Source organism: Magallana gigas, chromosome 5 (assembly GCF_963853765.1).
Source record: "Magallana gigas chromosome 5, xbMagGiga1.1, whole genome shotgun sequence".
In the NCBI taxonomy this organism is placed as follows: Eukaryota; Metazoa; Mollusca; class Bivalvia; order Ostreida; family Ostreidae; genus Magallana; species Magallana gigas.
In genome coordinates, this window is record NC_088857.1 from 8,589,901 (window position 1) to 8,732,713 (window position 142,813).

At 33.8% G+C, this 142,813-nt stretch overlaps 10 protein-coding genes and 2 long non-coding RNA genes across 20 annotated transcripts in view; all 12 read right to left on the minus strand.

The window, feature by feature from the left end:
• Window positions 1–5,088: 5,088 nt before the first annotated feature.
• Window positions 5,089–17,878, minus strand: LOC105331865 (putative ammonium transporter 1). 2 transcript variants are annotated; one of them, XM_011434232.4, is made up of 10 exons: window positions 17,685–17,878; window positions 16,060–16,149; window positions 15,682–15,912; window positions 15,143–15,246; window positions 12,427–12,564; window positions 8,107–8,343; window positions 6,632–6,770; window positions 6,441–6,535; window positions 6,115–6,241; window positions 5,089–5,847 (listed from the first exon to the last, which is right to left on the minus strand). In XM_011434232.4, the coding sequence occupies exons 1-10, from the start codon at window positions 17,746–17,748 to the stop codon at window positions 5,702–5,704; spliced, it is 1,371 nt and encodes a 456-aa protein (XP_011432534.3). In that variant the 5' UTR covers window positions 17,749–17,878; the 3' UTR covers window positions 5,089–5,701. The 2 variants fall into 2 exon arrangements, with proteins under 2 accessions (XP_011432534.3, XP_011432533.3); XM_011434231.4 differs by having other exon boundaries at window positions 5,089–5,853; window positions 17,685–17,876.
• A 2,742-nt stretch (window positions 17,879–20,620) lies between these two features.
• Window positions 20,621–30,357, minus strand: LOC105331866 (putative ammonium transporter 1). Of its 2 annotated transcripts, XM_034482427.2 has the most exons (10): window positions 30,188–30,356; window positions 27,843–27,932; window positions 26,342–26,572; window positions 26,065–26,141; window positions 25,100–25,237; window positions 23,705–23,929; window positions 22,738–22,876; window positions 22,553–22,650; window positions 22,190–22,316; window positions 20,621–21,753 (listed from the first exon to the last, which is right to left on the minus strand). In XM_034482427.2, the coding sequence occupies exons 1-10, from the start codon at window positions 30,240–30,242 to the stop codon at window positions 21,608–21,610; spliced, it is 1,326 nt and encodes a 441-aa protein (XP_034338318.2). In that variant the 5' UTR covers window positions 30,243–30,356; the 3' UTR covers window positions 20,621–21,607. The 2 variants fall into 2 exon arrangements, with proteins under 2 accessions (XP_034338318.2, XP_034338324.2); XM_034482433.2 differs by lacking the exon at window positions 26,342–26,572 and having other exon boundaries at window positions 30,188–30,357.
• A 7,885-nt stretch (window positions 30,358–38,242) lies between these two features.
• On the minus strand, window positions 38,243–49,337 carry LOC105331867 (putative ammonium transporter 1). 2 transcript variants are annotated; one of them, XM_034482437.2, is made up of 10 exons: window positions 49,160–49,334; window positions 47,597–47,686; window positions 46,419–46,646; window positions 45,176–45,252; window positions 44,449–44,586; window positions 42,459–42,683; window positions 41,773–41,911; window positions 41,583–41,677; window positions 41,219–41,357; window positions 38,243–39,178 (listed from the first exon to the last, which is right to left on the minus strand). In XM_034482437.2, the coding sequence occupies exons 1-10, from the start codon at window positions 49,209–49,211 to the stop codon at window positions 39,042–39,044; spliced, it is 1,320 nt and encodes a 439-aa protein (XP_034338328.2). In that variant the 5' UTR covers window positions 49,212–49,334; the 3' UTR covers window positions 38,243–39,041. The 2 variants fall into 2 exon arrangements, with proteins under 2 accessions (XP_034338328.2, XP_065939803.1); XM_066083731.1 differs by lacking the exon at window positions 41,219–41,357 and having other exon boundaries at window positions 49,160–49,337.
• A 3,460-nt stretch (window positions 49,338–52,797) lies between these two features.
• LOC136275264 (uncharacterized) lies at window positions 52,798–53,753 on the minus strand. The gene is made up of 2 exons (XR_010713807.1): window positions 53,553–53,753; window positions 52,798–53,179 (listed from the first exon to the last, which is right to left on the minus strand). It is a non-coding gene; the product is annotated as an uncharacterized lncRNA (long non-coding RNA).
• Window positions 53,754–53,951: 198 nt separating this feature from the next.
• Window positions 53,952–59,058, minus strand: LOC105331868 (putative ammonium transporter 1). 2 transcript variants are annotated; one of them, XM_066083734.1, is made up of 8 exons: window positions 58,824–59,058; window positions 57,913–58,002; window positions 57,691–57,768; window positions 56,714–56,817; window positions 55,820–55,957; window positions 55,301–55,519; window positions 54,509–54,647; window positions 53,952–54,126 (listed from the first exon to the last, which is right to left on the minus strand). In XM_066083734.1, the coding sequence occupies exons 1-8, from the start codon at window positions 58,888–58,890 to the stop codon at window positions 54,011–54,013; spliced, it is 951 nt and encodes a 316-aa protein (XP_065939806.1). In that variant the 5' UTR covers window positions 58,891–59,058; the 3' UTR covers window positions 53,952–54,010. The 2 variants fall into 2 exon arrangements, with proteins under 2 accessions (XP_065939806.1, XP_011432540.3); XM_011434238.4 differs by having other exon boundaries at window positions 53,956–54,126; window positions 57,544–57,768.
• A 597-nt stretch (window positions 59,059–59,655) lies between these two features.
• LOC105331869 (putative ammonium transporter 1) lies at window positions 59,656–77,269 on the minus strand. 2 transcript variants are annotated; one of them, XM_011434240.4, is made up of 12 exons: window positions 77,111–77,269; window positions 74,076–74,165; window positions 72,376–72,612; window positions 72,115–72,131; window positions 63,397–63,483; window positions 62,799–62,936; window positions 62,360–62,590; window positions 61,484–61,622; window positions 60,713–60,807; window positions 60,310–60,436; window positions 60,058–60,171; window positions 59,656–59,872 (listed from the first exon to the last, which is right to left on the minus strand). In XM_011434240.4, exons 1-12 carry the CDS (start codon window positions 77,229–77,231, stop codon window positions 59,703–59,705), a joined length of 1,566 nt encoding a protein of 521 aa, XP_011432542.3. In that variant the 5' UTR covers window positions 77,232–77,269; the 3' UTR covers window positions 59,656–59,702. The 2 variants fall into 2 exon arrangements, with proteins under 2 accessions (XP_011432542.3, XP_011432543.3); XM_011434241.4 differs by lacking the exon at window positions 77,111–77,269 and adding an exon at window positions 75,282–75,552.
• LOC136275265 (uncharacterized) lies at window positions 65,015–72,104 on the minus strand. 2 transcript variants are annotated; one of them, XM_066083732.1, is made up of 7 exons: window positions 71,322–72,104; window positions 70,866–71,049; window positions 69,533–69,596; window positions 69,150–69,285; window positions 68,239–68,676; window positions 67,976–68,151; window positions 65,015–67,698 (listed from the first exon to the last, which is right to left on the minus strand). In XM_066083732.1, exons 5-7 carry the CDS (start codon window positions 68,561–68,563, stop codon window positions 66,556–66,558), a joined length of 1,644 nt encoding a protein of 547 aa, XP_065939804.1. In that variant the 5' UTR covers window positions 68,564–68,676; window positions 69,150–69,285; window positions 69,533–69,596; window positions 70,866–71,049; window positions 71,322–72,104; the 3' UTR covers window positions 65,015–66,555. The 2 variants fall into 2 exon arrangements, with proteins under 2 accessions (XP_065939804.1, XP_065939805.1); XM_066083733.1 differs by having other exon boundaries at window positions 69,533–69,630.
• A 2,956-nt stretch (window positions 77,270–80,225) lies between the features above and the next one.
• LOC105335381 (uncharacterized) lies at window positions 80,226–98,535 on the minus strand. 2 transcript variants are annotated; one of them, XM_011439221.4, is made up of 11 exons: window positions 98,021–98,535; window positions 95,028–95,096; window positions 88,995–94,919; window positions 87,843–88,037; window positions 87,534–87,743; window positions 87,340–87,363; window positions 86,387–86,587; window positions 84,184–84,533; window positions 81,727–81,823; window positions 81,558–81,637; window positions 80,226–81,171 (listed from the first exon to the last, which is right to left on the minus strand). In XM_011439221.4, exons 1-11 carry the CDS (start codon window positions 98,208–98,210, stop codon window positions 81,130–81,132), a joined length of 7,383 nt encoding a protein of 2,460 aa, XP_011437523.3. In that variant the 5' UTR covers window positions 98,211–98,535; the 3' UTR covers window positions 80,226–81,129. The 2 variants fall into 2 exon arrangements, with proteins under 2 accessions (XP_011437523.3, XP_011437524.3); XM_011439222.4 differs by lacking the exon at window positions 87,340–87,363 and having other exon boundaries at window positions 80,228–81,171; window positions 98,021–98,532.
• A 7,556-nt stretch (window positions 98,536–106,091) lies between these two features.
• Window positions 106,092–111,936, minus strand: LOC136275557 (uncharacterized). 2 transcript variants are annotated; one of them, XR_010714137.1, is made up of 4 exons: window positions 111,834–111,936; window positions 108,411–110,138; window positions 107,164–108,156; window positions 106,092–106,641 (listed from the first exon to the last, which is right to left on the minus strand). It is a non-coding gene; the product is annotated as an uncharacterized lncRNA (long non-coding RNA). The 2 variants fall into 2 exon arrangements; XR_010714136.1 differs by having other exon boundaries at window positions 106,092–108,156.
• Window positions 111,937–113,461: 1,525 nt separating this feature from the next.
• Window positions 113,462–121,026, minus strand: LOC105335380 (uncharacterized). Its single transcript, XM_066085091.1, has 4 exons — window positions 120,654–121,026; window positions 117,414–119,135; window positions 115,735–116,722; window positions 113,462–114,197 (listed from the first exon to the last, which is right to left on the minus strand). Coding segments are annotated over exons 2-4 (2,679 nt in total). The 5' UTR covers window positions 119,104–119,135; window positions 120,654–121,026; the 3' UTR covers window positions 113,462–114,196.
• A 3,008-nt stretch (window positions 121,027–124,034) lies between these two features.
• On the minus strand, window positions 124,035–134,269 carry LOC117692931 (uncharacterized). Its single transcript, XM_066085030.1, has 3 exons — window positions 134,053–134,269; window positions 130,639–132,366; window positions 124,035–125,139 (listed from the first exon to the last, which is right to left on the minus strand). The coding sequence occupies exons 2-3, from the start codon at window positions 132,332–132,334 to the stop codon at window positions 124,133–124,135; spliced, it is 2,703 nt and encodes a 900-aa protein (XP_065941102.1). The 5' UTR covers window positions 132,335–132,366; window positions 134,053–134,269; the 3' UTR covers window positions 124,035–124,132.
• Window positions 134,270–136,119: 1,850 nt separating this feature from the next.
• LOC136275538 (uncharacterized) overlaps window positions 136,120–142,813 on the minus strand; it is an 11,555-nt gene continuing 4,861 nt past the window's right edge. The window contains exons 3-4 of the mRNA XM_066085031.1: window positions 138,963–139,955; window positions 136,120–136,376 (exon numbers count right to left, since the gene is read on the minus strand). Coding sequence (XP_065941103.1) covers window positions 136,342–136,376; window positions 138,963–139,955 — 1,028 coding nt within the window. The 3' untranslated portion in view covers window positions 136,120–136,341. The remainder of the gene's footprint in view (window positions 136,377–138,962; window positions 139,956–142,813) is intronic.

Genomic DNA, 142,813 nt, shown 5'->3' on the forward strand with positions numbered 1-142,813 from the left:
TTTTTAAATGATCGATGTATCATAAACATAGGACACTGTACATCAAAAATAGTTTTGGTGTAAACCAAGTATGTATAAACTGCTACAATTACTGTCAACTGAAAATATACTGAATTAAATAATGGACAATATCTTCAGAAAGACGAATCACACAGAAATGTGTTTGTAATAGATAAATAGGTAATACTTTGCTGCATTAATAAGTGCATTGCTACAAATTATGTCTTATATTGTATATATACAATGTATTATATATTCCTTATAATATATGCTGATACCTTTCGAATAAAAAATCTAAACTAGTTATTTTGCCCCAATTATAACACCAAAACACAAATACCTAGATATGCAGAAACAAATTACATACATCCAGACAAATCTTTTGGTAAGGATCTGTTGGTTTTTTTTTTTTTTTTTACATTACTCAATCAATTTTATCTTATCTCAAAAAATATCTATCAATATATGTGCATTGGAAAACACATTATGATCAAATACAGCAAATCTTGATTAAATTATATTTTTATTCACCCTATTCCATTTAATGAGATATATTGATAGCATCCCTTTTCTCCATTGTTTGCCATCTTTGTATACAAAAGCAGTTTTGTATTTTTTTGGAGCAAAGTTTTGATCTTTAAATTAGAGTTCGTCCTCTGAACTTATTACAATACGGGTATTAATCTCTTTTCTTACAAGTTTAATTATATTCAAACAAATGCCTCTACAAAATGAGTAAGCATCTTAGACAAAGAATAGAACAGAATATTTAGACTTACTCGGGGTTCTTGGTTTACATATAAACGAGATTTATGCATCATGGCATCGAATGTTTATTGCGCTACAAAATACCTACAAAACGTGTAAAACGGCGGGTCTGGATTCAAGATTGATGACTTGTCATATGTTCTATGTAATTAGGCGTTTAGTTCTTAACATATATGTTAATACTAAGGATGAAAAACCCTGCAATTTGATAATATAAGTACCCTATCAATTCCACATCTGATAAAAAGGGGATAACGGAAGACATGCTAAAACGCGAAAAAAAACCTACGAAATCGAACACCCAAGTTAAAGCCATCTGATCACTATAGACGCCATGGTTTGTTTTTTTTTCGAAATGAGCGCGCATTGTCAACAGACTCAAAGATGAGACTTTTGTCAGGTTTATTTATGTAGTCATAAACTGTGTTCTAATGTTTTATTTGGTTTCCAATTTTGTGTTATTTGAATCAAGCTGTCTTGCACCCGAGTGTCTTCGTAATATTATCTGTGGTTAATGTGATGTTGTATGCAAATGCTGTACCCAGTTACAGCCAGAATAGGTTTGTCTGTTTGTGATATCAGATACACTGTGCTGTAAGTACAGAAAAAAGTTGCATTTATCATAAGGGGTACATATTTAGTACGCAATTATGTCAATTATTTACATACAATATTTATCTAATATCTAATATACTAGTAATAAATTTTTATCTCGGTAAAGAACCCCAAAATACAAAAATGTACATATAGAACGATAAATCGTTTTGATATTCATAAAAATGTAACGGAAATTGCATTGTCCGACAAATTAATTGTAAACCATTGCATGTTCAATCAGTTTGAATTCATTAAAAGAGTAATCCTTAATAGATATGCGTAGGATTTAACATTTCAAAAAGCACTCTGACAGTACAACGTACTTATGTTCAAAACTTTAAATTATATATATTGACTAAGACCGTTAGCACAGTCAGAGGCAAAAAATAATGTATTTCTTTAACCTATGGATTATTCTATGATTGCTATCATAATAGAGGTCATTTTGTATTGACAATAGATTTATGAACCTCTCAGGATATCTTATCAGCTACACAAAGTAACAAAATTCAAATACGTTAAAAACATTGTTGGTGCTGTTTTTCATGGATTCTTTTGAAAAATTCCAAACATGATATCTAACTGCTCTTTTTGGATTCTTTCTCTCGAAAAAGTTAAAGGTTAAAAATTTCCGGAATTTATACGACAAATGAACTAACATGCAAACTATTTTATTCTTAAATGATCAAAGCAACCTATTTTGACTATTATAGATTAATAGGCATGGTCAAACAAAATAAATGGATACGAATCGTAAGTTGTACAATTGACATTGGAATTGACATCTTAAGTCAGCATAGCTGTCATAAATATTCCATATAGGTATTTTTTCTACAGTTAGACAAGTTTGCATTTCCATTTATGAATTTTAGAAAGATAATTTACAAGTCCATCTTTTTTAGTGATTCAAAGTTAATAGTATATAAAACCAGAACCCGGCCTGTACAAGTACAATGCACATATTAGAATTACATGTACATGTGTTATCATCAAGAGGCAACTCATTTTATGATAACCTATAACAGTTTTTTTTAATATAAAAAGTCCTGAATATTAATAATAGTTCACAACCGGAATGATAGTCATATTTTGTTCATTACTCTATACAAAAATCATATGTGATTCTTAGAATAGACTGTATTTTTATATCAACAATATTAAGCTATATTCCAACCATAACGAATAAACATGAAAGTCGGAGGTAACAAGACACAATGTTGCAGACAAAATATCAGGAGTTATCGATCCTGTCAGTAACACAATGACGCTAGATGCTGTAGATACTGCACCATTCTTCTTTGATTTTAAGGGACTTCATCTACAACCACCTGGTTTGAAAATCCTACAATATGAATTGTCAAGATGCGTCCGTTAAGAGGCTGGATAGTTAACAAATTACATATAAGATTTAATATAATACCATTTACATATCATATACAGTATTTAACCATAATCTATTATAGTTATTAATATCTACAACGGAAGTATTTATCATAGTAGTATTCCCCACCAATATCTATGACAGAATTATCTATAAAAAATACCAATATCTAAAGTATCTCTTTTGTAGAAAAATATTTACTTTTTTTTTTACTATATATACTTTGGATCAATTGGTATGATGTAATTTGGTTTAATTATCGAAAATTCCGTTTATTGAGGCTGGGTGGTCCAAAAATTATCCATAAGATTTGACTTATTAAAAAAAATAGATATACCTTCTACAATATTCAACTAATATCAATTTTTTTTTTTACAGAAAACCTCATATATTTTAGCTATAAAGTTTGCAGTTTTATTATTTATGCAGAGCTTGTTATTTCCATTATATTATTAGTGTAGTTCAAAATTTACCACGACCATCCAGGACTCTTCAACAGTTTTCGATGAGTTGTGATTGGGGCATCAGACTGGTATTGTTGTTTGACCTGATAAAAAAAATAGCAAAAGGGAAAAGTTTTGTGCTGCAATTAAGTAAAACATGAACAGATTCATATATGGGCAGATAATTAATGCAGAAATGACTTCACAATGTATGCGTCTTTTTGTTATGAATTTTAAAAAAGCATTGTGTTCACTTACGTTCGCTAATTAAATTTTAGAAAAAAATACCTTATGAAGACAAAACAATCAAGATATCACAATTTATCACTAGGTGATCTCTAAATGATTTTCAAACGTTCCACGTTATACCAGTAAGTTCACTCAACGACTGGCATCTCTCAGTCGAGGATTCGGCCCGAACGTATGAAGGGTGAGGAGATACAATCTTTGTTCTGTCGCCCATTCTCTCTGGCGCGCTGACCGTTCAAACAAAAATTCAATAAAAAGTGTTGTCTTTTGTCCTGCTTTCCTCCAGCTTTTACGTAAAATGGATATGGGATACAAGAGTCATCATCTATTCTTAATTTATCTCAGATACTGCTCAGTATTGTGATTCAATAAGGGTATCCTTTGAGTTTGCAATAAAATCCAAATATCTGTACTTCATCTCGATAGTACAAGAAACCAGCCTTATCTTTCTTTTCTTTCTTTTTTAAACTTTGGAGGTATGACTCCACACTTTTGAAGAAGATAATTAGTGCCCGAAGCGACTATCCCTATTTCGAGAAGTATTCATTATAGTCGTATTTCCCATCAATATCTTTTACAGAATTATCAATAAAAATACCATTAACTAAGGTATACAACATGAATACAAATATTGACTTTTTCCGTCTGCCTTTTTGAAAAGTTGATATAAAGTAATTTGGTTTTATTATCAAAATTGCCATTTTGAGGAGTCTCGGGCTGTAAACAAATTACCCAATGCATTAGATCTATATTATTTTAAATAATGATGTGTCTAGTTGTTAACTATCATTTAGTGAAGAACACTTCCATATATTTAACGTTGAAACATGTTTTTCTTTATCTATATACCAAGCTCTTAAATTTTTTTATAAAGTCTAAAAATATCTATGACGATCGAACCCTCATAGCATATATATTGCAACTAATAGCATTTCTCAAATCGATTGATTAAAAATCAAAGTACTGAAATACCGACGGGAGTTGATTTTATTGTTTATTTATCTATTAGAATTTATTTTAAAATCAACGATTTGTAATTGCACATGACAAGTAATTTCTTAGCTGTATTTGTCAATGAGTTATTACGCACATTTATGACAAGAATTCCGAGATATAGACGGAAAATCCCATAAAAATCATCTGCAATATTTAAAGATAGAATTGGCGCCATCATACTCTATTTTTCATTATGTATCAGTAATCGAAATATTTCTGAAAATCTGTACCCAAGCAAGTTTTAAACAAACACGTAACTATAAAGTTTACCCTACACCCGTACTGGTTCTATTCTTAGATTAAATAGTATGCCTTTGATTCCAATCGCTACCGCTGTAGAACTTCAATGACAGCGAACCAGTCTTAGTGAACGCTTGCGCAGAAATACACTCATGTACGACTTAAAAATTATCTTATTTGTTCGTACTATTTAAAATCTACTTTCATGTTATTTCTAAAAATAAATTAAGTTTTCCTAAAAACAATGCTTCGTAATACATTACATAGAATTTATCAATTTTTATGCAAGTACTTAGTCTTGTCAGCGGATATGGTTTCCATTCATGGTTTTGCTAAGGTCCACACGCTGTTTCACTTCCGTTTTGCCAGAGTTACTGAATAGCAGCTAAAGTTGATTAAAATCAAACTCCAAAAACGAATTTAAAATACAATTTAATTAATATAGTATACTCAAACAAGCTTCACGAAAAAAATAACCTATGTCATAAAAAATATAAACGATTATTATTATAATATTTAGCGAATCAAAATGTACTTGGTCTAAATAAAAAAAATGCATATTTAAAACATCTTGGAGATAAAGTAAAAGTGTAAATGGCATTACATAAATCTGAAAAAATTTGATCATCATAACATAATTAGAAAAGAATGACCAAATCAAACCCAAAACATTTCTTTTATTCATAACAATAATATTACACGAATAAAAAGCGCAAATCCCAAAAGTAACCTAAAACCCTCAAAGAAACTGAAATAGGATCAACAATATGACAAAAGCTACAAAAATAACATAAGGAAAATACTTTAAATTAATATCGGTACAACGATGACATATTGAGTGTAATAAACAATATGCAATTAGGAGTACACGCATAAACTATGTTGCTAAATAATATTATTGAGATAATGTAAGTTAACGTAAGTCCATGTGTCCAATGTTTAATAAGTACATAATCTGATTTTATTTTTTGATATGAAGGGACCTAATGTCTCCAATTTTGTGTTTGGCGATTGTCTCATTTTTCTCTTAAAGTTGCAAATCACCAACACTGGCGTTGGCCAAATACATATCTTTTTGACAAGTATTTTCCAGAGAAGCTTCTACTGTGAAAACCACCGTCTTTTGATTTTCTTTTGTAATTTCTTTAATTTTGTGTGCTGGTTTTGCAAATTCTGCAACTGAATGGAACAGTTAATTTAGCACAAGATATATGATATATCATAACAATAAGAAATGCCAATATAATTCACTTTTAAATCTGAATTATACCTTTAATAATTGATAATAAAAATAAAAAAGCAGATGCAATTTCAAATTCTTTTACAATTCTTCGACTTGAACGATAAAGTGTCATCATATCATTTCATATACAACATAAGGAACATGGTATTGTAAAATTTGTTGTTGATGTAGTTTGTTATTGAAAGCCACCATCTTACCTTTTTCTTGAGCTTCATCACAAACTCGCAAGATACCAAACAATCTGAGTACTCCAAACATAAGTCCAGAAATCACAGCTGTCCAGACAATTATGGCCATCAAGCCAATGCACTGCCAACCAAGGATCTTCATCAAAGAAGCAGAAATATGTATTAGATATGTGTCAGTCATTATAAACGCAAACAGATTATTATAAAGGATATCTTATTTTTTACAGTAAAGTCTTTATAGGCAACATGAGGGTCGTCCGTTAAATACTATGAGGTGAAAAGTGTAATGAGTAGATGGAAAGCTGTCTGACGAGCAACATTTCAAAATCACTTACATATGCAGATTGAAGATTCCATGCATAAAATATTCCATACTTCTCATGAAAGAAAGCAACTGCAATCAATCCCAAGCTGCCACCGCCAAAGTGGACTAAACGACAGAAATGGTGTATTTTAGGAAACAAAGTTGTAAAGATGATTTTGTTTGTTAGCCAACATCGAAACCAATGCATAGCCAGTAAAATACCTGCAACAACATCCAGGGGATCATCAATACCGAGTCTGGTCAAGAGGAGAGAGTAGGCTGTGTATACAATGATGGAAATCACACCAACAGCAATTGCGACATGTGTCGAATAATTATCATATCCAGTAGACACAGCAATCTATTCAATAAGTTTCAATACATTTTAAAAATTCCAAAATATACAGACGCTAGCATAGTTTAAGGAGTATGTATAAGCAACGTAAAGTACATGTATATTGCCCTAATAACACAATGTTAACATTATTTTAATCAGATTGCAAAGCATTCTTTGCAAAAAAATATATTATACATAAGTCCATGTAATAACCCACAAAGAAATCAATATTATAATAATTTTTGTTCGTCTACACTTGAAAAAAAAACCCAAAAAGTTGTTGCTAAGCTTGTATTTAAACGGACAGGATAATAATTCAGGTGATGGCTGGTAAACTTTTAAAACATTTTAAAAAATAAACCAGTTTTTAATTTTTTTTTAGATATCTTTTAAGTTAAACACTAAGCCACTTTTGTTGTTCTAGATTCATCTCTATTCCTATGAAAACCACATTCCCTCTAACTACCTTTTTTTATTCCTCCCTACTCCCGGGGATCATGATTTTAACTTGATTTTAGCTTTGATATATAAACCTGAAAATGACTTCACACAAGTTTAAGCTTCTCTACCTGAATAATTTTCAAAAAGAAGAGTGTTAAATAAAATCTATATTAATTCCTCTGTAAAAAAAAATAAATCCCATTGAGGTCGTACTCTACCCCCCCCCCCCCCCCTTCCCTCCTCTCCGAGCTAGTAATTTTATCAAACTTAAACCTTAAGTACCTGAATATGCCTCCACATAATTTACAGCAAATGTGTTTTGGAGAAAAAAAAATATCTCTGTATTCCTATGTAACAATCCACCTAACCCCCGGGAAAATCTGAATCTACACTACCTGATGATGTTTTCACACAAGATGGATGTTTTCTGCTCTATCAGTTTTTGAGAAGGATTTTAAAGATTTTTCTTTAAAAAGTGCTATTCAAAATTTCGACCCCCACCACCCAATTGTGGCTCCAACCTTACCGCGGGGATCATGATTTCAACAAAAATTGTATCTACACTAAATGCGGATGCTTCAACATAAGTTACTGCATTACTGCAGCTTGCATTTAGAGCAAGTAGTGTATATTCATTTGTAAAAATTTGATTATATGGAACTTTAATCCACACAACCTGAAAATGTTTTTTGGGGGCAAATTGTTTTTGAGCAGTAGATTTTACTAACAATTTTTTTCTAATACTTCCTTATTATCCCCCTTTCAAAGTGCGCTTTTTATTTGACAAACTTATATCCACCTCACCCAAGGATGCTTTCTGCAAAGTTTTCTTGAAATTGGTTCTGGAGAAACCAAGAAAAACAAACATTTTAATTTTATTCTAATAAAACATATCCTGCTTTTCAATTAAAGTACTTACCATTCCAGTTAACCCTCCATTGATGGCATTTAACGCACTCCGACCTGTTCCAAAATATCTATTATCACAATTAATCAGCAAGAGTAAACAAAAACCGGCGAAGGAACCGGAAGTGAAAACATAGATAGTGGAATCCGCATCAAGATCTCCTTGGTAATTAATAACAAATAGCAATGGAGATTCCGAAATGATGGTCAAAAGTCCGATTGCCATAACCAATCCTCCCAAAAAAGCGATCTGTTAATTGAAATGAAACATCATTATATATTTTAACTTGACATTATATATATGTGTATCTAAAAAGCACATTGACCACATTATTTATGTTCAACATATTAGTTAAAATATATATTGTTTTAGACTGGTGTATGCGTGCCACAATCTTCAAAAAAGTGTCATTTTAAAAAATAAACTAAATTAATGCCTTGCATTCTTGAAGAGTGAGTTTAAATTGTGCTCCATATTTTTTTCATAGTAAAAATACTATTGGAAAACGCATCAATTTAAATCAACCAGAACTTGTAATAATGACCCACTTCAGATTAGCAATTTAATTTTGTATCCCGACAATTGAATGTTTTTAAGAAAATGATAGAAGTTCCATAACTCTATGATAAAGTTGTATATAGCATTTAAATATCGCACTAAGTGGTGACTAAAATATTACAACAGTTAAACACCAGGCCTCAGGATCATGAAGCAGTCTTAGACTTTAGTTAAAATTGTATACTCTCTTGATGTCTCTAGATTGAAAACACTGACAAAACTGAAATGTTACTAAAATTGGCTGGATATAAATTTGTTATTTACAAATTTTGATCGTCATTTTGTTATAAACAAAAATTTTATGGCTGACTGAAATTTTGTCTTAAGTCTGAAATTCCTTCATAATCCTGAGGCCAGTTTGTAGATATATATTGACGTATAATGGCGTCATGGTTTTTCTGTAATCTAACACTCTACACTACCCCTATGGATTGTTCCTTTATATATAGTGAATAATTTTGAACCTATATAACTGAGAGTCATATATTTCCAATGGCATGATTCATCTACAGTTTTCTTCTATTATAGTTATAATAAAAGTGATATATGAATTCATTGAATATGTTCTAGTGTTTAAAATCTTTCGACTTCACCTAAAATTATTCCATTATTTGATTTACTTCGTAACTGCATGTACATTTCATCTTATTTGCGTATTACAATCCATCTTTTTGCGTATTACAACTTGTATAATTATTAAATAGGTTATTATTTCATTATTTCGTAGAAAATTCAGGTGTAGGTATTATGGTTTAACAATTAGAATGAAAAACATCAGTCAGCATGCTTAGTGAAAGATGTATACAAGGTCGTTGTATCGACCATAGAACGTAAGAAAAGATGACTTCAACCGAAACTGTAGATAGTCATGTTCCATCAATTTGTTTGTCATGATCAGTAGCTTGTCTCGTTTTAGAGCTTGCTCATACTAGAGCATGCCCTTGCGTATCGAATTAACTGAGAGACAAAAAATCGATATGCAGGTGGTGAAGGTATATTGCTACATAAGTAAGAAAATTTGACTGTAGAAAAATTGCAGAGATCATGTTTATCATAAAGTTTTGTTGTTACATGTAGGTTACCATCAATATCCCTTTCCAGTAAAATATCCAAATATGAAACAGATGACGCTGACTGCTAGCAATGGGGCGCAATTAGTACCACGGGAAATCCAACAGATTGTTGGAATACCTGATTTCCAAAATCTACATTTATGTTGTCTATCAGAAACTCAGGCATCTTTTTTTGTTTATTTCAGAGTATTTGTGAGCAAAATTCGAATGATTTTCTACAAAATACTTTTGTAAATGACCAATGACAAGGTAAGTAAATTTACGTGATCAATTTTTATTGAACAACTATCCACTTCAGAGTACTTGTGTGAACATTCCAAATATTTTTTAATAAAACAGTTTTGTAAATGACCGATTATAAGGTAAGAAAATTTATATGAAATTTTGTTTATTGAAAGAGCAGCTATCAATGATGAGAATTTTTTTTAAAAAAATGATCATCAGATAAATCATCAAGATTTAAACATTGACATTTCACGGTCTTCTTTTAGAAGAGTAGATAAAAGCAACAAATTGCGTCTTCACGTAAAGAAGCAATATTTAAAGCATCTAATTTTATCATGTTTGCGTAAACGAAATAACGTTCTTTCTGTGATCACATTAAGAAAGTGAGCAAAATGTATGGAAACGTTTATATCCTTATGAAATCTCTACTTATAGATTACAAATCGGGTACGTGTAGGTGTATTTATAACACAAGTAGGTGTTTTAAATCTCATCCTCACGCGACGAAAAGCGATTATCGAAAACATTTAAGTATCTAAAACAAATGACGACACGATATAGGACATGTTTGTTTAGATTGAGGATTCGATACCACTTAAATTTCAAATACTTTCTTTTTTCTTAATGTTTGTTAAGAAATTTTAACTAATAGCGTGAATTTGTTCCATTGCAAAATTGTATCATAGAATTACAAATATTTTTCTAAAAACCTGATGAAAAACGAAAACATACCAAAATAAGGAATAGTCGTACTTAAGCTTTGACTTGTTTACCATATTTCTTATAATTTTACGGTTAAATGGCTTATACTTCCTCTTGAAATTTTAGACTTAGATCTGTTGAACTTAAAGCTGAAATGAATATATAAATTAACATGCTAAATATCTGTGTATGACATTTACAACATGAATAATCAATCAAGCTCAATCAATTTCCCTTTGAAAAAAAAAAGAAGAGAGGATCGTTGTGTACATGCATGTTTTGAATTTTAGTTTTGTAAATTGTTGTGTATATTTTGAAGAATTGTAGTGTTTTAAACCAATTCTTAGTTTTTTAAATTTCAGAATATAATGTGTTTAGTTTTGATATTTTTTGTTGGTTAGATATAATTTCATAAAATTAGCACTTTTGTTAAACCTGAGTGATATATGTTACAACACATGCAATACTTGTATAAAATTGATATTCTGAAGCGTAAAATGGATAAAAATCATGAAAATCCCTTCAAATTGCTCTGCTTCTTATGCAATATTATTCAAACAAGACAATTATCATAATTTTTTTATTCTACAAAAATAATTATATATATTTAATAAAGTGTCTTTAGAACCATCAATGATGACGTCACTCGAATCGGTTTACCTTAGGTAAATTAACCAAGTAAGACCTGATAAATATTTAGAGTCCTGCTTTGGTGAGTGGTTATGATAAGTGTAATCGTCTAAAGAATAACGTGATAAAACTCGCGCATTCCTTGCATAGGTTTGTTGACAGTATTTGACACATTATTAACATATATTTTTGTGAAAAAGTAGAATATTTATTTATATTATATACTATATATATGTCTTCTTATCTAGATTGTATTATTGTATGATAAAGTACATTGTCGACTCGAATTTTGTCAACATTGACATTTACATCGTAATTTACATCGTCGACATTGTCGACGATGTAAATTAGATGTAAGAGGTACATGTTTGATATTAACACGATGTCGACTTGACTTCGATCGACACTGCAATGTCGACGATGTAAAAAAGAAAGAAGAAGGCACACAATGTAGCCCAATGTGTCCAGCCACTGTTGGTCAACATCATGATGTCGAAAATGTTGACGATGTAAACAGGATATAGGAGGTACGCTGCACATGCTAATTGTCGAGTCAATGTTGGTCAACACTGCGATGTAGACAATATCAATCAAACATCTTACATTGGACTTACCTCCTGTTTATTTACTTAACCACGATCACATCCAAGAAAAAGAACAATTTGTTGTGTTTCTTATTTAGCATAGATATAATTATCTGGTAACTTTGTTTTCAAGTCCTAACTTCTTAAAGAAAAAATTCTCTAAAGAAATATTCAATATTATTTTTCATTTTTCTTCAACCTTAGTAAATGAAACCCTTTTGTCTAGAATGCTTTCCACTACGTTTGTTGTTGGAATTTGTTCAGCGGTTCTTTAAAAGATAATAAGAATATAGTAAAAATATGAAAACTTTATGGGGACGGCGTTTATCTTTCTTAGCCATTTGGCTTAGATGAGTTACAAAGCAAAAATTAAGTATTACTCCTTTATTAATGTTTCACCGAATATCACCTTCAAAATATATTAATGATCTAATTTATTTTCATTTTAGACAATAAAAATACGTTTTATAAATTAAATAACATACAATGAATTAAAACCTTCGATTAAAATATCAAAACATTTAATACCAATGAAAAAGCGTTCAAACTTTTGGACTTACTCGCGTTGAGTAGCAGCTTTCGGTGAAGTCTTTTTTAAGGGTGGGATCAAATCGACCGGTTCTAGGACCAATCATCATGGCTCCCATAAGTGCTGCGATTCCTCCAATGACATGGACAGCCCCGCTACCGACATCATCCTGTACAAGTAATTTGGCACGAACTGTTATTGGTTTCATGCACGAGAGTATAAACTTATTTAGTATTAGAGTTGTTTTACCAGAACTGGTACCATTTGGTTCAGTCGAAAAGGTGTTATTTTCAAAACGCATCAAAAGAACTGATCCTTATGTTGCGAGTTCGAATCTTGATGGTGGATTTGTTTTTTTAGATTAGGAGTTCCGTTCGTTAGAAACCCTTACATTAACAATAAAATGTTTTTTATGGATCCGAACTTAAAACAAGAGGCCCAGGGGCCACATCGCTCACCTGAGCAACACTTGCCTTAATTCTGATCAAATTAGCATCACAGTATCAAAATATCTTGACAACTAAGTACAGTAGATCTTGCTAAAAAAATAAAAAACCTTCCAATTTTTATCCAACTCTTTTTTTATGGTAAATACCAAGCCCCTTTTGTTGTTTTACCTGCAAGAAGATTTTTCTTTATTCCTATGTAAACCCCCCCCCCCCCATTTCGTTGCCCCAATTTTCTCTAAGGAATCATGGTTACATCAAACTTAAATCTGCATAACCTGTGCTTTCACACTAAGTACTGAATTTTGGACCGAAAACTTTCCCAGAATATTTTTAAAGATTGTCTCTATTAATTCCTATGTAAAAATTCAAACCGCCATCATGGCCCCGCCATACCACTAGGGACTGGGATTTTGCAAACTTGAATTTATTTACACTACCCGAGGATGCATCTAAACAAGTTTAAGTTTTTCTGGTCAACTAGTCTTTAAAAAGAAGATTTTTAAAGATTTTCTCTACATATCTATGTAAAAATTCATCCCCCATTGTGGCCTCCCCCTACCCCTGGACTATTAATTAAACGAACAAATCTATACGATCTGGGGATGCTTCCACTCAAATTTGGGATTTCCTGGCCTAAAAGTTTTGAGAAGATTTTTAAAGATTTTTTCTATATATAAAAATTTATCCCCCAATTGTGGCCCCACCCTACCCCCGGGGACCATGATTTGAACAAACTTGAATTTACACTATCTGAGGATGTTTCCACTTAAATTTGAGCTTTCCTGGCCTAAAAGTTTTTGAGAAGAAGATTTTAAAGATGTTTCCTATATATTCCTATGTAAAACATGATCCCCCTATTGTGGCCCCACCCTTCCCCCGGGGACTATGATTTAAACAAATTTAAACTTGAATCTACACTACCTGAGGATGCTTCCACTCAAATTTGAGCTTTCCTGGCCAAATAGTTTTCGAGAAGATGATTTTTAAATATTTTCTCAATATATTCCTATGTAAAACTTGATCCCCCCATTGTGGCCCTATCCTACCCCCAGGGACTATGATTTGAACAGACTTGAATCTACACTATCTAAGGATGCTTCCATTTTAATTTGAGCTTTCCTGGCCTAAAAGCTTTTGAGAAGAAGATTTTTAAAGATATTCTCTATATATTCCTATGTAAAACATGATCCCCCTATTGGTGGCCCCACCCTTCCCCCGGGGACCATGATTTGGACAATCCTGAATCTATACTACCTGAAGATGCTTCTATTTTAATTTGAGCTTTTCTTGCCTAATAGTTTTTGAGAAGATTTTTAAAGATTTTCTCTATATATTCCTATGTAAAACTTGATCCTCCTTTTGTGGCCAAATCCTACCCACAGGGACCATGATTTGAATAAACTTGAATTTACACTACCTGAGGATACTTCCATTTTAATTTGAGCTTTCCTGGCCTAATATTTTTTGAGAAGAAGATTTTAAAAGATTTTCTCTATATATTCATATGTTAAACTTGATCCCCCTTTTGTGGCCCCTCCATACCCTTGGGGACCATGATTTGAACAAACTTGCATCTACACTACCTGAGGATGCCTCCACACAAGTTAAAGCTTTTCAGGCCGCATAGTTTTTGAGATTTACCAACAAATTTTCAATATTTCTCAATTATCTCCCCTTCAAAAAGGGCGTGGCCCTTCATTTGAACAAACTTGAATCCCCTTCACATAGTGGTGCTCTGTGATAAATTTAGTTGAAATCTGCTTGGCGGTTCTTGAGAAGAAGATGAAAATGTGAAAAGTTTACAACGACGACTACAACGACGACAACGACAGACAACGGACAAATTGTGATCAGAAAAGCTCACTTGAGCCTTTGGCTCAGGTGAGCTAAAAAAACCAACATAAAATTTTGTTTATGAAAGGAAAAACCAACTTTCATATTATAATAAGATTTCAAAGGGTTGTTGTTTTAACGTAAGAACATTGTTCCTTATATTTTGTTCAATAAGGAAATTTGAAACAAAACAGCAAATGGTGGGTTATATGGAAATTTAGCTTGTTTGATTAAGCGCTAGTTGTTGAATAATAATAACTCCTATCACAGAAGTGCATATTATATATGTAAATATATATATATATATATATATATATATATATATATATATATATATATATATATATATATATATATATATATATATATATATAGTCAACGCCAGTGTTACTATAAATATTACAAAACGGGGATATGTGATTGTTTATATATCATCATGACTTGTATTCATTGTTGTTTAATTACGTGAAAACCGATGCGAGCGTAGTCCAAAGTTGAATACTCGTCTCCATTGTATAACCATCCCCTATTGTATAAGGTCCAGTGTCGAACAACGGGGTGGATCAAGCCTGCAAAAGTTTAATAAATACTGTCGTCATGTAGATCACACAAAAAAATGTTATGTTAATCTTTTTTTTTCGTTTTAAATATATAATTAAATCCAATGACACGTGTATCCGAAAGATAGATTTATCTTTAAGCAATTATAATACTTTTTCATAGGTAGAATAATCAGATTTTGATCCAAACAGCATTTTGTTTTTCCATGTGATATATAATAGTGATTAGATGATAAATTTTTAGCGGGTTTGTTCGAGAATGTTTTATTTTTTTCCGATGAGTCAATTTTCAAATTTATGTTCTTGGGCTTAGTAAATATTGCATTCCGTTGGTAGCTTTTAAAAAGCAATAATGATTTAAAAAACAACGATGGTACAACATTTCCCTGGATGGTCAATGGGGGATTTTTACCTTTAAAAAAAATAAACATGGTAGTCACATACCTGTTATAAAGACAGTATAAACGAAGTGTGCAATAAACTTGCAGCGCTCCGCAACAGCACCAGACACAATTGATGCTGTCATTGATGCAAAAATGCACTGAAGAAGAATGTATTTGTATGCAAGAATCTCGTCAGAAAAGTCCAATTTCATGCCAATGAACTTGTCTGCAGTTCCACCATCACTGAAGGCGAAGGCGTAACCAATAAGACAATAAACAACTCCAGAGAGAACTAAAGAGGAGAAAAATTAAGTTACATGTTTTAAATGTGGCGGAAAATACAGAATTATTTTATTCGTTGTTTAAATTTAATAAAAAAGAAAGAACAATGCAAAGATAAAATCACAGCAAATCTTCACTGAAGTTACAGTAGACTAACTAAGATTGAAGACATGTCTGAGAAGTATTCTTTTTGTGTCTCCCAACCGGACTGCACCAACCTCACGTACAACGAATCCAATTTGGATAACTATAGAAAGACAAAACATCACATACAGATCAAATACTCTATACGATATAAACGTGAAGTATATTCAAAATGATTCCATAAAGTTTAAGTTCTATTTTATTAAACTCAACTCATCAACTTCCTTCACATCTACAGAAAACAAACTGCATAATGTACCTGTATATATAAAGTACTTTGAAAAAGTACTAGTATGAAGATCTGTCTTAAAAAACGATTAGATTTAAAGATCTTGGAAGGTATGCAAATGTCCGTACAAATTACATCTAGATTGTTGAATAAAGTGATATCTATTTCTCAATTTATACTCTTTAGGTAGTCTTAGTACTTTTCCGGGCATGTTTATCAAGTGTAAATATTCCCTATTTTTACGTTTCCTAGACATTGACCCGTGCGAGCACGGGTTGGCTTTGCATATCGGACATTTACGAAATAGGTACATCGACACACCTTATTATTGACATTTACATAACAAAGCTAGAATTAAGCCTACAATAATGCTATTAATTTCACTACACTTTCCTTAGTTTGAATAATCTAACTGTGTTTCGGGAAAGGCCCTCACCACAGTTTGAATGCCTCCCTTATACCCGTAGTGTAGCAGAAAATTGCAAAATCGCTCCAAAACGAGAAAGTTAAGGAAGTTGCCTTGAAAATGACAGTCAAATTCATCACAACAAACCTTTTTGAGACTGCAAATACCTTTAAACAAAATTTTTTAATCCATTGAATGGAAGAATTCAACACCTTTTCACCAACGTACACGTATTTTCTTTGTAAAACTGGGTCGTAGGATATTATTCATTTCTACGATAAAACATATTCTATTTTCACTCTCCTTACAAATATAATGTAACTTTTTTGCATGTTATCAAAGATTTTTTGTCATCACGAAGACAAAAGTAAGTACCTAGTTGAAATGTATATTTGTTATTTTATACTTTTTCTCATAAGAAATCATTAATATGGATAGCAAAAATCCAATGAAAATTTACACGTATTTGTATTATTACATGCAGATGTGATATTGTGGAAGCATAAACTAAAGATCCCGTTAGCGTGAATATATTACGCAAGCGCTAGATTGTAAAATCCAAAAAATCCAGGTGATTTCCGGTATTTTTAAAGAAATTTTCGCTGACAATAAGTTAGCGAAGCTTAACTGAGAAAAAATAAAAACAAATTGGTAATCATCAAGTACCAATGATGTTTAAAATATATAAAACAAAAGACAGTTTTCTTCCGATTTATTAAAGACCAAAAATTTGAGTCTATTATTTTAAAAAAGTAGTAGAGATGTGGGTTTCTCCAACCCTGGAATCCATCATTGCTTTATTCTGTTTTCTTCAGAACCAAATTAATGCGTTCACCTAATTTCCTTCTTTCGTTTGCTGCATAATAACCTGCTCCTAATACATGCATTTAGGCATTTGCAGTGTAATGAAATTTCAGAGAAAGCTTCACATATACACATTACATGAACACCTGTTATCACATGATCTCTATGATGCAAAGTGAAAATAATGTCAAAAACTTACAAATAAAGCCAATTATAAAAGACCAAAATCCAGCTTCAGAACTAAAATTCCTAACGGACGTCATATTGTAATACTTGAAATAACGAATCAGAGTCCTACTATGTCTTAGTTGAACTTAAACAAGATTTTGCACCGTGTCGTCAAAGTGACAGCCAACTTCCTAGTTGAGTTCTTAAAAAGATATGTTAGTCGATGCAGGCCGTCAAGCGGTTTAAATGCCTCAAATTACCTGGGGTTCTTTTTACATGTGTATTAAAATGTTAATGTTGTGCGGTTTCTATGTAACAAAAAGGTGTGCTGAAAAAATAATGAAAATGGTTGTAAATGTTAATGTATCACTGATAAACACTTTATAAAATGTACATGTACACATACTTTTTACATGGAGAGCATCATTTAACGACAGCCTAAAGAAGAACATCCACAACAGAGAACTTACAACAGAGAGCACCATCGTTACCAGACGCCGATGGAGATAAAAAGGATAGGTTCTTTGAAATAGAAAATTCATCAAAACGCCAGTCAATCACAAGAAAAGCTTTCAATTTCATTCCAAAGAACAAGATATATAGAGAATGACCAAGAACATCATGAAGAATACATGTAACAGAATAACAAGGAAGCATTTAATCACTGAAGGGGATGGTTGGTTCGGCTGACTATGCTCCGATTTCACAAAAAAAAAACAAAAGTCAAATCTCAGACTTAAGTCTGAGTTTTTTCTCAAATATTTGATTTTTTTTCTCAATCTTGAGAAAACTCAAATCTCTGCATTTCACAAAAAAATCTTAGTCGTGTTTTTTACTCAGTTTGAGAAAAATCTTAAGTTACCTCCATAGCAGACTTAAGTCAAATCTCAAATGTGAATATGTCATTAACATCATTAATACAGTATTATATTGTCTGCAATGTTCATTTCTTAGATATATTCCACTCAATAATCAGCGTATATGCAATATTTTATGCAGGTTTAATAAATATTTTTTTCATTAAAAAGTAATAATTTTGGCGGATTTATCTCCCTTAAAGCTGCTTGGTCCGATTTTTTTGTAATTACAGTATCAACATTTTTTTCATACAAATCATTTATCTTAGAAAGTTATGGACTTTCCCCCTATTTACACCAGCAGAATCAGTCTCCTTTCAAAGTTAGAAATATTCAAAGTAAATAAAAATAATTTCTCTTTGGGCAAACGAAAAAACAAACCAAAATGCATCACGGGAATGTTTAGAAAAGGAAACTGCATAATTTCGTCCCCCGAATGATTGGGGCTATGTGACCCACATGCTATGCATCGATTGTAAAGAAAGCAGACTTTAGAAATATTGGCTAACAAAACGTACACATGTTTATTTGTAATTTGTCTGATTATTTCGACCTTTATTTAAAGCGATGTCAAATTCGTAATACAACCATACCCGTCTCGTAGTCAGGGGTGAAATTTAACATGAGGCGAAATAACGCGGCACCTTTTAATGTCGTTTTGTTTTGTTAGCAAATTTTGTACGTATTTTTCTTCATTGAAATTTGGCATAATTGACGGGTAAAACTACTGTAATGTCTATTTTTATAAATATACAGGCATAGCCATCGTTTAAAAGCGAGTATAAAATTTGATATAAAATCGGACCAAGCAGCTTTAACAAAAATGTAAACAACGGTAACTAATTCATTTGTTTGTGTTAAATGGAATAACTGTGCAGTGATTCTACTTTCTAATGATTTTAAGGTAACCATGATGTATTTAATGTGGTCTTATGTTAGCTATATAATATATAAGATCATGTAGATATGCCATCTATACTTAGCATAACAAAGTGTACATTTCATGAATGATTAAAATTTTATGACTCTTGTTAATTTAATTCCTCTGTTGAAAACATAAGCAGACGATTGTTTTTATTAAGTATATATTTAAAAAAAACAGGAGATGTTATAAGGGGCCACTTGTGACAATGAAAATTCTTGACTAAAAAAATTCAACTCAGCTGAGAAATGACTAAGTTTGATTTGTGAAATGCAATTTGAGAAAAATTTCAGCTGAGTAAATTCTCAGGATTTGAAATCAAACTTAGGTAAAATCTTAAGTTTTTTGTGAAATCGGAGCCAGGATTGTCTTGCCGGGAATAAAATAAAACGTTCATTGAAGCCCTATACATCACCATTTGTAAAGGACAATGATATTGAAAGCTGTCAAAAGTTGTCACATTATTCTGACATTCTAATAGACACTCCGATGTAGCACAGCATATACCATAAAAACGAGATATTTTCAGAAATTAATAATCTTAAAACAAGTGAATATAAAGAAACGCAAGTCGAACTCGATGAGTGTTAAACGCTGTTTTTGATGGAATGGTACAATAGAATATGCACAAAAAAGTATCGTCTTTTTCTTTCTCACCTTCATTTATTTAAAAACGACTTTAACCCGATCGTAGATTAGAGCCATTTTTAAAATTTATCAAATAAATATCTGTTGATCAAAAGTAAACTTTTTATACTGCATCTGTAAGGCATCGTTATAAAGCTACACAGAAGTTTGAAATTCGCCAAAAAATAACGAAAAAAGTCTGGAAAACAAAGTGGGGACAGAAGGACAGACAGATAACGATAAAAACAATAGACCCAACGGTGTTATGGGTAAGGGACTAATACATATGGTAACAGTGTTTCAATTTTACAACATAATGCAATAGCCAGTCATAGGTTCGTGCGAACACCATCACACACACCTCCACAAACACACACATGCACATTATGTACGGTACGATCTTTGGTTTGCCGCCTATTTACTTTGATTTCCTTATGAAGGAACCTGATAAAAAAGTAATTTCGATTTTTATCACCGAAAACGTTGATATTGCATATGTATTGCATCTTACTGCACCTCTCAAATTAATTGGTTAAAAAAATAACAAAAAAACCCAAAATGCAAATGAAATTTAATAATATAGTAAATGCAAACAAGCTACAAGAAAAAGCCTATTACATACAACGTGATTGGTCACTGTTGTAAACATTATTGAGCACGGTAAGGGATTTAAAAAGGTGGCCAACACACGAGCAGATTTTAATAAATAAATACATCAAAACATCTTACTTAACTAATGGAAAAAACAAATTAAAACAATTCCTCAAACCAAACAATATGCATGTATATAAAACAGAATGAATTACAACTTAAATGTTTGCATAGCTTCATGATAAAAAAAAAATAAAGACAAACAAAAGCATTACAAAACATATGGAACGATTTTTTGTTACATGTAGTCTTAATTATGTTGCTTTAAAAGCCTATTTATATACTTTACCAATTTAACCAAAATTACATCATTGGCGTCTTGTACAAAACTGATCTGATATATACTACGTAAAAGTAACGTTTTGTTCCACAAAAATCTTTTCTTAATGAATGTCAAAATGTGAATCAGTTTTATATAAACGGGTTTTATTAGATTTGAAACTTTCAACGTTATTTTTTTGAATAACCAACGTGTCATTAAAAATTCACTTACCTACGTCATAAACAAGGGACGTAAGCCACAGAAGTCGATATTTATACTTACATGTAATAACACGATCGTTTTACAGCCTGAGATAAAAAAATTCACTATGATCAATCAAACCAGCTTAATTTCAAATTTAGAATTATATTAAGAGGATACTAACTTTTACGTAGGTTCATGTCCCCGCTATACCTGATTTACAAAGCTAAATCATTCTGATTTATCTTTACAATAAAGTGAGTAAAGTAGTACAAAATGATCTTCTGATGCAGATTGATGTTGTGTCTGACATATTCTTAATAATCAATCATAGTCTGCTAATTAGATGTACCTGATATTAGTATAAATGTTACAAGAGGACATTTCGTCTCCAGTTGTCTGTGTATTTGACTGACTATTCATTCCGTGAAGCATCAAAGATGGAAGTCACTAGCTTTGTCGCCGGCAAAGTATGTGTCCTTTTGGCAAATCTTCTCTGGAGAAGCATTAAAGGTGATATCCACTGTCTCTTCGTTTTCTTTTTTAATGTCCATAAATTCGTATGCTGGGTGTGCAAATTCTGCAATTGAATTGAAAAGTAATAATACAGCAAACTAGATCGTTTCATTTAATATGTGAAAAAGTACACTCTCAGAAATTAAAATGAGCATTTGACATCTACACATTTTTTATCTGGTCAGGAACAATCTATGGACATTTTCTTTTAAAACGATACGTTTTACCAGTATCAAGTTGGAAAATATGAAGGTTTGCTACGCGATTGCGGCTCAACAGAAAAAAACTTTTCATGTAAGCAAAACGTGTGTCTTTTTTTCTATAGCGCTATTAACATGATTGCCGATGTATAAGTTGATATTTGTGTTTTATAAAGTTGTACGTGATAAATAAAACAAAAATTATAAGGAATATTTATTTGATAAACAGTAATGCAAATATTGCTTATTGTAAAGGAACTGTGGGTCTAATTTAAAAGTGTTTGTATGCTGCTACTTCACCTTTTTCCTGAACTTCGTCGCATACTCTCAGTATACCAAAACATCTAAGGATCCCAAACATGAGTCCAGAAAGCACAGCCGTCCACACAGTTATTGCAACCAATCCTAACAACTGATAGCCAAGTATCTAAATCATGGAAGCATATATCAGAATTATATATTTTGAGTCTTATTTCAAAAGAGAAGTTAGGATTACTATGAAGGATAGTGATTTTAATCCTCGCTCATTATTTGCATAATTTATGTTTTTAAAAAAAATGTCAAACGTTTAATCACTATATATATGATTGTACGTGGTCTCAGATTAAGCATGATCTGAATATTGTGGTGTGTTAAGCAATCAAACCAAATAGAATTACTTACAGATGCTGCAGATTCGGTCTGCCATGCATAAAGTATCCCTTTGGTCTTGTGAAAGATTGCTACAGCAATCAAACCCCAGCTTCCTCCGACAAAGTGGACTAAAAAACAAAAATTATGTATATTTTCAAACAAACGTTGAACAAAATTTAACTATTTTGTACCAATTTAAATCGCTTATCAGATACCTGCCACAACATCCAGAGGATCATCTATACGGAGTCTAACCAAGAGGACAGAGAAGGTTCTGTATACAATGGCGGCAATAAGTCCAACTACGGCTGCGGCATACGGTTCAAAATGATCACTTCCGGCGGAAATGGCAACCTATACAATATGTTTATATCAATTTAAATAATCTAATGAATTAAAAATCTTTTAAGAATCTTAAGCAAGTGCAACTGAATAAAAATGGTATTTAGAAAAAATCAAAACCATCACTGAATGTAAAAAAAATAATGTATGTTCGTTTTAGAATGCAATTCTTAGTTATGCCTTGTGTATCTAACTGACAGTAGATAAAAGATTAAAACTATTGTGTAGGAAGAACGACATTTGAATTTGCCAGAAGGGAGTACGTTATAACTTGTCACATGTTTCTTTCTCTTGATGCGTATATCCTTTTAAGAATATTAGACAACACAGATGTTAGTTTGATACTGCAAGAGCAATCAGATATTAATTTGTAAAATAAATGTGTTTCAAAAAGCTTTTTGAGTTTCAAACATCAATGTTTTGTTTAAAATCAATTTTAATAAGTTTTAGTATATTTGGTCTTTTAACTAACGAAATATTTTGGAAAATGTCTGTTGTTCCTTGTTCCTGTTGGTCCCAAGAATGTAAAAGTTTTGTAATATTTGTGATAAGGTAGGCTTTTCTTTTATCTGGAGTTGAAATTTATCATCCGTAATGCGACATTTTTTGCTATTTTAATTATTAACTTTCAAAATTTTTCAATATATTGTCCCGTGAAATAACGAATAATTTAATAATCAGTACCATAATCTAAATTTGATTCAACACAAGCTTTAAAAGAATAATTGTTACTATTGCCAAAAAAATTTCATTATATGTCTCTTATGTAAAACATCATTTTTTTTTACAATGACTGGTAAATGTACATGCACATGTATGTCTTGCAATCGGACAACTTACCATTCCAGCCAAACCTCCATTGATGGCAACAAAAAGACTCCATTTTTTCCCAAAATACCTATTGATAAAGAGTGAAGTGATAGCAGCAATAAAGCAGGATGCGGAAGGATTGACCTTGGAAAGAGCTATTGGATCATATGAAGATTCAAAGACAAAGAGTTCCCGACATCCCCAGATGAAGGCTAAGAACCCAATCAGCAGAATAAATCCTCCTACAGCAGCTACCTGTTTATTGAAATGAGACATTATTACATAAGGTTATTTGTAAAAGAAATTAAGGTAAATATTTAACTGTAAAAAAAACTAAAACAAGAGATCTACAGACCACATTTTTTTTCTTTAATTTCAATGCATAATTTTGTTAGAAATTGCGTTACCATTCTTGCCTCCATACTGTCCACACACCATACACTCAACAAAACTTTTAAGTGTTCACCCAGTATAATGTATTTTATATATAAAAAAGCACATGTCGAGGTCAAATCAAACAGCAAATTTAAAGTGAATACGATCTGTTGTGGAAATAATGCTGACACCAATTTTCCAACGGCTCTGGCTGTGTTTGCAGTGATCACTTTGGTCATGTTAATTGGTTTTCTTTTAAAACAATAACCAAAGACTTAAATCAATCACAAAATATTAAATATATTATATCATATTAAGCATGCACAGAACAATATCAACTTCATGTTTTAACGTTTTGTCACGGGTAAATGATTTCGATCGCTGTTGTTTTTTATCTGTGCTATTGAAGAGAAGACATATCAGTTCTGAAATGTTGAAAATTTAACATCATTTTATTTTGTCATTTCAAAATTATTCTATATATATTATGGTGAACACTTAGAAGTATTGTTGAATGTATACTCTTTAGAAATGTTTTATCTAATTTACATTTCTTTACTTTTGAATTTCAACTGCAAACCCTGTGAGATACGGTTTATGAATCAAATATTAATGTTACTTTTTGCTGTTGTAAAACTTCAAGTTATATACTATTTTCGTTGTACTCTATGTCAACACTTAAATTCTTTTCTTACATCGTTGCCTTTATTTTCACAAAACATGGCCTTCATTTTCTATAAATTATTTGTTTTGTTAAATTGTTTCCCCATTCGATAGTGATGGACCCTACGGGTCAAGAAAACATTGCTAGAAACATCAATACATGAGCTCGACAACCTTCAGTTTTTTTAAACAGATAGACAAAATATTTGGGTTATTTGGTGAGGGTGAACTATATAAAGTTGATTTTGAACAATGATTATTTTTTCTTCTTAAAATAACAATGATTAGTAGTGAAAATTAGACAAATTTCGTTGGTTTAAACATCATGCATTTATAAATTCTGATATATTGGTTTTATTATAGATCAAAAGTACAACGAGGCCTTACTCGTGCTGAGTAGCATCTTTCTGTGAAGTCTTTTTTAAGGCTGGAATCAAATCGACCAGTTCTAGGACCAAGCATCGCGGCTCCAACAAGCGCTGCGATTCCTGACACAACGTGAATCGTACCGCTACCAGCATTATCCTGTAGAAGTAAACAAAGGACACATTATTATGTTTTATGACATGACAGAAGCTGTAATCAGTTACTTGTGTGTGAGCATATACTTGTGTGGTATTTTTATTTACTGTTTACAATAAATTCGAATTAGGATATGTCAGCAATGTGACCATGGGGCATACCATTTTCCGTAAAACAGAGATGAGTCTATTTTTGTAAACAAACGAATTTATTCATAATGTTATGGTTTTTGTCGATTGCTTCTGTATTTTTTTTCATATGATCATCATATACAGTATACCTATTTATTGGCTATGAGGCCGATAGCAAGTTATTGACCCCCGAGACAGCACTTATTTTTCGAGACGAAACCGAAGGAAAAAGTTGCTGTTGAGGGGGACCAAAAACATGCTATCGTCCGAAAAGTCGGTAAATAGGTATTATAAAATCCCAAAGAAAACTTGTACTGTCTGTGATGCAAATTGTCTTGATGGTAAACTTTGTTAACCTTCCAACTCGGAATTCAACAAAGGTATTTCGAGTATAAAAACTCGGAAGGTGAACCCTAAAATATATTCACAGGGTATAAGAAATGCTATTATTTCATGCAATGAAACCAAACTGTGATGATTGTGATGGGTGATGATCATCGTCATCATTATGATGATCATGATAATGATGATGATAAAATCGGTATGAAATTTTACCATGCACGGTCAAACAACCTGACAAGCTGTTTGTGGATGATAGTGTTTTTTCTCGCATTATACAAGGTGCAAAATCGGTTTTCCGTTCTGAGGCAGCAATGTAAGAGGTTTTTTTGTCCGGCACACTTTTTATTGTTTAATTACCTGATAAACGATGGGTTCGATGTTCAACCATCCCCTACCATATATAGTCCAATGCCTTGCCACCGGGTGAATAAAACCTGAAAATAATTACATATGTTTGAAAAATTCCTAATTTAAGTCGTTCTGGCTTTGTTAATATAAAACGTCGTCTGGCGTAGCTTTATCATTGGATACATAAAACAGCAGTATCTGTAAAAATTTTACACAAAACATTCACAAGTTGTAAAAAAGTACGTTTAAAGATAAAAGAAAAGAAACTAAAATAATGGTTTCATACCTGATATAAACACAGTGGTTATAAAATATGCGATTAACTTGCAACGCTCTGCAATAGCACCAGTCACTATTGACGTGGTAATGGATGCAAAAGCGGACTGGGTGAGAATGAAAACGTATGCAATCAACTCGTAAAGAACGACAAATGTTGTGCCAATAAACTTGTCTGCGACACCACCATCGCTTAAGGCGAGTACGACACCAAACAGGCAATAAACAACTCCGGAGAGAACTAAAAAAGGAAATAAAAAACATTTCATTTCATTGAAAAATAAGATTTAATTGTCTAAAGTACGTTCTACCTTCTTCAATTTTAAAATCTTGAAACATAAAAGTTTTCAGGTATAGATCAAAGTAAAGGTTGTTTTTTTTACGTACTGAGGCAGATACGTTTGATAATTGGTTGAATGCAAGAAAGTAATGGGTACCTCCATTATGAAAGCTTTTAACCTTATAGGCCTTAACGGTCACCTGAACGAGTTATAATTACATGTAAATATAACCCTTGCAATATAAAAACAAGCATGAGCAACAGGAGGGCGAGATAAATGGTAAAAAGTACTGACTTCTCAACAATTGTTTTCTTATATACAAAAGTTTATAAACAGAGAAAAAAGGTTAAAGGAAACCAGTTCAAGCACTCTCTTTAAAAGAGAAGAATTCATATCTCCAAATATGGTAAGGTCGCAGACTGTAAGAGTTTGACGGGCACCCCCCCCCCCAACCCCCTCACGAAAAAAAATGTGGAACATTTTGTTAAATGATTGTTAAGATAGCCCCAAGTGACTGTTTTATTCAATTCCAGATTGTTCGTAATGCCTAAATTAAAATATATTGGTTGAAGTGTTTGCAATGTCAAGTTGCTTAACACTTACAGAATATAAAGTGTTATGGAAATATGGAAAACTGCGCTTGCTGATACGCCAATGCTTGTAAAAAGTTGTTCTGAACTCTACTAAGATATTTTTCACACGGATTTAAGATTAGAGAAAACAAATATGTGTACATTCTTTTTTACACTTAATTCTTAATAATCACCCCTCACTTTCAAACCATATAAACAAGGATCAGCTTATCAAATGTTTGACACTGCCTTTTTTATCTAGCCATGTACTTAATGTCCTTATGCTTGACGTCTAGCATTAGGAAGTGTATTTTTAGAGAAATAAAATGCAGTTTTTCATAATATGATCAAAACAATATTAACATGAGAACCACTGACGCTGCAAGACCGTCAATTTCACTATTTTGGTAGGTGCTCATTCGCATCATCATAACAACAGTGAATCGAAAACTAAATGAAAAGATTTTGAATTAATTTAATAGAATTTAAAACGAGTGTACTACTGTAACCAGCACCACTTAACCTGGGGCAGGCAATTTTACTATTTTGTTGAGCACAACTTATGAAAGTTGATTAAGTTTAACTTAATGTATGTTAATGGTTTAGAATAAGACAACGAAACAAAGCAAAGATAACATCAATTTTAAAGCAGACTCACGTAGATTGACGACGTGCCTGATGATTATTCTTTTCGTGTCTTTAATCCGGACAGCACCAACTTCACGTATGACAAATCCAAATTGTAATACTAAAGAATACAAAACATCATCTGTTTCATATTTGGATATTTTATTGGAAATGGACATTGATGGTAACCTAACAACAAATATTTTTGATAACCGTGATGACTTCATTTTTTCTATAATTAACTTTACAATGTGAACTTTATGAAGCAATGTACCTTCATCACCCTCATATGGAGTTTTTGTCTGTCATCAAACTCGATACGCAAGGGCATGGTTGTCATATTAACAGTTTCTTAGGCAAGGCAAGCTACTGACTAACAAGTTGATAAAACAGGACTATCAAAAGTCTCGAGTGAAGTAATCTTTTTGTAAGTTCTAAGGTCGATACAACGACCTTGTCAGCAAATACTATCTTCCAGTAGATCGCATGCTGACTGACGTTTTTTTTTCTCAAACAAATTGTTACACCATAATTAATCAAAGTACTGAAAGCCGGGCTCTTTTTGGTGTCTTTATGCATATTGTGTAGTAAAGACTGAATCTCTCTCTCTCTCTCTCTCTCTCTCTCTCTCTCTCCCTCTCTCTCATGCTTTTAATGTCGGCAAAGCGTCAGAGAGCGACTAAATTTTGTACGCGGCTATAAGCAAAAATATGTCTGTCTAGTAGAAAAAAGTTCAACAGTTGCTGCCTTGAATTTTGTAAGAAGCGTTATATATTCAATCCCCATTTCTTCAACGCGCAGCAAAGTAGTTCATGGAAATTCATGCGCATTATATGTGTCCAATATGCATAGTATTGTTTTTAAAACACGTTATTTATAAGAAAACTAAAAAAGATAGACAATTCTCTCGAAATTAAATAAAAGAAACAAAATGCCAACACTTTTGACAAAACGTGGCTCTTTATGTAACTATTTGGTATAGCGGAAGCTTTTACTTTGACGCTGTTTGGTTTTTTGTTTACTTTTGACGTTTTGCTATTTATAGTAACATTGGCGATTTGCCTGCCTACAGTCAGGACTCTGCTGTCAGCAGGGCCCGGCTAAAAACCTAATTGCCGACGGACTTTTCCGTTTTTTCCCCAATTAAGACAAAGAGCACACGGCGGATGTGACCTGTCAGCAGAGGATGTTCACTCCTCTATGGCACCTAATCCTACCGCTAGTTTTTTTTTAGATCAGTGCTTTTTCTGCTCCTGTTTTGTATTTTCCTTTGGACTTTTCAATTTAAACAATAACAATTACTTAAAAAGATAGGAGGTAAATGTAGCATTGAGAAAAAGGCGTGAAAGATGTATATATTTAACACATTCTTTGACCAAAACCAACTTTCGACAAAGTTAAAGAACTAAAATTTTTCATGAAAGGTGCAGTTAGGCAAATGGTTTTCTATGAGCAGAGGATAAGAAAGACAAAATAGCAAGGTCAAGGTTTCACTTTACCTCCTAGACCAAAAAATAAAATTAAAAAAGAAAACAAAAATTCAAATCAGAATTATACTCGAGTACTATATGATAACCATGGATTGATATGAAGAATATTAAGATTAGACTGAATTTGTAACAATCATAAAACGGTTATTTCTGTTCTTCAGAAGCATGCAATTTCAGTGTGAACATCTATTCAAACATTGAAAGCTCATGAGTCAACAAATTGACCAAATGCCTAATGATGTGTTTGACAAATGCAATTTCAATTCAAAACATAATACATTAATTGAATAATAGAAAAAATCAAGTATGAGTGAAATGGTGTAACTCACTGGGATGTTTACAAAGAAGAAAATAAAAAACGTTTTTGTTGGGATTCAAGTCTTACCACAAAAGATCACCACTTGTTAAAAATGCTAAATGCAAATTTAAGTATACAAATATAAAATAGGTATGACTTAAATTCAATCCTTAATCTATTTACTCAGAGAGACCTGGTGAAATTCTTTTTCTAAGATAATTAATTTGTATGAAAAACGATATGAAACTGTAAAAGCCATAACTTGGAGTACTTAACTTTAATTTTTAATTCTTATTTTTTTCTTTACTAAGTTATGTAATTGCACTTCACCCGCCTTATCTACAAATGTTCTGTATCCTATTATTTTATTGTTAATCTCCCAAATTCACCAGGCATAGAGTTAATTTCCCCACCCCAAAATTCACCAGATCATCCTCCTGTCCCAATGAACCACGCTAAACGCGGTCCTCAAACCCCTTGCTCTAGTTTAATTCATGCCTAAAAGACTAATGAATTTTCATGATTCAATAATGATCACTAAACACATGACCTATACAGTTTAAAGTGAAAATAATGTCAAAAACTTACAAATAACGCCAGCTATGAACACCCATGTACTAGAATAATCACCCCTAGATGTCATGTTTCAATTAATAATGGATCACAATCCAGCAATTTCTTTCGATAGACCTCAAACAAGATTATGCGTCGTTTGTCAGATATCTTCCTGGTTGTACGTTTTAAAGTAAGGTTGAACAATAGTCTATCGGCAATGAAGCGGTTAAAACGTCTTTTAAAAATTTTGAATTACATTTACCAAGTATTTTGTTACCGTGTTTCAAAACCGTTTTCTTTTATGAGTAATAGTCGAAATCCAGTAACTTTACTGCAGGTCACCAATGAAAGATACGACGCATCCACGAGACAGATGTGCTAAAAATACAATGTTAAATAACCATTGAAAAGAAACTAATGTAATATAATAGCTACACAAATTTATCACTGTTATCGTTGAAAGAAAAGCACAGAAAAAAGGAAACTTTGATATGACATCAGTATGAATTGACTGCAAAAAGGAAGTTTCAATTGAACTGCATCATAGAATCATAGGGCTGCACAAAGCAGGGCATCTACGGCAAACAAGGCAAGACCAGGAGTGTAACTGACGCCGATGGAGATAAATAAGAAACGTGCTCAGATAGATCCCCTTAGTCAACAAAAAAAACAGCACTGCACTAGACCCTAGAGGCTAAAGGAAATGGCAACATGGAGAAGAACGACGGAAAGTGAGATGAAAGCCATGAAGAGGTTCTGATGATCATTAACTAGGATGGCCTTGGATATGCATATGTAAAGGAAATTTGTTTCTGTTCTACTTTGTACTGGATATAATGAAGAATGAAAAAAAAGCTAAGAAAAGTGTTAGGTTTTCTGGACAACCTGCCATGTTTATTGTCACATTAAAATTCATCATTGTATATATTTAGTTTCGTATTTTAACTTAACCACATATCCCGTGGTGAGCCCCTTAGTGTTTTAGTCATACGTATTTGTAAATACCCATATTGAACCTCAGTTCACCGGGCCTTAAACCCGCCAGTCCGTGCAGTATCAGTTTGGACGCGGCAGTCCAGAGGGAAGGACGTTCTTATACTTCTCTCGTGCATACCATCCAGTCACTATGTATTTTTGTTAATTGAAATAGCTGTGTGCTAACTCTGAAGTGAACCTGGTACTGGCTTTTTCTGAGGTCCCTTGTTCCATCTTTTGTGTAAACCACTTTCATCGATGGTGGCCGAGTATTGGTGACGTCTTGTGTAGACCAAGTGGCCAGTAGAGAACATTGTCTATTGGAGGACCTCACCAGTCCATTCTTGTCAAGACCAAGTGGCAATAGACAACAGTGGAGGACCTTACCAGTTCCCATACTAGGACAATTACTTTCAATGTGTATCAATTCAAACTATATTAAATATGTAAAAACAATGTAGAAATATTGTCTTATTCTTTGTTTTACAGTAAATATAAATTGTAATTAATTCCGCTCGAAAATCTGTGACAAATTGGTGTCAGAAGTGGGATCCATTCCCCAAAATCTTTGTATTATAAAAAAAAAAATTGTAAAGTTTTTCTGAAAAAAATACTACGCAGTGTTCAATTTGCTTTTACCGTTTTGTTTTGTTCCATGTTATTTATGTTCATTGTTCTTTATGTTGTTTCAGTTTGTGTGTACCATTGTCCTTTTGTGTGTGTTCTGTGTTGTACAAAATCAGCCGTGTACTGGTTGTTTGGGACCTTGGAAAAATGCTAACCAGAGTTGGACCTGTCTCAGTAAGTCGGAACCTTCTGGTAACTACAGAGTAGTAAGCTATTTTGTGTTTCGTGAAACTGGATGTATTTGTTTTCGCGATGTATTGTGTATCATAGCTACTGGTGGTTTTGAGTTAGTCACATGTGAAGTGAGGTTCAAGTTAATTTATTCTTGTACCTATAGTTTCATGTCAAACATGGATGATTTGAATGAGTTAAAAGCATTTGGTGAGGGTTTAGGTCTTAAGGATACTGCTCTGGCAGATTTTATTAAAGAACAGCAAGCTATTAGAAGAGATGAGAGACAAGCTCAGAGAGAGTTGGAAAAGATTAAGATGCATGCTCAAGCGGACGCTGAGAGAGAGAAATATAATTTTGAGCTAGAGAGAGAGAAAGTGAAGATTGACATTGAGAAAATGAAATTAGAGCAACACTCTTATATTGCAAGTGAGTCAAAATCTTACGATAGTCATGTGTCCGCTAAGATTCCCAAACTCCCTTTCTTTGACGATTCTCACGATGAGATGGTAGTTATCTTTTAAGATTTGAAAGGTACGCTGAAGCTCAGCGTTGGGATAGGTCGGATTGGGCAATAAATCTTAGTGCTTTATTAAAGGGGAAAGCTTTAGATGTTTATGCGTTGATGCCCAAAACTGACGCCCTTGACTACAATACCCTAAAGACAGCATTACTCAGACGCTTTGAATTGACAGATGACGGTTTTAAAAAGAAATTTCGATCATGTAGGCCAGATCCTAGTGAAACATTTTCCCAGTTCGCTGTTCGGTTGAGTAGTTATTTTGATAGGTGGATTGAAATGGCAAAGGTTTCCAAATCATTTGAAGACTTGTATGATCTTATGTTACGCGATCAATTTTTACATGTGTGTAGTCAAGATTTGAAACTATTTTTAAAGGAAAGATTACCTGAGAATTTGACAAGAATGGCAAACTTGGCTGATCAGTATAAAGATGCTCGTGACCTGAATGCACTCCAAGCTACGGGTAAGGGTAAGATGCCTTTAGCAAAAAAAATTGATCAAGTGAAGAAAACAGATGTAGGTGAGAACAAGCATGTACCTAATGATAAGAAAAGGTTCATTCCAAAGACAGAGCGTAAGTGTTACAAATGTCATAGATACGGACACATTGCACCAGAATGTAAGTCTAGAACATCGTTTAATAACGTTTCTAATGCAGTGCAAGACTTTGGATCTTCAGAGCAAAAGGTTTGTTTTGTTAGCACAATGCCTACTGATTCTATTGTAGATTCCAGAGTATCTTCTTCTCCAATGACAATGTCATCATCTTGTCAGAAGAACTCGTCTTTTAACATGCCTTTATCTGCAGGGTATGTTAACAATGTCCCTGTGACGGTACTAAGAGATACTGGGTGTAGTGGTATTGTTGTTAAAATGAGCAAGATACAGGAGGAAAACCTTATAGTTGGTAAGAAACAGACTTGTATTTTAGCAGATGGATCTAAGGTATCTGTCCCGATTGCCGATGTGTCCATCGATACGCCATTTCTGAAAGGTCAGTATGAGGTATGGTGTATGGAGAATCCTGTGTACGACTTGATAGTTGGTAACGTTCCAGATGCCAAACCAGCAGATCAACCAGATCCAGATTGGCAGGTAAATGCTGTTGAGACTAGGCAACAGAAACGTTACAAGAGTAAACCTATCCTCAACTTAGGGTTCCAGACATGATTACTGAAGATATCAATCCGATGACAATTAGGGATGCGCAGGAGGATGATCATTCTTTGAAAAAGGTACGTGAAAATGTAGAGAACAATCTCTCTCAGGTTAAGAAAAATGGTAAAGTGAGTTGGTTTAAGAAAAACGACCTTATGTTTAGACAGTACAGTACTCATGTGGGAGATAGGGAAAAGAGTTATTCTCAGTTAGTTGTTCCCGATAAATTTCGAAACCAGGTAATGAAACTTGCACATGATTCATTGCTAGCAGGTCATTTAGGAACACAGCGTACTTTAGCGAGAGTAACGTCAGAATTCTGGTGGCCAGGAATCCAGAGTGATGTGCGAAGATTTTGCCAGTCTTGTGACATTTGTCAGCGCACAGTTCACAAAGGTAAGATTAAGAAAGTACCTCTTGAACGAATGCCACTCATAGACGAACCGTTCCAGAGAGTTGCTGTTGACCTGGTGGGCCCTCTTTCTCCAATCACAGACAAAGGTAATCGCTATATTCTCACTTTAGTGGATTATGCTACTCGCTATCCTGAAGCCATCGCACTTCCCAGCATCGAAACAGAGAGAATTGCAGAGGCTCTATTTGAAATGTTCTCGAGAATTGGTATACCTCGTGAAATGTTGACAGATATGGGAGCTCAGTTTACTTCCGCATTAATGTCAGAGGTAAGTCGTCTTATTTCTCTTAGTCAGCGGACAACAACCCCGTATCATCCTAGCTGTAATGGGTTGGTGGAACGATTCAACGGGACATTAAAGCAGATGTTGAAGCGACTCTGTTCCGAGAAACCAAAAGATTGGGACAAGTACCTAAGTGCTGTGCTGTTTGCCTACCGAGAAGTGCCACAGGAGAGTCTTGGATTCTCACCCTTTGAGTTGGTATATGGTAGATCAGTTCGTGGACCTATTTCCATATTGAAGGAGTTGTGGACAAACGACATACCAGATCCAAACGTCAAGACAACCTACCAATATGTCTTAGATCTCAAGGACAGACTCCAGTCTATGGCTGAACTTGCGAAAGAGAGTCTGGAAAAGTCGTCTACCAGATACAAGAAACACTATGACAGGAAAACTAGAACTAGAAGTCTAAAGGTAGGAGATAGAGCTCTTGTTCTTTTACCGACTGACAATAACAAATTATTGCTTCAGTGGAAAGGACCTTTTGTAGTCACAAAGAAAGTCAACAGAGTTGATTATCAGTTAGATATGCAAGGTAAGACAAAGACCTTTCATATAAATCTTTTGAAAAAGTACATTGAGAGACCAATTTCATATGTTGCTTCAGTGACGGAAGATACAGGTGTTCTTGGTTTAGTAAACGCAGCAGTAGTTGATTGCGTAGATGATGAGGACCAAGATGGACAGTTAGATGAGTATCCTCAATCACAGGTTAGTGTAAGCACAGTAAACATTAACCCATCATTGTCATTAGAGAGCAAGGACAGATTGATGAAGTTGCTTTTTAAGTTTGATGATGTTTTTCAAGACCGTCCTGGTATCACAAGTGTACTTGAACATGAAATTAGAACGACAAGTGCTAAACCGATTCATGTCAAAAATCGTCAGATACCATATTCAATGGAGGAAACAGTAAACAAAGAGGTGAGTGACATGTTGAAGATGAACATTATTGAATCTTCTGACTCCCCGTATTGTTCACCAGTTGTTATCGTGCCCAAGAAAGATGGAACAAACAGGTTCTGTATAGATTTTCGCCTGTTGAATAATCAGACCATATTTGATTCAGAGCCAATGCCAGATGCTGATGAAATGTTTTCCAAACTTGCAGGACATAAATTCTTTTCAAAAATTGATCTATCAAAAGGGTACTGGCAGGTTAAGTTAACAGATGATTCAAAACCAAAAACAGCCTTTAGAACAGGTAAGGGTTTGTTTCAGTTCAGGGTCATGCCCTTTGGGTTAGTTACGGCTCCGGCCACATTTTCAAGATTAATGCGCAAAGTCTTGCATGGAATGGAGAATGTAGACAATTTCATAGATGACATTTTGGTGTACACAAAGTCTCTAGATCATCATTTTGTTGTATTAGATGAGCTTTTTCAGCGATTGCGGACAGCAGGTCTGACAGCAAAACCAGGTAAATGTTCACTGGCCTATTCAAATATTGACTGTCTCGGACATGTAGTGGGTAATGAGGAGTTGAAGCCAGACTTTGACAAGGTTGAAGCTATATGTAATGCCCCTATCCCTGTTACGAAAAAACAGTTAAGGTCATTCCTTGGTTTAGTGGGGTTTTACCGGAAATTTGTGCCCAATTTTGCTCAAATCGCGTCACCATTGACTGACTTGACCAAAAAAGGTTTACCCACTAAGTTGAAATGGGAAGATGCTCACAATTTAGCATTTCAGACGTTAAAAGCTTCACTTACTAAGTGTCCCATATTGAAACTTCCTGATATCAAGGAGACTTTCATTCTACAGACGGACGCTTCAGACAGAGGTCTAGGTGCAGTTCTTTTACAAGAAGAACTTGGTCAGAAACTCCCCATTGCTTATGCTAGTAGAAAGCTAAGAGAGAGTGAGTGCAAGTATGCAACTGTTGAGAAAGAGTGCTTGGCAGTTGTGTGGGCAATTCAGAAATTCCAGAAGTATTTGTATGGACATGAGTTCATTTTAGAGACAGATCATAGCCCACTTGTGTACTTAAATAAGGCTAAGGTCACTAACCCTAGACTTATGCGCTGGGCGCTTACTTTGCAACCTTACAGGTTTACTATACATGCAATTAAAGGTAAAGACAATGTGGGTGCAGACTACCTTAGTCGTTTGATGTAAATATGTTTATTTTAAATTTTAATGGGTTTTTCAGTACTTCGTACTTCTCTAAAAAGGGAGGTAATGTCACATTAAAATTCATCATTGTATATATTTAGTTTCGTATGAAAGAAGAAACGTTGACCATTGAAATAACTCGCACAACTATAATTATCTCAAATAAAAGAACATGTTTTGAATAATTTCATGTTTCGAATGACATGTATTTACATTCTATGAGCATGTGCAAAATCTGAGGAAATGGAACAGAATTTTTATAACCTATGTTACATTTATATATTTAATTTTTTTTAAATGCGATTATTTCCTCCGAATGTAACTTCTGAAATACACTTATGACAGCTTTAATCAAGATATGACAAAACTCAAATTCTTCAAAAGTTTTCGTATTATTAATTAAGAAACTGGGTCAAAATATTTAAGGACTTGTTGATGCACCCGGAAGGACATTACATGTTTATACATATATTATTATATAAGGATGCCTATCTATCAATTAAGGCGTACTTCCTTAAGACTTGATTTCTCCCTTTATTGATAAGTTATGTAAAATCAGTAAAAAAAAAATCCCCTGTGTATATAGATTGAACAAATGAAAACTTTACTCTTTCAGCGCACTGGTCAGTATAATGAAATCAATCTCTTTAACTTCCTGTTTCAATAGTAACACCAAGGCAATATTATCCTTCATAGTTCAAGCAATGTTTGCATATGGAGCACAACTTATAGACAGAATGAATGAAATTAATCCTAAAAATAATCAGATTTGTACCATATTTATACACTACGTTTACTTTAATTGTATTTATCTATGAGTAAGTACTGACTTTTAACGTGTTTAAATCACTTATGATTTAATCAGTGTTTGCTTTTCTAAAATGCAGTAAAACTGAAATGCATTTGACATTAAAAAATTCCTCAAATTAATAATGAACATATTAGTTTTAAATTTTACAAAATAACGCAACAGTCTTCTTAAGTTCGTTCGATAATCATAGTAACTGTTTTGCGTATGACCTCCTGACCCGATGTTTATGCACACACGGTCGATACAATCTTGGTCTGTCGCCCACTTATCCTGGCGCGGTCACCATTCAACAGTGGTGATTCCTTACTAAACATTGATGTACTGTGATTTGGTGTCTATCATCGAAATAGTTATTACATGTGTTGGCATCCATAAACAAAGTCACGTCCTAACGTCACGGTATGTGGCTGTATACAAAACAATGCGTTTTCAAAGAACAAAAAATAAGCTTGTAATCACTCATCATGACTAATTATGGATTTCTAGTATATACCTTAAAATGATATATCACAATTGCGGGAAATGCCTGATATAATATCATTTGTGGATGCTACACATGTAAAGCAAGTTCTTCCATTTCTCTAGTTGATTAAAAAAACCGAAATTATATGCAATTTAAGAACATAACAAATGAAAAGAAGCTTCAAGAAAAAAAAACTACTAACTTACGTGGTAAGCTACTGCTATCATCATTCTTTGCCACACTAGGAATGTAGCTAATTCACAAACAAAACCAAAAAAATTAAATAAATAAAAGATATCTAAATGTTCAAAACAGAGAAAGTTAACCGTATGACCAGGGTTAAAAAAACCACTTATCGGTAGTTTTTTTTATGAATACATTAAAAGCATCTTACCAAATGACAAAACTCAAATTATTCCTTAGACCAATAAATATACAAGTAAATAAAACTGAAACTGACAAAAACACTTGCATTATTTAATGTGAAAATATAAATACAAAATGCAACCAACTTAACTAGAAAGAATAAAACATATTAACCAATTGATGGATATATAATTGATTTTATTTTTATAAGTTTACGTCTTTTCAGTTTCTGGTTTTAAAAAAGCTTAATCACCCCGGTTTATCTAAATATCGGATATGATATACGAGGGTTGTCGCATACAATGTAGAGAAGTTACGTTATTTAGATATTCCACGACACAGGCAGTTGAACTTGCCAAGTGTTCTAGTTATATATTTGTATTAAAATGTGTTTTAATATAAATATCGTACCAAAAAAACATGAATTGGAAAAGTAAACTAGGTCAAAACTTGACATTCTGTGCAATGTCTAAAAACGAACGAAAAGTTAAATTCAACATAAAGAAACGAAAATCCAGATTTTTGGATATCATTTGACAGAGTGTTTTTGATTAAAAAAAAATAGCTGATTTATAAAATTGCAGTGAACAGAATTTAAGTTGGTGTTGTGTCTACGTAAGTTTGAGAAAACCCGTCGTATTATTACAAATATGATCTAAATCTGTGGATCTATGTTTCTGATTTATTGCAAATCCCTATATATTAATGTAAGGAATTCAAATTTTTGTAAATTTGCTTGAAGCACATTTCACGAATTTCAAAAGCTCGCTTTTAATTTTTTTTAATAGATGTACACTAAATGAAACTTCATGTATATATGATAAAAATTAGGCGTTCGCAATTTTTGATGCAGAATGGTTAAATCGCAGAATTGACTTCTTGCGTACATAAACAAAGAAATTTACAGTATTTGTTCCGAGACAATAGACTGTCACTAAATCTGTTTCTGTATTTGACTGATTTTTTTTCCCTGTGAAGCCTCAAAGATGGACGTCACCAACGCTGTGCTGACCATATTTGTGTGCTTTTGGCAAATCTTCCCCATCCACAGTACTGTCTACTGTCTCTAGGTCTTCTGTCTCAATGTCTCCAAGTTCATATACTGGGTTTGCAAATCCTGTTATTAAATGGAAAAGTAAATTTAAAACAGCATCAGGTTCTCGCATTTGTTATTTAATCAGGAATTATATCACATACAAGAAATCATATTGACGCAAGCGTCAAATGGGCCGCAAAATATATAATTGTTGTATGAATTATTGGTTGTTTACAGAAAAACACACCACATAGAGGAAAATAAGAATTGGTTGTACTAATTTTTATGGTAAATTTTAATATACTTTCTGCAACTTGTTTTGAAGTTTAACATTTTACTATTATCACAAAGAATCGATTTCGTTACTGTAAGCATTTCTAACGGAAATTGTATGATCATTGCCATAGTATGAAGTAGTGGAGAACACAATGATTTGTACATTACTCTAAAACAAAGTTCAACTCATCATTTAAAATTTCTCTTGGAGATTATGTATTTCAAACCATTTTGGGTTTTTTGTTGTTGCATTGTATTGAATGAAAACTTAATGCATTAGCTAAATATATGATTTCAAGGGACCTCATAATAAAATAAAAATGGATAAGTTCAAATTTTCCAGTGAATTCAAATTTTCATTTCTGTCATATTCTTGCGTAAATAATTAATATAATGTCATTTCATGATATTTTCTACCACATTTTACATGGAAATATAATAAATACAAAAGTCATTTTATTTGACACGACACATAGAAATTAAAATATATCATTTATATAAAATTTAATGACATTCAGGTCTTTAGTATTTCAGGTCTTTAGTATGTCCCGCATACCGTTTTGAAAAGAATGAAAAACTCCGAAATTTTCCGAATAGATTATAGTCTCGATAAAAACGCGCCAAATACGACAATCTACTAAGTATGACCTACTTTTCATTTACGAGTAAGACAAAAAATATGTGATATTTTCTAAAAGGCATAAAACTTTCTACATACAAATTTACTTTTAATTCATAAAAATAAGCATAGTATTAATTCTACTAAAAATGAACTATCCCGCAGAAACGCAGTAACAATATTTAAATGTGTATCAAATAACGGACCGCCTTCCGGCGGCCCGTAATAATGCCTCTCGAAAAAGAGCACTTGGGGGTTTTATAACTTGTGGGTTACTTAAATAAAAAGTATGGAAAACAGTTTAACATGTTTATAATGTTCTTACATTAAAAAACAGCATATAAGTTGAGGTATACAACGTTTAGATTATTCAACAGCAAATGCGTTCTGTACTTGATTTACTAGGTGATTAACAAAATTGTAAAGGTTTGCCCCCCCCCCCCCCAGGTCAGATACAAACAGCAAATGTTCTTTAATCATGGAGTGTACGTGTAACAATAGATCAGAATCATATTTTTTTCTTTACAATATTATCCCAATACTTGAATCAGTCTTGTTTCAAAGTAGCAGAACTCAAAATGTCAGTACTTTATGTTTTACAGTCAACAATGTTTATGACACTGCATTAAAACAAAAACAAATAATTTCATCGCCAAGAGAAACAATTTTAAGATACTGTGGTTTCATCAATATTCGCTGAACACCACTTTTTGTGGATTTCGTTGTTATGTTTAATTTATCCACGAAATTAAATGTTCATTGAAGTGCAATGTCTATTAACATTTTTTATTGATAGGATCCTTGGCCACGAATTTACGTATTTACCTATTCTTGAAACTGTGATTTTCACTTTATCCACAAAAGTTGATGCCCATGAGTGATAATGAAACCATAGTAAACATATAATGACATCAATATCATTCACATTGCTCTATAAGGTTGTCCAGAGTTATCGACACTAAAGAACAATACACTGTGGCATAATCACGATCCGATCTGAAAAAAGTTCTCTCTTTTTTATGTTTACAACTCTATATTGAAAGTATCATCAAATAAGGTTTTTTTATTAATGAACTGATGGCATATAGTTTGATGTGTGTGTAAAAAGTTTTTCGATTTTAAATAAAATAAAATTTATCTGAGACATGTATAAGTATGCTACACGGTCGAGTAACATTATTAAATTATGAAGGTTTTGTTGATTGTATTGTTTCACGCCACCTGACCTTCATTTTGAACTTCGTCACAAACTTCATCACGAACTCTGAGGATCCCAAAAAATCTGAGAATCCCAAACATAATTCCAGACAGTACAGCTGTCCAGACTGCTATTGCAATCATTCCTATCATCTGCCAACCGAGTATCTACATCATAGAAGCAGACATTTGTATCAGCATCTATATAATTTATTTCCATCTTTTAATTTATGCGAAAGAAGAATTTATTAAATATATTGATTTTAACTTTAGCTGTTCATTTGTACCATGTGTGCTTTTTAGAACAATATCAAAAGTAAAGTCAATATACACTATGTCTACGTCTTCCGAGAATTGACATATGAAATAATGTAATCTGTTGCAATTACTTACTAATGCAGATTGACTATTCCATGTATGAAGCAATCCTTTGCTCCTGTGAAAAAATGCCACGGCAATCAAACCCCAGCTGCCTCCGCCAAAGTGAACTTAAAGACAAAATGTATATTTATCAACAAGAAAACTAAATAAACAGGTTTATTCTGTTTATTAGTTTGAAGCCAATACATCGTTCATAAGATACCTGACACAACATCCAGGGGATCATCGATACCGAATCTGACCAAGAGAACAGAGTAGGCTCTGTATACGATGGCGGCATTCAGACCAATTGTGGCGGCGGCATAAGGTTCATAAAAATCATTTCCGGCAGAAATAGCAATCTATTCAATAGGTTTGTATGAATTTTTTACAATATAAAAAATCGAACATCTTAAGGTAACACATAAAAATACAAAAAAGGAATATCTATCAACTTTTAAACAATACTACCTAAATTTCCTGAAATGTTATACAGAATGGGATTTTAACTTTTTCACTGTATGTCAATCAACCGCATGTACGTTTGTAATGTTTAATTATGACGTCAAGTCGCGTTTTGTAAAGACACATAGTGTAATATTAAAATTAATCCCATGAGTAATATCCACCGCATATTGAGGTCAACATGTGATATCTATCTATCTATCTATCTATCTATCTATCTATCTATCTATCTATCTATCTATCTATCTATCTATCTATCTACATGTATCTTAGTGAATACATTCACTTGATGATAATATTCAGTTTTATTTTCATCAAATAAACAGTTTTTGAAATGACTATAATATCTACGATCATTAAGCTCGGAGTAGCCTTAATTAGAACTTTAACCTATCCGCGTTATATATACATTAACCGATTTTGTCCTGCAGTCGCACTACTTACCATTCCAGTCAAAGCACCATTGATGGCAACAAATAGACTCCACTTTTTCCCAAAATATCGATTAATAAGGAGTGAAGTAAAGGCGGCAATAAAACTGGACACGAACGGATTGGTAAGAAACACTTCAGTAAATTGTCTATTATGATATACACCAAATGGTTCTCGACATCCCCAGATGAAGCCCACGAACCCGATCAGCAGAAGAATTCCCCCTGAAACAGCTATCTGTTAATTGGAATGAAACATTATTTCACCAATAGCTGTACTGTATCAAATACAGTTGTAAAAATGGAACAATGTAATTTGTCCATGTTTTTTTTTTAGATTAGTTAAATTCACTAAATAGCATGAAATTGTTTTGGGGAGTTGATTTTAATTAACTAATTAACTCTCATATGCAGTAACTCTGGCAAAACGGAAGTTGAACTGTGTTTGGACCTAACCTCAAATGATCATCGCTGATAAGACTTTATATAGTTATTGAAGATATAAGCATTCTGTTACTGATACATGTACATAATGCATTGTTGAGTTTGATAGCGTTAATTCCATCTTTCAATATTAAACAACATGAATCATATTTGTGGTTTATATTTATAGCTCAGATTTCTTTATACGAAAATGCCGAGAATTCATAATAGAAACAAAATACGTAATTATTCAAATAAAGCTACCAAACTACCTGTCGTGAGAAAATCATTGATAAATAATCAATAAAACCAACTCCCGTCAGTACTTCAGTACTTTGATTAATAATTTTAATGCCTAATTTCGTTATAGTGGGTCATATTTAAACCTAACGGCTTCCTTGTAAATTGTTTCATTATGTAAATGACTTCTCTAGATCTGCAGTAGCTTATTATAATGTTAACTACATAATGACACTCAGTGACAGGATCAAAGTAAAAATTTTGATCCTGTCACTGAGTTTCATTATGTAAATAACTTCTCAGCAGTAGCTTATTATAATGTTAACTAGACTAAAACTACCATATTTACAAAGTTTGTTTTTACCTACATGTTGTTTACAAGGCATAACTTTTTATAGTTTTAAGTAAAAATTTTGATCCTGTCACTGAGTTTTATTTATGGATCTGTATATTAGATTGATTTCAAAGCATTCTACCTAAGTCATATTTCGAAATTAGTTATACGTATGTTGGTTTGTATAAATGTCAAATATAGAATAGTTCAATTTCTTTAACTATATCTATCATATTGTTTTTTTTTTATGTGGTGAAAACCCACTCTATAGACAAAAGTCAAAAAGATATTTTGATTTAAAAGAACATAAATTTCTGCATTCTGCCTAGATTGCATATCAAATAACAAATAAGAGATTCTTTTTTCTATGTAAAAATTGTTGTTCTATGTGAACAAATGTGACTCTTATATCAAATTATCAGTTTAAGAACTTACAGAACTCATGTTCCTGAGAAGTTAAAGTTTTTTTCTTATTTGATTGTGTGATCTATGAGCTCCAATCAGTGTCCCTTCTGATCCTTGGGCGTTATTATTTGTTTTAACGTTATGTTACTATATATCTGGAAGCTAACGTCGAAGTTTGAATATCATGGTCAATATCGTTAGTTCTAAAATGAGGAGTTTAAAACCTTTTTCATTCTATTATGATTATTTCCCTTGAAAGTGGCTCTGGCCTTTTATTGAAATAAATGTAAAACCCGTTACTCAAGGATGCTTTTTGCCACATTTGGTTAATGTTGAAAAAGTGATTCTTGAAAAGGTACATATGTGAAAAGTTCAATATGACAGCGATAAAGACAGACTAAGGCATTATTTTTTTTAAAGATAAACTTACTTTAGCCAGGTTTACTTTTAAATACTTTACATATATCCCCCTCAAAAAAAGAAAAAAGAAAATTTTTCAAAAGTAAAAAATGATTCGAAAAAAAATTTATTTGGCGGGAATTTCATTCAACTGTATTTTCATTTTTTTTAAATATTCAAATCAGGTTGCATTGCAACATACTGGCACTGAATGGCACCTGTCGTTAAAATCTTTTTTAAGGCTGGGTTCAAATCGACCGGTTCTAGGACCAATCATCATGGCTCCAATGAGTGCTGCGATTCCTCCCATGACATGGACAGCCCCGCTCCCGGCATCATCCTGTACAAGTAAATATGAAGAAAACAAAATGCATTAGTCCACTTCAAGTGAAGATATAGCTTTATAATGAATCTTTTTAAAAACTTGAACTTGACTGGATCATCCTTAATATGACTTACGTATGTGTACACGGAACATTCTAGCTATATAGTCGAGGGAATTGGGTTACATAGTTTTGGTTCTTTAAAGTTTATAAAGTGAACTTTGATATTATAAATGTCATGAGTTCAAAATGGTGTTTTAACTTATTTGGCATCATTTCTATTCATTGTTGATTGAATAGTGTTTGTTATATTAAAATGAAAAGTATTTATTCATGCATAGAATCCAAACTGCTAATGGCTTGGAAATTTGGAAGCAATTAAATAATTCTTGTATGGTCAATTGAACTGAATGACCAACTCCTTTTTGTTAACATCTTCCTAAGTCTATAGTTTCTTATCCGATCCGCAAATATATAGAGCGTAGCGGATCAGGGACCCTTGACTTGGGAAGACGAGTCTTTAAAATATCCACGTACATTTCTAGGAAATCCGATTGTATTCCGAATGGCATAAATTATCGTAGAGAATCAATAAATTGCTAGTACTTGATAACTGATGTTTGCATCGTCCAACCATCCCTTTTTGTTGAAAGTCCAATGCCTGACCACGGGATGGATAAAACCTGTAAAGGATTACATATTTACATACGCTAGAACTGTGGTATTCACTCCCCTAGCATTGTGTGGCATGTTAAGCATGGTGGTGTCACACTGCTGTATGAGAATGGGTTCCGTAGAATTTATAGTGCAACAATAGGCCGGGGAAAATGTTATGAATCAATATTTGTGCCATAAAATTATCCTATGTAAAAAGATACATTGTCAAATAAATGTAACACGAAGTGTGTTAATTAATTGGGGACAGATGAGTCGGGCTGTCCTTTATGTCTGATATAGAGCTGGTGTCTTAGTGCCTTGTTTTAAACTAAACTCTCATATAAGAGACAACGATAAGCACAAACGAATGAATGTATATAAATTATTTAAAATTCCTGCCGCCAGCTATTATTAATTTTGTCCGTTTTTATTCATACGTTAAAATACAAAACTAGCAATTCATGTTGAAATTTTTTATTGTTTTGCATTAGGTGCTGTGTTAAATTCAGTAATTAAAAAAACAATTTTTGCTAGGTTTTTTTTTATCTTAACCCTGGATTTTATTGATTTAAGATTTACTCCAATTAATTTCAGTAAATGCATCTATCTCGTTACAGCAGTTTACACAACTAGAATCGTGTTAAACCACTCCAGGTATCTTATTAATCGATATACAGGACATTATATTCAAATAATGTATAATATTGATGTTTTGAGGTCAAAAAGATTATTTAGTCAGTTGAAAAGTACATTGTCCATTAGGGACAATATGCATGCCTTTTTTATATCAAAGATATACATCTGATAAAAACGACAATTTTTTTATCGTGTATTTACTGATAAAATGGTATTGGAAGCTTTAATCTGGGTATTTATAGTAGTTTTGATGTGAGACATGAAATCACATAAGAAGACAGATGAAAATAATAATACATGTATTTGGGAAAATCCAAATTCTAAGCCCTTCTTGCTTTGTGATTACGATTTGTATAGTTTTTCTGGGATAGCTAAATCATCATGTGCTACAAAAATAAAAATTTATAGTGTATTGCAGTTATGTGGAATTTTAAGTTATTGTCCTTTCTGCAATTTTTCATTTAGAAATAGTTCTGCATTATGACAAACAATTTTTTTTTGAAAAATAAAATATATTTGAAAGGACAATATGAAATAAATAATGTTTGTTACGTACCTGTTATGAACACAGTGTAAATGAAATATGCGATTAACCTGCAACGCTCCGCAACAGCACCAGCCACTATCGAAGAGGTTATAGTGGCAATTATCCAATGAAGACCGAAAACGTAATCCCAAAACTTGTTGGGATAGTAAATAGTCTTGCCAATAAATTTGTCTGCAACACCACCATCACTTAAGGCAAGGACGTAACCTAATGAACAATTAACTACTCCGGAGATAACTAAAAAGGAAAGAAAAACGCATTACATTTGACAGAAAATACAAGATTCATTTCTTTAAAATACGTTATTGTACCTTCTTTGGGTTCAAAATCTTGAAGCATAAAGATTTCAGATATAGATTAGAGTTCATAGTGTTTGATACACGTCCAAAGAGGGACACATTGTAAAATTTTTTGCATTTAAAATTAAAATCATCGTTATTTCCATTAAAAAAATATGAGCTTCAATTTTCTTTTGGAAATTTTATATTGCAAATTTGTTAATATACAGCTAAAATGACAAAAGGGTTATGTTTGATAAACTTCTGTCAGTCGTTGTCGAAAAAGCTACCTATAGTCTTTAACTGAAGCAAAATTAAATAATTTTCTTTTTACTCAAGGTAGAAAAAAATCGTTCTATATGAATCAATTATTGGCTTATTTCAATCTTATTTGTCACTAAGGTTTTGCAATTGGTTAGTAGCAGAATTATGATGATAGCTGGCTTTAACAGCACAGTAAAAAATTTTAAAAGTAGGGCTCAAATTGCTTCACGAAAACTTTGAAGATCAATTGGACTTCTGCCCGAGGAAAATACATCATTGGTAACGCATACAGACCTAGGTTTGCCTGCTCTATGTCCAGCAGTAAAAATCAGAACTTTCAGTGAATTTAACTTGATTTTTAATTAATGACAAATACAGTCCCACTCTTTTATCAGAACCCGTAACACTTTTCACTTTTACAATTTTGGTAAAGGCTCTGTACAATGTACTGAGTCCAGTAGTGAAGAAATTAAAGTCGCACTCTTACATCACGCCCCCTGGGGTGATTTTACAATTTGATTGAACATTCCAGTTTAATGGAATTCGAGTTTAACGAAAATGATTACATGTATTTATTATAAATTGTGTAAGAAAATGCAAAGATAACAACTAGACAAATAATCATCCATTTTAAAGTTGACTCACGTAGATTGACAAAGTGCCTGATGATTATTCTCTTTGTATCGCTGATGCAGACAGCACCAACCTCGCGTATGACAAATCCAAGTTGTAATACTAAACAAAATAGAAAGCATCAGAAACAAATCAAAGAAAATAAAGAAACTAATTTAAAGTAAATTCAAATAAATATCTATCATATCAAGTTGATTAAAAATGAAAAAAAAGGTTATATTCTTCTTCATTTCTTACAACTGTACATCTTGACACTGGAAAAAGTAATAAAGGTTTATATGTTTATATGTTTAAGGTCTTTTTTTGGCGAAAATCTGGCATAGGAAAATGACACAAGTTTTTGATGTTTAAAGTCAATGTAAATAAGCATCACATGAGGTTTTTTTTTAACAAATGTATACTTATAATTATTAATAGAAAAGTATCATTGTTCTCACAAAGAGCAATTTTGCAAGGTTTTATGATTTTATTAATCCTTTATAATTCTGCACAACTACATAGCAAAAATTAAAAAACGTTGACCCCCCAAACTTAAAGATTAACATAACACAACTGATTACAATGTCAGTCTTCTAAAAAATCTAAAGGTGTGTTTTGGGGTACGTATTAAGATGCAAATATATGTAATATACCCTTAGATTATATAAACGACTCAAATAACTTGACGTCCGCAATGTTTATTACCTAATACCAAATGTTCTATAATAAATGCGTCTCAAGGTCTGTTTATTTACTATTCTTGGGGTAAGTTCCCCAAAATTTACAAATCCTTCACCCTGACCCATTGGGCCATACTAAAAGCACTCCAAGAACCACCTGATTTCATTTGAACCGCAAGTAATAATCTTTTTTAAAACCAGTTTTCAACCAGTCAGTTAACTTTAGGTAACGAGGCAAAGTAACGTTTTTAATTTGGTCAATTTTTAAATTGTTTACAATAATTTAGTAGTGTGTTTCAAATGATCAACTAAACTTTGATTGTGAGAACAGAGTTATGTTATAAGCAATTAGATACCGAGCTCACGTTTCTTTGTTATGTTAAAAAGGTTGGTGACATGTTTTTTTTTTAATATTGGTTAAATATCCTAGTTAATATGTTTTTCAAGCTGATTGTATATATCTGCTTATTCATTTTAAACATTAATAAAAAGTATTTAGCATCTATCATATTCAAAATTAAGTCTAAACCTGTAATAACATTCAAAATGTAAAACAGAAACGTGATCTGAGCGTTGTGTTTACATAACAACGAATTGTGCGGTGTTTATATCGCTTATAACTCAACAATCTGATTAAAATCAGATCCTTTGATCCGCTCACGAAGATCGCTACACTAGGAAGATCCGCTCACGAAGATCGCTACACTAGGAAGATCCGCTCACGAAGATCGCTACACTAGGAAGATCCGCTCACGAAGATCGCTACACTAGGAAGATCCTAGTGTAGCGATCTTCGTGAGATTAAAAGCGGAAAGTAAATTTTGACTAAACTCTTTACAATGACATTTAAGCATTTCACGTGTGCATGGTATGACCGGTACGATTTTTAAAAATGAACATGATGTCAAATACTTACAGATTACGCCAACATAAAACGACAACACTGGAAAACTACTCACAGATGTCATATTGCAACACTGTAAATATTGTATTGCAATTTAAAATTATTTCTTGGTAGAATTCTAACTAGTTTATGCGCAGTATGTCAGCTAACTTCCTCGTTAAATGTCGTAAAAATAGATCGTCGACATAGACAGTCAAGCGTTCAAAACGTCTTCAATTACCCATACTTTTTTTAACGAATTTCAATGCTTTTTTTTTCTTACATGTAAAAAACATCCTCAATGTAGTACCTTGATCACAACAAAACATACATTGTATGACGAATTAAAAAGATATGTGCTAAATATACAATATTGAATTGACCAAAAAATATATGTAATAAAATAGTAATGGAATATTGAATCAATACCGTTAGCACACAGCACAGAAAAAAGAGACACAACATGCGTATGATTCAAATATTTATATTCATAACTAAACTCAAAAATAAAAAGATTTACCTAGCCTGGATAGTATCATCAAACCTACAGCATACTATAGTTAATGCCAGAAATCTGTATTGCGGAATGAACAACATCTGGAGGTCTGTACCATACAGAACCAACACCAAGCTGCAGCTATACTAGAATGTAAAACACTAACCATTCTATATGGATGCGAATGTTACAAAACGATCGTGATAGACTCACAATTTATAAATCACAGTTCTTTCTTACCACGTTCCTCCGACTAATGCTAGCATACTATATGTGTAGTACTCCGAGATCCTTTCCAGTTAAGAGGACATGGCACCATTATTACCAAACGGCGATGGAAATGAATAGGACCTGTGCTCAAGAATAGCGATACATTGATCTCCAGAGAGTAAGAGAAGGAAAGGGAAATAAAGAGCAACACAGAGAAGACCATTGGAGAATGAGATGAATCCTGGGAATCTTTGACTTGGTTGGCCCATGCGTATAAGAAATAGTGGATATGAGGTTTGTTGCCTCCCTTCTCTAAAAGGGGTGTAAAAGGACGATGAAGGCAAAGATAACGAAACTTGTCCAATTTTTGCCCCGGCCTGCCCTTTCAATTACAGAAGAAATTATATTCGGCAGAAATACAAGCACAAGGATAAATTGAATTGTTTGAAAAGAACTTTTACCTGTTTTGAAAATTTATGAATGTTTTCGATATCCCAGAGAATAAATGTACAAGTATATAGATGACTCAGCCTCTGGGAATGGGGTAGAAAGAGTATTTTATATGGTATTACGTAATTGATAGAAAATAGATTATTTCTTCCGAATAAGACTTTTGAAATATTTTATGACATTCAGTCAAGAAATTATCAAATTAAGCTTTCTCTCACATACCAATTATTGTTACAAATCATGAGAACACGGTCAAAGATATCGACACAAAGACATGTGGGAATATTCTAGGTAAAAACACATCGAAATATGTGTATGCAGCTGTAAGAACACTAGTGTATCCGAGGATGGCGAACCTACGATTTATGTACTGTCACAATTATTCTATACGTGATCTCTTCTCTATATAGTTTATGATTTTGTAAAATTGATTAGTATATTCACCAGTTTTAATTGAGTTTGAGGACTGAAATTTATACACAAAATACAAACTAAAAAGGTATGAGTAATATTTATTTTTATCAATTTCCTGCTTTTATAGCAATATCAAACTAATATTTCCTTGTTAATTCAAGCAATATTTGTAAAGAAAAAGTACGCAATTATTTTTTTTAAAAAATCCAACGGGCAGTTTTGTTTGAAGCAGCCAATAATATTTTAAAAGGAAACTTAATATGTATGCCTTTTCATTAAAATTTTCATTTAAAAAAAAATTCTTTAATGGAAGATTTACATGTATTTGATTTAGCTTATGTAAACCGGAATAAAGCTATACCGCTGAGACAATACATATTTGAACTTTTGACATTATTTTAGACCTAACAGAAGAAATTTGCATTTAATGTAATTATCATAATCTTTGAAAAGTAACGGGAATTTCAGAAAAGAATTTTGTTTTTTGAAAAAAGTAGTTGAAAATTAATTTCTAATATTTTTATAAGAATAGGTCAGTTTTTGGCTAAAAATGACTTTAAAAATCAGCACTATTACATTTTCTGTGATGAACTATGATTCCTCGTTAAACCACCTTCGTACCCCTTGATTATGAGCAAACGTAAATCTTTTACATTGAATAGTATTGTGAAAAAGTATATAGCGATATCTATAGGATCACTCAAAAATACTTGAAATTAGGCAAGTGACTCGCTCTTTAATTAAAACTGCTCAATGATTTTATAATAGTAGTGTTTTAGATGTGTTTTTTTCGAATCTAGTACAACACAACTACGATGTATGTTCAACAATGTACGATGTTTGTGCGATACCAGGACAAGTTGTGACGAATGTGTGTACGAATTTTGGCGATAAAGTAACGAATGTGTTAAGATCGTCCTACGAGTAGGTAAGATGAAGACGATTTTATACAATTGTATTCTTAAGACTGAATACGAAATTGTACGATTGACACACGATATCCCCGCGTATTGTTACGAGTTTTACGAATATATATTTGGTGTATTAATTAACATATTTATTATTTTACAAATATAGATTTATACAAAAAAGAACACGTACAAAGTGATGTTAATTAGTGGGTAAAAATGACCTACAAAATCTATATTGTGACAATATTTGCATCTGTGACCAAACATTGTACATGTTTTGATAATTTGCTGACGGGCGTTTATTATAGTAACTATAAACTAACACGAAAATCGCAATAATTTTTTGGTTCATCAGTTGTTTAAACAAACATGAAACAGTAGCAGTAATTTTTACTTTGTTCCCTGAATAAGATTATCGATAAAGAGAAAACATTTTCTTTTAGAAAGAAGACATTGCAAATATATGTAAAATTTCGAAAGACAAGGTTCTGTAAGTATTACTAAGTAATAAAAAAGGAATACATTGCAAAACATTGATCATTCTCCTATTTTCTTACTAATTCCTATTTCACTCGCAAAGTTCTGGTGATGTACTCGTCCCAAGTCGCATTTGTTTTCGTAGTGTATTCATATCAAATCAAACTACATTACTTCTCATTCGGAGGACACACGGGGAAGATTCGAGAAACAATCGTAGGAACTCGTAATATACTAGGGGTAGATCGTAGGAAAGTCGTTGCATCGGAAGTACTACATAGTTTTCTACGAACGTCGAAGATTTATTGCAACTATGTGCAAGAGTGCAGTGCAAGTGTCCAGTAGAAGTCTATCTAGGAATACTTAAAAAACAGTTGTTTTGAACATGCTCAAAAAATAAAAGCCGCATTTGGCGATTTGCTGCAATAAAATTACGACTATGTCTACGATGAGCCCCAAAAATGTCCGGTTATTGAAATCGTACGTAATCGTAGCTCAAAATCGTGACAGTGTGAAAGGTGTTTAACGTTAAAAATGGCAATACTTTGTAAACATGATGTTTAATATTTTTACTTCAAACGGGCTGGATCGTGAAAAATCTGTTGTTCTGTCTGTGTGTCTGTTTGAAAGTGAACGAAATATGTGAGTTTATTTAAATGAATAGTGTTCCTCAAGATCGGATTAAACATCTAATTAAATAAAAAAAAAACCCATTGCTTTTGGGGATTCTGTTTATATTATACTTTAGCATCATGTATAAACAGTTATTAATACATGCATATACATGCAAAAACAAAATCATAAAATTCACCGGATATGAAGGTGAAAAATGTTTAAAGATTTGTTAAAGAGCGTTTCCTCTACTTTTGATTATGATGACAACTGATTTTGAAGACAAACATCAAAGTTTGGTGATATAATCACGGTCATTGACTAGATAGGCTGGGTTATTGTACCAGTGCATGTACCAAGGCGAGTTCGGGTGACCATTGACAGTGTCGTCCAGTCTCTCTGTATTTGCAGTATGTTCTTCTCGTGTATTTCGTTCCACTTCTCCATCAAATGCCTCATTAGAAAATGTTGTCGAATGTGAAACTGAAAAATTGCGTAACTCTTTCTTTAAATAAGATATACAGTATTGAAATGTGTTTGTATACATGTAGATGTGTACAGTAATTGGAGATACATCAAGATTTTATGTTTTTTTATTTTTTAAATCAAGTTTCATTTGCAACTAAGGGACATTTATAAAGTTTTACTTTGTATAGTGTTTTCAATCATTAATGTATGCAAACAATATAAGAATTAAACTTGATAAAGACGAAAAAACGTTAAAGAGATACATAATCCTGAGCATATATATACATGTACATGAACTCATTCATATATTTATGCTAATATTCATATTATAGATCTAGATTAGCATTTTGAATTTTGCAAAATCCTCAAATCTGTGTCAATAGTTCACCTCTTTCCTCCACTTCTGTGGATACTCTCAAGATACCAAAACACCTCAACAATCCAAATACGAGGCCAGAGAGCAGGGCTGTCCAGACTGCGATGGATGCCATCCCTACACACTGCCAACCAAGGAACTAAACCACAGAAACACAGATTAAGTGGGCTTCACTGATGGATTTGAAAGACAACTGATTTTACTTTGAATAGGGATTACCATCTTTGCTAGCCAAGGGTTTTCGGTCCACTTTGCTCCCCATTTATGGGGAGCAAAGTGGACCGAAAACCCTTGGCTAGCGAAGATGAGGGATTACATAACAGCAACATATGTAAGTTATGTTAAGGTGGTTTAAGTTGTACGTTTTCATTTATATGTTTAATCAAAAATATCTATTTTGATTTTTACGAAAACTATATTTATTTCACGTATTTCAAATACTGGCGAAGTTATAGGAATGTTTTCGTTTATTAAATATAAAGATGACTTGCATGTGCTGATTTGATGTTATAAGCATACACTATCCCTTTGCTGTTGTCAAAGAATGCCAATGCAATTAGGCCCCAGCTACCTCCTCCAACGTATACTGTAAAAAATAAAATAACAAACAAGTACAACAACCGTAGAAGGTTGTATAACAATAAACAAGTGTTTCATATAAATAGTTTACAATGCCCGCTAAAGGTACCACCACATAAATACAATATAGCAAGAAAAAAGTCTATTAATATCTAAGTTGCCCATGTGATTCAACATTTACCCCCCCCCCCCCCCCCCTTGCAAACAAAAAAGAACGAAATTTCAATTCCATAAAATACATTTTTTCGTAAGATCACGCATGTAACAAAACATAAATGTCACGTCGGAAACTCCATGCATTTTAAAAGACATTTGGGAAATTATTCTGCTTCAGTATTTTTTTGGTCCGAACCCTCAGCGAAATACAGTAATAATACTAAGAGATATACCTGCAAAAGCATCAAGTGGGTCATCAATAAGAACTTTGACCAAGGTGATGGAAAATAGTCTGTAAACAACGGCAGCCAAAATACCCACAATGCATGCGGCATAATATTCATAGACATCACATCCAGCAGAAATTGCAACCTAGTAAATAAAATCAAAATTTTCAATGCCAAAATGTATTTTCAAAAATCACTATAATGTAGTTGAATTAAAAGATTCGATGTATTCTAAATGGAAACAGAAACAAGAATGAAAAGCTCAAATAATAAAACTAATGTATAACTTAAAAGAGGGAACTCTTTCTCTCTCTCTCTCTCTCTCTCTCTCTCTCTCTCTCTCTCTCTCTCTCTCTCTCTCTCTCTCAGTAAATTAAGAAATTGAGTAATTCTGTTGTACATTAATGTGAATCTTTTATTAGGCCACTTTTTTATTACATGTATTTCTAGACCGACCCAAATTTTCAAGAATTTGAAAAAGAAAAAAAATGAAAAACGTGTAATGCATGACCTATATCAAATAATCATGAAGCTTGTGTGCCACTTGACATAGCATGTTTTCACATGTAATCATTTTAGCGTCTGATCTAAACGCGTGCGGTATATCACAGTACATCATAGATGTGTTTTTAATCCTCAAAAATATGTATGATTTCTTGTTAAACAAAAATAGGCAAATCTAGAAAATTAGGACAGTATTTTTTTACCTAACCAGTTCAAATGGTTATATAGTAATTGAAAATATAAATAAATGCATGCATGTGACACAGTTGATTATCCTTGAATTTGTTTACTTACCATGCCAGTTATTGCACCGTTAATAAAAACAAGTAGACTCCATGATTTTTCAAAAAGTCGATAAAAGAGTAATGAAGTGAAAGCAGCGCCTGTGCTGGAGATAACTTTATTGATGACGTATTTAGGGAGGACATCGCCAATATCAGTAAGCAGATGCCGAGGCCCACCATTTATGGCCAACATGCCCAAAAGTAGAAAACAGCCACCGACTGTAGCGACCTGTAGGAATTTGTAAAGTAAAATTGTGAGACTTGGGTATTAATGGTTTAGATAATCAATACACGCTGAAAAACCTAGTGCTTTTGTTTAGCTTTTTTTTTTTCAAATACACATCGCATGATAGTAAAATAATTACATATTTTTTAAATCTTCTTTTAATATTATTTCATATTATATCATAATTATGATATTTTGAGCTTATGAAATTGACAAGTTTTGTCTGCTCAAATAAAAAAATATAATACACTTATTCATTAGAAAACAATATCTGCCAAGCGTTTACTTTAATTCAACACTTACTGTCACTGAGTGATTTCTGATGGGGACTACAGTTCCAGAGCTATTATGGAAGCGACATTTTCTGGGACCCACCATTATGGCTCCGGTCAGGGCAGCTATCCCCCCTGCTACGTAAATCACGCCACCACCTGCCCAGTCCTGTTAACGTACAATACGCGCACAGCAATAAAGAGTTTTGCTAAACATAAATAATTAAATTTTGATCATCGTTGTAACGAGATTTTTGATTGGCTAAGAACTTGTTTTAATATCGTATAAAGATTGTTGCCTACGTCACAGTAAAACTAACGTCAAAACCGTATCAATCCGCCTTATGTTACGTTTCAATATTGTACAATTTGATGTAATTTTAAAGGTAAAATGACTGTTTTTATCTACAACTAATTACAAATAAGTTAAAATATAAGCAAAGAATTTAGTACTCATTAGTTTAATACAATATTAATATGTAAAATTATTTGGGACAGTTTGCGCTTTTTCTATAAACCGCTTCTCGTAAACTGCCCCAAACCTTTTTATATCGTATTTAACTAATAATAGAATATTAAATTCATTTATTAAACCAATGCTATTAATTAATAAACTAAAACATTTCTATTCTGCTTGTTTTCATGCATGACTTTAGAGAAGCTGTTCGGCTATAAAAGGTCTAGTATTCACTAATATTTACATATTCAGCGTATTTGTCAACGATTCTATTTTCTATTTTTTTTTCCATAATTAAAAGAAAGGAATCATTCTTTGGATACTATGAGGTGATAATTTCGATCGGATCGTGATCACATCTGTCATAAATAAAGTCCTCGGACTTTATTGGATTTAACCATAACTCGACCAATATCATCACCTTACAATTCTCAAAGAATGATTCCTTATTCCATAGTTATTAATCACCTGAAAACCAATACCGTTGAGTTTGTAGTAGCGTTCTCGTTCTCCAACGAATAACCAGCCATTATTGTGCCAGGCCCAGTGTGCGACTGCTGGCTGGATGAAGCCTGCCAAGAAAAAGGTACTTTTATGACTTAATGGGAGGAAAAGAGACTTTTTATAATTGTATTTTCGGGTATTAATTTGTACGACATATGAACGACGTTTTTGTACAAATTACATTATATGACAAATGAAGCTATTTTGGAAGATGTCATGAAGATGTCTAGAAGATGTATAGAAATAATATCGCTTATAAAAACATACATGTAATTTATTAAATAGGTTCTTACGTAGAAGATACATTAATCTAATTAGTTTCAGTGAGCCTTACGGGTGCTTTTCATGTGTAATAATTTCACAATTGTCTCACAACGACTTTGATAATGCATCAACGTTCATGTATGCTGGTGATTGAAAATAAAATATATCCGTTTCGTTGGTTTATATTGGAAACGTTATAAACTGATTATTTATATGCATATAAGTGCGTGGTAGAGAACTGAGTGAATACTATTTTAACAAGTTACAAAAACGCCGAAAAACGGTGTTATTGCTGTTTGTAAGAATTCCTAGACTATCCTTTTTCATGCATGGTATACGTACATGTATTCGATATTATAAGTTAGCCATACATGTAGGTCAGGTGTACCTGGTACCTGTATGACAGTACATGTACGAACAGGTAAGCAATGCCTTAGTTTTGAATCATGTAACTTTCTTTAATTGCAGTGCTTAAAAATGTACATAAATCATAAAGTGACATTGTATCATTAACGGTTGCTGATACATACCTGATATAAAAACAGTGTATACTAAGTAGGCAACGACCGAGCACCGCTCTGCGACAGCGCCATACGCGATAGTAGAGGCAATAGCTGTGTATGGGATGTAGATCAAAGATAATGGTGAAAGATGTGAAGATGTGAAAAATGTAAAACCGATCAATTTATCAGCATCACCGCCATCACTGTAGGCAAAAGTATATCCGACCAACCAAAAGGCAGCACCTGAGATGACTGAAAGAAAACGATTATACATATGTTGGCAAATTTGCATATTACGACCTGAAAATCCCTTATTCTCTGTATTTATTGTGGGGGGGTTTTTCTTCATCATTTTTCATTTCATTAAGTCTTTAATCAATTTTTACATGAACTAACCTAAGAGCACAATATTTCTGATGACGATCCTCTTTGTGGTTTCACTCCTTACAGTACCGGCCTCCAGGAGAGTAAGTCCACATTGAATAACTAATCAAGCCAATAAAAAGAGGTGCAATGTAAAATCATTCCAAGTGTATTCTGTCGATGTTATTGCATATACGAAAATTAGATACCTTAAGATACCAAAATACTGAGAGCATGCTTTTCAATATTCGATCCCAACTCAAACAGAACCCAAACAGTCATACTCTAACAAACTCGAGGCTCTGCCACCATGTAAATAACTCTTAAAACCCATATACTAGTACTATATGTACATGTACTATACGTACCATGTGCAGATCTAGAGGGGGCGGTAGTCTGGAACCCCCCCCCCCCCCCAGTAAATTCAAAAGATCTTCCCTGCCAAACCTGAATATCACTCGGAACCACCACTCTCCCCCCTCCCCACCCCCGAGATAAATTTTTTCTGAACTGCTAAAGCTACAAGAATGTACGATCTGCATTCTCTGTCCCTTCATTTCATAATAAGTCTTCTGTTATTGGTACAAGAAAGACTTATTTTTACCTTTTTTCATCAAATGTAATTTATTTACTAACTAGTGAGCCTAAAATCAGCCACCTATCAGAACGGTATATTAAGTTGTTAATTGTTGTTGATTATTCAGTGCAAATCAATTTTTTCATGTCCCAGATACTCTTGCACTTGTTTCGCTTTGTTGGTTTAGAATGTTCATTGACTTTAAAGAATGTGAACTTCTATTTTTATCAATGAATAACTCATCAATGATTAAAGTTAATACGGAAAATACTGTTTCACTAAATCTTGTTTCATTATATACAACACTGGCATTGCAGAAAGTTATGAATGGCCTCTTTAAAAATTGAGAACAGGATAGAACACTTACACAGGAAGCCTACTGCTGTAGTTGCTATGGAGAACAAGCACCAATCGTATTCCGTCCATGAATCCATTTCTCACTGATTACCCAAATCCAACATTATTTTCCATTAAGTATCAATCTCATTCTCACGCGGTACGTAGATATTATTACATTTTACCTAGCTTCCTTGTCGTTTAGACATCGATTTGTTGTATTAGGTTGTAGGTGCTGGCCATTCAACCGTTGAGTATACCAGGACTTGCATTGTAATATATCTTTTTTAAACAGTAGGTCACATCCTGGAGATTTAAATGCCGCATTGCATACAAACTCTTTTTTGGGCATATTGTCAAATTGTGTCACTCTTTCTAAGGAAGAGGGGTTTTTAATGTTGTCGAACTGTAAATATAAGAGCTTTAAAATATTGTCTGTTCATTCTCATAGCTTTACTTTTGTTCGCAGATATGAAAAAGTAAATTATAAATAACACCTCGCAGTATGTAAATATCATCTTTATCGTCATGATTTTATCATCTTCATCATCATCATCGACATATAAGCACCATTATATACATTTGTTTATGAGCACAACACGCTAGTTTGAAATTTCATTATGTAACCCGAACATGCATGTATGCCATTTTATGTAAAATTTGCGATACACACGATTGAAAACATTATATGAAATATAATTGTAACAACATTTTACGCGGATTGAAAATGTATATAAAAATAGCATATCTTTTATACACAAAAATACACAAGTATGTACAAGCAATAGTAGATTTTCATGAACATAATATAATATATGTAATCATGAAGGGGAGGCAGCAAGTTTTTTGAAATTTCTTAAACCACCAACAACAGGTTGGAGTTAGTTTATAGTCGCGGATTAAAATGACATCACAGTTTGGTGTTGTTAACAGTGATGGTGATGCCATTATGGGAAATACCGGGCTTGTCGATGGGTTTAGCCTTCTCGGAAGAACCATTCACGACAACATGACGAGATTCCGGATTTTCGTAAGGACCTTTGTCTGTTATCTCTCTTTCGAATGCCATGTTTTCAAATCCTGAAATGGCATGTAAGTCATTGCATCATTGAATGCATTGGGGAAAAAAATGAATAAAAACTATGAATTAATGATAAAGTTATGTAAAAACAGTCTAATGGTCGCTACAGATTCTAAAATTATCTCTATCCATGAAACAATGGTAACGATTATACCAATGCTATTGTTGGAGACCAAGGACCTACCCTGGGTGACAACTGTTGGGTTGTTTTCCAGTATCTGAATAAGGCGCTCAATATGACCGTGTCCGTAAGCTTCAACGGGGTACGCTGGCTCGTTGTGTTTTGGAATGTCCAAACCTGGGAGAACCCAAAATAAAAAAAAAAACCCATTATGACCCTCTAAGAAAGCAGAGCAGGATCCGAAATTTCAATCCTTTCCAGTCAGAGCGTTTATAAAACAATTTGTGTAATTAAACATAAACTTTATATGTTAACCTTTTTCTTCTTCTTCTCGGGGAACTCTAAGGATTTTAAAACATCTCAGTAACCCGAACACCAGGCATGAAAGCGAGGCTGTCCAAGCTACAATGGCTGCCAACCCTATGCACTGCCAGCCGAGTTTCTAAATTAAAGAAAAAAACAACCTTAAAACAAGTTTTCCAGGAATTTTGAAGTCACTGTGCCAATTTATTTCTTAATCTTACATTTCAATGATGTGCATGTTAGCATAATGTTAAAAGAAGAATTAGCAAAATAGTGCTTTATAATTATCTGTAAAAGTTGATTATTTGTACATATAGTGCCAAATACTTCAGTACTGTACACATAAATATAGACATTTATGTGAAATAAATATGGAAGAAGTAACAGAATCAAGAAAACATATTGAAATACTTACGTATCCAGATTTAAGATTCCCAGCATATAAAATTCCTTCTTTGCTATCGAAGAACGCAACAGCAATTAAGCCCCAGCTCCCACCTCCAAAGTGCACTATCAAACGAAATGCATAACATTGTACATGTACATGTAAACATTTGCATTACGTAAGCTTTATATCCTAATTGTTTGGAAAACGTATGCATGCATTTTCATTCATTCAAGTGTTGGTAAAAAGAGCATTTAATTTGACAAATTGCTATAACATCACTGAATTTATAAATATATAATTTCTTTAACCATCTTCAATACAACCTATTAAAATTTGACATTTACATTCAGTATATATTTCCCCATATGTTTACATTGGAAATCTGCGACGTTCAATCTCCTTTGAATACACTTTGCTGATTCATGCGCCAGGAGCACAAATATAGACGTCATTATCCGTTTTGAGTATATTTAATTGTAAGATTAAATGAATCGTTCAAACTTACATAACCAATTTGACGTGTACTAATGTAAAATAATTATTAAATCCTATCTATTCGTCAATATTAAAGAAGAATTTTGATGACAAAGTTTCTGGCATTATATTTAAAATCGCGGAAACGTACCAAATAACATGTTAATACAACTGTATGGCTGTTCCATGTATGTTTCATATCCCTGATTAATAGCGTATATAATGGCTTTAGAGCGACGATGCATAAATATTTCATACAAATAGACATCATAATGAATACATATAAGCATTGAATGCTTAAATGATGTTTGGTAAATGCAAAACCTGCTACGGCATCCAGAGGGTCGTCTATACCAAGCTTTATCATCAGGAGAGAGTAGGTTCGGAATACAATGGCGGCGATAAGTCCCACTACGCATGCGGCATATGGCTCGTAGACGTTACATCCGGCACAGATAGCAACCTTGTGAGCAGACCAAAAACCATCATAAATAACAAAGACTTAACATATTTCCATCTTTCAAACGAATACAACATTTTCAAGTGATACATTCTATAAACTAGAATAAAACATATTTGTGAGAATTGTCTATGTGCATAAATAAATATAAAGCTTCAAAAGAACCTATTGTAATATAATAAGAATCGTACATTTTTGAGTCTAGAGATTTTGATTAGACTCCATAGAGGATGATTTGAATTAAACAATAAAATGCTTTCTTTTGGTGATTCATGTGGGCATAAAGGTGACGTCATTGCAGAAAAAAATACATATTAAACTGCGTTATCGTTTATGTAGTTTTCTCTGCAATTATCGCTTTCTTCATAACCCGCGTGAATCATCAAAGAAAGCACTTTGTTGTTTATATTTACATCTTTCTTTTTAACAAATCAATAAATTGATCGTAAAAAGTAAGAAAAAATAATTAATTTATTGTATCAGTACGTTAGATAAATGAAACAGCCAAATCATCTTATATAGGAACTTGAGTCTGACATCATCATTATTTCGTGCAGTGCGTAATTTTCCTTAGTTTAAGGTTTTTACCAGTCAATTAAAGGGGCGTGTAGATTTCAGTCCTGTCAGTCTCTACAGAATTTATATCAATTTCCGTAAGAAATGGAAGGAATCGTACTTGGTAGATGTAAATGTTATGGTACATAACATAAACTGTCTTCAAACTCAAATCAGATACGTACCATTCCCGTTAAAGCACCATTAATTGTGACCAGAAGACTCCAAGTATTCCCAAAGACTCTGAGTCGATTAAGGATGAGCGACATAAAGGCGGCAAAGGAACCGGAAATGACGGTATTGACGACAGCTCTTGCAAGAGCCTCGCCGTCACCGCTGTTACTGATTGTGAGCTGGGATCCGCCATTGAAGGCCAAAAATCCGAAAAACAAAATGAATCCACCCAAAGCCGCAATCTGTATAATTGTCAAAATGAATATTATTCAACATTTTAGCATTTAAAATTTTCCAAACACGTAGCAAATAGAATTATAAAGACAATGCAAGTAATCAATAAATAAACAATAGTGGGTCTTTCCTTTTTACTATATATGTATATAAATGTACAGTTATGTTATAGAACAATGAGGTATCACACTAGTCTTGTTTTTTTTTTTTACTTACGGGTACTGAGTGACCCCTGATGGTGGCTACTGTGTTGGAACTGCGATGAAATCGGCCAAGTCTGGGGCCCAACATAATTGCTCCAATCAGGGCAGCGATTCCTCCGAGCACGTGAACAACACCACTTCCGGCGAAGTCCTGTCAAAAACAGTAAAGGTATGGTGAACGGTATCTACGATCTGGGGTTTTTGGGGGGAGGGGGAGTTTTATTTTTTTTATTTTATTTTTTTTTTTGGTGAAAATGACAGACATTTGTTGCATTACATAGAACAAGTTCATCCTGAGAAAATTGAAGCTTGATATAACAGTAACTGTTCTCTTTGTAGTCTGGGGATTATTAAACTTTGTCTTTTGACATGAAAAATCCGTTTCCATTTTGCGCTCGGATGGGAACTTTCGTATACCAAATTGTACATTGAAAGGAAAATGTTAAACCAAGAAAAAAATACATTACTAGCGTAAACAGTTTCCTTTCTATTGGTTCATCATAGGGATTCACTGACAACCCTCAATTCACTTTACTGCAAATTGTGAACTGGGTATTTCCACAATATGACGTTTATTTACAATTTGTATCAATACAAGGATGTTTGAATACCTGATAAGCGACGACCTCGTTGTTAAGGGCGGCGTAGCTGTCCCCCACAGTTAACCATCCGCCGGAGGACCACGCCCAGTGGGTTACTACCGGGTAGCAATCTCTCACCAGAGGGCGTATTACGCTGTGCTTCAACACCTCTGTTATCGTCTAAATTACAAGAATCTTGTAAAAACTAAAGTATTTTATTTTATTCTCTAACTTTGTTAATTTTGAAAAGTAAAAATAAGAATGTAGATTTGATGAACATTTTTTTGCATCTTAAACGTGGTATATATTTATTAAACCTCAAAAAATTAATGGACTATTTTGTTTTGATTCGGTATTTACTTTCACTTTCACTTCTAAACATGGAGGCAAAGTTAAAAGACATAGTTGCTGCATACGATCCCGATATTAAGCTACGAAAAGAACAAGAACAGGCTCTATTGTTTTTAATGAAAGAAAAAGGTGATTTGTTGGTAAACTTACCCGTGGGTTTTGGAAAAAGCCTAATATACCATCTTTTACCGCAGGCCCTAGCAACCCACAGAATATCCCCCGTTGTGATAGTAGTGTCCCCTTTAAATATTATTCATAAAGACCAGATGGAAGACTTGAAAAAACATGGCATTTCTGCGTGTAGACTAAACATCTGTTCGAAAGTTGAGGAGACTACGGATGATGAAGATATGGGATCATTTGAATTGGACTCGACGGGGGTTGATCTAGATAATGTTATACATGGCCGATATTCCGTATTATTGTGTCACCCAGAGGCCCTTCTTAACACTAAGAAAGGGTACTCTCTGTTAATCGACCCTGCTTTTAAGAAAAACGTAGTTGGCGTTGTCATAGATGAATGCCACATAATAGAAAAATGGTATGCAATTCATTTCACAATAAATACATGTAATGTACAGTACCGATTAGACCCAACCTAACAGAAAATAAACCCAAACTAAACCCTGGGTTTACTTCGGGTTTACTAGAGTGGACCCAGAGTAAACCCAGAGTGGACACAGAGAGTAAACCCAGTCAGAAGTATACCCCTGAAAGCAGACGCTAACTGTGTATTCGGAATATACAGAGGGTAGGAATTGCAGGCAGTAAGATGGTAAGATAAAATACTTGTCTGCTTCACACTTCAGTGCATACAGTTGACCTCAAAAGCAATTTCAAAGTAAACCCAAAGTAAACCCCGAGTGGACCCAAATTTTCAAAAAAGTAAACCCCAAGTAAACCAAAAAAGTAAACCCGGGGTTTAGTTGGGGTTTACTCTGGTGTTAGGTTTGGTTTGGTCTGATCGGTACTGTAGCTGTCATGACAATTTTAATTATCTAAATAGACTTTTCATTATTATCTATTTTTTGGATTCTGTTGTTATTTAATGTACAACTCACCATCATCTTATTAATCTAACAATATTAACAGTCTTCTAATTGTATTTAAAATACTATTTTTTGTTTCACAATTAAGGGGAGATGAATTCAGAACTGCATTTAAGAGGTTAGGAACCCTCAAAGTCTTCTTCCCTGATGTTCCTTTTGTTGCCCTTAGTGGTACTCTCACTAGAGAACAAAAGATTACTATTCCAAAACATCTGTGTTTAGTGAAACATGAAATAATAGAAACAACACCAGATAGACCAAATATATTTCTTGAGAAAAAGCAAAAACAGTCTGGTATAGATGTTCTTAGTCAGTACGAGCAGATAATATATCAAGTATGTGATGAGCTGTACAAGAAGCGAGAGTTGTATCCTGTGACATTACTTTTTATTCCAATATTCTATATGAGTGAAGCACTGAGATACCTAAATAGCATATTTGGCATTCAAAATATTTACAGTTCCATATACAGTGCCTTATGTACTGGACAGGATAATGAAGTCATTGATGCAACAATTAATGAATTAAAAAAAGAAAACCCGAGAATTCGTTTGGTGCTAACCACCTCTATATCGGGCATGGGTTTTGACCCCAGTAATGTTACCCAAGTTATCCATGCCTGTCCTCCAAGAGATTTATCTCAGTATTTTCAGGAAGTGGGAAGAGCTGGCCGCCGAGGACAGCGATCACATGCAGTTCTTTACTACAACAATCAGGACATTGCTTGCAATTTACCAGGAATCCATGAAAATATTATTAATTACTGCAAAAATAACTCAATGTGTTTAAGAGATCAGCTTTTATCTACATTTGGTTTTACAAAAGACAAAACCATCACTGGTTGTGAATGCTGTTCATGCTGCATTACACAATGTCAATGTACAAAGTGTTCTGAGAAAGATGCCATATGAACAAATTAAATATGAACTTTAATTCCTTAATTTTTTTTTAGCTTTTTGATACTTGTCTATACATATATTGAAAAATATATATACATGCAAACAATTATAATATACATCCATCCATCCATCCAGACAAACATCAAGTATTATACATGTACATGTAATACCAGACATATTCAATTATGATATTTCAGCTAAATTCATTACACACAAAAAAAAACATCCATTCAAGCTTCCAGTATACTATAGCATTACATACATATCCAAAAGTAATGTTGGCTAGAAATTTAGTAAAGGTGCCAAAACTTCTAAATATCTTCCTATATGAAAAACCAAGCTTATGAAATGACTGTATGATGTATAATTCAACCTTTGAAAAAAGAGAAAACTTCAATAATATAAAGCAAATGATAAAGATGAGGAAGAAAAATGATTATCTGCAATGAACTGAAATGTTCATATGATCCATGGTATAAAACAGAAAACAAATATTTGTGAACTCTTTGATCACTTTGACAGAGATGACAATGCATTATATGTATCTGTGTATCACAGGTGATTTAATCAAGGGAGTGTAAGGTATACACAATACATACAAACATCAATATACAAACATTAAATGCATTATATGCATATACCATAATAACTGTATTATACCACTGACTATTTTTACAGAAACACAAGCTATAAAATACCAACTGAAAAGAAAAATCACTAAAAATTAAAATTGGTCAAAATATTAATTAAAACTGCATGCTTTATCAATAAATAAAATAGTTCGTAATAAAAATTCAGATAGAATATTCCCCCCAAAAGTGTTTTATGAAAATCCCCTATTAAATCGAAATGGAAAAAAATGGAAAAAAATGATCATAAACTTAATAAAGTTAGTCTTCTTCCCAATCATCTTGCTCCTCTTCATCCTCCTCTTCCTCCACTGGAACTACCTGTCCACGAGTAAGCCTCCTTATAAGGTGATTTATCCAGTCTTTCATGTTTGGCACATTTTCAGTTGTAACAGGAATAGGATGGAGAGATGAAAATCCTTGACACTTTCGTCCAGGTATGTATTGAAATGGGCGAATTTTTCGAAGTTCCCTGCTAACGATAATTTGATCATTCACGGAAACCGTCTTGGAATGACGACCACTTTTGGGCTTAATTTGCAAGCAGTTGTCCATTTGGGAACAAATCTCTGCAATAGCATCTGCTGATGCTGTGGCTCTTGAAATGGATTTCTCAGTCTTGTTAGCGCCGAGACTTCGTATAAGGCTCTTTTGGTTGCACACGGAATGTTCCTGCACTAAATCACTCTCAACACATTTACCCTTCCCACCAATGGTGTTAACAAATGATCCCTCTAGCACTCGCAAACTTTGCAGAGGAGATAATAAGTGTTCTGTTTGGAGGACATAATTGACATTTTCCACCAAGTATTTACTTAGTTTAGAATGAGAATAAAAAAATGGGATGGCATACTTGCAGTTAAGTACTGCTCTGTGGATATCTCCCTCTTTAGCAGTGTCATGCATTTCAATAACATGCAGGTACCAGTGACATAGAAGCATGCAGTAATTGTATACTTCATCCTCTTCTTTGTAGCATGTTTTCTCTTCGGATGTCTGAATGATGAACTGTTGCCCATTCACAAGTATGGTGCTTCTTTTCTCCACTCTTTCTTGATATTCATTTCTTCTGGGTATCAAATGTGGTGTCTCCAACAATCCATAACCAAAGTATTTCATAAATTTTTGGATGATATCCAAAAGAAAAGATTTCTGTTGATCTTTTGGTTGATGACTCAAATCGTCAAAGTCTCGATGCTGAGGCTTACTGTCCATGTCCTCCATGTTGAAGAATTCCATGAACTGCTCTGTGATCATTCCCTCACCAACTGTCATCAAAAGGTCAAAATGAGGCTGAAACCTTCCTTTAACTTTGCCATTCACATTGGAGCGTTGCAGCAGAGTCTTGAAGTATGCCAGAGTTGGAGGAGTATTGCTTGTCTTGTATAGTGCTTTAAAGCATTTCTAAAGTACAGATAACAAAAATAAAACTGTATAGTGAGATTATCTAGTAAGATTTTTAATCAATGCCAAATAATTTATATTTTTGAATATTTAAATCATATTTTGCAAACAAGAAAAATTAAGGTACATGTATCTTCACTACAGTCTGCAAATCTCTCACCAAATGGCGTATTACATGTATCTAAGGATATCATTCTTACTTGCAACATACTGTAGTTACTGGTACACTTAACATGGTATACATATTGAAATTTATCTGCAATTCAATTTAGTTTACCTCAAGAAAGTCTTGCTTATTGTGCCACATTTCACAAACAATAGGATGTAGGTCATCCAGTCTCCTCTCAGGAGTAACAGAGAGACATCTGATGTTCTTTGCTTCCTGTAGTCTGACTCTGGTCAGCTGGTCGCCACCAACTGGTACACCAAACTTCCTCAAGACATCTGTGTTACCTGTTGATAATTAAAAGATGCATAAAAACATCTGCTATTTATATGTAAATGTAAACACTATCTGCAGTTGTTAGTCTTAACACTTACCAAAAGCTTCTGTGAACATTTTGATCAGCTGGTCTTCATATGTGTCCATTATACACAGGCAGTCCTCGTGTTTGGCTTCATTCCTAAACTGGATAGGAAGTGGGTACACCAAAGACTTGGCTTCCATCTTCTTAGAATACTCATGGGGCAAATGCTCAGGAATAAGTTTCTTGTAGCTCTGGAATGCAGGCAGCTTACACAGGATTCTTGCCAGTAAAACGCTATATGCATATGCAAGTCTCTCTTGTTTCAGACTTCCTGATGTCAACAGCACATCATCAGCTGTGAGCTTGTTTGCTTCAACATTTGGCTTTGTGTTCGACATGTCTGTGGTTGCAATTCGGCTGAATATTACATTTGATGTAAACAGATGAAGGTCTTGGTTTCTTTTTTCTGATGTAAGTTTTGAGGTTTTCACATATATATCAAGGTTATCACCTACCAAAAAAAAAAAAATGTCCCATATTCAAAATTCTGCCACATGCTGTCATTATTGTAATTAAAGAAACACAGCAGCCATGAAAGGGGATGATCATCCACACATACACAAAAACAACATACCAACCATGTCCTTATAATAAGCATACTTTCAAAATGTATTTCAAATCCATTATCAACAAAGGTTGTTTTTTTTTATTCATTAACAATGATCAATAAGCTTTCTATAATCCTTTTTAAATAACCTAGAGCAGATATCTTCATTGACCTCTTTCATTGTTTTTAAAATGAGGAAGCAATCAGCTACAATTCTGAGTTAAAAGAAAAATATTTGATCATGGTCAATCATAGATGTTGCAAAATAATTTTTAACCTCCTAATCTTGAATGTTTTGAAAATTACAAATCTCAATTTTTAACTTAATGCATGTTATAAATAAGGTATTTTAAAAGTTATCAATAAATATTAATTACCTGTTATCTTGACTAGTGGATTTGATTTTAGACTCTCTGTAATCAGCTTCAAAGAACAGTCGTGCACACTTTCTTGGAACCTTATTCTATTTGAAGTTGATAATGTCAGTCCAAGATGGTTCAACCTTGTCTGTGCCTAAAATTCAAAGAATGCATATCTTCAATGGTCTAAAGTGAAAGTGATTGTGATATATATTTAAAATTTTTTTTTAATTTTAAAATTATGTTTGGAAATTACTACCGGTATATATTTTTAAATTAGAATTATCACCCTACATTTTCTTTATAAATTACCAATAAATTGGAAAAGTCAATATAAATATAATTATAAGTAACCTTGAAATAATTAATTTGAAACAAAAAATATATTTCACATTTCTTACCGTACAGTCCACAAGAATTCTGAACAGTAAAACAAATCAACTGGAGCTTTCCCAAGAAACAGTTCTAAAAGAACAACAGGCAACAAAACTGAACAAATCTAAAAATCAAACGGAGATAAAACAAATAGACAGGAATGAAATTTATTCATTTCACTTCATTCAACTTGTTTTATCTCTTTTTCAGAAACAAGTGTTAGTGTGTGACCGGTATACATTGTTTAATAAATAGATGCAGTAATTTATTACATGCATATCATACCTAACTACAGTACACTTTAATATTATATGTTGAATGAAACTTTGATACGAAAAAAAAGTAAACAAGAAAAATGTCACATGTATATTATATGTATATTATATGTGTATATATATATAAATATAGGATCTAATGTGTGGTATGATACTATATCATAATGATTTGTATTCATTAAGTTGTGTGTTTTTTTACCCCTGAGCCTTCGCAAAGGGATAAAAAAACCCACAAAACTCATTGAATACAAATCGTATACCACTACAAATCATGAAAGATTCTTTTTATCACATGTTTTTGTAAATTTCTGATTTTCTTACATTTCATGTTGGAAAGAGGAAAAAGTTCCTTACAAAACAAACAAAAAATTATTTAAAGTGTATTTAAAATTTTTCCAAAAACAAGTTTACAAAAATGTGTATAATATGTAATAATTATAAGTAATTCTGCTCTTGACATATTTTTAAACAAACTAATGACACACATATTGTTGTGTTCAATGTGTTGTGTTATATTATGGCGTCACGCCACGTAAGGACACTTGGAATATGAAAAAAATATGTAATGGATGATATCCAAGGCTACAAACATGTGATAAATTTATATATCTATATATATATATATATATATAAAATTATAAAGCATAAATGATCAAAATTTCAAATAATGCAAATTCTGTACATCTCTCAATATTGTTTAGTGTATTAATTAAATTAAATTAAAATAAGCCACTGTAGATTTCTAATTCTTTCATTCTGTTAATGCAAAATATTGACGTATAATTTGATAGGAATTTAAGGGCTAATTTTAATTACCGTAAACTAAATATGTTTCACTGTAAGGTTGAAAAAATTAATAGAATTCATAAATGTAATGTCTTATGAGCATAAATTTGAATAAATTACCAGTATAAAAGCAATCAAAAAGCTTATTTGTAGACAAAATATAAATTGAGAGATAAGCAAGCCAATAACAATAAATTTAAATGAATGTTAGTATTTAACAATTGGAAAATAATTAATTATGAACTTGAAATGCCCATGCAGAGCCAACTTTAGTTACATTTCAATAAATGGTAGATACCCTATCATCTAGTCCTCCTTTGATGGCAATGGCAGTAGTAAGCCTCTGAAATGCTGAGAGGTTATGAAACCTGTGTTTCATCAATATGGCATAGGAAGCTGCAAGGATGGGAATCAAAGATGGGGCCACTTTTCCATTTGCAGGAATGGCAGCACAACAGAGTACCTCCAGTAACAACGGAACTCTACAATAATAATGATAATTGTGTTACTTACAGCCTTAATCAAGTAAATATAATAGAGATCTTTACAATAAATCTGTAATGTAGATATTTAGTTACTATAAATACTGGTGTGATTTTTTTATCAACTGAATAATCCTTAACTGAACCAAAGAAAGAAAACTGAGAATTTTCTTCAAATAAATAAATGGTTTTTATAGATGTATAAATCTCTTGATTAGACTATTAAGTGTCAGTTTATGTATAATATTACACTATTTCTGTCTTAATTTTACCTTTTCCTCATTTCCAAAATGATGTCTTGCAGAAAATGTTCCGTGTTGTCTAACAAATCTGTAATTCCTCTGTATTTCTGCAACACTGATGAAAATACTGCAGTTCTTGATGTCAAACTCTGACACTGGCTTCTCAAGTCTAGCATTGCCTCCTCATTTTTCTCTTTCATTTCCTTGAACACGTCAGAGATGACATCAAGAACTGCATTATTCTCCGTCTCCGTCTCAGTCTGTGATAGAGGCTTGGACACATAATCATGTTCAATGACTGGGGAAACGCTGGGATTCACAGCACTGACACAATCAACAGTAACAGAATCAAGTTTCAACATTTTCCTCGATTTAGGCAATACAGGAAGTTGAATGTTTGACGCAGAACGAGGTGTCAAAGGAGAGAGAGCACCTCGTTTACACACGGATACGTTTAAAAAAGACTGTGTTGAATGTTTACATTTCTCAATGAAATCATTAACACTGATAACACGAGAATAACAATTCCTACAAACCATTGCATCTCTGCGCATTAGTTCATGCTGATATGTCTGTCCAATTATGTTGTTCAACTTTTCCTGAAAGTTTTCTTTTATCGCTTTTCTTCCAGAAAGTTTAAAACAAGTCGCATTTTTTGTAAAACACAAAAAACAGTCAATAGCCACACTCTTAGTTGGCGTCGAGGCCGCCATTTTGTTCCAAGCAAAACAATTTGATATTCACGTGATAAGCCGGACTATTTTTTAGACGATAACAGAGGTGTTAGTGAAGCTTGCGGAACGCGCCCTCTGGTGAGAGATTGTACCGGGTAGATGAAACCTATAAATGGCATTCACAGAGTTATCGTTCTTTGCGCACACAGTGAAACTCAACCAAATCATATTCCAATCGTCTGGCCTTTTTTCAAATTAGTCCCTCTTTACAGTAGTACATTTATTCGATCTTAAAAATTATGATGCTATGATCATCATTTCAAATCATATTTGAACCGGAGAATAAATGTTACTAGGGAGTTTGGTTTTTATAGTACCAAGTTTTAACGGAAAGCATTTTAAAAAAATACCTGTAATAAACACGCTATAAACGAAGTAAGCAACAAATTCGCAACGCTCCGCAACAGCCCCGGACACGATGGTGGAGGCAGTGGCTGCGAACGTGAACTGGAAGAAGAACATGGCGTACTGCCGGTGTGGGAGACTGTGGGAGGCGAAGTACTTCAGTCCAATAAACTTGTCTGCCTCTCCACCATCTCCAAAGGCGAAGGCGAAACCAAAGAGCCAATAGGACACTCCGGAAATAACTGGGAAATAAAGAACAATACATGTATCCCACCGGACAGAAAACTCATTAGTAAGATTAAGTAATTATATATGGTATCCATGCGCGGATCCAGAAAATTTTTCCAGGGGGGGTCCGAAGGATAATTGTGTTTGCCAGGGGGGGTCCGAGGCATATTTTCGCGATAATTTTACTATGTAAATTTAATAAATTTTCATTTTCCAGGGGGGGGGGGGGGGTCGGGACCCCCCCGACCCCCCCTCTAGATCCGCGCATGGTATCATCATTTTAATAGTATGTATTTCATATTATGGCAATTTTTAGACCTTTTATATACACTTGTGAAAATGTTCACAATTTCGTCAGAAGACAGTGTAATCGAATATCTCACAAAGGTGTAGTATTGAACTTTTGTTTGTGTGCGATATACATGTACACACGTAAATTATATGCTTCATTCTTACATGATCACGGACGTGTTCATGACATGTACAGTAAGTGGGTGAGAAACGATGCATAGAAAGATCTTTAAGTACATGTACAAAGACTGGTGTGATACCTTTTATTTGAATTTTTGACATATTGAAATCTGCATCGATCTCAGTTTGTCAATTTTACATTAACGAACGAATAACTTTGGTTAAATGAAGCGTGAAGTTAAAAACATACAGTGCGAAATCATCTCCAATATGCACAGCTTTATGCTAATATAAAGTATCAATGATTCAAAAATTGTTATTGATCACTATCAATTCAGAAGAGCAGACGGTCGGACAAAGACAATAACTTTTGGTCTTTAATTCTTTAATGAGCATGCTATGCCGCACCGCTAGCATACTAAGCTCCAGCGTTTTTTCAAGGTTAAAACTAGTTTTTTCTAGTGCATTGTCAAGGTAAGGGTAACTCAAAGATAGGCTGTGTAGACATTTAATGGAATGCTGCATGAGCTAACTTCGTGATAGGAAAAGGCAAAATAGTTTGTCACTGAGTTCCGACAATACCTAGTACCGTACCCTGTATCATTTTACAATGACCCGTACTTTGACGAGATTCAACAGCTGTACATGTATGAACTAGCATTGGGTTCAAATTAAACAATTCCTTGTTGGATGCTGGAATGAGTCCTTTCTTTACGGTTATGCGTTTAGAGCGATAAGGTTAGGCTTGTTTTGATTCTTATAAATGTTATACATACGACCATGCCTGTATTAAACGAATAACCCCCTCCCCCTTTTATACATGTATATGTCAATATACATGCGCTTTTCTTTTCATCTTTCAGGAAATTCAATTAACAACTTATCATAATACGTCAACATTTACCGCATTTTAGTCCTTGTCGATGAGTCTGATAGTGTAATTCATTCAATATTCTAAATTGTTCTAAATGATTTTTTATAGCATGACTAATTTGATATTTGATTCTAATCGGTTTTTATCAAAGACGTGATATGTCATCGTTATATAGGTAATGAATTAACTTACACAAATCCATCACGTTCTTTATCAGAATGTTTGTTGTGTTTTTACTTCTAACAGCGCCGGCCTCCAGGAAGGCAAACCCACATTGCATAACTGTAAAAAAACCCAACACAAACATGCATTAAAATTACTAAAGCCATACCTCAATGGTTTAGTTAAATACATTAGTTTCAATACTTTACGTTCAACGTTTATCATGCTTGAGTGATATACAATATAGAGAGGTATACATGTAAGAGGTCTCATGCGCCACCCCCATCCCACCCCATCCCCACCCCCGCCCATTCCCTCCCTCTTTTGGGTCATTGCAAGAGATTATTGGGTAACTTCCCTCCTAAAGATTATGGTTTGGAGGATTGGCAAATTAATGTGGTTTAATTAATATTTTCTCTTTACCTGCTGGTCGGAGCAAGCAGTGAATATTAATGAAATCAAAATTTAAAACAGGCACGTAGCATCGTTTTTGAAAGTGGGGGAGGGGGGGGGGGGGTAGACTCATCCAAAAAATCTAGCTTAGTACACCTATAACTTCAATTTCACTGTCCATTGTCTTATTTTTACTTTTTAGTTTTTCACTTGGTCTCAAAAAAGTGTGTGTGGGGGGGGGGGGGGGGGGGGGGACTCCTTGATAATTCACTTTTTATATGAAAATTTAAAAACATTCTTTGCTGCGACAAAAAGTGGAGGGGGGCTGCCCCCTCTCTACACCCCCCCCCCCCTTGATGCTACGTGCCTGTAAAATAAATCCAAAGGTATTGATTTCATGATTGACTAGATATATATTTCTCAGCAGAGTAGGAACGATGACTTAATTTTTTTTACACCAGTGATAAAATTAATGTTTGTTACACGAAACTTTTATGGATTATAGGACATATACTTGGATAAACACCAATTCGCAAAATGATAAAATTCAGTTAAATACGTTTGGAAATCTTAACACAGCTAACATATAAGAAAAAATGTAAGAAAACATATCTACTACAGGCAAATGTATCTTTTATACATATTTTTTCTTCATTCGTTATGTCTCTGCCAAATAAATGAAACAATTAAAGACCTTATGGGTTTTCTTATAAGAAATTATGATGTTAAAGAAAAATTGTGATTACTTAAACTCAAAAGATAAAGAAAATTAAAGGTAGGATTAAAAAAAAATCATGCATGAAAACATAAAAGTTACGGATAGTAATAATGCAGAAAACTTACAAACTATGCACATTCCCATAATTATTAAAAACAGAATATCCAGGTTGTTTTCTATGGTAGTTAGCCTCGGGACTACCGCTATAATCATTGAGACGTTTTCTGCCATTTTACAACACTGTTAATTTAAGTCCAAATCAGACAACTCATACAATGTATACATGTATTTATACACAATTTTATTTTGATGAAGTCACGTGGTAACATATCGATCGGTGGCTTCGGGTCGTTGAGCTTTCAAACTGTTTCACTCAAGTATCATTTTAGAGAAAGGAAGATCCGTGAGGCATGGTTCAGTAAATTTAAAGTGCCTCCAGAATTCTCCACACGTGTTCACTGAGGGACGGAGTGATCAGGGCGTGTTACGCAACAAACCTGTGATGGTTCTCTACGTGTTGATGTTTAATAGCATGGAATCTCTCTCTCATGACTGTTTGTGTGTGTGTTACCTTACTGATGCCAGATGTACACTTATTTATGAAATATTATTGAATAATAATAAATATTGGAAACTTGGTAATATTATCTCATAATTCATCTCTCAAGATAGTCTGGGCATTTTAATGCATGTGGAACAAATGGTTCGATTGTACATAGGTGTAATTTCAGTCTAATACATAGCTAATTTAAAAAAAAACAACATTTTTTAAACTTAATTAGTTAATCATTGTTTGGTGTAAATATTGAGCATCAAAACTTGGTGTTTTAGGGGCGGTGTTTGCCCTTTGTGTACAAAATGCGCTTATTGAACAATATTTCAAAATTCACCAAAGTACACGTACCCGACGAGGATATAAAAACTGCTACGTCGGCTTAATTTTAAAAAAGGTAATCACTTTCCAACTTTAGGTAACAGCCGGTTTGAACCAGCATTTGCATGTTACGGTCAGTGTAATCTATAGCTTTTAAAATTTTAACAAAACGGAACATAGAACGGCTAAATTAAATTTCTAGTTATTTATTTTAAAACAACATTGTAGCATTTTCACATAGCACTTTCTGAAGGAACGCCTTTTTAAAATACCTGCAACATCTGATGAGCACGTGGGGCGTGTATGACTTGTGTACGACATCACAGGTATACCTGCATACCTGTAGCTAAATCGATATCTGCTTTCGAATTCCATAAGATGAATTGTATATTATAAGCATTTCTTACCTAAACATCCGCGTGCTCGTAATATGATATCAGCATGTAATGCTTAAGTATCAGCATATAATGATGTAGTATTTATTAAGCATGTAATGATAAAGTATCAGCATATAATGCTATAGTATCAGCATATAATTAGGTACATGTAGTACCGGCATGTTTGCTAAAGTATCAGCATGTAATGAGGTAGTATCAGCATGTAAATTATAAATGCTAAATAAAGTGTCAGCATATAATGAAGTAGTATCAGCATGTAATGATAAAGTATCAGCATATAATGAGGTAGATAAGTATCATTTTGTAATGCTACAAAAAGTGTCGGCATATGATTAAGTATTATCAGCATGTAATGATAAAGTGTCAGCATATAATGAGGTAGTATCGGCATGTAATGATAAAGTATCAGCATATAATGAGGTAGTATCGGCATGTAATGATAAAGTGTCAGCATATAATGAGGTAGTATCGGCATGTAATGATAAAGTGTCAGCATATAATGAAGTAGTATCAGCATATAATTAGGTAGTATCAACATGTAATGATAAAGTATCAGCATGCAATGTTGAAGCATCAGCATATAATGAAGTATCATCTTAAAATGAATTTTCATCCACCTAAAGCAGTTGAGACCTTCCATAGTTTTTAGTTTGGATTGAACATAATTAATACTTGTACTTACAATACACAATCATTCCACAGACGAGCAAGAAGAGGGTATCTAGATTTGAGTGTAAGTCCGACAGGTTGTTTCCTGGCTCGGTAGTCATGTTGGAAGCGTTAGCAGCATACATGACGTCCATTGTCTCCGAGTCCGTCGATCAAAGTCGTATCTGGCACTGGCCGGTGAGTAGTGTTTTCAAATCTCTCTGGTACTATTTTACAATGTTGACACCTATTATAATAGCACTGTTTATATAGCCAACCATGTGAACAGTTCATCTAAACAGAAAAATTAACTGAAAACACTACGTACACCACAACTTGCGGGGTGTCTACTTGAAAAATTATCAATTAAATCTTTCCAACACAGATCCTCATTTGGAACCGAAAGTTCATTATATTGTTATTGCATGTAAATACTATCCATACAGCAGGCCCTTGGAATCTCATTCGTCGCTCTATTACTATGTAAAGATGCATCGAAATCAAAACCTTGAAACCGTGTTGCTGAGGTAAAGATGCATTGATATCCAGCTCTGAAAACCGTGTTGCTGAGGTAAAGATGCATTGATATCCAGCTCTGGAAACCGTGATGCTGAGGTAAGATGCATTGATATCCAGCTCTGAAAACCGTGTTGCTGAGGTAAAGATGCATCGATATCCAGCTCTTAAAACCGTGTTGCTGAGGTAAAGATGCATCAATATCCAGCTCTGAAAAACGTGTTGCTGAGGTAAAGATGCATCAATATCCAGCTCTGAAAACCGTGTTGCTGAGGTAAAGATGCATCAATATCCAGCTCTGAAAACCGTGTTGCTGAGGTAAAGATGCATTGATATCCAGCTCTGAAAACCGCGTTGCTGAGGTAAAAATGCATTGATATCCTGATCTGAAAACCGTGTTGCTGAGGTAAAGATGCATCAATATCCAGCTCTGAAAACCGTGTTGCTGAGGTAACGATGCATCGATATCCAGCTCTGAAAACCGTGTTGCTGAGGTAAAGATGCATTGATATCCAGCTCTGAAAACCGTGTTGCTGAAGTAAAGATGCATCGATATCCAGCTCTGAAAACCGTGTTGCTGAGGTAAAGATACATTGATATCCAGCTCTGAAAACCGTGTTGCTGAGGTAAAGATGCATTGATATCCCGCTCTGAAAACCGTGTTGCTGAGGTAAAGATGCATCGATATCCAGCTCTGGAAACCGTGATGCTGAGGTAAAGATGTATCGATATCCAGGTCTGGAAATCTTGTTGCTGAGGTAAAGATGCATCGATATCCAGGTCTGGAAACCGTGTTGCCGGAGTAAATTGTTTGGGTACGGCATTTAAGAAAGTACTGCAGATGATTATATAACCTTATTGTATTCAAACGAGACGTGTGTTTTATATTTAATGCAGCTTCGGAGAGTGTATGCTTGATGTGCATTATTTTACATTTTCCATTTTCTTTGTCAGTGATAACACTACGGATCGATTTTGTAACGAATTGTCCGATAAAGTTCATCTGAGGCGCAATACGCGGTTTGCATGATTATACGACATGATAATAACGTTAATTGTCAAGAACAATAGCTGGAAAATTTTAAATATAAGTGATAAGGAATCATTTTTTTAATACTATGAGGTGATCAAGTACGGTCGAACATGGTCAAATCTGTCATAAAGGCCATGAGACTGAATTGGATTTGATCATCTCATAATATTCAAAGAATGATTCTTATTTCTCAATTAATAACTAGAACTGGTATATAATGGAATTTGACATGTTTTAAGCAAACAGAGAAACATTTCTACTAACATGTTTTCTATTATGGTGTGATATTTTTTTTTAAAAAGGACATGTTGTCAATGAGTCTGGCCCGATGACTACACTTTATCAAACTTGTATACAGGCTTACTTTTGATATCAGTTTCAATTTTGAATTTTCTACTTTTTTATTCCTTTTGTAAGCTTAAATTTACGTCCGCCAATTCTTTATATACCTAAAGTTGTCAGTGAATTGAGTCATTGACAGACTTATACAATAAAATGCTTTCTTTGGTGATTCATGAGGAATATGAAGGTGGCGACATTACAGAAAAAATAGATAATCCGCGTTAGCATGTTACGTAATTTTCGGCAATGATCGCTATCTTCATAATCCGCATGAATCATCATAGAAACCATTTTATTGTTTATATTTAAATCTCTCTTTTAACAAAGTAATAAATTGATTGTAAAAAGTAATTAAAATTCACTAAATTACTGTTAATGTACATCGTTACGTTAGAAAAAGAAACAGCCAAATCGTCTCTTATGGGAATTTAAGTCTGACATCATCATGATTATTCCGTGCGGTCCGTGATTTTTCTTATAGGTCGCAGTAGGTTTCGATCAATTGATAAACGGGGCGTGTAGATTCAGCCTTGCTGTTTTTATAATGTAATGAAAAACTTTTTAACTCAGATGGGGGCTTAGGAATTTTGAACAATTGAGCAAAGAATATATATTTCGGCTTCTACTAATCCCGATCTTGTCCAGTAAATCGAATAACTCTGTTATTTTGGCTTCTATGTGATCTGCTAGAAACTGTCTTATTTTCACGACCTAATTGAAAATGTTATAAACACTTGATTTCCTACATAAACATATGCCACTGGCTTTGACCGAGTATTGATAGATGGAATGCAACATAATTTGTTTCTTTGGATCTAATTGAAAGGCATTAAAAATTAGTCCTTTGAAAAAGTTTTTTTTAAACCAAAAGATGTTTATAGCAAATTGACAAATACATCATAAATTTGAATTTTAAGACTTGAGAAAAACTGAAAATTTAATTACTTGTCACATTTCAACGTCTTAGTGAAACACAACATACTAAGAGTGAAACGAGGACTCCCTATAAATTGAAAATGGCGAGTGTCGTCCTTTTAATGTATATTGAATCACATTATTAAAACAGAGGTTGTCAGGTGAATACACAGGAATACACATAAAATTACCAAATATAATCAATTTTGTCTTCAGGAACAAATAATAAAGAACTCCACTCTCCGACAACCAAGCCACTGTGTAAGAAATCAAAATAAGAAAGCAATATTATCAGATAATAAAATAAATCAATGCAATCAACTTTTATTTTGAAAAATATTTATTTCTCAAATACATATTGTTGAAATAATTGAATTACAGTACAGTTTAGGAAGCAATCAAAAAGGCCCTAAATCATCAGTTTTCAATAATTATTCATTTTTAGAAATTGAGCTTTTCAAATAACTGAAAACATGCCATGCAACATGTTTAAGTCATGATGAACATGCGTGATTGAAATACATACATGATTTAAAAAATGTGAATGTAAGGTATATTCTAAGCACTGGACTAAAAGTCAAATTTAAAAAGTCTAAATTTTTTCATGGAAAATAAATACTCAAATGATCAATCTCATTGTATGGTTAATAATTCAAATAAATATGAAATTCATAAATCTAATATATATTTCTAAACCATTTGTTTCAAAACAAATACATATTTTGGTTCATTAATCAAATAAATATAATATTTACATGTATATGTTTAAGAAAAACAAGACAATACTCGTCAATAAACTGAAATCTTCATATCAAATCGAATAAATGGCGATACATTTAGGGAAGCTCGGGTCAGTTATTTTAATCATTTTTAACTCAAATATGATATGAATTAATTTTAACAAAATTCAAGGTTAACTTCATCCAGAGCACCTCGAGCCTTTCATAAAAGGCCTGAGATGTTCTGGATGATGCCAACGTATATTGCCAATGTGAATTGCAATTAGTGAGGTAGATTTACAGAGTTGAAATATGAATATAAAATACCCAATGGCCACCCTCGCCTCCTTAAAGGTATAAGAACCAAGCACTATGATGCATCGCTGGCTCAAACATAAATCATATGGATATTTACAATGAAAAAAATGGCAGGTTGACATGTACAGTTGAAAGAGAGTTAACGTAAAAAGTCATTTTGGAGATGAAAAATTCTGTTTCCGTGCATTGGCGTCCACAGGAAAATGTTTTCTATACGAGAGGTCCGTCAGGTTTACATCTGAACAGAGTGAACTGAAAAAATAAATTGAAAATACATGTACATCTTATTTTACTTGCGCTTTGGATTTAGGAGAATGCTGATTCTTTATGAATGATTATTGTGTTAACAACAACAGCTATACATGTAGATTGTATACGTATTTCAGTTGTATTTGAATTATCCAAATTAAAGTTTTAAAGTACACACGTGTGTTAATGCTATCAACCATAACGGACGTTTACTTATGCTCTCCGCTACAATTACCAGAAATACTACTGTGACACATTTATGCCCTAGTTGTGCATAAAAGAAGCAGTCGGATATAAAATTGGATACAGTGAGTGACGCGTGGATTTTCCTGTTACATGAATTTCAATAACAATATACAATGCACGAATCAATGGGCAGCAAATCTTACCTCATCGATGCAGCCATTGAAGTTCTCATACCCCTCGCCCCATCCGAGCTTCAGTCCGCACGGCGCACGCTCCAACACACCTGAAAAACAAGTAAAAAAAATATGTCATCATGGTCTTGAGGTGAATAAAAATGTTATTTATAAGTTGATAATGAAGAACTATTTTTACCAAATGTGCTCTTTTGTTCCGTCTGCGAGTCAGACGTGACCCGGATGTGACCATTATCTATGACGAGGGAGACCGTTCTCCATTCCGACGCTGGCACCTGCCAAATAAATACAAAAACAATTGTATATATCTATGCATCTAAGATTTGCCTCCCCCCCTCCAAAAATCTTAATTGTACTAGAATTCGACAAATGAAAATGCTACTAATAGAATGATGTACTGCATATTTGTCTCGGAGGACATTGTAGACTCCAAAGAGAGTTTGTCGATGTTAAAAAAATTGGTCAAATTGATTAAGACCCCTATTTGCATTAATACCTAAGTTAATCCATTGTAAGAATTAGAATAATGTATTTTTTTTCCTTTTCAAAAGAAAACGATTCTGCTACCTTCACGCAATAATAATGCAAAGTTGCCATTTTTCTACTATTTCTTTGACAGAGCACGTCATGATCCATCAATCAACACCCAACACACACAGAGTCCTTCATAATAGTCTTCAATAATAATTACTACTCCTCTGAAATATGTAATTTAATATTCCAGGTTACAGGGTAGACCTAAATCTAATCAAGTAAGAAAGGTGGGTAGGTGTCCTCCTAATGTCATTTACTACGTTGTTACATTCAGTTCTTATGGGTCTATTAAATAAATGTTCTCTAAATTCAAAAGATTTAGTTTATGTCCACTTAGTCATTCCTAGCAATTTTCTTCTGTTTACTTGTTCAAGTTGACATATTTTAATATAAATGTCGATACTTGATGAGATAGCGTTAATTCGTTACATACTAGAACACCGTTCAACCTTGTAATTTGCATACATTTATATAACAGGCGCCTGAGGACAGAGCCTCCCCCCCCCTTTCTACCTTCCCTCGATTTAGACCCCTTGGGTACTTCACTCTCTTATGATAGAATGTTATGTCATACCATATCCCATTTCCAAAAATTAAAAACTTTTTTTGTTCTTAATCAGCGGTGGAAATTGGAAGGGGGGGGGGGTGTCCTAAATCACCTGTATTTCATTATTTCAATGTTTCATAACCAATGACGTTATTAAACGCGAGGACATCTGTTCTTAAAAATGTTACATGATTAACCGAAATAGGAACCCGGTCAACTTTTCGACTATCTGCCATTTAAAGTTTAACACTGTGCCGGATAATTATGCCAGTGCCAAGGTGGCATTTTTGCACCCAATTAAGATGCAGTTTCGGAAAAATCCATATATACCAAATGTTAGACCACTGTCTAGAGAGTATATAACCACTTCTGATTTTAGTGTGTTTCACCTGAAATTTGAGACATTTATCTTTAAAAATTAATATCTCATAGGAAAATGATAATTCCCATAGGAGAAATTATTCTCCTACAGCAAATTTTGACAATCCTATAGGATTTTCTAAAGATCCTATAGGATTTTCTAAAGATCCTATAGGAATTATATTTCCTATCGGAGAATAATATTTCCAGTAGGAATTTGCTTCAGACAGGTACTAGTAGTTTTCCTATAGGAAATTAAGATTTCCTATCGGATTTTATCAAATCCTATCGTAAGTAAAATTCCTTTAGGAAGTTCTTGTATTCCGTTAGGAAATTACAAATTTTCTATCGGAATATTGTTTTTTCTATGGGAAAAATTATTTTCCTGTAGGAATTTATTTTTAAAAGGTAAATATATCACCTGACAGGTGAGATACAATGATAACAAAGGTGGTTGTTAACTCTTTAAGTCTATCATATGGTATATTTGAATTTTTCGATATATGCAGCTTTAAGACGGGTGCAAAAATGCCACCTTGGCACCGGCAAAATTAACCTGCACAGTGTTGTTTCAAAATGTGTTCAGAAAATTGAAACATTTCTAATGCACAAAGTGCAGATGACTTCTATAAAATGGGTGGTTTTATCATTTATGGCTATATAATAAATGAATATAACTCAACTGTAGCAAGCGCTTGTCGGGCAAAGAGAACTTTTATCTTATTTGTAACACCTATACAGCAATGTGCAAATCTGACACGCACTTTCAGAAAATTTTATAACCTCTCCTTCCTTAATATTTTGAAAACGTCTATTAATTAAATTATCTCTTTATTACTCGAGTAAATCTCGTTATCAATTTATCAAGGCTTATTATAACCCCCGTACATTTCTTTTTTTTTTCTTGATAAAAGCTCTCGATAATACAGGCACTTGACGTTGAAATATTTTTTTTAGTAAATCAAATCCCCGTACTATAATACTAAAACAAGACATTAACTTTCTATTAAAAAATATATTTGAATGTCAGGTGCTCATTATTTTTTACGGGGTTTCATTTACTCCCCTTTCTTACTGTTAACTATAATATAAGTCATTTCAATGGTTGGATAACTTAATTACTCTTTTCTTATATATTTTTCACTAAACATTTCGTTAATCATTTGTGGGGTCGCATAACCTCCCCTGTCTTACCGAGGACTTCACGTGTAGTGTGTGCTGCTCTCCGGAGGTCGTTACCACGGAAACAAAGTTCCCGTCAGCTGTGCTGCCCAGAATCAAAGACGGCTTCCTCTCACAGTCCCCGTTGTATACTAAGACCTCGTTCTTTGGACTTGACGACATATGTCGGTATGTCAGCTTCACGTAAAGGTATGAACCTAACTCCATGTTGGCGAATTTTGGCATAGCCAGCGCTGACCGACCAATGAAACACGCCGAACCGCTGGTTGCCAGGGAAACGTTGTCAGCACGGACATGCGTCCGAGATGAAGATTCGTCTTTTAGGTTGTGTGTAAATGAGAGATACACATCCGGTGAACATACTAAAAAATTCCAGAAAAATATACTCTTGAGGTGATTATTATTTTGACAAAATATTGAACTTATACATAAATTATTCAAACCAATAGCTAAATATATAATGTACTTATTCAGACATGGATCTTTCCAGAAGCTTCAGATTGCTACGCCACGGTCGTTAAGTTAGTACATACATGTATCTACGTAATATCAACGTAGAGTATCAATCACAGCTTATTCTCTGTATGCATACTCGTGCTACCAAAGAAAGTGTTTCGCTGTTTTCACTGGCAACCAGAAGGCGTTCGGTAATGTATATGGAAATTGTAAAAAGTAGCGCAACCAGACGTTTTGTATACTTAAGGTACTTCACTACACCCAGACTTATACTTTTTAAGACACTACGTCACAAGATGGCGATTTAAATGTTTTGTTAAACTATTAATACCGTTCGGATTGAGTTGTATATTGTCGTAGCTCAGTGGCTAAAGTATTGGGCTTCTGAACCACAGATCATGAGTTCGAATCCGCTTGGAGCTTTTGTTCATGTTAACTGAATTACATTTTTGAAAATGTAATTTTTATCAAAAATTGCACATTTTTTGCCTTTTTGACTTAAATACTTCTTATCCACTGTGATATCTCTCATAATCAATTAATTTTCTGCTGATTTGAGAAAATATTTCAAGGTGTAGTTAGCCACCTTAACGCTTTGAAGCCTTGCATAAGGGGGTAAGTATTTGTTTGTTCATGACTATTAATGAACAATCATTAATAAAAGCGTAAAATTTTATTATATTTGACGTTTCCTATACATTTTCAAATACATTTTTGAAAACAAATGAATTCAACAAAAGAGGAAAATCGGGTACTGAGTACTGGATACAATTACAATGTAGTAATGTTTGTATTTGAGTCATCCAACACAGGAGTCTATTTTATACACGCATGTGATATTTCTTTTTAACCAGAATAAAAGTTATTTCGGTTTTTTAAAATCGACAATAAATGAAAATGTCTGAAGTTTATTTTTTTTTGGAATCAAATATGTGTACGGAATGTGTTCGGATATAAAAATAATCAGTTCAAAACTAGCGCAAATTTTTGTGCGCCGTAAATTGCATTTTTTTTTCTACTTTGTGGGGCATTGTAGCTCCCAGGTCGTCTATCCAATTTTTTTTCAGACCGGGAGCTACAGACCTGTAGCTAAGGACTCTCTGATATAATTTATAAACGTATATAAATATAAACATGTGTATATATAGATATAGGGCCGGCATCATTTTGCTCATATGTATTTGAGGGATTTTCATGCAATGCAATAACTCGATTTTTTTCATTTCTAATCCGTGTAATTAAGTTAAAAAAAACCCAACAGGTTTGTGGTTGTTCTTTTGATGCTTGTGTAAATTTGTTTCTTGTAATGTAGTGTACAAAATTTTCAGCTGACAACAACTGCTTTGTTCTAATATACTTATTATCATAGAAATACAAAGGAAAAAAAGACAACTCAACACGATTGAGGACAAAACGTGCACGTGTGGGATTAGAACCTGACTGCTGGTTGGGACAAGCAACCACAAATATTGACCTCAACCAAAAAAAATCGCATTCACATATCCTACAAGTCAGCGCCGCATGGATACAGACAAATTTTATTATGTATTTATATCGATGAAGTACGAACTCTGTAACGATTCTGTCGGGCAAAATGTCATTAATGTATAATAGGTAATAATGGGCAATAACAGCTGGCCATATGCGTGGGTGAAAGGTAGACTACTGCAAAAGTAGAGCAATGAATAAGAATATTATTATATCAGTGGTGGGTTTTATAAGCATCTGTTTTATTTATGTTTTCGTTTCACCCACTCACCGTGCTTTATTTTGTTTAGAGCTGCTGGGTCCCCTGATACTCGACAGTCACACACTTCCGGGTGGAACTCGGTCCCCGGTGAACACTCCTGAAGCATCCACTCCTGCTGGATCCGCCCCGCCACCCCAGCGTGTGACTGGTAATAGACGTGTCGTTCATATTTGTTTCGACTTCCAGGAACTGCACGTCTGTCACATTCTCCTAAAAGTATATATTTTTTTAACAATGTCAATGTATTCCCCAACAATTTATGACTATACAATATAACTATAGATCATATTTCAACAAGATTGGCCGAGTTATCTATCCAACGTGATTTGATGTATTATTATAAAAAATTAAGATTAATTAAAAATAAACATTAAAATTCAGTTTCTTAATAATATAAACGATTGAAATCATTAAAAATGCTTAAATTAGCTCAATGATTACAATTGAAAATTGATTAGTTTATCGAATAATTCACCGTATTTAATTTGGAAAGGAGTTAAATGGACATGTACCACACATATTTATTATGTTTTCCGCTTAACACAGATGTAATTACATATTGTAAATGTTGGTTCACATGTATGATGATGTAAACATTTAGTATATGAGTTCGATATATTAATGACAACAGATCTGGTATCTCCAAATCCCATAAAATTTAATTCATAATGGCGACATCATGAAAGAATAAGTACAGAAAAACTCAACATCAAAGGTTATGGATTGACGAAAATGTTAGAATTTCGACGTAAACTCGCATGAAGCAGTCGGCGCTGCGCATTTTGTTACGGATTGAGCGTTAAATACACATACACACATGTAGAAGGCATATTTACAAAATTATAATTCTTTCCGAAATTTATTCAACGTTTTGTGAATATTGTTAAAAACATGAACACTGTTACGTTTTTATTAGGACTTCTTGGGGGTTAAAAGAACGAAACAATGAAGAAAAAACTGACCCAATAAAGATGTAACAAAATTTCCTGAAACAATAAACGATTCATGATATAAATCTTATTTTACAATGTTTACGTTTAAGTCTGACAGAAAAAAGAAGTATTAACAGAAACATGACGCTTATATCATGAGTAAACTTAAGTTACAAATAGAGAATATCAATCAATGTCTAATATGTTATATCTGTAATCATTACCTTGCCAAAACACTGGCTGTATTTCACTGTCACCGAGCGGGCACCTGCTCTTACATGACCCATCGTTACTGACACAGCCCTGCCCCTCCTTGAACGATGTCCCGGAGGGACAACATTTGGGGACAGAGTATCCCTCTTGACACTCCCAATAAGACAGGCAATTCTCTTCATGGGGATATTGATGCTTTCCCTTCTTCCTCAGACATATATCTACATTTTCAAATTTCATTTTGGATGTAGAATATGAACTCATTTTGAAATGCATTCATCAAAGCTTTGAAGGTTATTGGTCATAAATGTAAAACTCACCATACGGGCACAGAACATCTTTCGGCAGACGACAAGTCAGAGCTTTTTGGCTCCAGAATAATCCATGAGGACATCGTTGTTCTATAGGGACCAGTTTCCCGCCCTCTCCGGGGTAGCAGACGATAAATCGTTCACAGCTACTTGGATGGTTGGCATATCCCAGACCTCCGTCTATAATGCAGCCTTGACACAAATCTAAAAGTTTTTTTTTCATAAATTACACATTTTTTTTTCAAATACATGTATTACGCCATGCTTTTAATCTCTCTTGAAACTTATGCTTCTCTCAACTTAAATTAGAGAATTTATCTCATTTTGTTCATATTTACATTAATAATGTGTAAAATGTATTTCATTTTTTTTTATAAATTGTAAAAATATAAGAAAAATATAAATTATTCATGATCAACAAATATATATATCCTATGTTTATCGAAAATACTCAACAAATGTAAACAAGTAGTTCTAAAATGTTCTGAAAAAGGATTTTGAAATAATACTATTATAATATTACATCAGGTTTTTATTAGACAGACGTCACACAGACTCTGTTTGTATCTATTTATGTAAGCTATGGTTGACAGGGGTCTTCTTGTCATCAAAAATACAAAAGTTGGTCATTAGATCGCGACAGCCTTCGAATGTTCATTAATCAAACACCGGGCCACTAATCCGTGATTAATTACTTGTACATGACACGCTCTGTCCCGTTTTTATGAACGCACCTGGAAAGACCTTGCCTCATAAACCCCCATATACAGAATAGTCATATAGAGATAGAGACCTAATTACCTGGATAAAAATGATAAGCAATAAATATTACAGAAAATATGATTGATCTTCTAAATAGTTTTTTTTCAGAAACTTCTTGGGTTAATGATAACACACGCTGTAATCAATCATACATGTACAGTCATGTACATTTACAAAATGAGTAGCCATGCAATTAATATCATCAAAATACTGCGGTGTCATATTCTTCAAAGTCTTAACTTTTAGATTCAAATATATATAATTAAATCAATTTCATTTACATGCACCAAAAAACTCGACCTAATGCTACGAGATACGAGGGGAAACTAATATATTCATAAAACTTTTGTTACTAAAGAGACCTCAGTCCTACAGTTAGGAGTTACTGGACGGTCATACCTTTTGTGAGGTTCATTTTGAGTGGTTTCTGGTGGTTCAGCTCAATGCTGTCGAATTTCAGGACAGGTACAGGAGGAAGAGTAATGACCGGATCAGCCGGGAACAACACCTCGGCATCCGGCTTTTGTATCAGTGGGGGGACTGTTTTTGCGGTCAGGAACACCATCGATTCCTTAGATTTGGAATTCAACACTTTCGTATTACTTTTGGTGAATGAGATATCCGAAGTCATGTTAGTTTTTGTTTCTATTGCAGTGGGTTTTCTTGAACCGCTAATTCTGTCAAAGATCAGACCAAGTTTGCGGGGATCAGAAAGATCTACCGTGTTTGGTGTTGTTTCTTGTGTTTTATTATCGATGTATCGAACAAAAACTGGATTTTTTAGTAGTTTTACTAAGTCTTTTGGCACGCTATCGTTGCTTGGTTTCCGAGAAAGACTTTTCGAAGATTTCACATCTTCTAAATACATTACAATATCGTTCCGACTTTTTTCGCCGATAATTTCTGGCGGAATGAATAACTCATTCTTATTTGGTCCCAGTGTTTTCTTTTTTCTTCGAAGTACAGTGATAATTTCTTTGATCGAAGCATCATTTTGCAAAAATCGGATGACCCCATTTTCCTTTTTGGGTTGTTTTGCCCTAACATTGATTGTTTTCCTTCCATCCGACGCCATTGGTTTATCTTTTTGTAGCAGATCAACAACTCCACCAACTTCATTATTGAATTTCTTGACTGTAAAACCGACAGGAAGATTGGTAGTTGGGTCAATAAATGGGCTGAATTCTTGTCCACTAAATATATCAAAGCCATTGCCCGTCTGAAAGACTGGTTCTCCCATCTTAGTATTGATGGCGCCTGGGAATATTGGGATCGGATAAATCTTGGTATTTCCATTAATGATTCCAATTACACCATTCCTGTCCGAGCTTGATCCGGTGTTAGGACCATTTGGAGATAAGTTGAAAAATGTCCTGTATGTAAAAGGGTTTTGTTTCGCAAGCAATCGTGGATTGAATGGAATCTTCTTGAATTTGTTTGACTGAATAGGCATGTTAACGTTCTCTCGCAAAAACATTCTATTCCTTAAAGAGTTGTCAGTCAGTCCTGAATTTATCCTACCAACTGAGGCAGATTGAGGGGGAATAACTCTGGCGTGTCCATTTAATTGTTCAAACGTATTTGTTATTCCTATTTCAGATTGTCTTATGGGATTTTCGAGTACAACCGCGTTATTTCCCATTCCTGAAAGAAGATTTTGTACGTTTCCAGTGTGTCTTGGAGAATTCAATTCTAAGTGTACCGAATTTAATGCTGGTTGTCCGATTCCAATCAATGTTTCAGATTTTGGTGCGGTGTTACCGAATTCTGACAACGGATTCGGTGGATTATTTGTTTGTCTTTGTAACTTGTGCATCGTGCCTGTACTTGTTTCGGGTTTCCTGTTTGAATATCTGAGTTTTACTGCTGTTTTTCCCATTCCCGTCATAGGATTCGGTAAATTACCAATTTGTTTTATTAGTTTTGTTGAGCTTGCTACAGGCTGATGTGTTATATGAAATCTGTTCATTGTTACTGCAGCATTTTTAATATTCGATACAGTATTAGGTATACCATTGCTCTGTGTTTGTAAATCTAGTTGTAATTTCACTGAGGTCTCAGCTGGACTTCTCATCCCTTGGTCGTGTTTGACAGCAGTGTGATCGTGGATTGCCTTAGGGTTTGAAATAGGACCGCTTTGGCCTTGCACATTTGTTTGGGATTTTGGTGAGCCTAGTAAAGCATTGACATTTGCTACTGTTTTTGCTGTACCTGCTAACGGATTTGGTATGGAACCTATCAGTCTTTGCAAATTCGTTTGTAGTTTCATTGAGTTTGATGCAGGTATGTCAAATAGTGTATTGAACTTTACGGCAGGAGTTTCAATCCCTGATACAGAATTTGGTAAATGATCAGTCTTTCCTACTGAATTTGCTGCGCTAGACGTTGGCAATCCTTTAAGTTGATTGAGATCAATTGCCGTGGTTGCTTTAATTCCAGCCATAGGATTTGGTGAATGACCCATTTTTCCATGCACATTTGTTTGTAAATTTGTTGAGGGAACTTGAAGTCTTCCTACCAATGTATTCAAGTTTACAGTAGGGTTATTCGCCCCGACTAAAGGATTCGGTATATGTCCTATACGTCCTTGCAGGTTTGTTTGTGAATTCTTGGAATTTGACGAGGAACCTTCTTTCAATAAATTGAGTTTTATAGCAGTGTTTTCCGTTCCTGAGAAAGGGTTTGGTATGCTACTAGTCAGACCTTGCAGATTTGTTTGTAATGCAGTTGAGCCTGCTGGAGATCTTCCCATCAATGCATCGAGTTTAACATCTGTTTTTGCCATTCCTGCTGAAGGGTTTGGTATACTTCCTGTTTGTCCTTGCAAATTTGTTTGTAAACTTGATGTGCTTATTGCAGGACCTCCTATTAATGAATTCATATCTAAGACAGTGTTTTCGATCCCGGATAGTAGATTTGGTTTACTTCCAATCATTCCTTGAATACTTGTCAGTAAACCAGATGAGTTTGTTGAAGGTTTTCCCGTCAAAACCTTATGATTTAAAGCAGCGTTATCGATCCCGGATAGTGGATTTGGTTTACTTCCAATCATTCCTTGAATACTTGTCAGTAAACCAGATGAGCTTGTTGTAGGTCTTCCCGTCAAAACATTGAGATTTAAAGCAGTGTTATCGATCCTGGGTAATGGATTTGGTACACCTACAACTTGTCCCTTAAGATTTGCCAGTAAACCGGAAGAGCTTGTTGTAGGTCTTCCCGTCAAACCATTATGATTTAAAGCAGTGTTATCGATCCTGGGTAATGGATTTGGTACACCTACAACTTGTCCCTTAAGATTTGCCAGTAAACCGGAAGAGCTTGTTGTAGGTCTTCCCGTCAAAACATTAAGATTTAATGCAGCGTTTTCGACCCTGGATAATGGATTCGGTTTACCTCCAGTCTGTCCAATAAGATTAGCCTGTAAACTAGATGAGCTTGTTGTAGGTCTTCCTGTCAAAACATTGAGGTTTAAAGCTGAGTGTTCGAGTCCGGACAGTGGATTTGGTATAGTCCCAGTATGTCCTAGTGAAGTTTGTAAATTGGATGAGCCTGAAGCAAGTTTTCCTGACAAAGAATTGACATCTAAGGCAGTGTTTTTCACACCGGCTAGTGAATTTGGTAGAGTTCCATTTTGTACGTGCAAACCCGTTTGTATATTGGTCGAGCTTCTTGCATGTCCTCCTTTCAATGGATTTATATTTGAGGCAGTGTGTTCGACCCCGGCAATGGGATTTGTTATAACACCAGTTTGTCCAAGCAAATTTGATTTTAAATTTGTTAAGTTATTCGCAGATCCCCCAAGCAATGAGTTCATCAGGGCAGGGTTTTCCATTCCATGTAAAGAATTTGGTAGATTGCTAGCCTGTCCGTTAATCATAGTTTGTATAAGTTTCTTTGTATTGGTTCCAGTTAATCCATTTGTTGTCTTTAGTGTCTTTTGATTGTTTCTTAGCACTGATAAGGGATCTAATACTTCAGCAACATTCCCAATCAACATATTTTGTAACTTTGTGTTTCTTGTTTTGGTTTGCACAATGGGTATTTCAAATGCACCTATATTGTTTCCGATCATTTTAGAACTGCCCTTTATGTTTGCATTGATTTTCCCAATGTGTGTGATTGTTTTTGCGAGTGTGGTTGCATTTTTTCCCGTCTCTGTTTGTACAACAATGTTTCCTGTTCCCTTTCCAGTGTGCAAAGTTGTCTCTATAGGTGTCATTGAATTTGTTGATCCAGCTATTCCTGCTAACGGATTTGGTAGTTGATGGTTCAAATTTTGTGTTTCTGGTCGCTTGACAGACACTCCTTGAAACTTTAGGGTCATCTTGTTTTGTTTATTTAAAAAAGGGTCCTTTTGAATGACACTAATTGTTTCAGTAGGATTAAGCTTTGACATACGCTGTTCAGCTAATTTAGTGATGAAAGATTTTGCTACATTCACGTCTGCAAAACCACTGGATGCAAGAGGGACTGAGCTTTCAGAAATTTGAGGTATACCTGTATTGACCAAATGTAAAGTTTCAGGCAACATGATTTCAGCTCTTCTCGGGGGTGAATTGTTTGATGGAAAGCCGACAGGGCCTTTGTGGGTACCTGAAAAGTGTAAACGGTGGTTTTTGCCTTGTGATTGTCTTCTCAATGATAATGGGCCAGGGATGTCTGGAATAGGTCTACCAAGAATATCTGTCTTTAAATCGAAATGAGAGTCTAACGGTATATTTGATATGATATTATGAAGATCCACATAATGGTTTTTGAACGTTTTCTGTATGTTTTGTTTTGATTGTATATGTGTCGGATGATTTTCATTGAGTCTTTGGCCATTTGTCAACATTTGAAATAAATCTAAATTCGGTATCCAATTAGGATTGAAAGTTTGCTTTATTCTACTGCTTTTATCCACAAAGTCTTTGTTGGACAGAACTCGTAAGCTCTGGAGTTTAGGGTCGATGGAGTTTCTATTTGGAAGTCCGTTCAAAGTAGCATTGTCAAAGAACGTGTTGATATTTTCAAAAGGTTGCGAGGTTTTATCTTTTGAATGCTTTACTACTCTGCTATGTGGAAAATGTTGAGGTTGGGTCTGAGTATTGTCAAAGCCAAAAACTACTCCGTTGTTTTGACGTTGAACATTGTTATCGATATGTCGGTGATTCACGCCTATAAAATGTGATTGCGGGGCGTGATCTTGTGCTTCTAAGGGAACTACGTCATGAAGTGGATCAACAGGAACTGGATGGTCAATTAAAATATCGTCAAATTGATGAGAACGAGCATTCAGATATGTAGAAAGTTCATTACTTTGAATTGTGTCTTGTCTAAGAGGAATAGGTTTAATTGAAATGCCACGCTGTCTTGCAAGACGGATATGGGAAAGTAGGGAAGGATGACGACGAAGGATAACGGGGTTGAAGACGAAACGACCGGAAGTCGCTACATAAATGGAGATGGGAACGAGGTAGCCCTTGTTGCCAGGCATGGGAATCGCCCTGTCTATTCCTTGAGGTAATACTACATGGTATTCATAAATGACTGGCATTTGAACAACAATTCCATTCTTCAAATTATAGTTCAAGTAGTATATTGGTATATTTCCACTGCTTTGAGACGTCTTCGTGTCTGAGATCAAAGTCTGTGTTACATGGTTTATAACATCGTTCTTTATATTTTTAATTTTCGAAACATTTTCTTTGTATTGTCTCTGTCTGAATTCAGACGGCAAGTTCTTTTTTGTAGATTTAGCATTCTTTACAAACGAGGCACTTGTTCTCTTGGGTGGTGATATATGTTTCACCCGACTTCCTTTACGTTGGTTTGTTGCAACAATTGAAGATCCAACATTACGAATTAACTTTTTATCCGAATTGTCCGATTTCGGTTTTGTTTGTCTATCATGAACTTTCGCAGATGAAAGAATTTGTGTTTTCACTTGCACGCGTTTTTGTGGTACCTTTGAAACAGTTTTCTTTGGTATTTTCACACTGTTTATGCGCATGTTTGTGAAATCCTTTCTTGGTCGTTGTCTAAGATTATTTCGCCTAGATTTCGTGTTGGTAGGCACATGCTGTGTCCTTTTTAATGAATTTGATGTGGTCTTTCTTCGAATAGATTTGAATTTGACTGGATTAGAATTTTGTTTGTATCTTCTCTTGATAGAAGTCACTTTAACACTGTTTGATATTGACTCTGACGGCTCCGGATAACTCCCCTTTCTCCTTGCGTTAAGGGACGGAGTTTGTCTGTACCTAGACTGTTTCGTTGATGATTTTGTTGCATAACCGTAGTTTTTACTTCTTTGAGATCCATAGTTACTCACACGACGATACCCTGCAATGTGAAAACGTACTGAGTAATAATAATCTATAGACATGTATAATGTAGTGTAAGTATACATTGTTTATGTGTTTTCAAACATTTCAAACACAATAATCTTACCCGTTTTCTGGTATGATGGACTATTATATTTTTGTTGACGATACCGCTGTTCGTTTCGTAACGTTTGTGCTAGAGAAAATGGTAAATAAAAAAGAAATGGAAAATGGATATTAATAACGGAATTCCACTTCTGCATTTTTTATAAAATTGTTTTTTTTAAGGTAACGGTGTGAAAATACACCAATGAATTTACTACAGATGTATGCTAACGTTATTATAGAATACGCCAAGAATATTTCTTATAAGATATTTTTAAAATGTTGTACATGAATTTAAAAGTTAATGGAAAATACGATGGACAGTCTGTTGGCCCCATTGCCTTCTAAACTAAAAAAATGTTGTGCAATAAATCAATTAATCAATAAATCAATTAAGTACTATCTACTTTAATTGTAAATCGTATCTATTTTCATTGGAAACCCCGGATCTATTGATAAATCCAGAAATATCGATCCCTTAATCTAAATTTCCCGCCGTTATGGACCTGCCATTGAAAGTTAATTTATGACGTTACACCATCTATTCCGATTTGTTTTATCAACATAGCATCAGTTTTTTGCAAATCTTTGCGTAGTTGTGGAAATTGTCAACAGATATCAAGTATCGTAGAATATGTCTGCCGTCGTTATTTCGACAGGGTATTTCCGATTTTAGAGACTGTATTTTAACCATCCATTTTTTTTTACAATTGTAACAAACTTAAAGTGTATTCTGTTAGCGTAAAACTTGACTCGGAATAAAAATTTACTCGGTCATTTTTCAACATTGAATGATTGCAGATTAACAGCTGTCATTTATTTATTAGAAATGCATTTATGTATGCATACATGTATTTATTCTTAAGATTGACATGCGAACTTAAAACATTATCAATTTTGTTCAGTCGATTACTTGAGTAACAGCAAGGCATAAACCAGCGTTTTATTTAGAGCATTGTGTACATTGTATATGAAAACTAAACCGGAATAGATTGTGTGAAGAAATAATAAATTTTCGGTTTTTAATGCAAAAGAGTTCTACATCATGCCAGCTTCCTGTAAATACAATTTCTCTAACTTCAAACGTCCATTAAAGCTTAATTATGTAGTTTACTATCAAAACAGCATGGCCATATGTGATAATTTAAACCATTTTTTTTTACTTTCCTTCCCCTTTAACAAAAATCACAAAAACATATTATTATATATCATAATCTTATATAAATCCCTTATTTATACCTGATACATTTTTCATTATTGATGTAAAAACTGAAGAAGAAAAAATGTTAGAACACTGTATTTGAAAGTCCTGTGCAAACTAGGCATAAAATAATCAATGTCCGTTACCTTATCAAATACCGGCATTTTCTGTTCAGTCCTACTCATTTGGTACATTGTATATATTCTTATTAAGAGTTAACAAAGGCCATATTATTACAAGTAATTAATATGTTACATAAAGAAACCCCTGAGGGAGGTGTCAGGCAATAAGGAAGTCGGCCGAGAAGTCTTACAAATATCACCTCCCAAAAATAGTTTTATTTTTCTGTGATGTAACAGTCTTACATGTAGTTTGTTTCTATGGAATGTCAGTTTCATGTATCTGTGTACACATGTATATGATGAAATATCATACTGATTAGCGAGGTATCATTAATAAACACCTATCACCATGATTTTGGATTTTATGATCGGTAGAAAATGTGCGTATACAGAGTAACGGTATAGCATGCGTTTTATTTGACGTTAGGATTTGCTTTATGGTGGCAATATACAATCTTTACAGACGTATAACGCCAAACGCTCTCAACAACACAACTGTAAACAACAAAAACGCATATTAAACTTCGTGTATTTGATTCTCTAATCGGCATTGTCTGAACGGATTTGACAGGAAAAAGGAAAATTGAAGGATTTATCATTCATATTTATTTGTTTTTCTAACCAATATTGCATCAATTTAATTTTTTTAGGGTCCTTTTGAGCTGACTTTTATTTATTTATGTAGCAGACTGTCTTTTAGACACAACAAGTACCAATTATTCAAAACCACACGGCGCCATGTGGTCAACTTAATTAAAGGTGATGAATGATTATACAGAGCCATTTTAACAAGAGCTTGGACTTTGGGTATTTTGTCTAACAAAAATGAGACTAGTCCAAAATATTTGACGTTTTCCCGGCATTTTAAATGGTTTTGATACTTTATATACCAGGAAAAAGTCAGAACCGGCGCCATCACGATAACTGGAAATTCGCCGCCTCCAACTGGAGGCGGCTTTCTCGGATCGATTTTAAATATTTACGAGTTGAATAAAATGTTTCACTCACAACTAATTAATAAAATCGATTTGACTGCTCGCTAATATCGCTTTTACGGGTCCTTACATCCCATAAACAGGCTGTTGAACACATTCTATCAAACTGTCGAGAATTGTTTTGATTTCGTGCATTTTTGAAATCTCGCGAGAAAATAGGTCAACAACACTATTTATCAGTGTCGTCATCAAAATATGCAGTTAAATTATATTTTGAGCTGTATTTTTTAAAGATTTATTATATAATATTATATGTATCTATTTAAAATTGAGCCTAGAGTACCACTTCTAGTTCGAGGCGGCGAATTTCCAGTTTTCGTAATAGCGCCGGTTCTGACGTTTTCCTGGCATATAAAATATCCAAATCGTTAAAAAAGCCAGGAAAACGTCAGATATTTCGCACTAAAATGAAACCAGCGTCAATATAACTTGTTTTGATGCAAGAAATATAGATAGTTACGTCCTGCAAAAACCCCAAGGTCTTGTTAAAATGGTTCTATCTTAACGATTGTAATATTACATGTATATATCGGTTTTTTTAAGAGAATGAGAGAGAGAGAGAGAGAGAGAGAGAGGGGATGCATAGCAAAACATTTTAATGATATAGAATCGATCGGAAGTGAGCAAACAAATGATATTTTTTTTAGAAACGATACAAAAATAAATAAAGAAAAGTGTTTAAAGTCGGGTATCTTACCATATTTCTTCGGCACACAGGAGCAAATCCGATCATAATTCACGAAAACGTAGTTATACGGGCAACATTTGAATTTATGGGGATATCGGTCCGCATTATCTCTGTAGCAATGTGGACGAGCTAAAATCGGCACTTTCGTACAAACTAAATTCGTCAACACCGCACCAACTTGTAACATAGGCAATGCCATGGCTTACAGCAACGAAAATAATCCAAAACAGAATAAAGTTCCATTATTCATTTTACTAGAAATTCTCGATTTGCAGCCCTGGTAGATGTAAGTTGATACATGGGATAAGCGGCTTTCCCACTGAGGTAGGTCCATTGATGGAATAGGTCCCCATGCCTCCATGTAAATAATGGATCTAACGAGAGCGATGCGTTTGTCCATCGCAAGTGAAGGGTGATTTGTGCTGGATACGCTTCATTAATTAATTCCACAAAAATCCACAAAAATGTCACTCGAAGTGTCGGGGGGCTTGCTGATCAACTGGACAGTGTTGTCAATCGAATGTCGTTTCCCGCGCTCCAAAATGTCGTCTGCCAACCAGTCTGCCATAAAACAGGCCAAAGTGAAGAAAAACGTAAGGTACGGGAGGTGCCTATAGAGGGTAAGAGAAACAAGACAAAAAGGAACGCACTGAAGTTTCTGCCTTGCCGGAACGTCTGTGTAATTTGAATACCAATAAAAACAACGAATCTCCATGTTCCAAAAAATAATGCAACAATATGAATCACGAAAACAATGTGAAAAAAAATTATTTTATATAATTGTATTAAAAAACAGAGATAATTAAATCATAAGAAGGAAAATAAAACACCCATATATATTTACCGGGGAAAAATTGATAAGGGCCAGACCTGATATACAAACATCTGTACGTACAGTCGTACATCATGATCAGAAAGGCGTAGCTATATTTTTGCTTTTTTCGCAAATTGTATCTTATTTGTTGTTTTTATAATTCAATTTTTCGTATTCCATGTATGGAATATACTGCCACCCGGTAAATGTAAATATATCAACATGGTACAAATTAAAAATAAATAAAATACGATCATTGAGGACTAATTTTTACGTCTTAATGATAATGACACTAAAAGTAATTAGGTCAGATAATCATGTATGGGTCATTGAGAGACAATAAAAGATACGATAATGGCGCTGTGACATTGCGTCTATTTGTTCTCCACGTTCCTTCTACATTGGTCATTGATAGATGATCGTTTAATGTACCGCTTCTTATGCGGAGACAGTTGGGTCAAGAGGTTGATCCGACGTTCTAAGCACAGTCAGGTACCTTTCAAATCCATCATCAGCACTTTTTTCCGGATAACTCTAAAGTGTATGTTCATAAATGTACGTTGTTACTTTCGTTTTTAAGGAAAGGGTATAGGGTTACTAACTTAAGTATTTAACAACTCTTTAACCAGAGGCTCATTTTTCAGAGTCTATTTATCACAAAATAATATGAAATGATTTGTTGCATTCATTTAACGATGTTAATGTACATTCTGAGCAATTTTTTTCCGGGTTTTTAATATTTAATATAAAAAAAGTTGTTTGTAGTAAACAATTTGTACTCATATACAAATCTAAAGATATACTTAATGCGATACAGTATGTCTTATTTTTTTTTTTGGATATTTTGCCATATAAATCTGAAATTTGTTGTTGAACTAAAATATCCACATAGTAATTTTTCATTAAAAAAATTGTCCACGTGCTCAATTCATCTTAACAAACGCTGTATATTCCTTTCCAGGGTCTATAAGCCTAATATACAAGGAAAGATTGGCTCATTTGTCTATGCAAGCATTGTGGCTTTGGAAATCCCTGATCTATCAACATAAACCAGCAACACGTACGTTGCCATTAATTCGCGCCTCTTTGTCCTACTTATTTTGGCCCATTATAAAATACTGATTGTATCGTAATATGTGCATATGTTACAGTAAAGTATAGACTTTATTCTTGTAACCACGTAGTTGAATGCCGCCTACACGTTATGAAGACTGACGTTCATTTTAAAATATATATAATGTGAACAAACAATAACTTCTTCAATTGTATTTAAAAAAAACGTAAGCAAATGATTTAATACAATCAACCTAAAATCCAAATTCTCTCAATTTATCTATTGTTTGTTGCAATAACCTCTGAGTCATTTCAGTTATAACAAACAAGTGTGTATAATGCTACATGGGACTTTGGCCACGGATTTATGGACTGCAATCATTTCCCGAAATCGTTCAATTGTGATATACAATGACATATCTAATGTATCTATTAGTAGGTCATAATTGGGTTCATTGATATTGGTTCCTTTTCTTTCTTATTAGGACTATCACAAAAATATTAAGCACGTGGATATACTCTGTGTAGAAGGCACATGAGTTCCAAAATCAGTATGCATCAAAAATGAACCGCATTCCTAACATGAGCAAAAGCAAATATGTAAATTCTCAACCGCTAATGATAAAAACGTTTTTTTAATTTAAGCGTTGCAGTAGCAGCCTATTAGTCTTAAGAATACAAAATTGTAAAATTGAACTAAATAACACATTTTTCTTACCTTAAAGATGTTATATATTTTTTTCACTGATACGTGTACTTTTACTGTATTTGTACGAGTTCTGCTTCAAGAATGTAAACCAGACAGACAGACGGACGGAGGGACTGAGGGTCATTAGGAAACCCCGAAAGATATCATAAACACATCACTTATTTCATTGAGTTTAGAATGCAAATTTTATTTATTAAAACATTCATTTGAAACATTTTAACGTCAAACATAAGTGATTTTCAACCGCCGGAATATTCCATAGGTATTAACTCGCATCATGCACATATATATACATATACCAGTATCATCATGATGATATGTATTCCCTCCTAATACTTTCAATAATCCAACATTTTCTCTCTCTCTCTCTCTCTCTCTCTCTCTCTCTCTCTCTCTCTCTCTCTCTCTCTCTCTCTCTCTGGTGATTCATGTGGTACATTGCATTAAGAAATACACAACACAGATTTTTCGATGATATTACTATATAAAATATGACACTCAGTTGTGGCCCAACCTTCCTCCGGGGATCATGATTTGAACATCTTGAATCTACACTACCCAAGAAGTCTTCCACACAAGTTTCATCTTTTTCGGCCAAATAAATTGTGTAAAGATTTAAGAAAAATTCTTAAAAATTTTCAATATTTTAAAATTATCACCCCTTCAAAGAGGACATGACCCTATCATTTGAACAAACCTGAATCCCTTTTACCCAATAATGCTTTGTGCCAAACTTGTTTGAAATTGGCTCTGTGCTTTTGAAGAAGAAGAAGAAGAAGAAGAAGAAGAAGAAGAAAATGTGAAAAGTGTACAACGACGACAATGAAAACGACATGTTTGCCAACGACAGACAACGGACAAATGTTGACCGAAAAACCTCAAGCTAAAAAGGAACACAGAAATTTCACATGACTATTATATTTGGGTTATCAAATTGCAATATCAACTCACAAGCAATGTCACTGATATTTACACTGATTTTGTGATAGTTCATAACAATTAAAATCAGAAAATACAACAGCTATCAAAGTGTAGGGAAAAATTAACCGGCATTTTGCATGTTATTTAGGGAGATAAAAAATATACCAAAAAAATATGTCAGTGTCTAAAAAAAAGACTCTTTTGTTAGAACTTCTAAATGTAAAATTATATTTCAAGGTCCTACAGAAGTTCAAACCACCATTCAAGTATCTCGAGTTGTCAGGAACAGTGCCGGAAACAAGCGAGTTTGACTGAGTGAGTTCGAGATGTCGACTCGAAGATCTATTTCTAACACTCCCTCATTAAGTCCAATCTCCGTTGAGGAAGTCACGGAGCAGGTTGATTATCCCGCACTCCATTGGTATAAGTTGTTGTTTTGATATTAGTACTTTGTAGAGTTGAACATCTTCCCTCATTATTAAAAACATACCAACAAGTTGTTTCAACATTACCAGTTACATACTGCACATAGCAGGGCCTCTTGCACCACATTAGCTCAACGTGTTTTGTATCAGTGCTTTGTAGGATAAATACAAGTAAAATATTGTGCAGAGCAAGGGCCATAAAGGTAATCTCTCTTATCACATTGGCATCATTTATTGTTTTAATATCAGTACTGTGTACTAGTGTAAATAAGGTAAAATAATTCACAGACCTGGTTAAATTCAAATGATAGTGATCGTTTATTACATTGGTTAGACATAGTATGGGTCAACCGTCAATTTTACTGTGCATAGCATTACAATACAATTACAATACTAGTACTTTAAGCGGTTTAGAATTTTCCTATCTATACTACTATATCAAAATAATAGACTCGAATTTTTGGGCTTTAATACCGAGAAATCGGAAAGTACTGTCTTTTGTTTTATATATTTTAAACATTATTGGTACTTGAAGATTACCAATTTGTTTTTACTTTTTTTTTCAAGATTCGCTAATTAATAAATAACGAAAATTCCTTTAAAAAATCCGGACGTCGTCTTGATTTTTGGGATTTTACAATCTTGCGCATGCGCATTACATTCACGCTAAATCACAGGAGGATCTTTAATTATGTTTTCACAATATTCAATTTGCATTGATAACCTCAGAAACGATAATACAAATACGTGTAAATTTTCATTGAAAAGAGGTATAGCGCACTTAATATACGACTTGCCCTCAAATATAGCCTTTTGCAAGCATCAAACATTTTCAATATTATACAATATTTAGTTTAAATATATTTTTAAAAAACGCAAATTACACAATCACCATGCTCTAAGAGTCTTAATTATTTTACACGACATCATTAAAATATTCAGGTTTTGTTAGGGATATATAGGAAAGTAGTTAGTATACGATAAAAAAGTTGGATATTTGACTATTTTAACCACTCTAAACCAAAGACATCCGATTAAAATTATCTGTTCTACAGGTATTGTAGAACAGGTTTACATTGAATTAGTTTTGGTATAACGTGGTCTTAGTACTGAAAATTAGACAAATATTTCAATTATTGTCTTTTCTAATACAATCATGTATATAGCCATATCTATTGAAAATGCATCTGTGAAAATGTTAGATGCGTGGCCTAGTGGTAACGCGGATGTCTTTTTGATTTTGTGGTCGCTGGATCGAATCCACTAAGTAGTAAAAAAATTTCACTGAGACATAAACAGAACAGAGATATTAAGTTACACGTATCTAATCTTCTGGGTTTTTTTTTTTTTACAAAATTATCTTGTTTAATTCAGTCTGAGTATGAGTACACCCAATATATACAGATCTCTTCATTAACACGGTACATATACTCTATTAACACTTAGATCCATTGCACTTTGCTTGAACTTATCACGGTTCAGAATATCAACTACTGTTCTGTTCAGCAAAGAAAATACGGGAGATAACTCTTACTCAGTGCAAATCCCGAGGGTTCATGACAACATTATGTGTAAATTTGAAGCGAGGAAAAAAACGTTGGTGAAAAAGTGTTGAATTCTTCATTAAATAAATATGAATTAAATTTTTAGATGAAAAAGAATAATTTGATTGTTGTTTTCAATGTAGCTTAATTAATTTTTTCCAAAATCGTTTCGGAACAATTCTACAATTTTGTTGCCACATTACCGGTATATGGGTGGCATTTTAACTGTGGTGAAGGCCTGTCCAGAGACACAGTTAGATTATTTTAACGAAGCAGAGAGTGTGAAATTAATAGTTTTATTGTAGGCTTAAAGCTCGGTTATGTGAATGTCAACAATACGGTGTGTTGATGTATCTATTTCGTAAATGTCCGATATCGTATGCATTGTCAAGTCAACCCGTGCACGCACGGGTCAAAGTCTAGTTATAATTAAATAGTTAACCAAAAGTTTGTGTTAATAATATTTTATCAAATTACTGAAGAACTGACGGGAGTTGATTTTGTCGATGTTTATTTATTTTAAAATCAATGATATGTTATTTTGCATGACAGGTACATGTAGTTTCTAATTTGAATTACGCACATTTTTATAATATGAATTTTTGGACTTTTTATTCGACAAGAATGTCGAGAAACCCCCATATGAATCATGTTAAATAATATTTAAAGATGAAATTAATTGAATCAAACTGTGTATCAGTGATAGAAATATTTCTCAAAAAATTGTATGGATCCAAGCAATATTGAACTCTAGTCTCGTTCAACCAAACGCTCGGCTGACACCGTAAATCTCCGACAGGGATTTACGGAGACAGCCGAGCGTTGAGTTGAACGTGACTATTTTGAACTCTGGCGTAGGAATACATACGACTACAAAAAAAAAATTAAATTTTTCGTACCATTTAAAATCTGTCTATTATCAAGGTATTTATAAATAAGTTTCCGTGAAAAACAATGCTTTAGCATACATTATATCGAATTTCTCAATTATTTTCAAGAACTAAGTGTTGTCAGTGGTATTGATTTGTGCTGAGGTCCAAACACTGTTTCACTTTCGGTTTGTCTGTGTAACTGCATAGGAGAGTTGATTAAAATCAACTCCCAAAAAGGTAAAACAAAAACACCAGCGGGGTTCGAACTAATAATTTGCAGATTTGTAGTTAATGCTGTAACCCATTGCGCCACTTTGTTAGGTATATGTAACTGTTTTAATAATGAAACATTTGTAAAATTAAACTTGGTTTTATTGTTTATTTCAATAAAAAGTATGTCACAATTTAGAAGTAACTCTTGCATATACCATCTTAATGCTGTGACTATGTAGGGTAAATACCAGTAAAGTATTGCAAAGAGCAGGGGCTTTCATTGGTTGATGATTTCCATAAGCTTGACTCGTTTTGATCTCTTTACTGGTCTTTGATAAAGGAGTAATTGGGGGGCAATGACGTGTCCAATGAAAAGTACATTTTGAATTTTCATCCTCAGGCTGGTTTTTTTTTTCTTTTACATTTTTATCGTAAATTGCTTCGCAGTAACTGAAAGGGATTTAAGGAATGGAGAAAAATATTGACTTATTCGCTACCTTGTTACAAATTTAAAAGAAAACAATCTGATTTGGCAGTTAATAAATCAAACGATTACACTACATTCAGCAAGTGCATGAACAGTATATATTTTACAGCTTCATATGGTCTATTTTACATGTACCTACTGAAATCGACATGTACTGTGCAAACTGTTTATGTATTTTCTCTGAAGCAGATGTAGTTGTATAGATAAATATGTAAATTGTGTGTTACATCTAATTTTTTTCAAAGCCCCTTTGAAGCCACCGTAGGTAAGAAATCAAATAATCACATATACATGTATATATTGTTTTCAACTAGTAATTTAAAGATGAATCGCTATTTTGCTATAAAATTGTATAATTCAAAGATTATTTTAACGAAATAACAAACAAGTTTGCATTTACTACCCCAACTGATGTTTTAAAAAACATATTTTTAGAATGTTTTGCAAGTTTTGCTTTGGTCACAATTGCGTATAAATTACATTGTAGTAAAACAAGAATAATTTTTACTGCAAGAAATGCGTCGTAAATTTCACCTTATTTCTTGAATATAGAATTTACTGCTTTGTATGAAGTATCATATAATTATAACTCTGGTTTTGTTTGATAAGGATTATACATGTATACATTTATACTATCGATAAGTTTTAAAAGTTTCAGTGTGATGTGCTTCCACAGTTCTGGCTTAGACTGGGCCATACAGTGTATTTATCTTCACCAATTGGTTTCCCGAATTTGTTTTTGCAATTTACATAGTTGAACACAACCGTATACAGGGAAATGTTTGATATTTCGGACAAGATATTTTTCGTTGCTATTGCCCTCATTGTTTGCGGGCGAATTTAAGACACGGCGAATTGAAAAAATTAAACAAGTATATCAATTAGGTAAAAATATCTAGTTTTACCGGTGTCTTGGTGAATTCAAGACAGGGCGACACTGTTTGCAAGTCTGAAAAAAGACATGGTGAAAATAACCCTTTAATGTGTTAAGATCATATAAATTCATTACAACAATCAAAAATATATATTTATTTCTCAGAAAACAAATACCAAACATATCAAACATTCAGTGTATAATGGTTAACTCTCGTTGACCAGAGTGAAGGTTGAATTTAGTAAGATGTATCGTTGGATTTATATCATACTATTAAGGTTTAAGTACTAGTTGAGTAGATCTAAATATTACGAGAAAATTCTTATCTTGTCGTCTTGAATTCGATATATATTAAAGAATATTTGTAACAAAAATATACTTTCTTTACATTTATTCAATATCATGTTCAGCTACTCTTTTTTCCCTTCAAAATGGTCGCTTGCATGAAAATGAAAGAGAGGAAAGAAAAAAAATCAAGTTTGTCATAAAATCTGATACTGCTAGCATTCTTGACTGAACAGTAAATGCATTATACCGGTAAACAAACATTTAGACCAATCACACATTGTATAATAATGTAAACACATATGTTACACAGATAAATTTAAAGTAAAAAAGTAAATTATGAAAAACATATACTGATTTTACATCCATATTTTAAACTTTCACACTTCTTGAACTGATTCCACGTGGGACCAGACACAGTTTAAATCAGCATCTACAAATAAATTGTCAAAATATTACAACATATGTTAGTGAAAAATGTTACCATTTGTATCAATATTTATCCATTTTATATATTATATTCAAAATAGACTATATTGATCTCCTTTAATAAAAATAGAGCTCTAAATAAAGATATAGAAAAGAACCAAACTGAAAGCTAAGACAAATTCTATACGTTAGCTAAATCTGGTGGCTACGTTGCTGACCGCCTAGCCTCCTTTATGACAAATTTTACTTTACCTTGGTAATACCATGATTTCATTGGCGATGTCCATTGTAGTAATACTGCAATGCTAAAGCTTTCATGATTGCTGGTTTGAACGATCAAAATAGGTTGAAAGTTTCTTTACTCTCTCTCTCTCTCTCTTTCTCTCTCTCTCTTTCTCTCTCTCTCGCGGTCTTTACGGTCATTATATTTAAAATGTTATAATTGGAATGAGAGTTATAATTAAAACTATTTGTTGTCAACATCAACAAACTGTTTTCATTAAATGAAGATTAAAGAGTTTCATACCACTTATTTTATGTTCTTTCTTCAGTGACTTTTCCTCTGAACCTTCACCACCTGTGTGTGAGTCCTGCAGCGATATATATTTATAGACAAAAATCTTCCTGTCGAAGCAAACCCAAAGACAGTAGGTATCGGCATCGTAACAAACGCTGCTTAGGTAAACATGAGATGATGGTGGCTGATGACTGGACAGAAACTGACCGTCACTGTTTAGAATATGTACTTCTCGGGTTCTGTCGTCACACACCAGAATGTTTGATAGCGCGTCGGTACAGATTCCTCTTGGCTGTATTCCTGATCCTGGTGGATGTCCTGTATACGAGAAACGATACTTTCCACAACGCTCTGTCACGACTACAGCACCAGACTCGGAGTCATAGAATGATGAATCAATGTCATAGTCTGCCACCACGACATCCCCATTGCTGTTCTCTGTTATAAAGCTTGGTTTGTAATATAGTTCTAGTCCTGTGATGTCATGTTGTATGGTTTGTGTCAATTTTCCGCTCTGGTTGTACCGGGTTACCTTGCCTATGTCTAGATCGTTAGTACACATCCCCACCAGTAGATCCCCAGTGGACGGAGAGCAGAACACACACTGTGGTTCCCATATAGAGTCTTTTAATTTCTCAATGAATACAGAGCATGTTTTCATATCTTTTGTTAGTTTATTGATGTTATAGTCCGTGTCTATATAAATAAGTTCACACTCGCCGTTAACCGTATGAGATCCTGAGCTTCCATAAAGCAAATTGTTTCTGCGATATAAAATTTTACCTGTTATGCTTATAAAGTTAAGATTGTCTGACCTGTCACTGACCCAGGCCCGGCTTGTAGTCAAAAGGGAAATGTGGGAACAAAATATATTATCAGGCATAATCATTTTTTCAAGTAACTCAAAGGGATACACCAGTTTCAGAAGGCACACATCTCCTTGTGTCTTAATGGCTGGGATTTCAACTATTCAATCCATCACATCAGGACGTTTATTTTGGTCTAAAAAAAAATAAAAAAATAAAAAAAAATAGTAGAACCACATTGGTACCTTGATAACCCACAGAACCAAAGTGATACCCAAATGAAACCTAAGGATATCATATTACACCCCAATGATACCCAAAGGAACATTAATTAACATCCATATCAACATGTCAGAAAATTCAGATAACTTTATAGCAAAATAACAAAAAAGCATTTTAATCCTGAAAAATAAACCACCCACTTGAGTACATGTAATTAATCAGACTTACCTGCCAGAGTGTCCTTTCGGGTTATGTATCTAAAAACACACACTTTGTTATTTCTTTCGGATCCAACCCATAGACGGTGGGTGTTGACATCATAACTCAGGCTATGTGGTAAGAATATCCCTGATGGTCTTATCAGAAGATGTGACAGGAACTGACCGTCACAGTCTAACATCTGTACTGTATTAGTTCTGCCATCACAGACCAGAATATGTGACAGCGCGTCAGTACAGACTCCACGCGAATCTATTCTTGATCCTGATGGAGGTCCTTTGTAATAGAAACGATGTTTTCCTCCACGATCGCTCACCAATACAGAACCGTAATCAAAACTTTCGGTACTGTAGGAAACCACAATATCCCCATTGTTATTTTCTGTTATATAATTAGGATACTTGTAGTTAAAAATCAGGTATGGGTCATCTGTGTTGTCGCATTCAATGGTTTGAATTAGTTGTCCGGTCTGGTTGTATCTTTCAACTATGTCTGTTGCTGGTATATATAAAGCACCCATTCCAAAAAGTTCCATCCATTCGTCATCAGTATCCTTAAGTGACACGCCGACAAGTAGATCGCCACTGACCGGGGACCAGTACAGACACCGTGGTCCAAACACTGAGGCGGTTGATTTTATAAATGTGGTAATTGTTTCCATGTTTTTTGATAGTTTGTTAACGTTATTATCTTTATCTATGTAAATCATTTCACTCTCACTGTTCACTGTATGTGCTCCACATTGTAAATTAATACATAGATCATCCCTACAATGTAGATTTTTGCCTGCTGTATTTGTTAAGATAAGCTTCTTCCTACGTTTGATCCAAACCAAGTATGATGTAACACAAGAAATGTGATCACAACTATTAACACTTGTCAATGTGAGAGATTTATGTACCTCAGGAGCGGACATCAGGGTCAGCAACTGATCATTTCTTATGCGTCGCTTTCCTCTCTCTTTGATTTTGATTGCATTCAATATCTCAGTCACACCTTTCTTGTCGAGTGACCCAGACATTAAAAGCTCGATGGTGTGGAGTGTAGGATGTATATTGGAGAGGCGGATTCCCTTTGTGGATAAAATGAACTGTAGAGGAATGAATGCTGACTGTTGATACATCTGTTCAAATCTCTGGTGGCTGGAAATACACCTATACGCTTCTAACCTCTGTTTTAAACATCTGTGTTTGAAATCAACATTCTTTAAGCTTTTATCAATGCGATTTTTTAGTTTCTGGGTCTTTGTTAATATCGATGAATGATTGAAAGAAAACTCCATTTGATAGGTCTTGATATCAGCTTTGATTCCTGCCAGGAAAACAGGTCTGTAAAAGAGAGCCTCACTTCTGATTGTTTGAATGATTCTTCTGTGCTGTTGCTGCTTTGTTTTATAAGCTCTTTGAAGATCCATCCACCGGTGTGTTCTATGCTCTGAACACAGATAGCAGAAAGGAACTTCACAAGGTTCACAATACATGCTATATACGTAGCTGGGATGTCTTATACACAATTCGTTCGTTGGAATGCAATTAAATTGTTCAGGGTATATCACCAACTGATGGTCTATTGTCTTGAGATCTGTTATATGCTTCTCTTTACATTGGCGGCACAGATCAGATGGACAAGATTCACAATAGTACTCTGCGTCCCCTGGACACCCAGAACACTGACGTACGATATATGGGGAGCTCGATAAATTCATGATGTGGAGAGTCTAGGTCGTAATCAGATTACCTGCGCGTGATGAAAAAAAAAGAAAACACTTTAACACAGAAATGTCCATTTGTGTGAAACATATTGAATGTTAAATTGAATTCAATACAACATATTTATATATTGCTCTACTCAAGAATTTCCATACTTCATGAGGAAAGGTCGTAAAATTAAACAACCAAAAAGGTGCTAAATCAATATTTTCTTAAAGGATTTCATCTCTTATGGGCTTGTTAAAATTTGTTTAACTAGACATTCATGTCGTTTATAAGTCTGCAAGCAGAAGAAGACACACTTTACTACAATACATTCAAGTGCAAGTAGGGAATAGAAGGACCCATACACTAGCTGACCCAGACCCACACTTTATAATTTTCCGATTTTTTCATTTTAGTGTTATTCGTATCAGCATCTGGGGATTGAAGTTTTCTTAGCGAGCAAACAAATCATATGTCAATGAGACAGGTACATGTATCGCAGTCTATACTGAAATAGCTAGTACACGCATTACAGATGTTTGGCCCACCTCTAAATTTATCGCAGGAAAAATAGCACAAGTGCACTGTGACGTCATCCATAACTTTGTTTGACTTTGTTTACGCATCTCGACTCAATACGAAGGTATGGAAGGAACTAACAAATCTCTTGAGTCTCGCCAAAGCATATGCAGTACTCTAAACGTGTCTTCAAACTTTAAAACACCGTAAATTACGAGTTGAAAGTCGGCCATTTTTGGCATAGCACCACGGGTGAAAACATTAGAGAGCATTATGGGACGTAGACAAAGATTTTTGTTTGATGAACTGTAGGTTTAGCTCGTTCTTTTTCCCGCGCACACTGGTTCTTAGCGAGCTCCAAGATGACGTCACAGTGCTCTCGCGCTATAATTCCCGCGATTAATTTAGAGGTGGATCAAACATCTGTAATGGGTGTACAAGCTATATCAGTATAGACTGCGATACCTGCCTCATTGACATATGATTTGTTTTTATTTATTTTATATAGAGATTATATAAATATATACTAGCAAGAACCACACTTTACTGTCATATCGATCCATTTTTAAGCTAATTGTGCATGCATGTACAGTGGGCAGATAAGTATATCAGTAGGAAGGAAATAAACAATAGGACATTTTGAACTAAATAATAAGGAATAAAATGAAAAAAAAAAACAGTTAAAAAAATGATGTATATATTGCTTACAGTCAGACCATTAAATTTGAAAGTGGGAATTAAATTACACAACCTCATACAGGGACCGGTCTCACTCTCTCTCTCTCTCTTTCTATCTCTCTCTCTTTCTCTCTCTCTCTCTCTCTCTCTCTCTCTCTCTCTCTGGTTGCGCTGTATGTATCCGATGATAACCATTAATTTCAAAATTAGTACCTTTGGCATACTTTTTGTACAGCAGTACTCTCTCAAACATTTTTTGACATTCGTTGATACCTAAATAACACTAGGTTGACAATGATGCAAGGTATGTGTAATTCTTGCTGCGCTCGCCAGAACGGTAGCACCGTAAAACATATTAATCTATAGGAAAATATATTTGGAAGCAGTAACCACAATAATGTACTTTGCTACGTTTATATTGAAGTAAGATAAGCTAGAGGAAATTCTAGACTATCATTTCGATTATATTGTACACAAAGGTAAGGTACATATACAAATGTAGCATATCTAGTACAACATACACGGTTTTGTGAATTGTTACCTTTTTTCAAATGATCATAGGCCTATATCCTTTAAAAAACATATTTGTACATTGGTTGTCTGAACTTTCACTTTAAAAATTCGAATTGTTGATTGTTGTCACCATGGTCACTGTGACACTTTCTATCAACGGTAGCAGTGCGTCTTGTCGCCAGGATTTTTCGGCACTATTCCTTTTCGTCTTAATACTTTTTGGCATACTTTAGAGTTTTACATATCATACGTTATTTAATTTCTTAATATAGTCTTCTTTTTTATTTATTCGTGTATCGTGGTTGGAAAAGTACATGTTTGTTAATACATGTTAATAACCGTGAGTGATGCAACGCCTAATGCTATGAATTATTGTATCAGCAGTTGACATCGTCAACGGCTAATCTCTGATTTTTGTTCAGCCTTATCAACACACCGACGGACACAGATAATTCGGATATAATTAAAATTTAGCACTCTATGATATTTTTACTTTTGAGGTTATATCTCTCACATTGCCGTACATGTTATTTTTCTGCAGATAAAAGGATGACCGTCTTTTTATATTAATCAAATATTGCGTCCTCTCGTTACCCTGCAGATTGTTAAATTTCTTATTCTTTTCTAAACAAATTTTATTCAAAAAGCTTGAATGTAAAATGCAGCAGCCATAGCCTTTTTTTTTAGTTTTCTCTCTACAGCAAGGTCAAACTTAACATGTTGAGTAAATACAATCAAAGTATATAAAGGATATAAATGGGAAAAAGAAAACAAACATTAATTAAAGAAAGAAAAAAATGCTGATACTGGTTTAGTAAGACTACTTATCTTTTTCAATGATATTTAGACGTAGCGTTTTGTTGATGCAATAGTGTACTGTCTCAGTACTTTAACATTGATATTAAGTACATAATAAGGACTACCATAAAACAATAGTTGACGTAAACGTTGCTGATCAGTACCTGTTAAAATGTGTTGAATGCCTTGGAAAAAATTGATTCTGAAAAATGGAGTAGATATATATTATACAGGGTAATCTTGACTAGTTTTAAGTGTTTCTTGGCTGTGTCGTGCTAGTACCCCATTCTTAAGGTGTTAAACATTAAATCTGGGTTTTTTCAAATGTGATCTCTTCTGTATTCAACTTACCTATAGTCATCTAATAAGTTAACAGTTTTACCTGTCTTTGTTCATTTTTTAAAGAATGGACAGTTTTCTAACAGGCACCTAAAGGTAACTTATTGGATTGTTTTTAAATTAAGAAGAATCATATCTTGTATCAAAGTAAAAATTAAGGAACAAAGGATTACGTAACAAAAATGGTTTAATTGTGTTTAAGTAAGTACTATCCTTGTTTAGAAGTGGCGTTTTATATCTGACGAAACCAGATTCTGTAACTATATATTGTTTTGGTTGTTTTGATTTACATTTTATATTTCATAAACTTTGTTTTGTCAACCATCACTTGTACAAAGGACAACCTTTGATATCCCAAGCATTAATGTCAATCGTTTCTCTAACATAAGAACTGGACAAAATGTATCTGATGAGTGTGAACATCTTTCATTTCATCTTTCATTTTCCGTGAGTCACAATTAGGTGTTAATTACATTGTAATAAAACAAGAGAAAACTGATTGCAATTAACGTTGTTGAGTACTAGTTACCATATACCGGAAACTATTTGGACCAGATTTTTTTCAATCCTATTTCCCTCATTGTTGGCGGCGGGCAAAATTAAGAGCAAAACTGTTTGCAAATGTAAAAAAAAATACGCCCGAGCAAAAATAACCCTGTATACTGTAATGTGTTGAGATGACATATAAATTCATAGCAACAATAAATAATAAAGACAACAAATATCTAACATTCTACATTGGTTAAACTCTCGTTGACCAGAATGAAGGTTGACTTTAGAAAGCTGTATCGTTGGATTTATATAATACTATAAAGTTTTTAGTACTAGTCGAGTAGATCTAAATATTACGAAAAAATTCTTATCTTTTCGTCTTTAATTAGATTAAAGAATATTTGTTACAAAAATACACTTTCTTTACATTTATTCAATACATTGTTCAACTACTTTTTTTCCTCCAAAACGGTCGTTTGCATGGAAATGAATGAGAGGAGAGAAAAGAAATGAATTTTGTTTATTAAAGTTACAGGCTAGCATTCTCGACTGAACAGTAAATGCATTATACCGGTAAACAAACATATAAATCAATCACGCACTGCATAATTATGTAAACGCATGTAACACAGATAAATTTTAATTAAAAAAGTAAATTATGAAAACATATACTGAATTTACATTCATAATTTAAACTTTCACATTTGTTGAACTGATTCCACGTTGGATCAGCCACTCCATGTAGAACAGTTTAAATCAGCATCTACAAAAAATTGTCAATATATTACAACATATATAAGTGAAAAGTGTACTATATTCAAAATGACCGTGGCCATTTTGAGACTACAATAATCTCCTTTAAAAAAGGAGCGCTAAATTAGATATAGAAAAGGACCAAAGGATGACTGCACTTAATTAAGGACATGCGATGTTTGCGAGAAAATAACCCTTTAAAAGGATTTTTTTTTCAATTGCAGAGATGGTCAACATCTGAACTGCAACTTTACGTAGTTGCGTTCAATAAAAGTATATTGTTACCAAATACGAATTTGTTTTCATAGGCAGGGGGCATCACGATTTCTTCAATCTTCATACGATAAATGAGGAGGCCTACTTTTATACTTACTTCCTACAAAGTCAGCGCATGTTTGTCTATTGTTCTCCGTTTAACAGTAGTTGTATATTTGCATTATCTAAGTTATATCAAAGGCGGGTAGAAAAATAGACAAATATGCGTTCATGATTTAAATGAGAAAAACTGCTTCTTCTTACTTTCGCTTTCCCTGTTGTAACAAGGGCTGATGCATGTTGAATATTAAAATTCATCACGTGATTTCTTACCTCAGATAACTTTGTGAATGCAAAATGCTATCGCGTGATGTATAAGGAAGCATGTCATGTGCTAACTAGGATAATGTTTCCGAACACGTTAAGTTGTCAAGCATTGATTTAAAGTCTTCTGTACTAGCATGGGCATGGTCTAATTGTTGAAACTAGAGTAAATATTATACTCGTACCATATAGAATAGATATGGTGAAAGAGGGATCACATAAATTGTATACATAGCATTGGTATTCATGCGTATACTTTTAGTACCAAAATTCTGATTATGTCAGCACCACCTCTCATGCTTATTTATATCAATCTTATGTTTGATCAAGGGCATATATGCGAAAATGTTCCTTTTTTCGAAAGTTGATAGGAGAAAAACATAGAATGAGGTTATTGTATCACAGTCTAAAATCTTAATTGATGTTGGAAATTGACTAAAAAAAATTAAAAAAGTGATATTAGGTTAAGAAATAAACGCAACAGAAGCCACCGAAAAGGACCCGAAACCCGGTGCTAAGTGCAGTCATCCTTTAAAGATAGGACAAATATATAATCTATAGATTAGCTAAAATCTGGTTGCTACTTTGCTGGCCGCCTAGCCTTCTTAATGACACATTTTCTTTATCTTGGTGTTACAATGATTTCATTGGTGGTTTCTGTGAGTATTTCTATAGGGTACTGACGCGTGTGCATGTGCATTGTTATAATACTGCAATTCTAAAGCTTTCATGATTGCTGGTTTAAATGATCAAAAACAATTTTGTTTAGTGTCTCTCTCTCTCTCTCTCTCTCTCTCTCTCTCTCTCTCTCTCTCTCTCTCTCTCTCTCTCTCTCTCTCTCTCTCTCTCAGGTGGTCTTTACCGTCATTGTATGAATATTTTTTTTAATTGAAATGAAAGGTTTTAGTAAAACCGTTGTCGACATCGAAAAACTGTTTTCATTTAATTAAGATTAAAGAGTTTCATACCACTTTTCCTTTGTTTTTTTCTTCAGTGACTTTTCCTCCGAACCTTCACCACCTCTTTGTGAGTCCTGCAGCGATATATACTTATAGACAAAAATCTCACTGTCGATGCAAACCCAAAGACAGTAGGTATCGGCATCGTAACAAACGCTGTATAGTTGAAAATGAGATGATGGTGGCAGATGACTGGACAGAAACTGACCGTCACTGTTTAAAATATGTAGTCCTCGGGTTCTGTCGTCACACACCAGAATGTTTGATAGCGCGTCGGTACAGATTCCTCTTGGTCGTATTCCTGTATGTCCTGTATACGAGAAACGATACTTTCCACAACGATCTGTCACGACTACAGCACCAGACTCGGAGTTATCGAATGATGATTCGGAGTCATAGTCTGACACCACGACATCCCCATTGCTGTTCTCTGTTATAAAGCTTGGTTTGTAATATAGTTCCAGTCCTGTGCTGTCATGTTGTATGGTTTGTGTCAATTGTCCACTCTGGTTGTACCGGGTTACCTTGCCTATGTCTAGATCGTTAGTATACATACCTACCAGTAGATCCCCAGTGGACGGGGAGCAGAACACGCACCGTGGTTCCCATATAGAGTCTTTTATTTTCTTAATGAATACAGAGCATGTTCTCATATCTTTTGTTAGTTTACTGATGTTATAGTCCGTGTCTATGTAAATAAGTTCACACTCGCCGTTAACCGTATGTGATCCTGAGCTTCCATAAAGCAAATTGATTATGCGATATAGAATTTTACCTGTAATGCTCATTAAGTAAAGATTGTTTGACCTGTCACCGACCCAGGCCCGGCTTGTAGTCAAAAGGGAAATGTGAGTACAACGATAAAGATCATCAGGCAAAATCATTTTTTCAAGTAACTCAAAGGGATACACCAGTTTCAGTAGACACACATTTCCTTGTGTCTTAATGGCTGGGATTTCACCTATTGAATCCATCACATCAGGGCGTTTATCTTGGTCTAAGATAGATAGATAGATAGATAGATAGATAGATAGATAGATAGATAGATAGATAGATAGATAGATAGAATAAGTAGATAAACAATATATTTTATTCCAAAGTAAAACTACTGAAGAATAAAAAATCACGGAAGGTTATCTTTGCATCTTGAATAGAAACCACATGTTTTTCTTTTTTATATAAATACTTACCATTATATAAATATGTAATCCCAATAAACTCTATATATCAAGAGAGATCGACTTTTAATGTTGAAAAGCAATTAATGTTTGCGATAAAATGAAAAAAAAATCAGGGAAGTAAAAGCACCAAATTTTAATAAAAGATATCTTTTTTACATAAAAATTTCAACTTGAATGGTAAACTATTTGGAACTATGCTGAAGGAATATTGTACATGCATATTTGTTTTGAAGAAGATTTGTTAAATTTTTGTGCGCGGCATTTTATAATGATATATATCCAGTTTTTTTGCAAATAGTAGAACCACATCGGTGCCTTCGAATCATAACCCACAGAACTAAAATGGTACCCAAATGAAACCTAATGATGTCATATTAAACCCCAATGATACCCAAAGGAACATTAACATCCATATCAACATGTCAGAAACCTTTATAGTAAAATAACAAAAAAGCATTTTAATCATGAAATGCACCCAATTTAGTACACTTAATTAATCAGACTTACCCGCCAGAGTGTCCTCTCGGGTTATGTATCTAAAGACACACACTTTGTTGTTTCTCTCGGATCCAACCCAGAGACGGTGGGTGTTGACATCATAACTCAGGCTCCGTGGTGAGAATATCGCTGGTGGTCTTATCAGAAGATATGACAGGAACTGACCGTCACAGTCTAACATCTGTACTGTATTAGTTATACCATCACAGACCAGAATATGTGACAGCGCGTCAATACATACTCCACGCGGATCTAATCGTCCAGATCCTGATGGAGGGCCTGTATAAAAGAAACGATATTTTCCTCCACGATCTCTCACCAGTACAGTGCTGTGTTCAGGGTCAAAGTAAGAAACTACAATGTCCCCATTGTTATTTTCTGTTATATAATTTGGATGGTTATAAATCTCATAGAGGTCTGGATTCCCTATGATATCTTCATCTATGGTTTGAGTTAGTTGTCCGGTCTGATTGTATCTTTTAACTGTGCATATTTTTGATATAAAATTATATGGTTCTATTTCCGGCATTTCAGTCAGTTCATACTGAATTGACACACCGACAAGTAGATCGCCACTGGCCGGGGACCAGTACAGACACCGAGGACGACCAACCATTGAGTCGGTTGATTTTATAAAGGTGGTAATAGTTTTCATATTTTTTGATAGTTTGTTGACGTTATAATCATTATCTATGTAAATCATTTCACTCTCACTGTTCACTGTATGTGCACCACATTGTAAATTAATGCATATATCATCCCTACAATGTAGATTGTCACCTGCTGTGTTTGTTAAGATGAGCTTGTCCAAACGTTTGATCCAAACCAAGTCAGATGTTACACAAGAGATGTGATCACAACCATTAACACTTGTCACTGAGAGAGATTTATGTACCTCAGGAGCAGACATTAGGGTCAGCAACTGATCATTTCTTATGCGTCGCTTTCCCCTCTCTTTGATTTTGATTGCATTCAATATCTTAGTCACACCTTCCTTGTCGAGTGACCCAGACATGAAAAGCTTGATGGTGTGGAGAGTAAGATGTATATAGGAGATGCGGATTGCCTTTGTAGATAAAATGAACTGTAGCGGAATGAATGCTGACTGTTGATACATCTGTTCAAATATCTGGTGGCTGGAAATATACCTGTAGGCTTCTAACTTCTGTTTTAAACATCTGTGTTTTAAAGCAACATTTTTAAAGCTTTTATTAATGCGATTCTTTAGTTTCTGGGTCTTTGTTAATATCGATGACTGATTGAGAGAAAACTCCATTTGATAGGTCTTGATATCAGCTTTGATTCCTGCCAGGAGAACAGGTCTGTAAAAGAGAGCCTCACTTCTGATGGTTTGAATGGTTCTTCTGTGCTGTTGTTGCTTTCTTTTATAAGCTCTTTGAAGTTCCATCCACCGGTGTGTACTATGCTCTGAACACAGATAGCAGAAAGGAACTTCACAAGGTTCACAATACATGCTATATAGGTTACTGGGATGTCTTGTACACAATTCGTTCGTTGGAATGCAATTAAATTGTTCAGGGTATATCACCAACTGATGGTCTATTGTCTTGAGATCTATTACATGCTTCTCTTTACACTGGAGGCAAAGATCACATGGACATGATTCACAATGGTACTCTACGTCACCTGGACACTCAGAACACTGACGTACGGTATATAGGGTGCTTGATAAATTCATAATGTGGAGAGTCTATGTCGTAATTAGGCAACCTGTGGGATGAAAATAAGAAAACATAATGACAAAAAATGTTAATTTTTTCAAGTTTTTTTTCGAGTTTTATAAACGACTCCTTCTTCCAGGTAGACCAATAAAACAACCTGTGTGATGAAAATAAGAAAAGATTATGACAAAAAAATGTGCATTTTTTTCAAATGTATTGAATGTTAAATTTTATTCAATCCCACATATTTAAAGGGATATTGCTCCACTCAAGAATGTTCATACTTCATGAGGAATGATAAAAAAAATTAATCAACCAAAAAGATGCCTTGTGCATAAGTCAATATTTTTTTAAAGATTTAAAGCCTTACCCGCTTGTTAAACTTATTTTAATTATAAATTCATATCGATTTATATAATGAATTTGCAAGCAAAGGTAGAATCACTCTAGTACAATACCTTACAGTGCAAGTAGAGAATAAAAGGAATTAAATGGGTCCTAAACTGAGAAATCGAGAACCTAAACACTAGCTTACCCAGACCCACACTTTATAATTTTCCAATTTATTCATTCACGTGATATTCCATTAGCATCCGGGGATGAAATTTAGTTTCATTTGGAATACTTATTATTCCACCTGCTGTTTTGGAGAAAATCTGCAAACTTTGTTGAATTAAGTGTACTAATATCAGCATGCTGTGTTGGAGTGCATATGTACGAGTTTTAAAAACGACTCCTTCTTCTTGACCAATAAATGTAGTGTTGATGTGCATTTATATGTATAATTATCCCAGTGTAGCGATAGTAGTTTATATAACATTTTACTTGGCTGATAGAACCATCTACATACATTGAAGAACACGACACGAAGGATTTCTATTGTCTGTTTGCAAAATTTGTGTGTAGTGCCTCGAGATATCAAATTTCTTACGCAAAGTGTGAACAACCATTTATAATGTTAACATCATATTGTTTGCAGTTTTAAGGTGGGGTGCACTATTGTGACCATCGATCGTTAGAGTAAATTGCTTTCGTAAAGACTAGGGACGATTTATTACAGTAGTTTTGGAAATGATGATATTTTAAATCATGTTAAAACACAATTGGAATTAATACATTACATTTTCTTCCGAGATTTCTTTTTTCGTCTTTTCATTCAATTAAAATTTAAATGTGTCAATCGTTACCACACGAACTCAATACCACTGCTCAATTAGTTTTTATGTTATATTATAGTGGCTTTTCTCTTTTAGTCTCTCTCTCTCTCGTCTCTTCTCTGTCCGTCTGTCTGTCCGTCCGTCTGTTTGTCTGTCTCTGTCTGTCTCTGTCTCTCTCTTTCTCTCTAAATTGAAAGAACTAAAAATCCAGATATAATGATAATTTTAAAAACCTTGTATTTATACATCTGCAAATATTTTTAAAACAATAATAACAATAGTATACATTGCTACTTCTATATTCAAGTAAGATAAAATAAAAGAAAGTCGAGACTATATCGTTTCGATTATTTTGTACTCAAATGTGAGTTAGAACATATAGTTCAACACATATTGTTTTATGAATTTACCTTTATCTTCGAATGAGCATATATCCTTCATATAGATTGACATTGTTACGCTGAACTTTCGCTTTAAAAATTTGAATTGTTGATTGTTTTCACCATAGTCACTATGACGCTTTCTATCAACGGTAGCAGTGCGTCTTGGCACCAGGGTTTTTCGGCACTATTCTTATTTGTCTTAAATACTTTTTCACATACTTTCGAGTTTTACATGCCATACGTTATTGATTTTATTAGCACAGTCTTCTTTTTCATTCATTCGTGTATCGTGGTAGGGGTGGTACATGTTAATAACCGTTAATGATACACACGCCGCTTTATTATTTAAAAATTATTTAGCATTGCAATTGCAACGCCTTATGCTATCAATTATTATATTAACAGTTGACATCTACGGTTAATGATATATTGTCGCTTAATGATACAACATTATCCTTTTAGGCGTCACAAAAGCGCTGCAGTCTTAACGCTTAATGAAACAAGCAAATATCTACACTCAAAATCTATTGATACAACCTTTTTATTTTTAAGCGTTGCAGTTGCACCCTCTAATGATACAAAATTGTAAATTGAATGCACTTCTTTTACTGAAAACACATTTTCATTTTCCTATAATTGCTAAACATTTATATTTTTTTTACTATAACATGTACCTGTACTATTTTTGTTTAGCGTTAAAAACAGACCGAAGGACATACACAGACAGACATTCTGATCGATAGATTAAAGGAGTTCATCACTCGACAGATAATTAAGATATAATGAAAAGTTCGCGTCCTGTGATATTTTTACGTTTTAGGTTATATCTCTTACATTACCGTACATTTTATATTTCTGTAGATAAAATGATTAAGGTCTTTTTATATCTATCAAATATTGTGTCCTCTCTTTACCATGCAGATTGTTATACTAAGTTTCTTATTCTTTTCTAAACAAATTTTATTCAATAAGATTGAATGGTAATATGTAGCAGCCACAGCCTTTTTTGTTAGTTTTTTCTCTACAACAAGGTGAGTATAAAAAGGATGTCAATAGGAAGGAAAAAAGAAAAGAAACATAAAACAAAGAGAGGAAAAAATATCCTGATACCGGTTTAGTAAGACTACAAATCTTTTTTATTGATATTTAGACATAGCATTTAAAATATGCACTTCGTCACGTATTTTAACATTCAGCTTCAAGTTGACATTAAATTCATTGTAACGACTACAATATTACAATATTTGAAGTAAACGTTGCTGCTCAATACCTCTTTAAATGTGTTGAATGCCTTGAAATAAGTTGATCCTAAAAAATGGAGTAGATATATACCATACAAGATAACATTTACTAGTTTTTTGGGGTTTCTTCACAATATCATGCTAGTATTTCATTCTCAAGGTGGTAAACATTTAATCTGTTATTTTTTTCAAATATGAAGCTTTTATTCTGTTTTGAACTTACCTATAGCCATAATATAAGTGAATAATTTTACCTGTCAATGTTTATTATTTTTAAGAACGGACATCTACAGGTAACCTGTTGGATTGTTGTTAAATTTAGAAGCATTGTATATTGTATAAAAGTAAAAAAAAAACAATCAAACAAAGGATTACGTAACGAAAATGTTTTAATTGTGTTTAAACTATCCATGTTTAGAAGTGGCGTTTTATATCTGAAGAAACCAGAATCAGTAATCATACATTTTTTGGTTGTTTCAATTTACATTTTATAAACTCTGTTTTGTCAATCATCACTTGTACAAAGGACAACTTTTGATATCCCTAGCATTAATGTAAATTGTTTTACTAACGCAAGAACAGGACAATATATATCTGTGAATACCTTTCATCTTAAGTTTTCCTTGAATCACAGTTACGTAATTATTACAATAAAACATGAGAAATCTTATTGCAATTCACGTTGTTGAGTACTAGATACCATATACAGGGAAATGTTCGGACCTGATTATTTTTTGTTCCTATTGCCCTCACTGTTAATTAAATATAAAGTTTTACCGACAGGGCGAAAGTGTTTGCAAGTGTAAAAAAAGACAGTGTGAAAATAACCATGTATACAGTAATGTGTTAAGATCATGAATATTCATTAATCAACAATAAAGTATCAAAAATATAAAATATTTGACAGTCAAAAGTGGTTAAACTCTCGTTGACCAGAATAAAAGTTGAATTTAGAAACCTGTTTCGTTGGATTTATATAATACTATAAAGGTGTTTGTCCTAGCTGTGTAAATTTAAATATTATGAAAAAAATATAATCTGGTCGTCTTTAGTTAGATATATAAATATAGAAATATTTAAGGATATTTGTAATAAAAATGTAATTTCTTAATGTTTATGCAATATCATGTTCAACTACTTTTTTTCCCTTCAAAACAGTCGTTTACGTGGAAATAAATGAGAGAAGAGAAAAGAAATGAATTTTGTTTATTAAGGAGGAATAACACATCATCACAAAATGGCTGACCGCTGATCGAAACGACATTTCGTTTTATTAAAAGGATTTCATGGACTCAACATGTAACTAACTCCATAGCCCAGTGGATAAAGTGTCGGACTTGTGATCCGTACATCCCGAGTTCGAATTCCGCAGGGGCTTTTGTTCTTACTTACTTAAAAATAATTATTTTAGATATTCATTTTTTATTCATAAACTGCAAATTTTTCGCTGATTTGACATTTGTACAGTTTATTTATCAATTTCTTTTGTCAAAAAATTTCCTTTTAATTTAAGTGACTTTTTCCAGGTGTGTTATTCCACCTTAAATCTGATATACAGACTAGCATTCTCGACTGAACAGAAAATGCATTATACTGGTAAATAAACATTTAACTAACCACACATTGCATAATTATGTAAACACATATGATACTATTCCACGTGGGACCAGACACTCCATGTAGAACAGTTTATATCAGCAATTCAAATTAAATGTCAAAATATTACGATATATGTTAGTGTACTGATATTTATACATTTCATATATTAACTACAAAATGGTCGTGGCCATTTTGAGACTTTAATGATCTCCTTTAAAAAAGAGCTCTGAATGAAGATTTAAAAAAAATAAACAAATTTAAAGCTAAGGCAGAATCTATAGATTAGCTTAAATCTGGTGGCCGGTGGCTACTTTGCTGACCGCCTACGCTCCTTATTGACGCTTTTTCTTAACCTCATAACACCATGATTTCATTGGTGGTTTCTGTGAGTATTTCTATAGTGCGCTAACGCTTGTACATGTGCATTGTAATCATACTGCAATGCTAAAGCTTTCATGATTGCTTCTTTGAATTAAAAAAAACCCAGTTTATTGGGTTTTTTTACTCTCTCTCTCTCTCTCTCTCTCTCTCTCTCTCTCTCTCTCTATATATATATATATATCATCTTTACGGTCATTATATTGGTAAAATTCTTAAATTCGAATGAAAGTTATAAGTAAAACTATTTATTGTCAACATCAAGAAACTGTTTTCATTAAATGAAGATTAAAAACTTGCTGCCATATCACTTTTTCCATGTTGTTTGCTCACAAACTTTTCCTCCAAACCTTCACCACCTGTTTGTGAGTCCCGCAGCGATATATACTTATAGACATGAAGCTTGCCGTCAAAGCAAACCCAAAGACAGTAGGTATCGACATCGTAACTAACGCTGCGTAGTTGAAAATATGATGATGGTGGCAGATGAAGGGACAGAAACTGACCGTCACTGTTTAAAATATGTAGTTCTTGGGTTCTATCATCACACACCACAATGTTTGATAGCGCGTCGGTACAGATTCCTCTTGGTCGTATTCCTGATCCTGGTGGATGTCCTGTATACGAGAAACGATACTTTCCACAACGATCTGTCACAACTACAGCACCAGACGCAGAGTAATAGCCTGACCTTTCAGAGTCTGACACCACGACATCCCCATTGTTGTTATCTGTTATAAAGCTTGGTTTGTAATATAGTTCCAGTCCTGTGCCGTCGTCTTGTATGGTTTGCGTCAGTTGTCCGCTTTGGTTGTACCGGGTTACCTTGCCTCTGTCTAGATTGTTAGAATACATCCCCACCAGTAGATCCCCAGTGGACAGGAAGCAGAACACACACCGTGGTTTCCATATAGAGTCTTTTATTTTCCTAATGAATACAGAGCATGCTCTCAAATCTTTTGTTAGTTTATTGATGTTATAGTCCGTGTCTATATAAATAGGTTCACACTTGCCGTTAACCGTATGTGATCCTGAGCTTCCATAAAGCAAATTGACTATGCGATGTAGAATTTTACTTGTTTTGCTTGTTAAGTAAAGATTGCCTAACGAGTCACTGACCCAGGCCCGGCTTGCAGTCAATAGGGAAATGTGGGTACAATTAAGATCATCAGGCATAATTATTTTATCAAGTAACTTAAAGGGAAGCACCAGTTTCAGCAGACACATATTCCCTTGTGTCTTAATGGCTGGTATTTCACCTAGTGACTCCATCACATCATGGCGTTTATCTTGGTCTAGAAATTAAATATACATATTTTAAGTACATAAGCAAAATTATTTATTCAAAAGTAATTTTACTGAACAATTACTAAAGGTTATCTTTGCATCTTAAAAACGAACCACATGTTTTACTTTTTTATAAATACTTACAATTGTTTAAATTACGTAATCACAAAAATCGTTATAAATCAAAAGAGGTCGACTTTTTATGTCTAAAAGCAATCAATGTTTGCGATAAAAAAAATTAAGGGAAGTAAAAACACCAAATTCTAATACCTTTTTTACATAAACATTTCAACTTGAATTGTAAACTATTTGAAACTGTGCTTAAGGAACATTTTTGATGCAGAGTTGTTTTGAAGAATATAATTTGGTTAATTTTTGTGCGCGGCATTTTATGATATAAATCTAGCTTTTTGGCAAATAGTAAAACCACATCGGTACCTCGATAGGCCACAGAACCAAAGTGATACCCACATGCAACCTAAGTATACCATATTTAACCCAAATGATACTGAAAGAAACATTAATAGTCCGGTTCCGCAATGACTATTTTACGTGAAATATCGTTTTCGGTTTTGAATTTTTTAATGTGCTATTTACTTCCGGGGAGTTCACGCTCAAGTGCACAGAAAATACAGGTAAGGGCTTTTTTTTAACACACGGTGTTCCTCTATTTAGTAGTACTAATCTCGGTCATGATTATTATTTAGTATAGATATTGAAACCCATATGAAAAAAATGTGTAGTTTTTTTTTATAGGATGGGTAAAATATATTGCTGCATTCCCTTGTGTCATAACACCTTCGATTCAGTTCTGGAAAACGGTTCCAAAGTAATTCTTCGCAGATTCCCTATGTCCCAGAAAAAAGCTCAAATTAATTGCCAATGGACAAGCAAAGTTAAGACAGTGAGGGCCAATTTTGTCTTAGTGTCAGTTTAAAAATATGTAGTGCGCATTTTGAAGGCACATTCACAGAAGAATCGGTACCAACATGTATTTCCATCATAGGCGTCGGAAGCAAATTGAAAGTGGGGGGGCTAGACTAATCCTCAGAAATATTGAGAAAAAAGTAATTCCCAAAATCATGGAAATCCTAATCCGTGGGGGGGGGGGGGGGGGGAGTATACCTATACTTCCAAAAAAAAAAATTACTTACCCCAATTTTTTTTCCAAAATCATAAAATTCCTAATCCGTGGGGGGGGGGGGGGGGGGGGGTGGGGGGGCTAGTATGCTTCTGAATCTAACTTCTCAATCTTTCAAGGTAAATTTAGGAACAATAATTTTTCCTGCGAGAAAAAGTGGGGGGGCTGAACCCTCTATCATGCTATGTTTCTAATGGTTAGGTATAACTTTGCAAAAAAAGTGGGGGGGGCTAAGCCCCCCCTAGCCCCCCCGGTTCCGACGCCTATGTCCATCAAAACCAGTAAAACAAACTAAGGAAAGAAGACCACTTACAAAACACACATATTTTAACAGCAACATACCGGTAAATACTACCGTGTCTGAGTCCAGTGATACTGCATGTATGACTTGTTCCTCAGAACTTTCTTTATCTCTAAACAATTTTTGAAGATGAATCTGTGATGGAAATTTCACCCGAACAAAAGTGTTTAGCTGTATCATCAAACACTGCTAATAAGTGTATTTAGTCTAGTACATGTAAAGAGTTTTACAGCAATGAAGTGGGAGTACAAGTAGGTCTTTCTTTCTCCATAACCAGCGACGTTGCTGTGCAGTGTGATTACCTAGAATGATCTATGAGGACATCAAGGACAGTGATGAAAAGGTTCGATTAATTTACACGTCAGGTTTTCCAACATTTCAAGTATTCTGGATGTTCATTTTGACACTTCGGAAACATGGTGTAGAGAAACTAAACTATTGGGAAGGTGAAAGTCGGTCAATGGGGGACAAACGATATCATCAAGAGGGACATCAAAAACCAGGAAAGAGAAGATTACTTCGACCAATTGATGAATTTCTACTTACATGCATGAGACTCAGACATGGACTAAACCAAGAACATTTAGCCGATATTTTTAGAATATCAAAAAGTACTGTTTCTAGAATATTGAACACTTGTGTTGATTCTATATATGACCATAGTAAGGGTTTGATAGCATGGCCTACAAGAGAACAAATACTTGCTAATTTACCAAGACATTTTAATAATCATTCAGATACTCGCATACAATGTAGTTGTTGATTGCACTGAGTTTTTTGTATAAAGGCCATCTTTTCTTGCATGTCAGTGGTTAACATGGTCCGAGTATAAGCACCATAACACCTTTAAGATACTCAAAGGAGTTACCCCAAATGGAATGGTATTATTTGTATCAAGATTATGGGGAGGGAATGCATCTGATAGGCATATTGTACAGAATGATGATTTAATATCAAAATTGTCACCTGGTGATGTTATTATGGCAGACAAAGGTTTTACCATAGATGATCTACTTCCAGCAAATATTGGTTTAAATGTACACCCTAGAATGTCAACAACGAGTCAAATGTCTTCATCAGAATTTTTTAAAACTGCTCATATTGCTTCTGGTAGAATAGTAGTCCAAATGAAAATGGGGCAAGTGAAAAATTTTCAAATATAAAATTCAGTGGTACCACTTTCAGAGGCACATCTTGCTGAGCAAATAATAGTTACACGTGTATCATTGACCATTTGCAACTTATTACCACCTCTTCTACAGTAAAACTAAAGTAATTGTGTCAAATAAATTACTCTGACTAACATATCATGTCATACCAATATTTATATTGAGTTCTTGTGAATACTGAATTTTCTTTTTTAAGATTTGTTGAGTTTTAACCCAGTTACTATCCTTTGCTTGCTAAATATACTGGGTATTTATCTGTTATGTAATTGTTTTGAAAACTGTTTGAATATATAAAGACACCAAAAATTGATTAAAAAATTTATTTAATGTCCATTTTGATTGTTGGTTTTCATGATGGCTAAATGACACAGTCAGTATAAAGAAATACCACGCCTTACTCTACTGGAAAATAGCTCGGGTAGGATTCCATTCAAGTAGAATGCTTTTAATCTTGGCAACATTTTCTCCCACCTTTCATATGAAAAGGGTATTCTCTGAACACTTATTCCTTTGTTTGTCCATACAACAAAGTCTACCCATTCCAGTTCATAGACAGCTAATTGACCTTGTATTTGATACATGTAATTATGATGTTCTTTAAGGAACAATTCTCCATTGCTTTCTGTACAAAAAAAAATTGTCATCCTTACCGCATTCCATAGGTAACATATGCCGATAAGGCACTTCACTTCTTTCAGAGCCGTATGAACACTTAACTTCAATTAATCCAGTTCCACAATTCTCATAAATGACAAAGCCATCGATACTTGCTCCTAAATACAGATATTTTGGATTGACAAGAAGACTTCTGGCTTCAATCTGTACTGTTTTGCATTTTCCCATGTGTTTTTAGCATAATGTTCTACGGCCACAGATTCATATTTACGTCTGTTTTCGATGCTTCTAACAGTTTCTTGGATTGTTATGTATCCTCGAAGATTGTCTGGTTTAGTAGATATACGTTTCACAACCTCGCCCATAACTGAGGCAGTAATAAGACAACTTCTTGCCTCTCTCCAGTTGTTGTTAATTTGTTGGCCCCTTGTGCCCTTTTCCAAATTTTGACATACTTCATTAGTAAGCTTTAAGTTTGAGAGAAAATTTGATAAAATATCTTAACATTTTTGTGAGTTTATATCCATGTGACCTGCATACATGAAATCAGGAATAAAAAGTTTTAAAAAAGAACTTATGTCAGCTGGTTCTGCCGTTAAAGTTTGATATAAGACACTTTGGGATATATGTTCTTTAAACCATTTAATATTTCTTGTAGAAAAGATTCACCATCCTCTCCGCATGGTCAAGCTTGGTATTCACCCGGATAAGGCTTCACCTTTTCAACTGGATTCTTTTTATCAGTTTTATAAAAACTAATATCACATACTCGCATTGGACTTGGCTACCTAGAGGTCTGGGCAGTCCCATCTGCGTTCATTATTAGTGCATGCTTTTTTAGTTTTTACTAATGTATAAAGTAAAGCACCAATGTGTGCACAAAGTCCAGCTGCACATGTTTTGCAATTACGAGCTGCTTGGAGAATATAGCCATATGTTTTCTGGACACATACATGCAGGGAATAAAATTCTGCAGTCTTGCCATGGTTACCAATCATGACATGTTGTCGCATTGATGGCATACAATAGCATCTAATGTAACAATATGTGGATTCCTTTTGTAGTTCATTATATTCAATGTCCTTAACAAATCCTTCATTGCTGATTTTTTTGGCTTTTTCATTTGTCTTTCAAATTTTGTCAAACCTCCAGTTGCTGGATTCTTGTGATGTAAAAAGTATGCATCCACATCTTTGATTGTCATATCAGGAATATTATTATTTTCACTAATTTTCCAATTTTCGTTGACGAGATGTATAGGTAGACATTCACTGCAGTTAGCTTCACTGTCATTGTCGCAAGATTCATCAGAATCTAGAGTCTTTCATCCCCCTGTAAATTCTGTTTATAAAAATATCTTTGTTGCCAATTTTTTCATTCCTTTTTTTTTGTGAACCATTCCTTCAGTGTTCCATCACTTTTCATGTTTTAAGCTCATCTAATGATGGATTGGTTTCATTCTCTATTTCCGAATCTGATGACATGTCTATAAAGAAAAAGAGACACCTGCTTTAATATAATCAATAAGCATTTACAACTTTACCCATAAATGTATGTGTAATTGCATTAGTAAATGTCTCAAACAATTTATTTCTTAAATGTGAAATTTAATGACACAACCAGTACACACGGTAATTTACTTCATGTGTTGTTGTATAAAGATGGTAGCTTTTCGAAACGTATGTGTGGCCCTGAGAAGGGCCGTATTGTTTTGTCAACTGCCACTGCTTGCATTTTACTAGCAACTGTAGTCCGAAATATCTTACGTTTTCCACGCTTTTTTCACGATTTTGATATGTTACATGCCATTGCAAGTAAACTATAAAAATAGTAAAAAAGCCAGGAAAACGTCAGTTATTTCGGACTAAAGCTGCTGGTGTATTTGTTGACAGCCTTAATAACTTGTTAACAATTCTATGGTTCAACGGTGTAAACATTGCAAATGTCAACAAGAAATGTTCAAAACAGTTCAAGACTAACGCTTACCTTGTTAAATCTTCGAACTGTAAGCCACACTCGACACAAGGTATGCTTAAAACAACGCACAGCGGCAATAAATCACAAGTCGATATCGATATTGAACTCCTCGGAAGTAACTTCCGCATCGTAAGTAACGCCAAAAATGATGACGGACATTTTATCCGAAATCGGTATTGCGGAACTGGACTATTATCATCCAAATCAACATGTCAGAAAATTCAGATAACTTTATAGCAAAATAACAAAAAGCATATTATTTCTGAAAACACCCACTTTAATTCATGTAATTAATCAGACTTACCCGCCAGAGTGTGTTTTCGGGTTATGTATCTAAAAACACATACTTTGTTGTTTCTTTCGGATCCAACCCATAGACGGTGAGTGTTGACATCATAACTCAGGCTACATGGTGAGAATAACCCGGATGGTCTTATCAGAAGATGTGAAAGGAACTGACCGTCACAGTCTAACATTTGTACTGTATTAGTTTTACAATCACAGACCAGAATACGTGACAGCGCGTCAATACAGACTCCTCGCGGATCTATTCTTGATCCTGATGGAGGGCCTTTGTAATTAAAACGATGTTTTCCTCCACGATCTCTCACCAATACAGAACCGTATTCAGGACTATCGGTACTGTAAGAAACCACAATATCTCCATTGTTATTTTCTGTTATATAATAAGGATACATGTAGTTTAAAATTATGTATGGGTCATCTGTGTTGTCACTTTCAATTGTTTGAATTAGTTGTCCGTCCTGGTTGTACCTTTCAACTATGTCTGTTGCTGGTATATATAAAGCACCCATTCCAAAAAGTTCCATCCATTCGTCATCAGTATCCTTAAGTGACACGCCGACAAGTAGATCGCCACTGACCGGGGACCAGTACAGACACCGTGGTCCAAACACTGAGGCGGTTGATTTTATAAATGTGGTAATTGTTTCCATGTTTTTTGATAGTTTGTTAACGTTATTATCTTTATCTATGTAAATCATTTCACTCTCACTGTTCACTGTATGTGCTCCACATGGGAAATCAATACATATATCATCCCTACAATGTAGATTTTCACCTGCTGTATTTGTTAGGATAAGCTTCTTCCTACGTTTAACCCAAACCAAGTCTGATGTAACACAAGAAATGTGATCACAACTATCAACACTTGTCACTGTGAGAGATTTATGTACCTCAGGAGCAGACATTAGGGTCAGCAACTGATCATTTTTTATGCGTCGCTTTCCTCTCTTTTTGGTTTTGATTGCATTCAATATCTCAGTCACACCTTTCTTGTCGAGTGACCCAGACATTAAAAACTTGATGGTGTGGAGTGTAAGATGTATATAGGATAGGCCGATTGCTTTTGTAGATAAAATAAACTGTAGAGGAATGAATGCTGACTGTTGATAAATCTGTTCAAATCTCTGGTGGCTGGAAATACACCTATAGGCTTCTAACTTCTGTTTTAAACATCTGTGTTTCAAATCAACATTCTTTAACCTTTTATCTATGCGATTCTTTAGTTTCTGGGTCTTTGTTAATATCGATGACTGATTGAAAGAAAACTCCATTTGATAGGTTTTGATATCAGCTTTGATTCCTGCCAGGAGAACGGCTCTGTAAAAGAGAGCCTCACATCTGATGGTTTGAATGATTCTTCTGTGCTGTTGTTGCTTTGTTTTATAAGCTCTTTGAAGATCCATCCACCGGTGTGTTCTATGCTCTGAACACAGATAGCAGACAGGAACTTCACAAGGTTCACAATACATGCTATATACGTAGCTGGGATGTCTTATACACAATTCGTTCGTTGGAATGCAATTAAATTGTTCAGGGTATATCACCAACTGATGGTCTATTGTCTTGAGATCTGTTATATGCTTCTCTTTACATTGGCGGCACAGATCAGATGGACAAGATTCACAATAGTACTCTGCGTCCCCTGGACACCCAGAACACTGACGTACGATATATGGGGAGCTCGATAAATTCATGATGTGGAGAGTCTAGGTCGTAATCAGATTACCTGCGCGTGATGAAAAAAAAGAAAACACTTTAACACAGAAATGTCCATTTGTGTGAAACATATTGAATGTTAAATTGAATTCAATACAACATATTTATATATTGCTCTAATCAAGAATTTCCATACTTCATGAGGGCAGGTCGTAAAATTAAACAACCAAAAAGGTGCTAAATCAAGATTTTCTTAAAGGATTTCATCTCTTATGGGCTTGTTAAAATTTGTTTAACTAGACATTCATGTCGTTTATAAGTCTGCAAGCAGAAGAAGACACACTTTACTACAATACATTCAAGTGCAAGTAGGGAATAGAAGGACCCAAACACTATATCTGACCCAGACCCACACTTTATAATTTTCCGATTTTTTCACTTTAGTGTTATTCGTATCAGCATCTGGGGATTGAAGTTTTCTTAGCGAGCAAACAAATCATATGTCAATGAGACAGGTACATGTATCGCAGTCTATACTGAAATAGCTAGTACACGCATTACAGATGTTTGGCCCACCTCTAAATTTATCGCAGGAAAAATAGCACAAGTGCACTGTGACGTCATCCATAACTTTGTTTGACTTTGTTTACGCATCTCGACTCAATACGAAGGTATGGAAGGAACTAACAAACCTCTTGAGTCTCGCCAAAGCATATGCAGTACTCTAAACGTGTCTTCAAACCTTAAAACACCGTAAATTACGAGTTGAAAGTCGGCCATTTTTGGCATAGCACCACGGGTGAAAACATTAGAGAGCATTATGGGACGTAGACAAAGATTTTTGTTTGATGAACTGTAGGTTTAGCTCGTTCTTTTTCCCGCGCACACTGGTTCTTAGCGAGCTCCAAGATGACGTCAAAGTGCTCTCGCATCTGTAATGGGTGTACAAGCTATATCAGTATAGACTGCGATACCTGCCTCATTGACATATGATTTGTTTTTATTTATTTTATATAGAGATTATATAAATATATACTAGCAAGAACCACACTTTACTGTCATATCGATCCATTTTTAAGCTAATTGTGCATGCATGTACAGTGGGCAGATAAGTATATCAGTAGGAAGGAAATAAACAATAGGACATTTTGAACTAAATAATAAGGAATAAAATGAAAAAAAAACAGTTAAAAAATTGATGTATATATTGCTTACAGTCAGACCATTAAATTTGAAAGTGGGAATTAAATTACACAACCTACAAACAGGGACCGGTCTCACTCTCTCTCTCTCTCTCTCTCTCTCTCTCTCTCTCTCTCTCTCTCTCTCTTCTCTCTCTCTCGATCTCTCTCTCTCTCTCTCTCTCTCTCTCTCTCTCTGGTTGCGCTGTATGTATCCGATGATAACCATTAATTTAAAAATTAGTACCATTGGCATACTTTTTGTACAGCAGTACTCTCTCAAACATTTTTTGACATTCGTTGATACCTAAATAACACTAGGTTGACATTGATGCAAGGTATGTGTAATTCTTGCTGCGCTCGCCAGAACGGTAGCACCGTAAAACATATTAATCTATAGAAAAATATATTTGGAAGCAGTAACCACAATAATGTACTTTGCTACTTTTATATTGAAGTAAGATAAGCTAGAGGAAATTCTAGACTATCATTTCGATTATAGTGTACACAAAGGTAAGGTACATATACAAATGTAGCATATCTAGTACAACATACACGGTTTTGTGAATTGTTACCTTTTTTCAAATGATCATAGGCCTATATCCTTTAAAAAAAATATTTGTACATTGGTAGTCTGAACTTTCACTTTAAAAATTCGAATTGTTGATTGTTGTCACCATGGTCACTGTGACACTTTCTATCAACGGTAGCAGTGCGTCTTGTCGCCAGGATTTTTCGGCACTATTCCTTTTCGTCTTAATACTTTTTGGCATACTTTCGAGTTTTACATATCATACGTTATTTAATTTCTTAATATAGTCTTCTTTTTTATTTATTCGTGTATCGTGGTTGGAAAAGTACATGTTTGTTAATACATGTTAATAACCGTGAGTGATGCAACGCCTAATGCTATGAATTATTGTATCAGCAGTTGACATCGTCAACGGCTAATCTCTGATTTTTGTTCAGCCTTATCAACACACCGACGGACACAGATAATTCGGATATAATTAAAATTTAGCACTCTATGATATTTTTACTTTTGAGGTTATATCTCTCACATTGCCGTACATGTTATTTTTCTGCAGATAAAAGGATTACCGTCTTTTTATATTAATCGAATATTGCGTCCTCTCGTTACCCTGCAGATTGTTTAATTTCTTATTCTTTTCTAAACAAATTTTATTCAAAAAGCTTGAATGTAAAATGCAGCAGCCAAAGCCTTTTTTTTTTTAGTTTTCTCTCTACAGCAAGGTCAAACTTAACATGTTGAGTATATACAATCAAAGTATATAAAGGATATAAATGGGAAAAAGAAAACAAACATTAATTAAAGAAAGAAAAAACTGCTGATACTGGTTTAGTAAGACTACTTATCTTTTTCAATGATATTTAGACGTAGCGTTTTGTTGATGCAATAGTGTACTGTCTCACGTACTTTAACATTGATATTAAGTACATAATAAGGACTACCATAAAACAATAGTTGACGTAAACGTTGCTGATCAGTACCTGTTAAAATGTGTTGAATGCCTTGGAAAAAGTTGATTCTGAAAAATGGAGTAGATATATATTATACAGGGTAATCTTGACTAGTTTTAAGTGTTTCTTGGCTGTGTCGTGCTAGTACCCCATTCTTAAGGTGTTAAACATTAAATCTGGGTTTTTTTCAAATGTGATCTCTTCTGTATTCAACTTACCTATAGACATCTAATAAGTTAACAGTTTTACCTGTCTTTGTTCATTTTTTAAAGAATGGACAGTTTTCTAACAGGCACCTAAAGGTAACTTATTGGATTGTTTTTAAATTAAGAAGAATTATATCTTGTATAAAAGTAAAAATTAAGGAACAAAGGATTACGTAACAAAAATGGTTTAATTGTGTTTAAATAAGTACTATCCTTGTTTAGAAGTGGCGTTTTATATCTGACGAAACCAGAATCTGTAACTATATATTGTTTTGGTTGTTTTGATTTACATTTAATATTTCATAAACTTTGTTTTGTCAACCATCACTTGTACAAAGGACAACCTTTGATATCCCAAGCATTAATGTCAATCGTTCCTCTAACATAAGAACTGGACAAAATGTATCTGATGAGTGTGAACATCTTTCATTTCATCTTTCATTTTCCGTGAGTCACAATTAGGTGTTAATTACATTGTAATAAAACAAGAGAAAACTGATTGCAATTAACGTTGTTGAGTACTTGATACCATATACCGGAAAATATTTGGACCAGATTATTTTCAATCCTATTTCCCTCATTGTTGGCGGCGGGCAAAATTAAGAGCAAAACTGTTTGCAAATGTAAAAAAAAAAAGGCCCGAGCAAAAATAACCCTGTATACTGTAATGTGTTGAGATGACATATAAATTCATAGCAACAAACTCTCGTTGACCAGAGTGAAGGTTGACTTTAGAAAGCTGTATCGTTGGATTTATATAATACTATAAAGTTTTTAGTACTAGTCGAGTAGATCTAAATATTACGAGAAAATTCTTATCTTTTCGTCTTTAATTAGATTAAAGGATATTTGTTACAAAAATACGCTTTCTTTACATTTATTTAATACATTGTTCAACTACTTTTTTTCCTCCAAAACGGTCGTTTGCATGAAAATGAATGAGACGAGAGAAAAGAAATGAATTTTGTTTATTAAACCTACAGGCTAGCATTCTCGACTGAACAGTAAATGCATTATACCGGTAAACAAACATATAAATCAATCACGCGCTGCATAATTATGTAAACACATGTAACACAGATAAATTTTAATTAAAAGAGTAAATTATGAAAACATATACTGAATTTACATTCATAATTTAAACTTTCACATTTGTTGAACTGATTCCACGTTGGATCAGCCACTCCATGTAGAACAGTTTAAATCAGCATCTACAAAAAAATTGTCAATATATTACAACATATATATTAAGTGAAAAGTGTACTATATTCAAAATGACCGTGGCCATTTTGAGGCTATAATAATCTCCTTTAAAAAAGGAGCGCTAAATTAGATATAGAAAAGAACCAAAGGATGACTGCACTTAATTAAGGACATGCGATGTTTGCGAGAAAATAAACCTTTAAAAAGATTTTTTTCTTTCAATTGCAGAAATGGTCAACATCTGAACTGCAACTTTACGTAGTAGCGTTCAATAAAAGTATATTGTTACCAAATACGAATTTGTTTTCATAGGCAGGGGGCATAACGATTTCTTCAATCTCCATACGATAATGAAGAGGCCTACTTTTATACTAACTTCGTACAAAGTCAGCGCATGTTTGTCTATTGTTCTCCGTTTAACAGTAGTTGTATATTTGCATTATCTAAGTTATATCAAAGGGGGGGGGGGTAGAAAAATAGACAAACACGCGTTCATGATTTAAATGAAAAAACTGCTTCTTCTTACTTTCGCTTTCCCTGTTGTAACAAGGGCTGATGCATGTTGAATATTATAATTCATCACGTGATTTCTTACCTCAGGTAACTTTGTGAATGCAAAATTCTATCGCGTGATGTATAAGGAAGCATGTCATGTGCTAACTAGGATAATGTTTCCGAACACGTTAAGTTGTCAAGCATTGATTTAAAGTCTTCTGTACTAACATGGGCATGGTCTAATTGTTGAAACGAGAGTAAATATTATACTCGTACCATATAGAATAGATATGGTGAAAGAGGGATCACATAAATTGTATACATAGCATTGGTATTCATGCGTATAATTTTAGTACCATTAATCTGATTATGTCAGCACCACCTCTCATGCTTATTTATATCAATCTTATGTTTGATCAAGGGCATATATGCGAAAATGTTCCTTTTTTCGAAAGTTGATAGGAGAAAAACATAGAATGAGGTTATTGTATCACAGTCTAAAATCTTAATTGATGTTGGAAATTGACTAAAAAACAATTAAAAAAGTGATATTAGGTTAAGAAATAAACGCAACAGAAGCCACCGAAAAGGACCCGAAACCCGGTGCTAAGTGCAGTCATCCTTTAAAGATAGGACAAATATATAATCTATAGATTAGCTAAAATCTGGTTGCTACTTTGCTGGCAGCCTAGCCTTCTTAATGACACATTTTCTTTACCTTGGTGTTACAATGATTTCATTGGTGGTTTCTGTGAGCCTTTCTATAGGTTGCTGACGCGTGTGCATGTGCAATGTTATAATACTGCAATTCTAAAGCTTTCATGATTGCTGGTTTAAATGATCAAAAAACAATTTGTTTATTTACTCTCTCTCTCTCTAGCTAGCTCGCGGGTATGATAAGGCAACTCTCAGCGATCAAATTCCCCTGATCAATATGACGTCACAATAAGCAGCATGATGTCATATTTTATTCAAAACATGTCGATTTTAACTGTATCTCTGGTTTAAATTATAAAAACTACAGGCATAGAATATCACTAGAAACTCTTCTAACTGAATATATCTTCGATTTCTCTCTATAACGTATAATTATCATTGATGACGTCACAAGCATGTTTAATAGTGAAGATCATGTCGGGAGACAAATCATCGGAATGCAGTGTAAACAATGCCGAAATAAGACTTATTCAATACAGATGCCTAAGATTTAGATGAGTGTCAGTTAGGATATAATCAGGATAATACAGACATGGATATTTTGTTTATTCAGCGAGTTTTATAAGGTAAGCAGATCGACATTTATATGGCTTGACCAGCCTTTCCTCTGTCAGTGTGTACAAAAAAGGCAAAAGTGTAACACTACCCCGGATATTATGCAAGATGACTTTGGTAAATATCAACAGTATATGACATAAACTACTTGAAAAGTGCTGCTAGAATCCCGTGCTTCGTTGTTTTAAATGTAAAATACGTAGTATTTTCAATGAAATTATAGAAATTGAGAGGGTTTCCGATAAATATTTACAATATTTCATTTATGCGATTAACAATAGGATTCTAGCAGTAATACTAATAAACATGAACTAATTGCCGATCGAATTATTGTAGCAAACATACAAATGAACTTCGGGGTAGTGTTACACTTTTTGATTTTTTGTTAAGGTAAAAAAGTGATCTATTTTTAACTGTCACGTGATACCATGGTACGGCGGCTTCAAAAATCGAGTCGATTCCGAAGTAGAAAAATAAAATCTTGGTGAACACATTCACTTGGTATTAATATTCAGCACTGTTTTCATAAAAATAAACAGTTATTAAATTGATCATAATTTTGACGGTCATTAAACTCGGAGTTGCCTTTTAAAACCTACCCGCTCTCTCTCTCTCTCTCTCTCTCTCTCTCTCTCTCTCTCTCTCTGTCTCTCTCTCTCTCTCTCTCTCTCTCTCTCTCTCTCTCTCTCTCTCTCTCTCTCTCGCTCGGGTGGTCTTTACCGTCATTGTATGAATAATATTTTTTAATTGAAATGAAAGGTTTTAGTAAAACCGTTGTCGACATCGAAAAACTGTTTTCATTTAATTAGGATTAAAGAGTTTCATACCTCTTTTTCCATGTTGTTTCTTTAGTGACTTTTCCTCCGAACCTCCACAACCTGTTTTTGAGTCCTGCAGCGATATACACTTATAGACATAAATCGCGCCGTCGAAGCAAACCCAAAGACAGTAGGTATCAGCATCGTAGCTAACGCTGCTTAGGTAAAAATAAGATGATGGTAGCTGATGACTGGACAGAAACTGACCGTCACTGTTTAAAATATGTAGTTCTTGGGTTCTGTCGTCACACACCAGAATGTTTGATAGCGTGTCGGTACAGATTCCTCTTGGCTGTATTCCTGATCCTGGTGGATGTCCTGTATACGAGAAACGATACTTTCCACAACGCTCTGTCACGACTACAGCACCAGACTCGGGGTTAAAGATTGATGACTCAATGTCATAGTCTGCCACCACGACATCCCCATTGCTGTTCTCTGTTATAAAGCTTGGTTTGTAATATAGTTCTAGTCCTGTGATGTCGTGTTGTATAGTTTGTGTCAATTGTCCGCTCTTGTTGTACCGGGTTACCTTGCCTATGTCTAGATCGTTAGTACACATCCCCACCAGTAGATCCCCAGTGGACGGAGAGCAGAACACACACTGTGGTTCCCATATAGAGTCTTTTAATTTCTTAATGAATACAGAGCATGTTCTCATATCTTTTGTTAGTTTATTGATGTTATAGTCCGTGTCTATATAAATAAGTTCACACCCGCCGTTAATCGTATGAGATCCTGAGCTTCCATAAAGCAAATTGATTATGCGATATAGAATTTTACCTGTAATGCTCATTAAGTAAAGATTGTCTGACCCGTCACTGACCCAGGCCCGGCTTGTAGTCAAAAGGGAAATGTGGGTACAAAATCTATTACCAGGCATAATCATTTTTTCAAGTAACTCAAAGAGATACACCAGTTTCAGAAGACACACATCTCCTTGTGTCTTAATGGCTGGGATTTCAACTATTGAATCCATCACATCAGGACGTTTATTTTGGTCTAAAAAAAAAAAATCTTTAGATCCCCAGTGGACGGAGAGCAGAACACACACTGTGGTTCCCATATAGAGTCTTGATATATATATATATATATATATATATATATATATATATATATATATATATATATATATATATATATATATATATATAATTTAAAAATAATAAATATCAAGAATAAAATCACAAATTGATCCTATTAACCGCAAACGTTTTCGGCATTCCTGGCTCTTCAGGCAGTTATGTACAAATGACTAATATGTAACGTAGTAACGTCAATAAGCAAAAGTTCATTGTGACGTCATAATAACGTTACAGTAGCGGAAAGTTAGAGTCACAAAGCAAAAAGGCGCTTAAAAAATAATAATCGCAAATATTACAAATGATTCAATTATATCACATGCATATAATAAATTTTTCACTGAGTGCGATTAAGTTTTGGTTTAAATAATTTAATAAAGTGGTCTTCTTTGGCTCAGCGCAGTGTTTCATTTTCATTTGGAAGTTTATAAAATGGGAATAGGGTAAATTTTCCCAGGCCGCATTCAGCAAAATGTTCACAGCATGAAGTATTACGAACACTCGGGTCTTTAATCTGTTGCTTGTGGACACTAAACGCGCGTTTAGTGTCCACAAGCAACAGATTAAAGACCCGAGTGTTCGTAATACTCCATGCTGTGAACATTTTGCTGAATGCGGCCTGGGAAAATTTACCCTATTCCCATTTTATAAACTTCCAAATGAAAATGAAACACTGCGCTTAGCCAAGGAAGACCACTTTATTAAATTATTTAAACCAAAACTTAATCGCACTCAGTGAAAAATTTATTATATGCATGTGATATAATTGAATCATTTGTAATATTTGCGATTATTATTTTTTAAGCGCCTTTTTGCTTTGTAACTCTAACTTTCCGCTATACTTTAACGTTATTATGACGTCACAATGAACTTTTGCTTATTGACGTTACTACGTTACATATTAGTCATTTGTACATAACTGCATGAAGAGCCAGGCATGAGTTTTACTAAGCTTCTTAAGTTTAAGATTTCATCGTAACCGTAAGTTACGATGAATATCTGTTTTACCAAACTTCTTAACTTTAAGTTACGTCAAAAATATCGTCGTAACTTACGACAGCCTATGGGCTACTCTAAGTTAAGAATTTTTCGTATTTTTCTAAATAAATGAATAAAAATGGCCGCCTGCTTATTGTTTATTGAAGTTTTGAGAGAAAATGAAGACAAGGCTTTGCGTCGTGAACGCGTTTTCAGAGACAGGAGTCAAGTTCTTTTAAAATATTGTTGACCGACAGCGAGCTAATTGGGCGATATAGGTTTCCAAGGCGAGTTATTCTGCAGCTGACAGACGATGTCAAAGACTTCATACAACCACAACCTTTGAGGTCGCATGCCATTCCAGCTCACATCCAGATAATTTTATGGATATGACCTTTAAAGAAAATAAAAGAGGAAATTCTAAATGAAGCTGGACTTGTAAAGCATCCTATCAATCAAATTCTTACAAAATATTAATATCATAAAACATCACACTCATGATATTGATAAAAAAAAAATACACTTACTATGTTGGTTATGTTCAAAGAATGATTCAGAATGATATCCTTACAAATATTTCTATTTGTCCACTATTTTGAAAGAAGGATGAAGAGTAAACAAAAGGGGCACAACTGTATTATTACTTTATCGACTTGTTCCCCTTTAACAAGATTGTGTGTGATGAACCATACAAATTTAAAATAAATATTGCCTAAAAGATATATAAATAATTTTTTGATTTATTGTGTAAAATTCATATCATTTTTTGTTGACAGTCAAGTATAGTTAGAATATATTTCCATACCCATACTAAGCAATATTATAGTTCAAGTATTAATCATAATATAGCAAATTAATGGTGATCAAGGAAATAAATGAATACAGTATTAAAGAAATAAAAGAAGATAAGCTTTTTTGTCATGGACTTTTTTTAACTAAATGAATAGACCTATAAAATTGTGTTAAGCCTAATGGGGTAGCCGATATAAATGTATATGACACTTTTATCCGCTACTTGTGTTAATGTCTGGTTAAAAAATTCTGAACCTTTTCGCCCCCCCCCCCCCCACCCTCCCCCGCATCAAATAATGTTTTTTATCTTTGAAAAGTCTTTATTTCATTTAATTATTAGTACATGTATTGTAACCGGGTCTTGATGCAGATGACATAATAACACCAAGTCGATTTTGTAGGGTTCGATTCCTTTTTCAATAAATTGTAGGAATATGGTAATTGCAGGAAATCACAATAGAACAACACATACATAAAACATATAAGCACACGACAAAGACAAAACAAACACAAACATCGCACAGACATTGACATAAAACATATATTTACTATTATCAGCAAAGAGCGATAATTTGATAATTTATATTTAAACTATAAATTCCAAATGATCAGAAATATTTACGGTAATAAATATCAATAAACCTATTTACAGCAATGACAGAAACATATAGTTACCAATTTATGGAACTGAGTGCAGGTCCTATTTACTGGATTTCATATCATGAACCGATCACCATATTCAGTATACAATGAATATCGTAAAGAACTATATATGATAAGAGTTAAATTTGGCCCCCATAATTCACCATTTTTTAAAGTGTTTTGGGTACAATAAAATGTTATGTTATAATTTAGAAGAATTGAAATAAAATATATTTTTCACAAATTTGTTTGATTTTTTTGCACTCACTTGCAGTATATGACGTCAGAAGTGACGCTTTTTCTATAATTCAATCAAAATTAGTCGAAAATTGACATTTTTCTTATCTTTTTACGAATGGGAAATAT

Excerpts from the sequence above, each read along its gene's own strand:
- LOC105331866 (XM_034482427.2), bottom strand. The coding sequence starts at position 30,242 with ATGACATCTAGGGGTGATTATTCTAGTACATGGGTGTTCATAGCTGGC. Across the intron at positions 22,651-22,737 it reads TCCTCTGGATGTTGTGGCAG|TCCACTTTGTCGGAGGAAGC; the intron begins GTATCTGATAAG and ends TTTGTTTTTTAG. Across the intron at positions 21,754-22,189 it reads CGACGAAGTTCAGGAAAAAG|AATTTGCACACCCAGCATAC; the intron begins GTGAAGTAGCAG and ends ATTCAATTGCAG.
- LOC105335380 (XM_066085091.1), bottom strand. The coding sequence starts at position 119,103 with ATGAATTTATCAAGCACCCTATATACCGTACGTCAGTGTTCTGAGTGT. Across the intron at positions 116,723-117,413 it reads CCGAGAGGACACTCTGGCGG|ACCAAGATAAACGCCCTGAT; the intron begins GTAAGTCTGATT and ends TATCTATCTTAG.
- LOC105331867 (XM_034482437.2), bottom strand. The coding sequence starts at position 49,211 with ATGACATCTGTGAGTAGTTTTCCAGTGTTGTCGTTTTATGTTGGCGTA. Across the intron at positions 42,684-44,448 it reads ACAGGTGCCATTCAGTGCCA|ATAGCTGTTTCAGGGGGAAT; the intron begins GTATGTTGCAAT and ends TCCAATTAACAG. Across the intron at positions 41,912-42,458 it reads ATGGTGCTTTGACTGGAATG|ATTGCTATTTCTGCCGGAAA; the intron begins GTAAGTAGTGCG and ends CCTATTGAATAG.
- LOC105331865 (XM_011434231.4), bottom strand. The coding sequence starts at position 17,748 with ATGACGTCCGTTAGGAATTTTAGTTCTGAAGCTGGATTTTGGTCTTTT. Across the intron at positions 15,247-15,681 it reads TTATACTGTCTTTATAACAG|GCTTGATCCACCCCGTTGTT; the intron begins GTATGTGACTAC and ends AAACTTTTGCAG. Across the intron at positions 6,536-6,631 it reads TCCCCTGGATGTTGTTGCAG|TCCACTTTGGCGGTGGCAGC; the intron begins GTATTTTACTGG and ends TCTGTCGTTTAG.
- LOC105335381 (XM_011439221.4), bottom strand. The coding sequence starts at position 98,210 with ATGGCATTGCCTATGTTACAAGTTGGTGCGGTGTTGACGAATTTAGTT. Across the intron at positions 94,920-95,027 it reads TCCATCATACCAGAAAACGG|GGTATCGTCGTGTGAGTAAC; the intron begins GTAAGATTATTG and ends TTCACATTGCAG. Across the intron at positions 87,744-87,842 it reads AGATGTTCTGTGCCCGTATG|ATATATGTCTGAGGAAGAAG; the intron begins GTGAGTTTTACA and ends TTGAAAATGTAG.
- LOC117692931 (XM_066085030.1), bottom strand. The coding sequence starts at position 132,334 with ATGAATTTATCGAGCTCCCCATATATCGTACGTCAGTGTTCTGGGTGT. Across the intron at positions 125,140-130,638 it reads CCGAAAACACACTCTGGCGG|ACCAAGATAAACGCCATGAT; the intron begins GTAAGTCTGATT and ends TTTAATTTCTAG.
- LOC105331869 (XM_011434240.4), bottom strand. The coding sequence starts at position 77,231 with ATGGACGTCATGTATGCTGCTAACGCTTCCAACATGACTACCGAGCCA. Across the intron at positions 62,937-63,396 it reads ACGAGGTCGTCGCTTATCAG|GACTTCGCCGGAAGTGGTGT; the intron begins GTATTCAAACAT and ends TGTTTTTGACAG. Across the intron at positions 60,437-60,712 it reads GGAATCTTAAATCTGGATAC|AAACTCGGCTGGCAGTGCAT; the intron begins GTAAGTATTTCA and ends TCTTTAATTTAG.
- LOC136275265 (XM_066083732.1), bottom strand. The coding sequence starts at position 68,563 with ATGTCGAACACAAAGCCAAATGTTGAAGCAAACAAGCTCACAGCTGAT. Across the intron at positions 68,152-68,238 it reads AATGTTCACAGAAGCTTTTG|GTAACACAGATGTCTTGAGG; the intron begins GTAAGTGTTAAG and ends AATTATCAACAG. Across the intron at positions 67,699-67,975 it reads ATAAGCAAGACTTTCTTGAG|AAATGCTTTAAAGCACTATA; the intron begins GTAAACTAAATT and ends TCTGTACTTTAG.
- LOC105331868 (XM_011434238.4), bottom strand. The coding sequence starts at position 58,890 with ATGGATTCATGGACGGAATACGATTGGTGCTTGTTCTCCATAGCAACT. Across the intron at positions 58,003-58,823 it reads TACAGCAGTAGGCTTCCTGT|TTATTCAATGTGGACTTACT; the intron begins GTAAGTGTTCTA and ends TGGCTTGATTAG. Across the intron at positions 54,648-55,300 it reads ACGGTGCAATAACTGGCATG|GTTGCAATTTCTGCTGGATG; the intron begins GTAAGTAAACAA and ends TTTATTTACTAG.